We start from the raw sequence: 144,179 nt of genomic DNA, 5'->3' as shown, positions 1-144,179 counted from the left end.
CCAGTAGACTTGATTAATTGACCAAGCAGATTAATTGAGTCTTTCTGACACATTTTTATTAGAACACATCGGAGCAGGCATCAGGCATGTGTATAAGCGCCCTCTAATGCACACTTCTTTTTGTGTCCAAATATACAACCCCACATTTGGAAAACCTGGCCGGCAGCTGGCTGCCTCTGGGGAACTGGGTTAAACAGAACATGATGTAGAGGGAGCTTTATTTAAACACTCTTGAAAAACCTAAGCAAAAGAATTCATTTAGCCTCTCCATCCTCCTTCCCCCGCCTCTCCTTTTTTTAAACATGTGTGAGGTTAGGTGGTAAAGGTAGTGGGAATCAAAAATAATATTTGAGCTATTTTGATCGTGATAATCCCAATTGTTTTGAAAGTAAATTATTTTGAAAGTCTCTCCAGCATATACTTATAAATTCATAGGAATACCATTAAAACGCTGCATTAATTAACATCCACTTTTATAAAGTGCTGCTAATATTATGTAAACAAGCAAGAGTTTAAAAGCTTATTTTTAACTTCTATCTGCATATACAGTGTGATCATAGTGAGTTACAAAAATACTCAGCTAGCACTGGGAAATGAATTTTCACAGTTTGTTTCTGGTTGAAGGCACACCAAAGTACCTGTCTTTAATTTGAGTAGCTGTGAACAAAAGGTACTTGCCAGCCTGCTTAGCATCGTATTTGTATGCTCATGTCAGTTCAACCATGGGTGGAATACTGATGTGTCAATATTTGTTAGCCAAAATGATAATAAGTAACTGACTTGAAATAACTTAAAACAATAAGAACAATTGTGCCGCATTGTATCAGGTTAATCTGACCATGGCATATTGCATCCCTTCAAAAATAAAGCCAATCGGATGGAATGCTAAGTCATTTACATGTGACACAACACAATTGTTGAATGATTCTAGAACCTGAAAATGTCATTTTGAAGGATATTTTTTAGGGTGATACTCAGCTTCCTCAGTTCTCAGAGAAGCCAATGTTGAAGATTCTCAGTTTCTTGTAGGATGAAAAGCTTGGTTCCTATTCTAGCAGTCAAATTGATCCAAACCCTGGTAATTTAAGGGAATCTTCTGTTTGGAACTGAAGGGGCAGCTAGTTCTATTTCAGCACCTGAAGTGCAGGGCTATAAGTGGAACAATCTAATTTAAACAGAGAATGGGGGAGGGATTGGATTTTGAATGATTAAGCTGTAGTTATTTTTACCACTGCAGGGGTGATGCGTTGCCTTGATTTTAACTAGGAGTTCCCACAAACCTGCATTGTCTCAGACTGGGGAAAGATTCAAGGTGAATGCGTGTGTACGGCAACAGTGACAGACTAGAGTATCTACTACTTCTTTCCCCAAGACCACAATGAAAGAAAGAGCCACAAGTCATAACTGCTGGACAAAAATACATGCTAAGGCATCCTAGTCTGCTCTGCGTTATTTTTGGCCAGCCAGGTGATCCTAAGGGAGTGGAGGCCTCTGTAACTTTCTAGCTTAAGAACTCCTCAGCAATGCAAGATCTAATAGTTGCGGTGCTGGCAAAACCAGATCCCAGGTCTCCTTCTGATTGCTGCTGCTTCTGGGGGAGCATTTTAAAAGTATTTTAAGCACAAATGTTAAGTATAGGAAGTGCCTGTGGTGCACATACTCGCATACTATTGCAGAACATGGGCCATGGGGAAAATTGCCATCTGGCACACCTAAGAACTGCCAGCCCTATGGTCTATACATCAGATTCTGGACTGTGCTGAAGCTGGTTTGGCTAGACAGACCCCCGCTCTTGCCCTGACACAGTATGGACTGCATGCTGGAAAAAAATCCAGACGATTATTTTCAAGATGCCATGCTCCTAAAAAGATAGTCTGTGAGCTATGTTGTCAGTATAACATGATTCATCTTAAAGGAAGAGGAGCAAGAACAGGGCTGAAAAGCCTTGAATGAGGCGCTGGGAGGCTCATTCTTGACAATAGCTGATATGCAACTGAATCCAATTCAATGTCAAAATGGTTTCCCTTCAGGAGTATGTGTGTATATGAGCTTCAGCAATTCAGTCCTTGCCAGAAGCTTCTGAAACATCCTGGAAAACTGGGGAAGTCTGATCTCTTACAGCTTAGGTATATTCCTACAAAACAGTTTAGATGCCCTTAAATTTTGGGTGAAATTTGGCTCTGGACCTGAATTTTGTGGCTTAGGCCTGTCTGTAGGAAAAATCCAGATAGGAGCCTAAGGCCTTGCCTAAAATACATTTTTTTTGCTAAATTTTCCACTGTTGTTTCATTGGTGGAAGCAATGGACAGAGAGAGATGAAGACAGAACAAGTGAGTATGGAAAAAGCAGCCCAGGTCATTGAAATGTAACTGCTAAAAATTCTGGTGCAGTTGGGTCTAAGCTGGTATCACTGGACATATCTACCCGAGATGCTAAAAGCGCAGTAGACTAAACTAGACTAGATTTTATGCGTCGTGGCGAAAGCTGTGTTAATGCGCTAATGCGCAGTAGAATTAGTCTACTGTGCATCAGCATCATGTAAAACGTGTGCCAGCACTACTGCGCAGTAGCACCAATTATGACATATTAAGTTAGTACCTGTTATCGCAGGTACTAAACTTAATGCACCTTAATTACAGTGCATTAATGCACATGTAGACATGCCCAGTAACACCTTCATCCAGACTATTGGTATCCAAATTGCATCAATTTAGATTCCATAAGGTCCACATTTTAAAAGGTATGCAAGACCTAATGATTTTAGTAGGTACCAGGAGGTATTTTCAAAAGCTTTTGATTTCAAGATGCACACACCCTCTTTTGAAAATCTTACTGGACATTTAAACATCTTAAGTGTCTAAACAACTTTAAAAACCTAATGACAAGACCAGCGGCCACACGTGGAAATGTAAGGCCTTGCCAATACCAGGGCCAGAACCTTGCACAGAGTTGATAGTACAGTTTGGTGCCTTACTGTACTGGATCTTGGTTACCCTGTGTCCATATGTCCAACCCTATGTCCAAGGGAATCTGGAAGGAAAGAGAACTGGGAGAAAGCTTGTTTAAGGATTATGCTTTGTTGCTATTTTTGAGTCAGGAACAAAAGGTAATTTTGACCTCAAATTAATATAAATCTAGGAGAGAATGGGAACTGTAGTTTGTTCCCTATTTCCTTCCCACTTGTACATGCCAGCTCTGCATTTGGCCATCTTTTAAGACACAGTATCACATTAGATATATAATCATTTTGCACATGGCAGCAGGTTAAAATTATTTAAAGAAAAACAAAATTTTCTTGATAACTGTTATAAATTACTGGCAGGATACTCTGCATTTCATTAGTAAGCTGGAGAACATGCTGTAGCAAGGAGCTATTGTACCCACTGGAACATATCCAGGAAATGTCACAGAAATGTATTTGCCAAGATCCCTACAGCATTGAATGTTGTTCATTTGGTTTGGCTGAGTTCACCTGGGGGTTCTGAATATATATGAGTTCTCCAACACTCTATAAATACACATAGGGCCTTTCCTTAATTCCTTCCCCACACAGCTGTGAGTGTCACATGCCTGAGACAATCCTTTCCCTCCTGACACAGTTTGTTTTACAGCTGGGAATCTCCATTAGTCTTCCTCTCATTTCTCTAGAGAACCCCTCATATTATTTACCTCTTCAACAATGACTGGAAGTAATGACTTTCTGGTCATATGCCTGTGTATGCCCATTATGGTAACAGACAAATTACGTCTAATACAAAACATTAGTGCATTGCTGATCTGTTAAGCAATGTTTATCTCCAAATACAGCACTCAGGAACCCCTTCAGGTGTTCTACGTCTTTAGAACAAGATGCAGGAAAAGTTGAAAGTACACCATGTTGTCAAAAGCAAAAAGACCACGGTTCCACTCCAAAGGACCAATGGGGAGCTGTTTTTCTTTCTTTCTTTCTTCCTTCCTTCCTTCCTTTCTTTCTTTTTGCTGCACAAGTTCCAAGTTGCATTTTTGGATGACTATCTTTCCACATTTTAATGAGTAACTTTTACTGAATTAGAGGTCCAAGGAAAGCTATGCTTGCTTTTGTGGATGATAAACAAGTATAAATATTAGGGGTGTGTAAAGCAGGCCCTATTCGATTTGGATTTGGCCCGAATCAGGGACAGTGATTTGATTCGTTGATTCAGATCACTATCCCTGATTCGATTTGGCCGAATCTGAATCTGAAGCTTTGATGCTGGTTTGGAGAATCAGTGATTCAGACATAGACACAGCTTTAAAAGTTTTTTCTACATACCTTTAGGTAGCAGGTGCGACTCATGATATCTGTGATCCTGGGGTGCATGGAGCGTTCCACAGGAGTGCAGAGGGGTGGGGAGGAGTGACCCTCCATGTGCTCGGTGATGAACCCAGAAGTGGACCAGAAGTACAGAGTTTAGGGCACCCAGAGATCTGTCAAAAGTTCCTGAGCATTTTGTAAGATGGTAGTAAAATATTCTTGACATATTTTCAACACCTTTACATTTTAGGGACTGATTCTAACTTCCCCTCTGATCCCTGTGTGCATCACTGAGAGCATATTAGGCCTTAAACGAACTGCAAGATATTAGGGGGAATTCTCTGAGTTCCAGCGGAGTGTCAAGTATGGCATAGGGATACCATTTAGTCTTAGAGGTATGTTGGGTTGCTGGGTAGTCCATAGGGAGGCTGGTATAAGGTAGAGATCCCCCCCCTGCACTCCCCCGGCTCAGTGATCAGCTGCAGGGGGCCCCCGGATGCCCCTGCCAGACCCAGGGCCCTCCATGTGCTTGGCAGCCAACCCGGAAGGGGACTGGAAGTGCTTCTGGTCCACTTTTAGCTCTGCTGCCGAGCGCGCTGGGGAGCCTCCCATGCTTCTGTGGGACACTCCATGCACCCCAGCATCTCAGCGATCACAAGTCCCTGTTTAAAAAACATTTAAAGCTGTGTCTATGTCCGAAACTTTCCGAATTTCTCCAAATCAATTTGGGTTCTAATTCAATTCAGAGATTAAAGGGTCCTCTGATTTGATTCGGATTCGGAGATTCGGCCACCCAATTGGGTGAAATCTCCGCTGAATCAAATCAGGGACCGAAGCTTTGCACAGCCCTATTAAATACTAGCATCAAGAATAATTCCTCCCCATGAGAAGTTTTTTAAGCTCACAGACAGTTGCACTAGATCTTGTCCAGTGGCTGGGCATCTGAGGAGGGAGATGTCTTTGGGTTTCCCTGATTCTGCAATGGCTTGATTTCCGAAGTGATAGAGAAGTATTAGCAGCGTTCTAAGTCTCCCCGGGCTGCCTGTGACCTGACAGAGCACCGGAGTCCTTTTTTTCTGCTAAGTCGACCTCCCATGCACAGGAAACTTCTATTTGCTGCTTCAATCAACTTTAAGTTTGCTTTTCACTATCAGGTGGTATAAAAGAAATTCAGTGGGGCCAATGCTCTACTGTTAAGAATTTATATGCTCACTAAAATGCTAAATGGGCGGGATCCCTGAATATGATGAAAACAGTATATTTTGTACATGCTGTAGCTCCTTTACCTGGATTTCAAATGTAGGTTCATCTATACAACACAACAAGGCCGCAGCTATTATGAACTAATTTTGCAGCTATGTGTTATTTTCCTAAATCAAGAGATAGCACTGCCTGGTGCTTAGAGAAGGTAGCTGGTGGATAAGACTCCCGAGTTGTTTGTCACTCAGCTTACTGTGTAAACTCTGGGCAAGGACAAGTCACTTGCCCTTCCTGGGCATTAGTTCACCTTATCTACAGGTGGGAATGCTAACATTTGCCTCCTTCCTTCCAGAGGAGTTGTGAGGGTAGTTACTGTATACAAGTGCTTTGAGATCCAGAAATGAAAGTTGCAATAGAAGTACAGAGTGATACCAAGTTTCTCATTTAAAGTGAAAGAATGACAAATTGCTTTTCAGATTGTATAATTTTGGTTGTTTTCACTTGCTGTTAATTAACCAGTATGACATTATTTTTCCTCCCTATTGCGTCCACCCTGCCTCAGAACTAATCAGGGTTCAATGACAGCAGCCCTTATCCCAGGACACATTCCAATAATTAAAGGTTTGGAGGACATCTTGCAAACTCCATCATATACCAATAGGATTTTCTTTCCCTCTACTGCTGCCTAGCTGACATGTGACAAGACAAAGCCCTGCTCTCATATACATAACAGCAGGATGCTTTCCCACCTTTTAATGGCTGACTGAATTTATTCCCTAGCAACTCTGACAATATCAAAGTGCATTGCAAAGATGACTGTGTCTTGAAAAGTGAAGCCTTGCAGAGTCTGGACTTAGGAACAACAAAAAAAATGTTTGCATAAATTGCTCCTATTGTTAAATGCTTCTAATTAGAAAGTTTGCAAATGGATTGAGGTGCGTACATCTTGTAACATAATGACAAGTTTTGCTACCTACAGCCATTAGTCTTAACTTCTACATCCATCAATTTGGCTTGCAAAAACAGCACTGGATTCCTGTTTTTTTCCCAGGAAATAAGGTACAGTCAATACTCTTGGCTTCTGAGGAGGGAATCTCTTTCCACAGCCTACAGAAAATCTTTGCCATCCAGGGGCTAGATTTGTTTTAACAGCTTCAATATGCAGAAGCTACACTATGTGAGGGAGAAGGTTTACAACAAATGGCAGGTGCTCTAAATTCCCTTGTGATAAAGGCCAGCATAATTTCATTGGCAACCAAGGAATTATTCTGAAATTATACCAATATAAATGAAAGAAGCAAATGGTTGCTTGTGTCTGGTATGAGATTGCCAAAAAGATACCAGTTAGTTTACAGCTACATAGGGACACTGGAGAAGACTTTGGTAGTTTATACCTGAAGTTGATTTGCATTCATTTTCCCTAGCATTCCCATGTAGACAAGCCCACTGATCCCTTAATTTGTGAAAGTTATAGTGTTAAGTGTACCTGTCACCAGAGCTCGCAGCAACATCTAAGCAGGAACCTTCTTTTCCTTCAGTGGACCCCAGTTGATTAGTGCTCGCTTCCTGGGAAGCATTGGGAAAAAAAACAGCGATAGGATCCTGGGTTCGTTAGAGTCAAAAGGGTGTTTTGATGTTGACTTTAAGATTTCATCAGAGTGAAGTCAACCTAGAGAGGAACTTCATCAACCTGACCTAACCAATAAACTCATTCAAGAGCTCTCTCAACAGCAGAAGAATGTCCTGGTCTCTCTCCTAAACATTTGGGACTTATTTCTATCCTCCTTCATTTCCTTCCTTAGGCCCCTTTCAGTCTCCAGCCAAGTAATGGATAGGTTTATGAAGCTCTATGAATTATGTGTGAATGGAAAACATCCTGACTACCATTTTTAGAAGAAGCGAGTTCTTTGGGGGAGCAGTAGAAATACCACAGGACATCCACTCTACCCTCCATTGCTTGGCATATCTTAGCTAAAAGACTAAATGTATCCTCTGTTGACATTTAGGAAAGGTATATTGATAATATCATGTCAATATGTGGGTTGTATTTTCAGACACGTAGGTTGGTTGGGCTGCTAAGATGCAAATGAATGTAACTAAGCCTCTAAGTAGTTTATTAATTTTGTAATCTACAGTATAGTTATGACACATTCGTAATGTGACAAATACCTATATTCTGCATATAGCGCCCTAGGGATATGCATAGTCAGAATCTTTGCCCATAAATCACCTGCCTTCTTTCATAGCACTTCTATTATAATGTATGACATAATAAGCCTGAAATACTCATTTATTCTCTAGTAAGAAAGACATGATATGTTTGGATTAAGGTCTACATAGCATGGCTATGCTATGAACAGAGATGTAACGGGGGGGTTGTGAATGGCAATGACAGTGGTTTACTTTGATAAAAATGTGAAGCTGACAAAACTTTGTCTACATCATGATACAATGAAAACTGGATTTTTCCTGTTGCTTCCATCTACTCTTAGACATCTCGATTTAAGCATTATCAAATGTTATTCTTTAGTAAATAACATGATAACTACAGAGTCCAGGAGAGAAATGTTCACACATTAGGGGCCACTGCATTAATTGATACGTATCAATACAGCTCTACTGATTTCAGGAATGCTATTTCAATTCCTGCTGGGAATTATTGTTATTAATTGTTATTATTTACTACTAATGCTACTATTGATATTATTGTAGTAAGGCCCACTTCAGCCTGGTCATCCAATGTCCTAAACTGTGCAAAGGGCCCTTCCTCCAGAGTACAAAGTATAGGAAAGCAAACAGAGTTGCTGAGATGTGACTTGCTCAGGAGTGCACAGCAGAGAGTAATTCAGCCGAAGCTAATCTGGTACTCCATCCATTAGACAATGTGCTGCCCAGAATCTGACTCTAGGTTTATTTTCTCCTTCGCATCTGCAGAATCAGATACTTGCCACTCTTGGTCTTAACCAGCATGACAGACCCCCTGTTCCCATATGCTACTTCCAGTGCCAGTTGCATAAAATGTACCAAAAGCACTTTTTTCGTTGATGAAATGGTCTTTTGCTAATGAGGTAATTAGCAATATTACAGCAGGAAAAAAAGGGGGGGATTTCTTGTCTTTTTTTTTTTCCTTTTTGCAAACTCAGTGAAGTAGCAAATTTTGCCGCATTTGCTGTATGTGCAAAATATTTCAACCAGCTTCACGAAGTAATGTGTTTTTTGAACAGCTACTGTATTTGCTGAAACTAAGTTATAATAATTTGATGACTGGGAACAAGATTAATTCAATGAACTACTATCCTCACTGACAGTTGCCACTGAAATCTGGTGAGGAACAGAATTAATATGAAAAATAGTGTCTAAAAGGTTTCCCAAGCTCAGGAGTAAGTGCTTAGAGATAGAAAAATACCCAACAAATAAAATCTGTGAGGGATCAAATCTTTTGAGGTCCAATACAATACTAAGTTAATTTTTCTGTAGGAGAACTGAAGGCTGCAAGAAGAGGTATTATAAAAGGCCAAGGAATTAAACAATGGGTGAGTAAAAAATTGTGAGAAAGCATAGTGATTAAATGATATCAACCACTAAACAAAAGAATCACAGAAAAAGCCCTGCAAAAAATCAATAGAAAGGAATAGTCATTTTTACTAGAAAAGTTATTTGATGATATCACGGGCTTCACATTCTCTTACCCACAGAAACCTACTGGATGTCAAACCTCTAGGGGGAAAAAACCTTCAAGGGGTGTTTCCATTCTCAGCAAGAGTTTCAGATGTGAGACACTGAAAAGAATGATCTGTAGGCTTTGGGGGCTATGGTTTATACAGCACAAAGCACAACAGGCTTCTAGGGTTCCCCGGTGCTATGGCAAGACAAACCACAAACCTGGAATGAATAAAATGACTGACAGATGAATATTTTCATAGACATTGAGCCACTAAGGTGGCCTGCATATATGTTAGGAAATAAGTGAGGCAAGTTACATCCTATGCATACAGGCAGTGTAAGAGGCTCATATGAGCAGATGCAAATTGTACAGTAATCTGCACCTCTCAGTACAGGGCATGAAATGGCTTTTCTGTCCTACAATACTTTTCGATATCTCAAAGAGTCTCCTCTTCTGCACTGGGATGAAACCAAGAGCTTTGGAAGTTTTTATGGACAATGTGTATGAATAGCCAACAGCCAACAACTCAGGATGTGGGAGAACCAAGTTTCAAACCTAACTTGCTTTTACCCCACAACCCAACTATCAGGCTGTTAGCTGTTCCTGCTGGTAACCCTCCACTTTGTATAAATAAATATTAATTGAAACAGGGACTTTCATTGGGGTATCAGATATCTCAGGTAACTACCATTCCTTGGTTTCTCTAGCAGGGACTATAACCTAGGATCTAGCATCCCAAGCGAGTGTCCCAGGCTCTCAGGTATGCTGGGATGTGTTTCTCTCTTTTTCTGACCAAAAATTCCTGGAACTACACTACAAATTTTCATGGAAGCTGTAACATTTCCATTAACTGTATTGTTTTTGACAAATCATCTTTTTTTCTGACAGATTCCTTTACCTGGGAGTGTATGTACCTTTTCTTCTCACTAGTATGTAGCTTATATTGAATGAGTTCCCAACACTGGTACTTTTTTTCCAGTAGAAATCTTGCTTGGAAAAATGGAGCATGAGTCTTCATGGCTTCATGTCATCAGTTGTACCTGTGTAATATGAGTACTGAGTGGATGTATAATGCTATTTTTCTAATTTGGTTACATTTTATCCTGGTTTGCATGGGTTTACATGACTGCTCAAGGCACAAAGCAGTGAAATACTAGGCCTATGGAATTTGAGGCCTCACACTCTCTCAATCAAATGACTTAAACGTAACAAATTGAAGCTTGCAAAAGTCTGAATTGTAAAACTAATAGAGATGTTGAACCTGGCTTTTCCTCCAATTATGAATTGGTTGGCGTATTTCTTTTAATGGCAAACAATGAATCTTGGTCATCCATCAGTGGACATGCTGTAAATCAGGTACTGCTGGAGCCCAAGAGCACTTATTGCAGAACATAAAGCTCCTGTGACTGGCCCATGGACTTCCAGTGAAGCTGCGTAGAGCTGACATGGAAACTAAGGTCTAAGGGTCATGTCTCACAGGGCACTTAGCATATGTTAAATGCACTTAAAATGCCGGTGTGTGCATGTTCAAGCCAGATAAGATGTGCTAAGTACTCTTGTAAAGTATTATGTGGCATCAAAGTTATGCCTTTTCCAGTGAGGAGTATCTCCAGCTCGTATTAAATAACACGTTTGGCTTGTTCCACAGAGATAATACAACCAGTTGTGGTGCTGGGGCTGATACACACAGTTGTGGGTCCCAGCCTAAGGACTGCATGGGAGTCTCAAATTGACTCCGGTGTGGTCCTGGGCTGAGACTGACAATCAACTGATTTTTGGTTCCAGCATGGGACTACACCAGTCTCCAAGTAGCTTTGCTGCAGTCCTGGGGATGAGACCGAAAACCAGCTGACTGCTGGTCCCAGCCTTGAGATTGAACGGGAATCTCAAACCAGCTCCAGTGTAGTCCCAGGTTGAGACTGACAATCGCTTGACTTTTGGTCCAACTGCAGCACAGCATGGGAGCTGGTTCAAGCCTTGATTATAGTAAGTATTATCATGTGAACACAGAACACATTCTCACTTTTAATACAGCATGATAATCAGGGATCTGGGTTTTCCATTTGTGATGGAAAAACCCAGTAAAACCCAGATTTTCTCATTTTAAGGAGAAAAACCTGGATTTCCGGCTTGGCCATGGAGGCCCTGTGGGGAGGGCAGCAGGGTGGGGAGCCCTGAGCCCACTGTGGGCAGCCTGCATATGCCCCCCCATGGGCTCCACTTGGGCTGTGATGCTCATGGGGGAGAGGGAGCCAGGCTTTGCACTCTACTCTGCTGCAGCATCCACCACCTCCCATGTGCGGCTCTGGCTCTGCTGTGCGAGGCGGGGGGCAGGGAGCTGCAGACCCATAGCCCTGGCACCTGGGGATCCCCTTCAGTGGGGCTGGGGGGCTGTGGGTAAAGAGTGAGATGCACAAGCAGGGGTGGGGAGGCTGTGGGTGGGGAAGACACCAGCAGGGCCCAGAGGGATGTGGGTGGGGAGTGAGGGCTCTAGGGGTGTGTGGATGGGAAGTGAGGGGTACCAGCAGGGCCCAGGGGGCTGTGGGGTGACAGTGAGGGGTACCAGCAGGGATGGGGGGCTGTGGGTTGGGAGTGAGGGGCACCAGTGAGGGGCATGGACAGAGCACCAGCATATCAGGGCTGATCAGTGTGTGTGTAGGGCAGGGCAGCCGGAGCTGGACCCGTGTCCTGGTGAGTGAAGGGGACAAGGGGAGCTCTGATTTTGCATGGTAAGAAATCCAAAATCAAACGGCAATGTTTCTAGGTATTTAACATTTATTTTATTATAGTGACTGAGGCACTCGTAGACTTCTAAAATTGTTTAAAATTGTAAAATGTATCAATAAAACATTGTATTCAACTGATACCTATATATATATGTATATATATATATATATATAGTGGTGTTTCATTTTAATCACGGAAAAACATGGATTTGGGAGTTTTCAACCAGAGAATCTTTGGTTAAAATCAGAGAATTTGCAATTTTCAAACAGAGAAAACCAGGATCTCTAATGATAATGCCGACTACAGTCTCAGATAAAACACACGCTAAGTGTCCTGTGCAACAAGACCCTAACAAAGCAAAACCCTCACTGCAGTTATCCTAGGCTTTGTCTAAATGAGGAGTGAAAGATCACCATGGTCACATGAAAGGCTACATTAATTAGACAGACAAATTAGTATGGGGGTAGCTGTATTTTAAAATGCATACAGTATTTCAAGCTTCTGCCTATCTTGCAAGATCAGGGGTCAAATTCACACCTGGCATAAACTTGGACAACTTCCCTGAAGTCAATGGAGCTGTACGTACAAACACATGGCTAAATTTAGCTCAAATTATAATGTGGGCAAAAGCAAGCATTGTGAAGAGGATTATGGGACATGCTTGCTCAAGTTCTACCCCCGAAACAAGGGACTCACTACTTTCTTGATAGAAAAGAGGCTTATTCCTCTCCCAAAGGAAGACACTGGCATATAGTTCCAAACCAATGGGCTGTATTTTTCCACCTGTCTTTTGCCAAATACCTGCTGTTATGTTTTCAATAGGTTTTCACCCTAAAGGCTGCTAGCAAAATTTTAGAAGAATATATAGCAACATTTTAGAAGAATATATATATATATATATATGTTTGCACCCAAGCAGCTGTGAAAAGATCTTCTAGAATTCAGAAAACTGTCTTGGTAATGAACTACTCGTAGTGAAGAGAGGAAACATACAGTGTCAATCATGTTTGCTGACAGGGTGTAATTAACCCAGGATCAAGCTGTAGAGATGGATGGGACCAGATGGTCCTGTTATCCTAACAAAGGGATTATATCCAAGTGTCCTTCAGAAGAGAGACTTTTTTATACAGACCTTTGAAATGAAAAAAGGCAAAGTAAATCCCTCCCAGTTTCTAAACAGATATTATGGAGCACAGAAGCTGGTAAATATTTTTAAAATCTGCATTCCAGCACTTCATTACAGGCCTGTAATACAAACATAATGTCATTCCTGACTGTATGGGTATTCACTGCAAATTGCTCCAGAAGATGCCTCTAGAAATGCAAGTTGGAAAGGGCACACCTAAAACAAGGCAAGTGATGGATGATCTAGAAACTTCTTTATGAAGAAGTCATTTCCTTTACTGTCCTAAGACTAGTAAAAAACTCAAGGATTATATCTATGGGGAATATAAATTTTGAAGTTCAGTTTAGAGAAGGATAACTGCAATAGTTTGGGAAGGTGATGCTGTGAAATGATACATCCATGTACAAGAGAAAGCAGATAGAATCATACAGTCAAAAAGTAAAACTTTTTTTCCCATCACGACATAGTCTATTAAGCATGAAACAGCTATAACGAAGTTACATAATCTGTAATTCAAATATCAAGTCAAACTGGTGAATCGTTACTCGTTACTTGTACCAACAGAGAATAAAATCCATTGCATTGTTGCATTTGGAATAACAGTCTCATGAGTTCTGAACCTTCCCCCACCACTAATTTCATGAGATTTTTTTAAAATAAAAGGACTCAAAAATTGTTACATCCCAGTCCAGTCCAGTCCAGTCCAATCCTTTTCCCTGCCCCAGAATACTTCCTACAATAGGGAGTTCTAGAAGAACTGGTTTAATGCCAAACCTAGAACAGATGGAGGTTCAAGTCATTTAGGGGGATCCATGTTTACAGCCTAACAACAACTTTAATGCTCCTTTTGACCCAGAGAAGACTACAAAGGGCACTGAAGCAGGGCTGGTGAGGATATAAGACTAGCTAAGTGATGCAGGTTCCTCTGCAGGTTGCTAATTTAGGAGTTAAATTTTTAGCTACAGCTACTTTGGTCTCTTTTGCTTTTTACAAAACAAAAGAAATGATGAAACAGGTGGATTTTAAATAGCCAGTTTTACTAAATATGCACAAACATTCAAGGCCTTAATGTTTTGAGCATTTTCTAAAATACAGAACACAACAAGTGCCACAAAGGGCTTCAGCATAGTTTAAAGAGATACTACCTGGAGCATCTACATGAGATATTTATCGTGGAGCTGCCTAACTAGCTCCGCAGTAAAAGCTCAACGTTTACACGTGCAGCCCTATTAGGCTGCAGGAAACTAATTAATTCTGCCTCAGGTAAGTACTTGTAAACACTTTCCTTCAGTGGAATATTTTAGTGTGCAGTATATAGGTCAGCTAGCCCTGCACTGGAGCACTCTGGCCCCAGCCAGCCCCTCTGCAACACGTTGAGCCAGGTCAGTGCAGTCCCAGGCTGGCATGCTGACTTCCCCTGCTCCCCTGCACACATGTAAACGTGGCACCCAGGAGCAATAAACTCTGGCACCATACGTGCCGGAGTTTATTGCTTCACATTAGTTGCATGTGTAGAAGCACCCACCTATTCCCAAGATGCACTCCTAAAAATGCAGGGCCTTCAAATGTGATCTGCTGCTTAATACTGTAGCTTGTGTAGCTGCTTAAATGCTACACGCAATATTTTTAATTTTCCAGAATAAAAAACCTGTTTACGCAGATCGCATGCACTGATACGGTTCTGTTTCTGCAGAATGCCCACATCTTCAGTGGTTCACTCATTAATGGGCTTTCAGATGAAAACGTGGTCTGTTACTTTATGAAATCCAGGGTGGTATAGGCAACCAATGGGTTTGGTTGGAAGGTGTCCTTCAAAACTTTTTTTTGTATTTAAATATGTATTATTTTCATGAAAACTGGTCTATTTTCTAGCAATAATGATAGCTTTTAGTTAAAAACAAAGCCCTGAAAAATTTCAGTTGAAAGCAGGAAGTTTTCTACTTGGAAATGTCCTTGTGGCCACTGACAATGTCCCTGTGGAGCTGTAGTCCAGACACCTCCTGCCCACATTGTAATTAATGAGAGCTGTGTTCCTTACATGTCTTGTGATGCACTGCAGTCAGGGAGTCCCATGATGAACTGCTGTGGCTTAGCGAGACAGGAGACTGTGGTCCATCACGCAATATATAGCCTGGCCCAGGGGAATACAAGCAGGAGAACAGGGGTAAAGGGAGCCTAAATAAAATTCTCACCGAGTCCCACAGTGCCATTTTCAAATTCAAATGATTGTTCTCAGCCTGAACACTGAAATTTGCTGTGAAAAACAAATTCTGCCCACCTCTAGCAAGCAGGTAAAGCTATGGGCTAAAATTCTCACTTAGATATGCTCAGGCAACATTCTCCTTTTTTTAGCACATATTTACCTCCCCCACCAAAACCAGCTTTGCATTTGTTTCGTGTAGCAAGCTATATTTTGGAGACTTGAAATGTTCAGACCATAAAGGCAGGGGTCTTGCACATCAAGACAAGGCAAACATCCATGGTGCTTTCTTAGGTGCTGCTTAGTTTTGTTTCCTTATATCCCCAAACCTGGAAGATCCATACTTGCATACACTGTTCAGAAACTGTTCCTATTTTATGACACAAAACTGTCTAGCACATGGGCGAAAGCTGATTTTTTGCAATATAGATCAACACAACTGTAACTAAAATAAAGTGACCTGGTTCAGCGCCTTTTCTAAGGAGCTGGTCTGAAAAATACCAATCCGGCTCTCTACCAAGTAAGGAAATTATAAAAGATCTAATCAGCGGATAGAATATAGCCATAGAAAATGCACATCAGCATACCTTAACGAAAGTAAAATAAATCTTGAAACTTTAATATCCCCCTTTCTTGGACCTAAATAGGCCCCTTTGGAAAACTATTTTATTGTTTCTCATTAAATTAGAATTGTGCTGAGATGCCACTATCTACCATTTCCTATTATTATTAATGTAAAAAAAATATCACTGCATATTCAGCATTTCCCCAGTTAAAACTAAAAGGAGAGAGAAAATCCTAGTTGTGTTTTTTTGCTTAACTCATGCTCATTTTTAAACAAAAAGTTCCTTATTTTGTCCAATTTACATCTGCATTTAAAGATAGCAATATTTTCTAATGACAATTAAAAACCTTTAATTTATAGGTTTATTAGTGCTGTCCTACATTAACAGCTCTAACAGAAACTGCTCAGAGATATCCACATATGTGAACATGTTTAATTCGTCTCTCATTAACCTTAGAAATATGAAGTAATTTGTAGCCAACTCAGACTGCATCATAGCCACTGGATTATTCTCTGCTTTTCAAATCATTAGTGAAAACTTATAGCTTAGTGTAATACCAATTGTCTAAAACCATCTGATCACCAAAACTTTGGGGCTAGGATTCTGTTATCCAGTGTATTCAGGCAGAGGTATAAAAAGTAGCTTGTCATGAAATACTATTTGCAGATTAGGGAAAAAATCGAGAAAGAGAGAGAGAGAACTTGCATTTTCTTTATATTTTAACCAGTAAAACAGAAAGCGACAAAAACATGCATATTAGTAAGGTTTAATAAGAAAAAACTCTCAGTACACTTGGAATGACTCTTCTTAATATAACATTGGAAATTAACACTGTAATTTAGGCAAAGGTTTTTCTTTTCTTGTTTGCTAACCAAATATCTTGGATGAGATTTTAAAAAGACTCTTAAGGGATATGGCCATCTAATATCGATTAGTGGTAGTATGAATTTGGGCAAAAAATTCTCTTGGGTGTCTTGGAAAAATCTCACCCTGTAGGTATAGTCTAATAACCCCCCGCTCTGTTAACAGAATGGTAAGGCTAATAGAAAATCAAGGCTGCAAAAGTCAAGATCTCCATAGTTTGGAGATGCCAGGAATCAAGACGCTTATATAACCTTCACCTAGTGTCCTTGTGCAGATGCGGTATGAACCTCTCTTTAAATGACACGATCATGTTCCAAAGGTCCCTGGCTCATTCTGTGCCCAGGATGAACAGTGCTGAATTGGTAACTAGTCAACTTTTATCTTCACTGTTCAGCGAGGCCTCATGCCTTATTTGGCATGGTTTGAATATGCAGTGATTAATATTCTCCTGGGTTGTTCCATGGTGTTCATTACTGTGATCTCACAATACTGAATTTTAAAGGTACTTAGGCCTGTGAAGATATAAAACAGTGGTTGTTTTCAAGAATAAAACCAGCGTGAGTTAAATACTCCAGCGATCAGGAGTCGGCAATGGTTTGGGGCAGCGCGCCAAAAACACCCGCAACCTTAACTGTAAGTTGTTGGCATGCTGGGGTGGGTGGTGGGGGAGCTGCGAGGGTCCCAATCCTTATTGTGGCAGCACAGCCGTGGCCCCTTCCCCGACGAGCGAGTACCAAGCAAAATACCGTCACATGCCACTCCGGCACGTGCGCCAGGGTTTGCCTATCTCTGACCTAGATGCATTTGAAAATCTCAGTAAGTGCCTGCCTACATCTTTAGTGCCTAAATCTCTCTAAAATTCTGGCCTAAAGGGTCTCAAGCTGAGCACTCATAAAAGTCAGGAGAACACAACAGTGGCCACTTGTGAAAAATTTAGTTTAAGCAAACTGGCATGGCGGTTTACAATCCAATCCCTGAGGGCAGCATTCTGACTTGGAAAAAGAAATCGTTTTTCCTCTTTCCTGAACCCCCCTACCTCCTTTACCCCACACCTTCTGATACCTGCAACAACTGTCTCCTTCACTACCCAACCCTGATCAGCGTTCCCTCTAAGCTGTGCGTTGTGCGTAGCCGTGCAAGCACGCCTGCGCGGCCACACAGCTTAGAGGGAACGCTGATCCAGAGTGGTTGCAAAATCTCCATCCTTGGAGGTTTTTAAGACCTGGCTAGACAAAGCTTTGGCTGGAATGATCTAGCTGGGGTTGATCCTGCTTTGAGCAGGGGTTGTACTAGATGTGACCTCCTGAGGTCCCTTCCATCCCTAATTTTCTATGATTCTATGAACAGATGAACAAGAGGAGTGATTTAAATTGCATTTCCTGGAGTCATTATCATCATCTCTCTCCTCTCTACTCCTTGCCCAGTAAAAGCCAGTTTCCTACTTCCCCAACTGGTTCCCAATTCTAGTCTGGCATTGCTCTCATCTACAATTTCCTTTTCTTCAGTGTTGTTATGTTATTTCTTGGCAGACTTGTTAACCTGTTAAATTATTTCTTTGTTTCTTTCCATATTTTAGCCTTTCTATGCTATGCCATTGGTGCAGAGCGTTGATAAGGTAATGGATGATTCAGTTACAAGCAGTACCTTCTCATGGTCACTGGTCATTTATTTTGGTACCAGATGGTTGGATAATTCAAATCCCTATATATTTTTAGTTGGAACCTGTGCTAGCTCATCTCCTGACTTCATTATTTATGCATTTTTCTTCTGCTGACCTTTAACATTTTGGTTTTTTTTATGAAATATTCCAAGTAAATTCCCTGGAACATCCCTGTTGAAAAAGAAGGAGACAAATCCTCCCTTCAACACAATATGTTGAACATGCAGGCTTCATTTCTGTACTAATGAATAACTTAACAACTTAGAGAGTATAAACAAAGTCTAGAAATACAAAAGAAAGGGAACCTTGAAATTTTTAGTCTGCAGGCAATTGCTAGTTTGCATTTTAAGTTATAGATGGAAAACTACATTTACAGACAGACTTGCATTATACTTATTATAACAAATACAAACTCAATGCCAAACTCACAATACAATCCTCTGCCCACCTCCCCCTCTTCCCCCCCAGGGGGAATCCAATATCTTTCATGAGACCTTGTCGTGCGCATGCAGGACACCTGCATGCAGGCTACTCAGGCAACTAAGACATAATAGTACAAATCTGGATCAGTCTGTGTCTACACCCTCCGGACTTATTCTTTTTGCTAAACACAATCTATTGCAGAGCTGCATATAATTTTTTCAGACACAAACAGTAGCCCAAACTATGCCAGGATCAATTCACTGATGTTGGTGCAGAAAGATGGAAATTTAGCAGCTATTTCCTGAGGAAGCCCCAAGGGCAGACTCTGGCAAAGGAGAAAGCAGGCCACCAGGAACTAAAGTGGCTCCGGTTTCCAGCTGCGCTTCACAAGGGCTCTGCTTAGGAGATGTGCAGACCCAACACTTCATACGTTGGCCGTTCTTGGGCTGCTTATCTTCCTGGCAGACGGAAAGGTATAACCACTATTTCCTTCCCTGGCAGAACAAATCTCCAGGATCTCAAGATTCGGACTCTTCCAGTATAATGCCAGTTTGCATCCAGCCTATTCTTTGGGAACATTCCTTGTTCCCTGTGTATTCTCAGATTATTGGTGTAGAACCTATAGCATTTGAGACATGGAGGTTGATTACACAAGTTTATTAATGGGAAATCCACAGTAGTGAATGGCTATGTGCCACTGGGTTTCAGCTTGAGTGACCTCGACAGGTGGTGGTGTAGTCATATGGAGATTTTTAATAAGTGTCAGAAAACCTGAAGCAATAGCATGTCCCTAATGTTACTTTTTGGCATCAGAGATGAAAGAAATAAATTGAAATGTCTGTTTCTACAATACAAAAAGATCTCACCTCAGCTGTGTGTAGGGAAGTGGATAGTTTAAGGAACTAGCATTAGAATATAGAGGTTAAATCCCTTCTAGGTCATTTACTCAAATACAACGGAGGTCAACCGAAAATTATCACCATTTGACATACATACAGGGGTAGGTTTGCAAACAGAATTTCAGTTGCCTTTGGGAAATGAGTTGCCAATTCAGTTGGTGGTTGACTTCATGGGAAAGTGTCTGTACATTACTGTTGACATTATGGCCTCCACTGTTTGCTATGCAGAAATAAAGACAGATCCTGCTCCTCTGAGTTACAATTAAAAAAGGGAGCGACAAATAAGAAGATATGATATGCCAGACTATCCAAGAGGGATTGGTGATCAGATCCATCACCCAGAGCAGCTGGGTTGGTAGCCTGCCGAGAAGTGATGAAGAAACAAGAATCACAAGCCAAAAAAAAAGTGGATCCCCATCTCATTCCTAATTATCTCTAAGAACTGTTCATCTCTAGGATTAATTAATTGACAAGACAGTTTGAGAAAAGTTAAATGTTTCTGCCTCTCTTGAATATCCTTTGCTTAAATCAAGAGAGGCTCAGCATCTTTGTTGCAATCACCTTTATTTCAACCTCCAGATTGCAATAAACTTACACTTTTATGGAAAAGTGTCAGACAATAGCTGCAGAAAAATGAAAGAGTATGGACCAAATTGTGCTTTCCATTAAAGTCTGAAAAACCCTATTAAATCTGTCAAATGACCTTGTATTTCTTGTGTATGTAAACAGTGTGTATGTATACGTGTGTTTATACACATGCACACTTGCAAACTATATCAATATTTTAAAAGAATACAGAGCTAGCGGTTTTTAACAATTTTTTACCAAACTATTACTGTCCTGGCCCAAATGTCTATGAAAATTTTATGGAAAGAAGTTTCCCTCTCTCTTTTTTATTATTACGCTCCACTGAATAATTTGTATTAAATTATGTTTTAAATCAGCATTTCCTCAAATTGAAGAACAACTAATGCTAAAGTGTATGGTGGATTATAATACTTGTAATTTGCATAAAAATAAAAAAAAATCAGTTTATTACTAGTGTGCTCCCTAGCAAGGTTTTCTAAAACCAATGGCTAGGAAATATTGTTAGTGTTCAGACCGCACTTCATCTAATTATACAAAAGCATATCCACACAATTGCAAGGGTTCATGGAAAAGATAATCAAATCACAACCATTCAGAATAAGAGAGATGCTCAATGTGGAATTGCTGATACAGCAATTTAATTAAAGCAATTTAGTAGCTAGAGAGTAAAGTTCTTAGACTGCTACACAGGTTTAAGAATTTGAACTTGGGGGGAGGCGGGGGGAGGAGGAAGTTGGGCAAGAAAAGTGTGCAGACAACACAGAACAAGAGAACACATTTGCCAGAATGGAGCCCTTGGATCCTCAGACGTGGCCTATTGAAAAAAATCTAACTAGCACCGTTGCTGGGTGAAATTCATCTTTGTGCACAGGGCCAATAGCAAGAGCATGCTCCACTTTTGTCTCCTTACGGCAGTAGCGCTGATGGCAAAATAATGGTTTGCATTTAAAAAAAATATCTTCTCTACTCCAGTGTATTTCTAGAGGGATTTCTGAATTCATTTGTGCACAGGTAAAATAGGTTTCTCTCTGAAAGCCGGATCCAGAGTGCCACCAAAGTCAATGGCAAGATGTCTATTGATTTAAAATAGGTTTTTGATCAAGCCCTCATTATCTTAGCCCAAATGTTGCATCGCCTTTATTCTCTGCCTCTTCCGTTTTTCCTTGAATTGTATAGTACTAAGCTTATGCACTACTTAGGGTGAAAATGAATGCGATTCATATTCTTGGAGGAGCACATGGCTGTGATTGCACATTTTGTAGGCTTTGGAGACCTTATTGAGAATTTGGCCCCAAGTCCTTCTCACTGACAAAGACAAAACACTGAGTTCTACATAGCAGCTGGTTGGATGCAATGATAATATTAACGATTAGCATTTAGACAGTCTCAAAGCATGGCAGAAAATTAACTAATTCACTCCCAATTTTATTTTTGAAGCAAGGATTATATTGCAGGATTAAATATCATCTTTTAATCCCCACTTCTCAAATCAGTTACAATGGCTGTTTTTTGTTAAATGACACTTACAACATTGGCATTGCAAAAGGTGGTAAAATCAAGACCACCTCATCCAAGGATATTATAATATAAACTCCTAAGAGTCAGACTGCTCTGTGCAGCCAGATCCCTGCAGTGTCCACTCAGAGGCCTAATGAAATTAGCCAGCATCTATTTTAGGTAAACCCATATGGGCCTCCATTATGATGAAATGAGTGGCAAAAAGCTCCTATGGGTGACTTATCTCCATTTTACAGATTTGGAACTGAGACGTAGAGAGACTAAAACCACAACTTTCAGAGGAATTTGATAACAGATCAAAGTGCTCACATTTTTGTGTGCTGATAATGTACTTTGACACTGAAAAATTGAAACACCTCAAAATCACTAGTCTTGTTTGAAAAATCTCAGCTAAAGTTATCTGCCCAATGTACCAGAGAAAATCTGCAGCAGAGCAAAGACTTGCACCAAGAATACCTCTATGCCTAGGCTATTGCCATGGTCACTGAACAACCTCCTGTTGCTAGAGCTGCCTGTAGAGTTGGGACCTATGTGGCAATGGCAGATATGGAAGATGTGCATAAGAGAAACATGAAGAAGTCATTTAGAGTAATGGGAGAAACCTGATAATGCAATGGTGTCTTTCTAGGGGGAATGGACTGCATCCCACCAAAGCGCTCAGTAAAGGTGACTTAGGTCTTTTCTTTGCCCTGTATACAAAGTAGAAAACACATTATTCCTTTTATTGACTTTACAGATGAAGAAAGGGAGGAACAGCTCTCAAATATCATACTGACAGCTTTGCTATGAGTTTCCTAACACTTTCTGGTTTCCAGTGTCTTGCATTTACTACACACAAATATCCACTGAATATCATATGTGACTAATTCACTGAAGACATTATCCTATATTCCCTGCTTTACAATGGTTGTTGCTGAAAACCGGATACTCTGCCACAAGTTTATCTTTACCACGGTCCTGCTTAGATTAGGAAATCCTTAAAGATTTCAGTGCAGATGAGGTATTAATAAGTAATGCTGAATATGTAAATTTTATTGGCACAAATCGTCATTCACCAACTCCCACTGTCACACAAATGTTTGCAACTGCTGTTGAAGTTGCTGTTGTCTAGGTGTATATAAGAGCAGAATTTGGCCTTCTGACATCACATTTGTATAGTTCCAAAGAACAGTAGAAAACAGAAAAATAGAAACACCACAGATTGGGGTTAAAGTGGGTACTGTGTGGAGATTTGTCAATAGGTTCCTTGTTGCTAGGGAAACTATTTCCTTGGTAGCTGCATGTTTGCCACATTTTGCTAAATTGGTGTCATAATCTCAAGCAAAGAGAAGAGCATTGTGGCATCAGAGGAAAAAGGATCCCAAATAAAGCTAAAAGTTTATTAAATGATAATTTCAAAACTGAAATCAATTAAGAGTTGAATTTCTAGAATCCTTTGAACCCTTTTATTTTGGAAGAGTGGTTCATTGTCTGCCTAATAAAAATGTATAAAATGCATATACTTTTTAATGAAGAAAAATTTTAAAGCAATATCCTAAAGCTTTGATAGGCAACTTTGAACAACATCGTACTTTTCTGAAGAGCACTGATATGGCAGCCTCATTTGCATGATTAAGAACTAAGTAATAAGGTGATGGACTCTTTTTCTGTTGTCAAAAAGGTATATTCTTTTTCTGCCTCTTGCTCCTGCAAAACCTAAATATTACAAAGAAAAATGGATTAAACAGACTTGCAAAAATGTAGGCTTATGTAGCTTCACACATGCTGTTTATTCACAATTACTTAGGATTGTATGGGCAAACTGCGTAATTGTGTGGCCCAAATGACTAGTTATGCTTGCTCATACAGCTCTCCCTTTTCAGTTAAGTACACAGTTGCAAGTCTGATTTTTGAAAAACCAGCGTGAATTAGGAAACATTGGGACATATTTTTAAAAACTCAGATGTTACAAATGTGGGTCTGGTTTCCACATGAAAAGGCTATGTTATTCAACATATTTCATAGTTTATTGTATGCAGAATTCACCTTTTCCTCCCAAAATCAGTCCCCCAAAATTGGGGTGCATGTATTAAGTAAGAAAGCTGATTTTTGCCCAAGATATATGCACCTTGCTTTGATCCTCGTGTCAAGTATCCAGATTGTAGCCGTATTGGTCTAGAGGAAAAAGCAATTGGGTGATATATTTTTTGCAAAACTCTTGTTGGTCTAATAAAAAATATCATCTCTACTATGAGCCCGGATTGATTTGATCCTTGCTCCTCACTCCAGCAGCTCTGGTATTGTCTTCAAGCAGCTGATGTAGCCAATGGCCCATTAATGGCCCATTGTTCTTCACTTTACAGCTGTTAAAGATCATCTCTCCTTTCTAATGATCATGAAGCTAATAGCAATAATGAAGCTAACTTTTCCTAGGGGAATTCTGCTGCCTGCTAGGGCTTCTGGCCCCTTCTCCTATTTCACAGCTCTTTAGTCTTTTTCAAGATTAGAGGTCCAACCATGGAGACCAATCTTCAGTAGCAGCTAGGGCTTTAGTTAAGCAGGAAAGGGAGGACAAGTCAGATGAAGATTAGTCTGTCCCTGAGCTCTGCTGCCATAACGCTGGAAAATAAATTCTTCCTAAAGCCTTTCAAAAACAAGGTGCATATTATATTTGGGGTTGGGTTCTATATAAGAGAATATGGTACTTTTTATCTGTTAATGAAAGTGTCTCCTTCCAGAGCATGAGCCAACCAAATCACGTGTCCAGTTCTGAAACAAATGCAAGAAACACCACTGAGGATCAAGGTATAATCTCCATTTTCTTTTGAAGCGAGAGAAATAAACACACATAAGCAAAAGGTTGAAGAATCCCAAACTCTGTCTCAACACGTAAACAAGAGCAGCTAACATTTTTACAATATCACACACCGTAGCACCAGTGAAGGTCAGTGAATAGCCTTCTATTCAGAAGACAGACAAGGTTCTTTGGGTAAATGTGCTATCTTTTATTAGACCAACTAAATAGTTGAAAAAAAAGTTCTTGGCAAGCTTTCAGAGACTCCTATGCCTGAAGAAGAGCGTTTGTGCCTGAAAGCTTGCCACAAACATTTTTCTCCAACTAGTTAGTTCGTCTAATAAAAGATAGCACATCTACCCAAAGAACCTTGCCTGCCTATGTCCTTAGACCAATGCAGCTGCAACCAACACCCCTTTTATTCAGAATAAATGCAACTTGAAGTAAGAAAGCACCAGGAGAAGACATGCAAAAATAAAGACTAACCTGTGAGAAGACAAACATGTAACCAGGAAAAATGGAAGCTTTTTAAAACATGCCATGGGCACTGGCTTCAATTTGTAGCTGAATAGCCAGGCCTTAAAACCAGTATTACTTACTTATATTGCACTAGTGTCCAAACTATCAGATTCTTTCTAAATTCAATGGCAGACACAGTCCCCATCTCTTAGGATTTACAATCTCTCAGGTCCCCAGAGCACTTGAAATCACACGTGAAACTGTTTACAAAAGCAGCATCCTCAAAATAAAATTAAAACATTAAAAACCAAATGCAAACCATGTGAAACTTCTACTGTGTGGATTGTGCAGTCACCAGTGCTATATCTTCTTTTTTTCCCCTCAGGAAAAAAGGCTTTTGTAAAATTAAGATATCAGACTCCTAATAGAAAGTTTTTCCTCTCCAAGGTGTAATACACTGTTCAAAGACACTAGAAATATGTATGAAATATCCATTAAAGGACAGAAATTAGCAAGAAATCAACAAGTTGTCATCATTCACTGACTATGGAGAATGATGCAAGAGTAATTCATATAGCCAATAACAGTCCCCCTGGCAATCTATATGTCATCCATGGTTATACTGGAAGAAATAAAGCACTATAATAATAATTTTGGAAAGGAAAACATATTTGCAAACATATTAAAACTATGTACATTTGCTCTACTCGCACACTATATGATTTCTACCAATTTCAGAGATAGCTAACTGATTCCACAGGGAATTATAAGAAAATCCATACTTAAACTTAATAGTCACAGACTTTCTATTGGTGAATACATTTGCACAATGAATTTATTATGTAATGTAATGTTAACTTTAGCTGTGTTGCTTACTAAAGTTAAGAACTCCGGAGATGCAGGAGTTAAAGACTATCTGTTAAAGATAAAAAACGGACTTTTTATTGTTTTATGAGAGATACGGACATCACTGTCATAAAAGACCTACCCAGGTACTCTTCATGAGAACCGTTTCCTACTCAGCTAAATCAAGCACCACCAATCAGATACTTGCCAAGTGAAGAAAATATCATCAATTATCAGTGTTGGCAGAAGCAAGTATTTTCTGATTAATGTTTGATCCCACTGCTATTTTCACTAGGGTGAAAAAAGAAGAACCTGAAACATAAGGAGAAAAAGAAGGATAATAGACGGGAGAAGACGTAGAAAGTGTGTGTGTATGTGTGTGTAATTAGATGAGAAGGAAGCAAAGAACAGAAATTGGCATGTGATTTATAGTGCAGATGAAGTGAAGAGCGCACCGCTGTTTCAGCCTATATTTGTTATTGAGCTAGCCAGCAAGAAAGCCTCTGTTTGTTAGGAAGTGTTTTATAGAAATAAAAAGAAGCTTGGGATAACTGCTGAGAGTCATATGTGAAAACTTTCATAGATAAGAAAACTTTCATACTTAAGACACAGGCTGGAAAGTACAATGCATTTTAGGTCTGTGCGAAGCGGCCAGTATTCGCTTTGGATTCGGATTCGGCTGATTTGGGGGGCAGTGATTCAAATCACTGTTCTGAATCAAATTGGCTGAATCATACAGGCCCATCCCCTGCCAGCTCTCCCAGCCCTGGCAATGGCTGCCCTGCCTGGATCAGATCCCGGCACTTTGAAAAACAAAGCTCCAACTCACAGGGCGCTGCCGGGTGAGGGGGGGGGCGATCCCTGCTGCTCCCCACTGCCCCATGCTGAATAGGGAGCTCTGCACGAGCCCCCGACTCCCCCCACTACCCCCACCCCCACTCTGGCCCTCTAAGAAAAAAAACGCAAAAAACCCCACCGGACTCACTGGTTTCTGCCTGGTGGGGCGCCATCCCCGCTGTTCCACACCATGTGGGGGGCTCTTCCATGAGCACCCCCAAAGCCCTGAGGCTGCTGCAGGAACCAGTGATTCTGGGGGTTTGGGGTTTTTTTTTTGTCTTAAAGGGCTAGAGCTGGGGTGGGCGGAGCAGCCATAGGAGGGGTTGGGGCACACATAGTGTGGGACATTGGGGTGCAGCAGGGATTGACCCCCTGCCCAGCAGCACCTGGTTAGTCAGGACTTGTTTTTAAAGCACCGTGAGCTGCGGCCAGGCAGGGCAGTGATTGGGGGCCTGGGGGAGTGGGCGGGGGTTGGGGGAGCAAGCAGGGGATGGGGGCTGACAGGGGGTCCCCCCATGGTCCCCATTTCCAGTTCCCCCTTCCCTGCTCCCTACTTATCAGCTTCGAGTCTGGCTCCAGCTCCCCGCTGCAGCCACTGGGGACTGTCCAAATCATCAAAGCTCTCCGAATCTTTTCTGAAGATTCAGAGAGTTTCGAATTGATTCAGACTTTTTAATTGGTCCCCTGATTTGATTCGGATTCGGAGATTCGGCCACCGAATTGGGCTGAATCTCCTCCGAATCAAACCAGCACCTAAAGCTTCGCCCAGCTCTAATGCATACAACCTATAGGAACCAAGCAAGAGCTTCTTGTATGCACCTCTTGCCAAATGAAAACACTTCTTACCTATAAGAACCGCCAGGACAACCACATTATATTTCTCTGATCATGGCACAACTAAGCTGGAATGCACCTCCAGTATACTTGCAGTATACTCCAACATACAGAAAAACTGTAGCAGAGAAAATGGTGGCTTTAATTCATTATCTTCCTTTTGTTTAATTGGTCTCTCAAGAGGGGATACATCGCTGACTTCTACCTTGAAACATTGCTTAATTTGAATTAGTTCTGTTTTTCCAGCAAACCAGAATATTTTTGTTCTGGCAGGTTAAGCATGATCCTGACTTGGTAATAGTACACGATACAAGTCACAAAAATGGGAATGGTTGATTGAACTTCATACTTGAGGCCAGTTTGCAATTCTGTTAGGAGCTGCGAATTCTTGTTTGTTCAAAGCCGGTACATGTAGCTTTTCACTGTTTCCACTTAAGTTCCTATTATTGGCATTTTTGTGGGCGTCACATTCAAAATTAATTTGTTTCATGGAAGCTAATTTAAGAGCCTACTAATTTACTTGGGAGATTAGAAATACTATAAGATTGGAAGGACAAGTCCAGTCCGAAGACAATGGGGATATCCAAGTTAATATTTGTGTTCTTTTTTCACAAACTGTAAAAACATCTGGCCCATATTGAACTTGAGTTTTATATTCAGTTATCTAACACACGGCATGCTGAGAACCACAGCTCGACATGGCTTGCCATGTAACGAGGTAGACGACTTCCATGATATCCACCAAGTGGGACTGAAACCCAAGGTTACTTTCTGATCAACAAAGTTGAGAAAACAATGCATAAGGCTGACATACCAGAACCTGACAAAGTAACCATGTGCCAGGTCAACAATTATAGCAAAAAAGGTCAATTAATTAAACCACTCACTCTCAAATGGTGATAGGCAACCAGCACAAAACCAAACGACGTTGAGAACCAAACAATGGAATCTGATTCTTGGCACAGTTTTCTCCTGACAAATGAAGACAGGAGTCACACACTATTTCTTATTGAAATGGGATGATGTACAGCCATGAAAAGCTTCCTCTAACTTCAGGATGGGAGCAGTCAAGGCAGTTGGCTGGACAAGTGGAATAGCACATGGGTGTTTCAGTAGCATTGGCAGCCTGGCTTGATTATTGACACGAGTGCTCCTGTACCAGCCTGCAGAGCTGCAGCCAGCATCTCTAGTATTTGTCACTGTCACTTCACAAGTGCTCGGCATTGTTCAGGAAATTGTATGTGTAAAGCAAAACTGCCTGCGACCAACTTCGACAAGGGAGCAGGGATGTGAGGGTGCTTGAAACTGAAACAGAGGTTTTATGTGTCCTATTATGTGCCCCAGCAAGAGTCATAAATAATTGTGACAAGTTTTTTTTTTTTTGTTACATGTGAAAGTCCTTGACTGTACCTCCTGCTTCAGCTCCCTCCCCTCTCTTATGCACTAGAGCTGCCAAGCTGCATGATGATAGATGGCACTATGCAGCAAATGACAGCCAGATAGATTTTTTAGTTTGTGCTTTAGAGAGAATCAGATATGCTGTATAAAGCAATAAAAAAAGCACACTCACAAGGTGGGTTAAAAATAGCTGGCACAGCAATAGCCGACTGTTGTTTATCAAAAAGTTAAATCTTTACATGTAAAGTCCAGGTGATATATTAATTTTTCAAATACTAGTGAGGGGTGACTAGTGAGTAGAGACCCCAAGAGGAAGAAAATTTGGGAACCACTTCCACGTTGTAATAGACGGGGCTGTACCACTGGTGAGCTGAATGAAAAACATTTCAGAATAAAGAGAGTCTCCAAAATATAGACTGAAATAGGACTGATCTGGACAATGGAGTAAAGAAAACTCTGGATCCAAATTAGGGATGTCTGAAAATCTGGAGCTGACTGCAACATGTAAGCCTTTTCTCTTTATAGCGTGACTTCTTTGCAACACTCTACACATTAAAGAGGGAGAGAGACAGTGCTCTTGTGTTTGAAACAGATTTGTGAACCGGTGGAGATATCTTTAGACTTTAGGTAAAATTCAATAGAGACTAATGAAATCAGTGAGGATCTTTCCAATAAGCTTTGGATAACTCCTATTGAGATCCAATATTGTGTAAGGCTTGATTAGTATGACTGTTTTTATTTGTACCTTTTTGGTTACCTCTAGGAAAATAACAACACATTTCACCATTTTTTTTAAACCAAATTCTAGGAGGCCAATTTTATTCTTATTTATGCTCATAGAATATGTAATGATTTCAGTGCTAACCATGGAGATACATGGGGGTAAAATAGGTAAGTAAAAATACATTCCAGTGTGCAACAGCATGCACAAAATGTGTGCACAAGGTACATTTAATTGAGCATATGCGGTTACTGTAATTGCACACACAAACTGAGGACATGTTTGTGGAAATACCCCTAATTCACACACAGATACAAAAGTCATGGTGATTACAGATGCAGATTACACAATAGATTTTTTCGAACACTTAAGCATTTTTGACTATCAGGCCCTTTACATCTCATGCCTTGATGAACTGGATATGTCTGTGAACTATCCATTTAAACTGGAGATGTTCAAGCTTGGAAGTTGTTCTGCCCTTCTTTCCATTGGATTTTAACATTACTTGCTTTCCTCTGTGATTTCTATTGATCTGGATTCTATGTAACAAATGGCCTGGTTTCCCAACCACCTTGGAAATGTCATGTAGGAGTCAACAAAAATACTTAGTGTATGTTTTATAAAGAATTACAGCTGGCTCAGAATTACTCTCGCTTTCATCTCTGTAAACCCAGTCTGGTTGCCTACTGTATCGATGGATGAGCAGAAATACCAGAAAATGATTCAATGAGCCAGTGAGTTTCCCAGTTCATGGACATGACAGCCTAAGACATACTTATTCACTCTGCTTCTGTCTACTCATACAGTACATTTGAAGCTGCTATGTAATTTAAGAGTGCTCAGTATATCAGATCTCAACTATTTGTCCCCCTTGATTTCTGATGAATCATGTTAGGAAAGCTGCGGTTTTAACGGTGGAGGATGTGACATAATGCAAAACAGCACAAGAGGTATATTAAAAAAATATGTCTGTCAGATTTTATACTACTAGAAGGGGGTAATTTGAATTATAGGCTCATAATTCATATTTGGGGATAATTCAACACCTGAACAGATACATTTCTCGCTGTATCCAGTCATATGATATAATATTGGGTGTTGTTTATTACTTACTGGCATGTTGTTATAACATCACCTCCCTATGCTATGCTTAAGGGACAGTTTACATTTCCATAATAAAATCCTTTTTCTATAGGTTTATAACTCAGTCATTTTACATTTCATCAGGCTGTAACTTGGCATGAGATTTTTAACTTGAAAACCATTTTCTTAACTAAAAAATACTTTAAAAGCAGTTTTTCCATTAAAACGCCCCTTTAAAACAGCCAAAATAGAGTGGTTTTAAAGGAATTTTATATCATTCCTCCTCCACCTATTTTTATCTAAACAAAAAGGATCTCGTTTTGTGAACAGTATGGACTCTGGCGCCAAAGAGGACTGCATCAATTTACAACAGTAAGGGATTCATGCCCTATTAAGAGGTATGAAGTCTAATATTTAAAAATGGAAAGGCAGCTATTGTGTGTGTGATAAAATAACAATAATTCACAGTTCTTAGGCCCTATCACAGACTTTAGTTTTAGTCCCTTTAGAGTGCCCCTGTATAGCCAGTGATTTCTATTAACATTAATACGCATCCCTGGTGTAGTGCCTGCAAACTTCCCATAAATACTAATTCATCAAGGACCAGAAGTACAGCTCATCGAAAGATTGGAGAGATTTTTCCCATTGGCTTAATTGGGCACTGGGTTAAGCATTAATGGTCTGCATTCTCAAAGGTCTAGGCCTAAGCTTTTCTAGGTAATACAGGTAAATATTACCAACATTTTGCAGAATGGGAAATTCAGGGTCTGAGTAGTGACTTGACCATAGAGACCGAAAGAATCAGTGCCGTAGCCAGCCCTTTCCACTGCTATCCTGAACTAATCTTCAGACAGCATCTCCCAGTCTGTACAGCAGTTTCCTTTACTAACATCATGCCACTTACCTAAACCTCTCAAAGTGTCAAGAAATGTGCAGATTCCTGTTTCTTTTTCCTCTTGTTTTCCATTTCCTTAAGATTTCTGGTTTGGGTCTCAGAAAGGCTGTCTCCCTGATTTTGTGCCCTCTCTAACTAAGTACGAAGGACACAAAGTGGGTGTAGCCTGGGAATGTCTTCTATTCCAGCTCCAAAATCTGGGGGTTTCCCAATCATTAGCTGAAACACATCAAAGTTTTGAACAGCACAAAAAGAATTGGACTAGGAAAGAAAAAGAGGAGACACACTACGGGTCCACTACTAATGGCCAATCACAATGTTTAACGGAAAAGGTACAAACAAAGGCAAAAAAATTTGCCTTTACAGTAAGACACTGCTGGTCCAGTAACGGGGGCAGGGGGTGAGAGAAGATGCATGGGGTATTACTACTGTATCTTTGGTGGTTAATTTGTTTTGTTAGATCAGTACAAGTCTTCTCCTTGCAAATACGTGATTTATTTTATTTGAAAGCTTCGTTTTCAATGGGCAACTGCTCACATTTATCTGATTCCTGAAATGCCCAAGTTCCACAGAGTAACTTGGTAAAATGACATCCTTAACCCCTGAATATCCTGACTTTTGCCAGTTTTAATTAGACCTTTATGTCAGTTGTGCTGCTCTGAACTCTGCCAGCTGTCTAGGACATCAAGAGGCTCCAGGCAGTACACCAGCAAGCAAGTAGTCCCTAGAAGCCAAGGGCAATGCAGCCATGCTCCCTTTCACCACCAAGGCATTCCCATTATGTACAGGAAATCCAAGATAGCCCGTTAAACTGACTTTGCAACCTCTGCTCTACAGGAATAGAGCAACGGTAACATAAGAGAGCTGAAAATCCAGCTGCAGGTTTGAAATCTCCATTTTAAGCCCGTGCTGATGTTTTGATTAGTAAAGGGTTTGTAATCTCAGCTTTCCTGCCCAAGGTTCATTTTAAGCAGCCATCATGAGTTTTGCACAGGTTGATACATGTGTGTCTAATCATCTGAGCCGAACTTGGGTTGCACCTCATAAACATTTGCTTTTTTTTTTTTTTTTTTTGGAAAAAAGCATTTTTCTTTCTCCTCAAGCTGTTGTCGGTAGGAGAGGAAGGGGGACATGAGGGGAGTGTATTGTGCATGTCCGGTCTGTCCAAAAGAAAAAAATAAAAAGGGGATTAACAGGTAATTTCCTGCTCTTCTCTAAGCAATGACACATGTCCAGCAATGATTTAGTATCTGCAGTGAACACAATAAGAAAAACTTAGCATGATGTAAAATGAAGCAGCTACAAAAGAAGAGCCAAGTTTCTAAAGTGACAGTGTGGAACTATTTTAAATGAGCAAACAATGAAACAATAGCAAAAATAATGACCCAGCTGAGGTCGGCATCTTTGCTGCCAGTAGGAAATGAAAACCTCTCAGCCTAAAATGTCATCTCTCTGATGGTTAGCAGGTTCGGGTAGACAGAGGTGTTCCTGCTGCTCAGTGGACAAGGTGAACACTGGGAGTGAGGAAGCCCAAGTGCCACAAACCCACTGTGCAGCCAAATCATTTATAATGGATTTTCCAAAACTGATGAACACTGATGAAAAATGTGCTTGCATTTAATGGCTGAAATTCAATGGCAAGCATCAACCCAGCTTCCTGAGGCTTCTCACTAACAGCCTGCATGTCCAAATCGGGTGCCTCGGGAGATGATCCCTATATTTGTGCCTATTATTCATTCTCAAACGTAAAAAATACTGGTGTGAATTTTACACAGGGACATTGTGCTCATAGAAAGGGAGACTTGTCCCTCTCTCCCACCCCTTCCCCCAACACATGCACATAATTCTTCTTGCTGCCTCAATTTCCCTGGGAACATTATTTTACAAAAGGAACATACCCTATTTCTAGCATCGCAAGAGGTGCATGTGGAAAAGAAGCAAAAGTTTTCCCTCCCATCCTGCCAACTGTCCTTTGCAGGGCAGGGTCCTGGTACAAAAGAAGTGAGGGGAAAGTTAGGTAAAATATGATACAGCTTTCCTTTCCCCCCTAGCCTTGCTGCTCCAGGTCTGACAGTACCAGCTAGCCACAGAAGGCAATTCACATAACAAACTTCTAAGGAGGTGGAACAGCAAGTACAATTCCCTATGTGCACCAGAGTGTTTCAGGAGGCATCTCTGTGAGCCCTGAACTGTCCAATTGCCTTAATAGGTACAATCTGGCCTTAAATTTACCACTTCAAGATCTACAGATGAGGAAAAACTGTATATAATGGCGAAGAATGAGTTATTACTATCCATACTGAGAGAGCAATTTAAACCAGTATGCCTTTCTTTGGAACTTCTATCAGTTAAGGTAGCAGACGTGTCGAGTGATAAATTCCTAAGAGTCAGTTCAACTGTGGAAAACTTATAGGGCCAAATTCTCTAATGGTGTAACCTTACTGAAACCAAAGGGAGTAATGTCTGCAAAGAATTCCATCTGTTAAATGTAAACCATCTGGATTCCTGTAGTATCCTGGATGCATTCCCCTCTCTGCTTGTACCAATATTACTACAAAGTGTGGCATCAGTGTTGTGATTCTGCCAGTAGAAGTGAAAGAGAATATTAACTACTGAATATAAAAATGACCTATACAGTCACAAAACAAATAACTATGCTTTAAATCCACACTCCACTTAACTGATCTTTATCTAGGTTAATGCCACAGGGGAACCAAGCAACTTTTCAATATGTCTTAGTCTACATTTGGTAAAATGCCACCTGCATTTGCGATGCTGTGCACTTTGTTAATCAACCTTTCCTACTCAATTCTTCCAATTATATATATAGGAAATACTATCTCCTTTCTCAGGACAACATTTTGCAACAATGAGCCTCTCTGCTTTGGTGGGTCCTGGTTGGACCTGCAAAATTTGCACCCGTGATTTTGCATTTGCAATAGCATTCATGGTGGCAGAAGTCTGGATAGGAAGAGGGCCACCTCCACCTGTCAGGTACAAATTATTCCTATAAAAAAACCCCCAACAACCCTCTCTCCATGTGTAACATATGTTTTGGTCCAATTCTGTGTGCATGGAACAGTTTAAACCATCAGGGAATTTGAACCTTACAAACAAATTAATCTAGTCACTTTTTGTACAGGCGGGCACAACTCCCACTACTGCTAATGGACTTCTACTCCACCACTCAAGGCTCATTTTGTCCATATTAATAGGGACTGCCTGCCTTTCTCTACTCACCAGCCCCAACAGAGACTATCTGGCCTTATATTAATCTTTATTCCAAGGAGAAATAAGTTGTGAAACACAGTGAAAACCTCCTACATCAGGGATCATCCCAGATTCTGCTCTTAGTCACAGGTACAGATATCAAGCATCTCTTTATCTGGCAGTGGACTTACTCCAGAGTCTCAGCTATGGAAATGGAATCAGCATCAGCCTCATGAGAACCTTTCTGTTCAAGTTTCATTAGAAGACAGCCTTTTTTAAGCAACAGATTTTTCAATGCTTTACATGATTGCTTAGGATAGGCTGCATTTTGTATATCCAAAAAAAAATAAATACATCCCCAAACAAAACAAAGCACACGCCTACCCAAAATAAACATTGAGACACCAAAAAATTGGTGAAATAACACAAGCAAAATGTGTATTTAACTCTTCCACACATACACAAAGTTGCTAGGGAACAAGCCAGTGCCTTGCAAACTGCCAGTACAATTACATTTACAAAGAACTGACAAGGATTGACCTTTGTCTACTCCTTCCTGTCTGCCTTTTACCAGGCATGGAAAAGCCTGGTGACTTGACAGACAGATTTGATGGGCACATTTCCAGACAGTGTGCTGTCTGGATGGGTGAGGTAGCCCTGCTTTGTGAGTCTGCTAAGAACCAAGGAAGCTTTTAAAAGTGCCACAGCTATCAATGCTTAGTTTTCATAATGAAAGGCAGCTTTTCTATAGCTGAGCTCATGCAACATTTGGGAGCACAGTATTTCTTCTGTATTTTAGCATATAACATGTCTACTGAATGACAAATCAAAAAGATCAATTGACTTTTAATGTGACTTCTTTCTAATCATTGCATCTATGAAAAATCCTCCACATTTGCAAACATCTGCATGCAATATTCCCAGCACATCTGGAAAACCCAGAACTGCGTAGATGCAATGTCCATGTTTGCATTGACTGGTTTCCATACATGTACAGCATCCCAACTTCCATGTAGGAACAGCAAAAGGTGTACAAAGAGCAGGTATGCAATTTAGTGTAAACCAGTATGGAAATGTGCGCCATTATCTGTGCATTTTAATAATTGCAACTTTCAATGGTAGTGACACAAAAACAATTACTTTTTGAAATTCCTCTGTGTATATGCATTTGAAACTACATGGCTATTAAAAACAGTCTGTCGAATTAAAGGTTGTGCAATTAATTAAGTGCAAATTCTGTAAAACTGGACCAAGGAGAAAATTCATCAAACGTATGAAATATGACCTATCTTGTCCAAAAGACAAATATGTTTAAACAAAATATGAAAATTGATGACAAAATTACTGGTAGCAAAATGCACACAGAGCAAATATGAGACAGCTGTACTTTGATTCAGCATGGTAGGTTCGCCCTTACAGAATTCATGATTCATTATCTCCACTGTCTTGTAAAACTTTTCCTAGTTAATTTCTAAAGTACAGTCTTTGTATCTTTGCTAGTAAAAATTCTCAATAAAATCCCAGAGACTAGTGATTTACAGGGCCTTCCCAGAAGCCAGATTGAATCTAATATAATCTGGACATGGGTGTATAACCATGAGTCTTCTCTTGGGCATCTCAGATCTTTGCTTCTACCACTGCTTCTTTCCATTATCTCTCCCGGTCTCTTGTGCAACCCACTGAATTCATGGGGGAAACCATTGTGCAAAAGGACTGTACAAGAGCGTTTACTTTGGACCATAGTGATGCACAGGCCTCTTCCTGGTTGTCTGTGCAGCAATGAATTTCACTCGCACTTGCAGGCAGTGTGAACATGCATAGGGAGTGTGGAGGCCTACCTCTTTAGTGAGGTCAGGACCTACCTTCCTTTGTACAAGGATGATTTATGCTTGTAAACTCTGCATTTGTAACATGGCATCCATAAAATTAATTACATCTCTAATCAAACTGTTTAGAGACAGGTACTCAGATCTGCTCCCAGACCTCAAATGCAGGGATAAAAACCCAGGTGTGAAACTGATGTGTGCGAACTGCATTCGCAGAAGGTGAAAAAAATGTCTGTAAATGCACAGATTCTATTACAGTCCAAAGGAATTTCATGATTGACTTCAGTGCAATCTATCCCTCATATTCAGCACAACGTTTAAACAACAGCTTAGCTGTAAGGATATGAATAATAGTGTCTTGACTTCAGTACGTGGGCATTGTCCCATTTGACTTCTATGGTTTGAATGTTATATAATGTGGATAAGTGATTTGATAGATTACAGCCAAAATGTGCCTGAATATTTTAGGTGCCTCCGTTTTAGAAGTAAAATCTCCTTGTACCTAAGTGATTGTCACTAGATGTACAATGTCATCTCAGTCTTGACAGCACCGAGTACTTAGATGCTTGAATCATGCTCAAACCCCAGTAAAATTCCCAGCTGCAGGGCCTAATTCAGTAAATGTGGGTTGAGCACATAATCATCACACAAAAGAAAGAGGTGGTAGTGGGGCCCTCCTTTTGCCCAACAGCTTAGTAGTAAGGAAGTCCATCTTGGATGTGTAAGATTCAGGTTAGAAGCCCCAATGTGAGTGAAAGGACCTGACCCCACATTTCTCACCCCTAAGGAGAGTGCCCTAATCATCAGACTATAGGGTGTCCAAGGGTAAGGGACATCTCAGCTGCTCTGGTTTTAGGTGGTTCATTTTCCATGGGATAATTAAATATTCAGGGGGCTATGTAGCTCAGTGATTAGGATGAAAAGAGGAGGGAAACCTGGGTTCCAAGCCTTTTGTTACAGAATATTTCTTTCACACCAAGTGGGGCAATTTCAATAGGAGGGATTGGCAGAATCCTCAGCACAGAGTATCTTATAGCATACTGGCTAATATTGCCCTGGGAGGTTCAAGTTCCCCGAGACTAAGGGGATTAGGATCCAGGGGCACGTACAGACGAGCACACACGTGAGGTTTGCAGTGCCGCAGACCCATCTGCGGTGCCACAAACTTCGTGTGCTGCACATGCGCGTGTTTGCTGTGCTGCTAATTTGCAGTGTGGTGGGTTTTTTGACCCTGGGAGATCCCAGCACCATTAAAAGCCTGCACCAGAAAAAAGTGGGGTGGCACACATGATGGTAATGTGCGCCATCTGAAACCAGAGCCTGGCTGGCCAGAGGCACAACTGGCTGCCAGGCAGGCTCCCTGCTGCTGGATTGCTGCCGCTGGAGCCCTGGGAGGTCCCCAGGAACCCAGGTAAGGCAGCTAGTGCCAGCCCTAGTGCTGCCCCAGCCTCCCCTACCCCACCCAGGGCAACTTGTTGTGCTCAGCACGCGTGCAGGGGCATCCCCTGGGGACAATTAGCAGTGCCACAAATATGTGCCACTGCTAGCTGTCCCGGGGAATGCATGTTCCTGTTCATGGGGACGTGCCCTAGGTGTCTCATACCAGAAACGAGTGCCCTGGCTTACTGAGAAAAGGATATTGGCAGCATTAAAATCACTTTCTTTTCTGGCCATCCTTTAAGGAATGGCCAATTAGGCAAGAGAAAGTTCATGATAGTGAATCCTGAGCAGAAATAGATGCTTTCCTGCAGTCTAGAGGCGGGTATGTAATGGCTTGTCTACACAGCCTCTATGCTGTGCTCTGAAATGCTGCATGAAGCAGATGTAGCCCACTCTTTTTAATACTAGGTGCTCTAGATCCCACAGGAGAGGCCAAACAGCCACCTCAGTCCGGCCTTGAGTGCAAGGCAATAAGCCCACCTGAGAGAGTATCTAAACCATTGCTCAGAGCATGCTCTCAGGGCCATTCTCAAATATCTGCATTGCCTCATTTGGGGGAATTAGCATGCATGGAGCAGCAGCAAGGGGACAGGGCTGTGTTTCTGGCCACAGCACAGAAGTAGCGTAGACAATCCCTGATTCTCCTTCAAAAGCATGGGGTCAACCAGAGCTCCGTGTGTCATACCTCCACACTCATCATTCTGGCTTCTGTGAATGCCATTCCCATTGAGCCCCTAACTTGAGGCTGGGAATCCCACTAGGCACCAGAGACTCTAGACGTTAGGTGTGAATTTAGTTCTAGTTGCCTTCGCAAACACGTTTCCACATGTAAAACCTCTCCTTTGGGACTCATGCAACCTATGTAAGTTCTCAGGAAGGCAGACTGTGTGTGTGTTAGAAGGCACAACTTCAGCACCGTTTTTGTGAAGTTTGCACGTATAACGCACACTACACATGCTGTATTGCATGCACTTAACACAAGAAACAGGTTTAAGCTTTCACAAATCAAAATCAAATTGTGAAGTGGATGGTAAAGAGGAGGCGGACTACAGGGAATGCTAGGAACACAGCCTGTTATTTTCATATTAAAATGTAATGGTGCCATTAAAGTTAAAACCACTGTTAAACTTGATTGAGTAAATTAGTTAATTAACCATAGCATCTAATGCATTTCTCCAAGGCATACCTCAATTCCTCAAGATGGAAAGACTTGATAGAGTTTCAATTGTACATTATCGTAACTGTGAATTGTAGTATGATTATGCTTGTCTTTCAGTGACTTATTACAGGATCACTTATCAAAGAAGAGATGGAAGGCTGCACAGTTGCTTTGAGGTTGGGGAAAATTAGTGAGAAAATATTCACACTTGGTTCCTGGCCTTCCACGAAAGCTGAATTTTTAAAAATGAATATATTTTAGAGCTCGCACATGAGTCTGTGTACAAGCACACAATTGGACAGTTTTCCTCTTCCTCCTTTTCATTGGAACAGTCTTATTTACACTTGAAACTTAACATTCAATTTGCTTCTTGACATCAATGTATCATCCCATTAAGAACATTTTGCATATGATAATTACATTCTCATTTTGTTTTGTTTATATAACACTTGTTGTCACAATAGATCCCAAAGCCATTCACAAACTTTGGTATAAGATTATAGAGACTGTGAAACATATTTTCTGCCAGGTTAGCCATGAAATCAGATTAATAGATTGAGTTCACAGGCATCACAATTTCACATAGAAAATGAGTGACTCTGCAGGCAAGTGATGGATTACTGTCATTTTTGCAAGCAAGTACCTGATATTTAAATGTGATTATAAAGGGTGCAAATACTGTATGCCCCCGCATATCTAACTTGCTTGAAAATCTGGCCATGCTAATAATATAATTAGGTAAAAGTCTATTAGTATAATACAAATATATATTTAACAATAGCTGTATCAACAAGCCCTATTTATGCTAAGCCACAAAAATATAAGACCTGTGGTGATTTGAAGAGTTTCCTGCATTCTTTACCACCAGCAGATTGCCTACAACTGGGGAAGAAAATCTCGGCTGGAACCTACTTTCCCATCAGAGGATCCTAATTTGTCAAACAGCCATATTTCATGGAGATAGTATGATTTCACCAAGCTTGTGATGGAAAGCATGTTCTAGAAGAACTTGTCTGGTTTACTGCCACCTCGATCTACCAGCTCTACTAAGTCTTCCAAGTAGGCTGAGGAATATCTGGGAGCACAATGTCTCGAGAAGCCATAGCTCCCAAGTGTCAAGGTTCCCAGTTCAAGTAGACCTTGAAGTTTACCCGTACTAGTTCATCCCATCAAGAAGCCAGGAGTATGGAGGTCTGAACCTTGGCTGCCAAGCTCTGAGGGTACAAGTCTCTAGGACAGCCCACCAGGCACACTGTCTTAGAGTGAAGATCTCTTTTCTTTTCGCAGTTCATGTCAAAATTTCTTCTAAATTGGAACAAAAAACCTTTATCATCACAGTCCTCTCTGTAGTTGAATTACCTTCCCCTTAAAGCAGTATCTGCCACACTGGTGTTATCAGTGCCTTGTGATGGCTGACTTCCACCTCCAAGACATAGCAAGCAACAATACACATCCCAATTTCATCAACCTCTAGCACAAATCCTTAAATGTGTCCTCATATGCTTTTGTATCAACACATCTGTCCATCACATCCCAATGGCTGGGAAGTCACTCTGGCCTAACATCATTCAGGTTACCACAAAACCCGAATCAAAACCCAACTTTCTAAACACTTTATGAAATGATTTTCCCTTTTCCCCGTCATGCCTTTTGTTCCTCCCTTTTTTCTTCTGGCAACATTTTTACTCAAGCATGCCAGTTCCCATTGAAAACACTTACAACCAGACACACTGTATTTTGTATTTGTTTCTTTCTCTGGTTTCTTTTTCCATGCTCCCCTTTATTTCCCTTTGTCTGTCCTTTGCCCAATGGCAGTATTTTAATTTAAAATCCTATTTGAGATAAAAAAAGGGATCACTGCTAGCTGCTCCACTGGCAGATGGGGCAGGGGCTAGGACCTAGCCCACCCTTGCAGCTCTTTCCAAGCCCGGTGCCAAGGTCACCTGATTGGGGCACAGGGCTGGGACCTGCCCCTGCCCAGGACAGTTCTCAGCCCTCAATCCGTGATTATGGGGCAGAGGCTGGGGAGCCTGTTCCCCAATCAGCTTCATAAGTGTGGAGCTGGGTGGGAAACAGGCTGGGGAGCCTATTCCTTGCTCAGCCCCTTGAGTGCAGACCTGGGGGGGGACAGGCTGGGGAGTCTGTCCCCGCCTAGCTCCATGAACATGGAGCTGGGGTGGGAACAGGCTCCCCAGCCCCCACCAGCAGGTAACCCCCCCCCCCCCCCCCGCCCCCAGCATTTAAGTAACGTAAAAGACGAAATTAATAAATATAAGCAAGAAAATTCAGAGCAAAGTCTGTCTTTTACATTTCAGCTCATGCCATCCAATACTGGACTGAGACAGAGCATAGTTTCCTATACAGACACAAAAGGCAATATTTCCAAAAAGGTAGCCTTCCCTCGTAGGCTCATTTGCATCCATATTTTACCTTCTGACACTGTACTGCAGGCACAGATATGGGAACATGAACTTTTAACTTAGTGATTCCAGGTGTTAATTATATGGGCAGAAGGCTAAGAACTCTGATTTGCACCTGCAATTCATTTTGCTGGGACAAAATTGCAGGTGCAAATTTCTGCAGATATAAGTTGTACCAAAAACAACAGAGGATGGGTCAGCCCTGTCAGAAAACTTACCTTACTGAGAGTTTCCCTCGGGACACTATAAATACATCGTCCTTTCGCTTTCTTATCTTACTGCTTATCTTCTGGCTCAAAATTAAAAACAAAATATATTCTGTTCATTTTGGAACTGAGGAAGTACATTATCCTTACTGATGAATGATGCTAACTGTCAAGAATGCTGTGACCTAGTTGCTAGAAACTTAGCAACAGTCAGGTTTGTTACCAATGCTGAAGTTATCACTCTGTGCCAAATATGTCTTTCCACCAAAGACTCTTTTTTGGATCCATCACACTCACTACAGCTGTAGTTGACATACTTAAGATTCACTGTTTGAAATAGAAAACTTAAATGCAAAGATCATTTTCAAATAAAGAAGAGAAGAATGTTATCTGAAGAATGAGTAAGAAACTCAAACCACACACAAAAAAATGTATCAGTGTGATTTTCTGTAGAATCTAAAATGAAGAGTAACTAAGGATCACATTTTCAAGCAAAGTCTCCACGTTTGTCTGTGTAAATTGCCCACACAATTATGCATGAAGAAATGGTCATTTATACACACAGTTCTACCAATGAATTTTGCATCTATCTAATTGACGAATTAGATGGTAAATAGAGATTTTTTTTAACGTGGAAACTTGTACGTATGTGAAGTTTAAACCACAGTTTTGGAGCATAAACTGAAAATGTATCTGGGTTAGGAAACTATAACAGGGTTAAATGGGCGTCACAGTATGGACAAGAATATTAGTGATGTAAATAAGGTTTCCAATAACTGCTTTATCCGCCAGGTTGTGGACTGAGTCACAGCACTTTCAGAACCGTTCCTGTTATGCGTTCTTATCTCCCTCCTACAAGAAATACTTGTTTTCTGAAACAGCACTTTCACCTCAGTCTGAGAAAATTGCCATCAATATAGGGTTTTAATAGAAGCAGAAAAATTCTAGGTGAAAATTTCTGTGAATGCTTTTGCCTGTTTTCTCGCCATCACTGTTTCATATTCTTTTAAATTCCTTCACTGCAGTTTTTGTGGCAGCTACTTTACAGTGGCAGAGTGCCATGGCATTTCTCGGAAGTAACTTTAAAACAAGACTATTATCTTCTCCATGGGCCAAACCTGAGATGCTCTTAGCCCCACACATTGGGTGTATGCAGCAGTACACACTGTCAGCCTGCCTTGTTTTCAGTTCATATACTTCAAGAATGTTTCCTAACTCACTGTGCTGATCTCTCTGTGCCCATTCAGATGTCTTTGTCCAATCTCGTTGAATCTTTTTGATTCTTCGTGAGACCACTAAGATACGCTCACAACCATTTCTTGTGAAAAGCATATCCAATGTCCATTTCTCTGCTTTCAACAAACTGAACATTTGTCTCTCCTTCTGTTGTATTGTCCTATTCCACATAACCCCAGTATATATCTTACGCCTTCTTATTTTCTGTCATATTTAACAACGAAGGTTCTCAGAATGATGCTTAGCTTTGCGCTTTCTTACTCCAGAGCCTGTTATAGCTTACGTCTTCGAAAGTCACTTTCCCCATGTGAATAACCTCAGTGCGAAGTGCAAACATGGGGAATTTCATCTTCTATCATTTGAAATGTTTCAAGGTGTCCTGAGCAGCCTGGTCTCTAACAACTCTGTATTCCATGAGGTTTTCTATGGGGCGGACGCCATAGACAACTCTGCTTGGGACCGAAGTGCCCCCGCCCAGAAGGTCTGCATTTTTTCTGTGTGCCTCTTAAATGCAGTTAATCAGAATATTTTCCATCTCATTCTTTTCATTGCTTATTTAATCCAAACCAATGCTCTTCCTGAAGGTCAAGAGATTGATTCGGGTCCATCCCAGAGGTATGTTCTCTGTGGACTGGAGCTGGAGCATACCTCTGGGATAAAATGCTCTGTGGGAAATAAGACCTTTCAGAAAGAAACTTGATGTGGGAGATAATGAATGCCATCAAATTACAGCCTATTGAATCTTAGTTCTCTTGCACCTTTCTTTCAACCAATGCAAATTCGTGACCCACAATTCACTGAAGAGGTGGCACTACATTAAGGGATATAAAATCAATACAGTTACTGTCTGCATCAAATCCTGTAGGTAAAGTAAAATGAACCAGTGCCTTAACTGTGGTTTGGTGTACATAGTTCCTTTGATGAACATACCACATGATCAAGCTCTAACGCTAGTTAAAAAGTATAGCACTGGCTAACCTAAGGTACATAAAAAGGTACAAGTCACTAGGCTTAGTCACTATCCTTGCCCTTCTCAATTGTTCATTTACCTTAAATAGTTAATCCCTTAAAAATCCTTAGTGCTCTGGGATTAAAAGGCATTTCACATGCTATTGGCTAAAGAATTTGCCATACCCAGTCTAGATTTAGGCGACTTATTTTAAGCAGCCATTTGCTGCAGACAGGAGCAGCACACTCAGCCATTTGCTGCTGCCGGGAATGGTATAGATAACCCAAGGTAAGTAACTTTTGGTGTGGGGAAGAGCTGGAGGGATCTAGGGAGCTGGGGAGCGGGCACTGCTGGGTCTGGGGATGAAGTGGTTTGGCAAGTCCATGGGGAGTGGAGCTAAAAATAGCCCAGTCAGGGTCAGTGAGATAGGAATTGCAGAACCCCGGGGGGAGGGCAAGCATCTTGGCTTTCCCAAACTCAGGGCTATACTGTGAATGTGTGCAGGCATTTACTAGATCAGGTTAACCTATTCATAGATCAGGTTAACCCTTTCTCGATCTATGTGCAGCCTCTTAGGTGTGCTTAGATCCAGTGCTGTAGCGGGGGGGGGTTGGGGGGGGCAAATGGGGTGACTGCCCCGGGTGCTGAAGAAAAGGGGCGCCAACAGGCACTGCCCAGCCAGGGCAGGGTGTGAGATGGAGCCATGAGCAGCTCATGGTGGCGGGGGGGTGGGGGGGGAGGGCAGCTCCCATCACTGCGTGCACTCCTGTGCAAGGTTGGGGGGGGTGCCCCCCTGGATCTGTGTGCGGGGCGAGGGTGGGCTGCTGCTGCAGGCTTTGCCCTGGGCACCAAAATTACTTGCCATGGCACAGCTTAGATCAGGCTCACCATGTTTTGGCCTATTTAAACCTTCCTAATGCCTGCATGTCTGGGTGTTTAGATTGTGCTAACCCTGGTTAGATTGATCTAAATGTAACGTTCGTACATACACTTGGTTCTCATCCTAGCAAATGAACACCTGTTTCTACTTCCAAATGTCTCCTTCGGTTTCACCTTTGCTTCTCTCCCCTCCCCGACATCTCCTACTTATTGGCCTCCCTCTGGGTTTTGCCTGTGACTGTGTCCTCTTCTCCAACTACACCTTCTCCCCAGGCAGCCACATCTTTAATGTACAAGGCTAACATCCCCAGATTTTCCTTTTCTGCATATCAGATTTCCTCCTTCATTCATCCAGGGTAGTTTCCAATGAACTGGCTAAAATGGAAATGTTTATCTCCAAAATCCTAGTTGTTTCACTTCTTCTTTCACTGTGGCCAGCCCCACCATGTTTCTCCTTTCCCCATATAACACGTTTGGGGTAATTTTCAGATCTTCTCTCACCACATCACTCATTGCTGCTAACTATCATATTCTCATTGCTCTTCCCCCTATGGTAGTGGTGATGGCCTCATGGGAGGCAGCACAGTCCAGCCTGGTGCATGCAAGGATCATTTCAATGCCACGAGCCAGAAGACATTTTTGAACTTTTAAAATCTGCTGGATGTGGGTTTCCCACATTTCACTGGGGTTTCAGGCATTTCAAGCCATGAACAAGAATATTCAGTCACATCTTTCAGTGCTTGAGTAGGTCAGAAAAAGTGACTCACTCATCACTTCCTGTAAACTATTTCCCCCCTTAGGTTTCCATTAGGCCTTTGCAGCCAAGGAGCTTAGTAGACTTCATGCCACATACACAGTATGGCCCAGGTTTTGACATTAGGTGTTAATTCTGCTTATATGGAAAAGCACATTGTACATCATAATGTACTTTAATACCACACCAAATAAACCCTGTTGAGGTCCAAATTCCATCTTTAGTAAACTACTTTTAAGCATATCTTCCATTTTTGAAATAAATATTTAACAATTCTTTATAGAATTATTGGTTTTTCATTTAAATATCTACAACAACTAAAATACAATTTGACTCTGGCTCAGTGAAATGCAAATTCGGTAAATCCCAACCTATCAAGCAGAATTTTTACTGTAAAAGGGTTTCACAGAAATAATAGCTGTCAGCTAACAATTAATACACCCAACAACTTTAAGTACTGCATTGAACTTTAATGAAAGGTTACTTAGTCTGTTAAATTGCTTCATACCTTGTAAGACTAAAGTGAAGTAAAAATTAACATCAGTATTCCAGTAAGGGAACGTGCAAACAAAATTCACCTTAATGACAGGGGAGTGTAATGTTTTCACTGAATATTGTGAACTATGTTTCCATTTAAAAAATTGCCAAGGAATTAAAAATGTCATCCTGTAAGTGACTTCATCTACAGTACAATTGTATCTTTGAGATTTCAGATGCATTGCTATGTAGGAGATTAATATTCTTGTATTTATGAACTAAACTCCTTTGAAAATGTGGTTTGTAATATTTCTATTTGCCAGGGATGCCTGTGTCAGACGCTGCTGTGAGTGCCATGGTAACACTTGCTCCAGTAGGTGTTTAGTAATGTACTCTGTATCACACACTCAGACCATAGGCACATTACTTCTAGCATGAGGCTCTGCCCTTAATCTTTTCCCACACTTCAAGTAACAGAGGATTGGTTTACTACTGCCACCAGAAACTAAAAGGTGCAATACAAAGATCAAACGTTAGATCCTAACTCTGTTTCAAACAGCAGTCCACTAAAAGGTCCAAACCATGCTCCAAGCCAGCGCTGCTGTTGTGCTGCTGACACCATGAGCCTGCTGACAGGGCCTGGCAACCAGGTGCTTATTTATGCAGCTTCTTACTTGGTTGTCTCTCTCCGGCCAGTCCCAAGCTCCTGCCTCTAGCCTGCTGCTCCTGGTTCCAGCTGCTGACTGTTACGCTGGTGATTATGGAGCACTACAGAAGTGGGTGTTCCCAGCCCCCAGCATTGCAGTCTATGGATTGCAGTCTATATTGCACACATATGTATTGGAGATGAGACCAAGCAGCAAAACTGAAAGCATTACTTATGTCCAGGCTTACAATTCAAACATCCTCCAATGCTGTAGGGTTCCACGAAATCTTGGTTAAGCAGGTGGGCATAACAGCCATCCTTCCTCCTAGAAAGATGTACCAAGCAATCAAGATCCTTTGTGGAATGTATAGCTAAATAATAGAAACCATGGTCCAAAGCACAGACCATGTACAGCTAGAAACTGAAATACATAGATGGTGTCTGAATGTGAATAACGGAGGGGAGATATTGTGGGAAGAAGCTGTGTGTGTATGAGAAAACCAGTCAAGGAATGCCTAGAAGCAGCAAGGAAGCCCCATGGAAGCAGGATTAGTGTGACCCGGGAAAGACTACAAGTTCTTGGGCTGATTGCTGGCTGGAAGGTGGCCAGGAACTATGAACAAAGAAACGTTCACTTAATCTTTGATTCGTTCTGTAATCAGAAAAACAGGGTTTTGTGTATGTTCTTTATAAATAAGCAGAACAGCATCAAAGAAACAACTGAGCTTATTATCATTTTTTCTTCCTAACTGAAATAACTTGCAGAACTTCATATATTAACTAGCTAGTCAGGTCAATAACAATATCATGTTACCATTACACACACATTTAAACTTGTTTTCTTAGGTCTCCGTACCTTGCCTTTCTATGTAAAAACCGAGGACTGCAGGTCTCTGTATGCTCAGTATATAGGTGAAAGAGAGAACAAGAGAGACAATGTAATTATTTTCTCTGGTACTCTACCTTGGCCACTGGAACATTTATTTGTGGTCTCAAATTAGGACCGCATCAATAGACATAGTCAAAACATTTAGCCTAATGTGAATATTCGAAGTAGGGTTCTAGCTGTGATGGTAAAACAGTTTTTTGTCTGCTACTTTGACTGTTTTTGTTATATCTTTTATTGGAAAACTGGGAGAGATGTCGGGCAAACCTTTGGGCATACATACACCTCCCTTCTTCAGGCCAGAATATTCAAACATATTTTTATGTAGTTTTCTCCTATGCCTCTCTATCTTTTACCCACTGACAAACACAGTAGCAAGATTGGTACTATTAAAAGACTTTTATCTGAGAATCAAAGTGAACAGGACTCATCCTTGGGATTTTTCCTTCAGGTTGAGGCATATTACAGGACAGTAAACAGGGATATAACACTCTGCGGCTAAACAGAAGACTTCATTCAGTGGTGTACACACACACACACATACACACACACACACACACACACACACACACACACACACACTTACATAATTAAAATCACTACTTCACTGGTTACCATCATAGTGCCAATTTGATGGGTGGGTTCTTTTCTAGCTCTGAACACTATTTGGGCTCATAGAAGGTTCACTTTAATGCAGTTATTCTACAATATTTAAAATGAAATTGAAGTCAAGTGATGTGACAACCCCTGAACACACATTTTCTTGATCATCTCTAGACCATATTCATGAAAAGTGATTTACAAAATACAAATAGATTTTGGCATGAAGTAAGCTTAAATTGACTGCTTTCTATCAAGAATTAATATTAACCAGAGCTTGTCAGTTACTAAATATTTATTTTAGGAATACATACAGCCTCTGCTTTCATGTAGGTTAAGCTGTAATCTTTGGCTTGTCAGTTCCAGGATATAGCAGTGGATAAATCATGCACTCTTGAACTGATAGATGTCAGAGCCGTTGTATACAAATGGAGGGATATGTCAATGAACACCCTAGTTTAGGTTACATTTACTATAAACATTGACATTCCTTTGCAATGAGACCATTTGCTGGCTAAGCAGTCACAGCTTCACAGGATTTGATGCTTTTGTGCTCAATCAGGTTCTAATGATTTCAGATGTTTGCAATTAATGAACCATTAGATTAATTGGTTGAGTACGGCAAGACTGGTTTAAGAATTGGGTCAGAACCACAGACAAGCTATTACCTGAAGTGACAGCAATCACCACAGGCAAAACAGTGAGAAATTGAATTAATGATTTTACTCTCTCTCTCTCTCTCTCTCTCTCTTTCTCTCTCTCTCTGCAAAAATTAGCAGTTGAGCAGTGTTTAAGTTGAGTAAATGTGGTAAGTGATATAGGTAAGGGGGTGAACCCCCCCCCAGCAGCATTGCTCTTCATTTCTGAAGATGGAGGATCTTAGCCTTTACGTGTAGGATCTCTGTTGAATATAAAGAAGGTACAATATTTCTCTTGGCTCACCTGAATCCCCCACAAAGCTTCCTTCCTAAGCCAATGTGTTTTATTAATTATGTACCACATAAGGCACCTTAGTAAAATGATTAACTATACTTCAGAACAGCTGAAATAAATAAGCCTAGCATCAATATATGATCATGTAGGCTTGATAGAAACCCCAGGGCAGCCATCTTTTAAGAAGTGTACATAAGGACATTTACTCCCAGCTGATCTCTAAGGTGCTTAAAGTCTGACAGTGTAACGACTTGTCACAATGAGGTGGATGACAGTTTAGCTGAATCTGTAATTTGAAGAGTAAAATTAACCCTGGATGCACAATATTTTTTGTCCGTTTTCTCTCGTGGAACAGGTACTCTAATCAGTTTCTCTGTCACCTTGTCATGGAAAAGAACAGTTTTCCAGTGTATCACCCCAGAAATCTGGTGTATTTATGATGGCTGCCACTACTTCTCATAACACATAAAGCTTTTTTTATGGTACGTTTCTTTTAAACGAAAAATAGAGTGCAACAGGTACACCCATTGGAAGACTTGACCTTGATTCAAAGGAAGCATGTAGACATACCTGTTCACATGAGAAGTAGGAAGGGAACGTGAGCTAGTGGTTGGAGCCAATGACTGAAAGATGAGATTTGCATCATATGTATCTTACAGGTCCATTGACTCAGCATGGTCCTCATCTATTGACATTAAAGGAAGCATTACCAATGAAGCCAATGTGAGGGGTGTGGAACAGGCCCTGGGAGCTTGAGGAAGTCACCTAATGTCCCTGTCTCAGTGTCACCATTTCTAAAATGCATATGGTGCATTACATACTCTCCATACATACTTTTGTGATTCCCAGATAAAATAGGTTATATAAACACTTAGCTCTGTCAGTACATATCCAAACAAGGGGTCCTTGTGGCATCATTATCTGAGACTACACTTTACTTTTACAAAAATATTGGTTAAAAAAAAAGGAGAGAGAGAGCCCGAAAATAATCTGGGTATTTTTAATTATGTATGAGGATAGTTATGTTGCTGTGGTTGGTGGCATGGAGAAGCAGACAAAACAATGAGGTTGTATTTGGGTCTGGGTTTTGTTTGGTTTTTTAATTATCTATGTATATGGACTGTGGATGTGAACATTTCAGATGTTCAATCTGCAATCAGCATTTTTCCATGGCCAAATGCACAGGCTCAAATCTATGCGTGTAAGTAATGTCACACACAGAATGTCCTGTGGAGCACTGCATAAGTGTTATCAGGATTAGGGATATGGGCTGTACACTAGCAGTATCTGATTTGTATATTTAGGGCCAGATCTTGATCTACCATGTAGACACCTAAACAGGATTTAGACAGAATTAAAGCAGCTAGATTCCCAAGAGTGAGCAAAATCAACTCTGGTCAGCAGCTGCAAGTCTGCAAACATCCCTAGATTCACATGGTGCCTCTATTTTGGCCTGAAAAGATCTCTAAAAGTATGAAATGAGTAATTGAGCATCCTCAGAAGTGAGCCACACCAGCCATGCAGGCATGTAGCTCCGGCTTTGGTTCTGCTGTGACACAAATTAGTGCTGGGAGATGCAAAAGCTGTACTCAAGTCCCTAATTACTGAGACCAGGGTGGAACACACTAAGCACCTGTTTGATGCAAATAACATACATGCAGATCAATATATATGGCTGCTCTTGGCTATACCAGCACTCACCTCTTTTTGCCCAATAATGGTGATAACAGCACTTCCCCATGAAGTCAGAGACTTGGTTCCCACACTCACCTCAGTCTTGGTGGAGTTCACAACCACATCCCCCACTTCCCAGGAGAGTTCTCTAATCATTGGGCTATGGGCCAGGTAGTGGGGAGAGGGAGGGAGGGTTTTCCTCTTCTCTTGACCTGGCCCATTGGGCAGTCCAAGGTTCATGGGGTCAGCAAAGCCAGCGTGAGCAGAACTCGAGCCTAGTAACTGTGCCAGCTCTCTGGCGGAGGGGAGTCCTGGGCTCTGTCCACTGCTGCCCGAGTTTTTTTTTTTAAACAGTGACTCTGTAATGTACAATGTATAAACACACCCATCAGCAACTACTGGAACCTAGGACTGCTCCTTTCCAAAGGACACCCTCCTCACTAGGCCACGCACTCACCCTGCCTCCTGGTAGCTCCATGGACTCACCCCACAACCATTTTAAGCGTTGCATCACCTAAGTGGAGAGGCCTTAGAGTGCAGTTAGAATCTGGCCCTTATGCCTCCTTTTCTCTACCCACTCCTTGACTACGGTATAGACGCACAAAACTTACCTATTTCTGTTTGAACTTAAAGCAACATCTGGAGCAAACAAACGTGGCAAAATAAAAACAATTAGCAACCAGATGAAACAGCTTTTCAAAGAAAATCTAGAATGGTTGAGGCACTAGCCCCTGATCCAAAGGCTGCTGAAGTCAATGAGAATCTTTTGAAACCCCAGTCAGGTCACTGGAAAGCAAGAAATATTGCAATATACTTTCTACATTGAATGTTAAGCTTGATAGATACTGAAGACCTGCAGGTGGCTTTCTGTCCTACCCCATCAGGGACTCAGACAAGGCCCATTGATATTAATGGGCATTAGAACAGTTATTTAAGGGTAAAACACTTGTGCATGAGAGTAATTTTACTTCTATGAGTAGTCCCAGTGAGATTATTTAGGATTGAGATCATAGAGATTTTTTATTTTCATTTTAGGAGGGAATGCAAAGCATCCCATAACAGAAAGGACTGAATTCTTCAGATGAAGAACAAAGAATATGAATTGAGTCTTTAAAAGGAAAAAAAATCACACTGTAAATAAACCCCTGTAATTATGCATCACAAAAAAGTCAACTCCAAATGGTTCAGTAATCTCATTACCAAGCACACTAATAATCATTGCAGTATTCTCCATCTCCCATAAGATAATGAGCAGCCCACTGCATGTTGCAAAAATAAATAAATAAGTCAGTAACAATTTCTCATCTAAATATTTAACAAAATGAATAAGTTTGCCTAAAGGTTTGAGACTGAACCTTAGTGTAGCAAATCTTTAATTTACAATGTGTTCTCATTTTTAAAGGGGAAAAAATCAGTTAAGCTGAAAACTCTGAGTTCAAGTGAAACAAGACTTTCCTACCAATCCAAGAAAGGCCTTTCTAAAGTATTTCTACAGTACAAAAATTAGCTTACGTTAAAGGCAATTAGTAAGCAACTTTGTCATATTCGAAACAGCATCATTCCCATTAACACTTCTATAGTTCCTCAATTACATAGATTGCATCAAAACTTAAGGTACCTACTGTTGGATCCCTCCATCCTCTTGCTTGCCCTATTTTATTTTCCGCAACAGCAGAAACACAATGCTCATAAATAAAATTTTACCTTACTAAGTAACTGACTGAGCAGGACAACTGGGGTCAGGAAAAGTCTTGTCAAAGACTATAGATGCTTCCCCTGGATTTCACGACTTGGCTGAAGACAACAGGACACCCCTCATCCCCACATGAGCCAGCCTGTGCAGATTATTGTGCTCCTGCCAGAATGGAGCACAGTGCACAGCTTTCGAGGTCTGGTCCTGATTCTTAAATGTTTTCTTGTGATAGGATCCAACCCATAATAGCCTGCAGGCATATCTCACTGCATTCACTGGGAGTTTCACAATTGGCACAGTCTCTGGTTTTGGACTCAGCTAGATGATTTAGGACATGCATACACAACAAAAGACAAATTTATCTAACAATCTGCTTGTTCAACCCAGTGGTGTACAGAGCATTTGGCGCCATGAGCACGCTCCAGCAACCTCGGCATCATTGTATTCAGCATCCCTGTGGTTCAAAATGGTGGCAGGGGTGCTTTAACTACAGCTCGTTGAACTAGTTTTAGTTAAATGCCCCTGCTGCCACTGAAGTGCAGGATGCTGAATATGCGAGACACTTCAGGTGCTTTAATTAGAGGGGCTCCTGAGAGGATCTCAGCAACCACTTTAATTAAAGCGCTCCCCCCTCCACACACACATCCTGGAGCATGTGTGAAGACGCTCAAAGAGATTAAGTCCACAATCAGATCATTGGGACACTGCAGAGCCAGAAACCTAACTCCTGCACTCTCATCCTGTATCTTAACCTCAGAATCGCCCATCTTCATTGAACTCATTTCTCTCTGACGTGGCTCCTAGGACTTGTGCTAAGATAACTTTCCTTGGATTACTATCCTTGGATGACCAGGTCTAAGAAATCACTGGCCTATGCAAAGCCCATCTAGAATGGGGGTCCAGTAGAATAAGACAGGTAACACAAATCAAACCAATGCCAAAAGAAGAAGTGCCCTGTACAGAAACTGTACTTTCCTGGGAAGTTTCTGGAGACAGCAGTCCAAAAGAAACCCAGTGAGATGGGCAGACCCCCAGGCTAAGTCAGAAAAGCTTTCTCTACCTGCCTTCTGACCCTCCCCAAAAGCTCAACTTAGTTGAATTCTCATCCTCCTACCAGTCTATAACAGTGGCAGTGGATCAAACCATATATCAGTTGAAAGAAACATATCCTACTGCCTTTTCCCTTCATATTAAACCCGTGAAGTCCAGGGAAGCCTTCTGGTACATTAGATCTAGAAGGCAGTGTAGATTTGCACCTTATAGACTAACCAAACTTCAAACTAAGATGGCTAACTATGTCTCTCTACACTTGATCTAGTCAGTATTTCTTAATCTAACTGGGAAGCTTGGGTTTTTCTACATCAACACATTTAGTCTCATTTACGGATATGCTGCACACTGCACAGGTCACTAGAAAATGCTCTTCGGGAAATAATTCTGCACAGACAGAAGGATGCATCCAAGCACTTGAGCGCTTTACCTAATTTTGGATTTTTTGTAACTCATCATTTCAATACTTCAGAATGTATAAGTGCTTCACCGGGCCTCCCTGACCCCCCAGTTTTCTGCACTCCTGGTATTCTGCACCTCAAAGCCTGCTGCAGTTCAACAGGGTGGATACATACCCAGGTAGTTTAAGTACCTTCAGACCCTGAGCAATGAATATGGCTTTGCAAATATAAAATATGATTAGAGGAATATGTGACAGTAATTAGTAAATCTATTGTCATTGTCAACCAAAAGGGAAAGCAGGGGAAACAGACTGGACTTCAGGCAGAGATACAGAATTAGAGGGAGAGAAGCAGTGGATTTGGACAAAGCATTATGGATAAAAATAGTTATAGGCTTTAAAGAAACCAGGCTTCCTTGAAGATAGTGTTGCATATAGGAGAGGGGTGCAGGGAGGAGATGTGAAAGGAGAGGTGTGTTCAAATAAATTTACCTGACCACTAATGTGTATTTTAATACACGATCCTCCTAAACATCAGCAGCTGTTTATATACACGGTGGAAAAAGGGATGTAATGCCATATAATTGCTTTAACCCTTTCTTTGGTTAAGTAACCGCAACAATATTTTCAAGGTTATGTTAAAATAACAGGGCTGTCTGGAGGAATTTATCCCCACTAGTGTTTGTGTACTGTATATATGTATACCACATGAGCAGCTCATAAATCCTCCTCATAAATGCTGTTATCTCCACCATGAGCGGTTTTTCATTTTTATGGTAGTATAACTTTAAGGTGTGGTGTCCATAGAGTTGTACCTCCTTCCACACTACATCCCCTGCCTTACTAACACCTGATCCCAATAAAGTGCTGGACACTTCACTCTCACTGAGCCCGCTCCTGACACCAAAAAAGAGCCCTCCAGTTCTGACCACAGAAGGATAAGCTACTACTCCAATTCAGTCCATATGTGCTAATTTGCAGCTGCCTGGAATTCCTTCTTAATCCCCTTTACAACCAACAACCAACATCCAATCTCCTCTGTTGATAAAGATAAGCAGGCACTCCTCCATCCAAAATATGTGCCTTCTCAGGCAGTCTTTAATAGCGGTCCTGATGCTTTTACATGCACCCATTCCAACTGGACAGGAAACCTGACTCTGAACAAAGCTAGACAGAGTATGGAGAAGTTCCTTAAAAGGTACTTGAATTGGAAACCAGCTTAAGAGTAAAATGAAATTAATGGATGACACTGTGGCGATAAAAAGAATCAGGGCAAATGCACACAGCAGTGAGCAACTGCATGCGTGCACCGTAATAGGCTTATAAGTAATAAAGGTCTATCTATGCATCAATCTGCTATTACATTCACACAAATACAAAATGATTAGTACAGTGGAACACTGAATTTACTTGCTGTTCATATCCATCCATCCTGAAGTTTGGAGCTGCTAACTCCAGACTTCTGAATCTGAACTCGAATGTTGTTTTCTTCAATTTTCTTTCCTTTTATGACCTTTTTCTGTTGCTACCTTGATTTATGGTCATTTGTGTGATTGCATTGCTTTGCTTTATGGCAGTTTATGTCATTCCGGTCTTGTCATAAATGACTACCATAAAGTGAGGTAAAATATCATAAAACATTAGTGAGTCACTGATATTCAAGGTTCTTGAGTACAAGCACTGACAGGTAGCAACCACAGAAGAACTGTGCCATTTGAAGGATGTATCATTATGAATACATGTGTGTAGTGAGATCTGGATGAACAGATGCTGGTGTGACTTAGGAGATCAGTAGAGATAATTTTAAAGGGCAATGCTGAGTTATTTTTCAGAACTTGCAAAAATCTCCTTTTTCTCAGTATTTTTAACAATAAACAAGTTTTGAGAAACAGAACCAGAAATCTCTTCCCTTAGGAGATTCCCTGGGCTTTATTTCATGAGCATGCTGGTTTGGATTCATCCAGTTACTGGTGCTCTGGCTTCAATGTATTGTGATCTATAATGTTATTCACGAGTGCTAGGTTTGGACACCGGGCTGGGATGCTTCGTGTTGCTCAGTCGTACATCCTTGTTCAAAGATGAAAATATGGTTTCTAAACACTGGGCTATGCATATTGGTTGGACTTTAGGGTTGCTCATGACTAATGGAAGGGTACACACAGGTTTGATATTGTAGGGTTCTTCATCAAAGCTGGTCTGATAACATTGATTTAGTGTAGGTAAAGAGACATTTCTATCTAACAATGCAAACATTTTTTTTGCCAGGCATATCACCTGGTTATTGAAAAAGGATTTAAGCCTTTGTATTATATTAAAAAATAAAATTAATTATTGCTATTCATGCTTTACATGCTGTAAAAATAAATGCATGCATCCTTTAGCAGTTGCTTATATATTAAGAAGCTCTTCTGTATTAAGTATTAATAATGGCACTTTCTATTATAACTTCTACTATCACAGCCTTTTAGTATGTAGTGAAATTTCATTTCAGAGTGGAAATCAGCATTCTCACAGTTTTTATACCGGGAACATATTTTCTTTTTAGAAAATAAAAAGACTATCAGTTTGCAAATTTATTTCGGTTGGTGGAAGGTAATAAAATGTGTTAGCATTTTAAAATGGCTTTTTACCTCCTGCTACTACTTTAGACTGAAACAGGAAGGTCAGCTCTAACTCTATTTATTCCTTAATGATATGTCATTCTTTTTTGTGGACTAGAACCTTTGGATACTTTTGGGGGGGAAATTCCTATTTAGTATAGTAAAAGATGATTTTTTTTAAAAACGGTCCCTGTGCTTGAAGAATGTATTCATTACGTAAGATTTTGTTGTATCAAAAGTCCAACTCTTGTCATGTAATTTCATTGACTTCAGATGCTGATATAATTGTGCACTTCCCAACACACGGAGGCTTTTCATTTGTGTCGAGTGCAATTGTATCTCATCATGCTGCAGTTTCCCAATTCGTTTCTAACATGCCTCTACACAAATTGTTAATTATAAATGCTCATTTTTCTTGATACCTAGGATTCCATTCTGATCTCAAATATACCACCAGTATAACAACACTGGGTGGGGCCTCCTACATCCCAGCAGTTTAATCAGGCCAGCTTGAAATTTCCTTTGCATAGCAAGTTCTTAACAGTCACAGATCCTTTGTACATAGCTCCTGTGCTCCCTTTCTCCTCACCAATAGCACATGGTAGCACACTATGACTGCGAGGGATAGAAAAAGGGTATGCACAGTCTGGAGTAATCTTAGCAATTCCCAGCTAATTATGCAGCCCACTGGCAGCTGTCAAAAGTCAGAGAGGCCCCCAGACTTCTTAAATCTATACCAGGGCCGGCAAAGATGGGCCACGAGAAGGAAATGCCCGACTGTTCCCACCTCGCAAATCAGATCTGGGTGCAGCAGAACAACTGGGCCATTGGCACCACTAGAAGTTATTCTGGATTTATATCAGCTGTTGGTGAAATCAATACTGTACTATGTTACATTATATTGGTGTTTAGAAAGTATGAGACCAGAAGAGGTCTGGTACCTGTTCTGTCTGACCTACCATTGTGGCATACAGGTTAAAGGTGGCAGAGGAATTCCCCAGCCAAAAATCTGCCCCTAGCAATCTCCGGAGATGTCCCCTTTTCATCTTTTCCCCCTGTCTCCCCTCTCTTCTCTCTCTTTTTTCCTTTATTCTGTGCTCACAAAAATGCTCATTTAATGCAAAGATGTTAAACAAGTACAGAGCTTCACAATGAGCATTGGAGAATGGTTTTCTATTCCAGCTTCCCAAATAGTGTATTGATGAGAGGGGAACCAATTCTTTTGGGAAAAAGAAAAGATGATAGAATGGGCTTTAACATCATATTTCCAAATTTCTGTCAACTTTTCTCAAAGAAAAAAAAAATCCATCCATGAACAGCTTCAGTATTCTTCAAATTTCATGTCAAGAGCTCTTTTTTTTTTTTCTTTAAGAAAATGCCCATCTATCATTTTTGACAGAGAGTATCCATCATTATAGAAGCAAAAATAATTTTCAGGGCTGTCAGTGAGCATACACAACCCAGGCACCCATCCCATCACAGTAGAGCTAAGGGTGAGGTGAAGCTGACATGTCAACCCTGGTGCTTCAGGGAGAGTCTTTTCCAACATAACAAAATAAGAAGCCAACCTTCTTGGAGCAGAAACTGTTTTTACCTCTGAAATAACTAAGGTCAAAATGGGACTGGAAGCTCCTCTGGAGACCAATGATGTATCACATGCGCTTTTCTGTTTTAAATATGAATAAATGAAATGTAAATATTGACTGTAGTTGAATTATGTGACCTCTTAACTTGAAGAGTGAAGGCACAGTTCCAGGGTACGATTGATACCAGAAATCAGCAGTGATTGGTGTGTCGGCTTCCTAAAGTATCAGCAATATTTTGGATATGACTGAAAAAATAATAAAGGCGCTCATGCTAGAACCAAGTGCAATATCCCAGATGCCCAGGGAACAGAATGTCTCATCACTGGATGAGGAATCAGGAGATCTGAGGTCTGTTCCTTGGCCAGTGACTTGGAATAATTGAACATTGGTTCCTCATCCATGACACAGAAAAAAATAGCTTCCTAATTCATAGGGGCCCGACCCCGTAATGATTATTTTCACTTACCATTTCCAGGCGTTAAAACAGTATGGCTATAGAAGACAAGTATGAAGCGAGATAGGAAAAGTCCCTCTGCATAAAGTTGGGTGTAATATTTTCCTTCAGCTTCCTACTATACACTGGTTAATACTGCTCATCACCAAAGAATAACTTCTGCTATTCCCCGAAGAATGCCTCCCTTCAGTGGTGGGAGGGTAATACAAGACTATCTGATCTTGTCTCTGGAAGTTAATGGGAATTTTCCTCTTGCTTTCAGTGGGAATAAGATGGAGCTCTTTGTTGGTAATCATATTTATGGCTAAGGATCATCCTGAGCACTGGGATTAGTGTGATGCTCTAATAGGGGAAGAGTGGCTAGAGCCTGTTCCAGAGAGTTTTCTCCCTTCCCCCACCCCCCAAAAAATCACACAAGAGAGAAAATGACACCATTCTTGGATATTTCTTTAATGATGCAAGGCCTTATCCTATGACAGTGCAGAAGTGCTTATTTCAACTTTACTGGTTTGACTAACGTTGTCAAAATGAAAATGTTAAACCAAAGAGTTTGGGCCATGTTGGAACAAAACACTTTGATAAGGTCATTTCAAGATCTCCAAAGAGTCTCTTTCCTGCAGAATGGAAATTCTCAGTTTCATCCAAGGAACAGGAGAATGAATTTGACAGCCACAAAAAGGGGGCTAAAAGTTGATCCAAATTCTAGCCAATTGGTCAGTTAATGATCAGTAACATGACACATTAAAGAGTCTGAAATCCTTTAATATAAACTAATTGAAGGAAGAAACAAGGAAAGGTCTGGCTAGGAAAACAAAGAGAACCTCTTATACCTGAGCATAGATGGAATAAAAGAATAAATTAGAAGTCTCCTGTACCTTTTGCATGGCTGTAATATGAAAGAAAGAGAATCAATGCTCACCCAAGCAAAAAGAAGTCATTGGTTTAGCATTATGAGGACACTCTGCATGATCTATTCTAAGCTTCATTACAATTATTGTGACTAAAGGCTGAGAAATTTAGCACAACTGAGACTAAGTGATAAATAATGCCTTAGAATATCTGCCGCTTGCATTAAGCAGACAGCCTAAAGAGTTAATAATGCCTCTAATAATTTTTTAATAGCCTCTAGACACTTCACACAATAAATAGACCTGTTGTGAAAATACTTTAGAACATGCAGGGAAGTATCCACATGTGCTGTGCCCTTTAAAAAGTCTTAAATAGAGCACAATTATAGATTTAAAGATTTTAATTGATTTAAATTGTTGGCGGAATATAAAACTTTATATGATGCATGAAGCCTCTTAAGGCTTGAAAACCATAATTATCTACATCTGTCTCCCACTGCACCCCCAAAGCTTTTCTTTTAGTGCTTTAGATATTATATAAAGTAAACGGAAGAGCTGTTCATATGAATTGCCAAGTGAAATGCATTTAAAATACCTGAGAAACATATGGTGCTATATCTTCAGCATGCAGAGGTGGGGGCTTGGCTGGAATGAGGATTTCAAGTCCCCAGAACTGCCAGGAAATCAACCATTAGGTATGGTCTATGTTAATCACACTAGTTTAATTACATTGAAAGAGCTCTGCCAGTGCAAAGCCTCAAGTGAAACTAGCCGCACCAATGCAAAACTATACAGTTTATGTCCATTAGGAATTTGCACTAGTGAGTGCAAGGGTGAGCAGAGAAAGGACTGTAGAAAATGACAATATTAAGAGTCTGATATTTGACCAACATAAGGAGTAGCTGGATAATGGCAAGGAATGTTATGCTGATTCCAGTTTAATATAACTAGCCCCCATAAACATGAGCTCCACAATAAACCAGGGCTTGTTTTCTTTCTCCTATCTCTGTAGTACAGCTCTGCAAAAAACTGAGTTTTCATTATACAAACCACCATGTAAACCCCTTTTTAGTTGTTTGTTTAATGAATTTTGCAGCTGTTCATATCATCTGAGTCCATTCCAAATTCAAGGTATAAACAGCCACAAGTAAAAAAAAGTTTTGCCTGCTTGCAAATTTGCTCAAAACTGGTACAAGTTTCAAGTTCAAATATCATAGTTGTAACAGAAAAAGGACCTATGGTTAAAATACTGGACTGGCATGTAAGAGATGGGGCCCCCAACTTGATTAAGGTCTTTAGGCAGTATTAAATAATGATAAGCAATAAGCTTGTGCGATAAGCATTAAGCAAGGTATAAATAGCTAGATAGCAGATGGATCTGGTACAGCAAGGGAGTCAACTCAAGATCATCAAAATGTTAATTTTAGTGAACCTAACCCTGATTAGGGGGGTTATAATGCAAACTTCACCCATTCATTTTGCACTGTTCTGCTCTGTAAGTGCAGAAACGTAAACATTTCCCAGATCTGTGCCTAATTCCACAGATGTCAGTGGTAATGCCAGTTCACAAACAATGCCGAGTTAAGAACTTTCTTTAGCTTCTGCTTCGTTAGGAACCCGTTAATGGGGGGGAGGGGGGATCTTAGCAAATCATGGAATTAACAAAAAAGGACAGAATCACTAGGGAAAGAAATTGTTTTTCCAAGCTAAGAGGATTTTACCAACAATAGCTAGGTAAAAGTGGAATTAACAGCTAATAGAAGTGGTGAAGCATATCCCTGTACAGGCCAATTTGAAAGGTTTGTTATTAAAAACAACAAATGTGTTCATAACCCCCTAGGTTATACGGTGAAGGATATTATGGAATTGTGGGCTTGTGCGGGCCAATTACCTTTGACTCTTTATTTATGAGTTATTCCCAATGGGACAGGTACGAGAGTTTCTTCCACTGACATGTGCTTCAGAGAAAGTTATGGATCAAAGTGATCCCTTGATATATAACCTGACATATTTTCCTGACTTGACAGAGGAAAGGTGGCACATTTAGCAGTCACTATGACCTCAGCAAAAGGACAGAAACATCCTGGCTGCTGGGAAATAGTATCATTATGGCAGCTGAAGAATCAGCAATTAATAGAAGGTGAGAATGATCTGTTACAGAAACACTATTTAGCCCTTCAGAATTTTTAGCATATGGGGGAAAAATTAGGAACTGTCATTCTTGTTCACAATACTTATGTGACTGGCACATAACACGTCTTAGCAATCTGAAGTGGAAATACAGGGCCTTCTCTTTTGGAAATGCTTGGAAAAACCCATAGAAAGTTGGGTTTTCATAGCTTGCAATATAAAGTGGAATGGTGTTGAGTAATTTTACTGAGAGGCAACCAATAGCAGAGGGGATAAAATGCTTCTGATCATTTGAGAAGACAGGCAAATTACTGCCAATGACATTGACCAGACTGCAAACTACATTTATTGATTATTTTAATTTTCTCTCTCTGACACTCAGTTAAATGCCTATTTGCTCAGGTTTCAAGGTAAGTAAAAGGTTATCTTTGTCATTGTTTTTAACTAGGACAGTTGCAGAGCGGGAGGGGATTCAGGACTAGGTTACTGCTACAAAGCAAAAAATCAGAGATGATTAAGAAGAGAACTATTCATGTGTATGTCTGTGTGCACACGTGAGGGAGGGAGAGAAACAGAAGGGAAGGAGGTGTGTGTACACACACAAGTGTGTGAGACAATGCAGGAGAGAATTTGTGAATATGTTTAGGGGAATAGACTGGCAAGCAATGAATTTAAATAAAAGAGAGACAAATGTGCTATTCTCACTGATTAGATGTTCTAACCTTGAGAAAAGCTTGTGTGAAATTAAAAAAAAAAGTCATGACAATATGTGTTAGGAGGAAATTAAGTAAAAGCTTAAGGGAGAATGATGAGATGGAAGAGGTGTGCCTTTCTGTTGATCCTTTCCACTAAATTACCATTGCCTTTATCTACAGGGATCCTTGGTCTGTTTATGCATAGAGTCTACTGATGTTTTTCCTCCAGATAATAATTATGACTAGCAAAACCTTTATTGTAAACTGACTATTCAGCAGTTAAGCTACAGTTACTAAAGCTATAATGGGGGCACAGAACTACACAGCATACTGTAGAGAGTGGAGAGTTTCAAGGAGAGAATTTCTTCTTGAAGGCCAAATCCTGCTCTCATTTATGTAGGTGTAAATCTGAAGCTAGGATAATGAAATGGTGGTGAATTTATATCCCCCTTTACAACAATTTACATGCATTACTATAGCATATACCATAGAGATGCATCATAGCCTTTGCTACCATATCTTAACCAGTGAGTAAGCAATTTGCAGGACAGGTTTTAAAACCGGATCAAGTGAGAGGAGAATCATCTTCAGAGACTTTCCCTAAGCTAATAACTTTCCAAGCAGTCTATATCAAAGATTAATTTTATTCTTATTCTACTGACACTTTATCAAATGACCAGTTCCAGTTTTCTGTCACCAAAAACTGGCACAACCCATATGCAGTGGTTGCAGATTGGGAAGTAGAAATACAGAGAAATTAAGGACTAGATTTTCACAGGTGTCTATTAGTTTGGGGCGCTTCATTTATTTGGTTCCCCTGTTTCAGAAATATTGGGGTTAATTTTAAGTATTGCCAAGTAACTACAGACCACATGTACTTCATCAACTGGAGCTGTGGGCTGGTCAGCATTTCTGAAAAGTAACCCCTAGAACAAAGTAGTCACTGGCAGTATGAGTTTAAAGTGAAGCTTTGGTTCAGTCTAGGGTTTGAAACAAGAGCAGGCCACACACAGGAATTACAGTCTTTTACTAAAATATCCAGTGAAGAAAGAAGACAATTTAGTTTGTGTCCAACTACTTTGTACCTTTTGGGGTTTAAACATTTACCCAAGTCTTTTGGAAAGATATTTGGCAGCAGTTGCTTGCTATTTTCCTCTACCCCCCTGTCCTACTGTCATTCTGAACTAAGTGCTGTGTATGATTTACCAGATCCAACCTGTCTAAATGATGAAAATGAGAAAGCTTTTACCAAGTATGTATATTACAGATACATAACTATTATGTATATTGCCCTGAATGTTTTTATATCCAGCTAAATACAGCAGGGCCATTAATTTGATACTAAGCATGGAGTCTGTTTAAAAATCTACCAGATGAATAACGAATCCTAATGCTAGCAAAGCAAACATAGCCCTTTTTCAGAAGCTTTCAAAGATACCAATGCGTTTTTGATAGCTGGTTTAAGGTTCAGCCTGAACAAGATCTATTCGGTTACAGAATAACATTGAGGAAAGTGGTAAAAACCCTACTGCTTAAAATAAATTGGAAAATAAACACTAGAAAATATACTGTAGGAAAGGATCTTATACTAGCATGGGAATTGTGTAGGTAGGACCTGAAATGTCTTTTCTATTTCCTGAATTCTATGAAAGAAATCCTGGTCTTATAACAGTGAAAAGGAATTTTGCCATTTATTTAAATAAAGTTGGACATTTCACCTTATGATTTAAAGATTACCTCTATGAAGGCCCAATCACTTACTCTTCTCCTCAACCTACTTTTAGGTTGGGAAAGAAAAACACGTTTAAAAAAGTTAAAATACTGATTTGCTCTTAAAAATATTTTAGAGAAACATTTGAATACAAAGCTGCCAATATCTATTACTCACTGCTGATGTTTGTAGAGAAACTTGAACACTCGAGGGTCCTTTACCAATCAGTCTACAAAATTCTGGTTACAACATATTACTGCTGACTGGAAAGATAAAGGGCCACATTTTATTTATAGATGAACCTGGTCACAGCTATAAAGTCATTGACTGTGTGGTGAAGGGTGGCCAGGATCTGGAATGGGCTTCCAAGAGAGGTGGTGCAATCACCTAGCTTGGAGGCCTTCAAGAGGAGGCTAGATAGTCACTTGGCTGGGGTCATCTGACCTCGGCCCTCTTTCCTGCCAGGGGCAGGGGGTTGGACATGATGATCCATTGTGGTCCCTTCCGACTCTACAATCTATGAATCTGGTAGACTGAAGTCAGCATAAGGGAGGAAAGACAATGTGGAATGGGTGCATTTGCGAAAAGAAGAAAAGAAAGCCCTTACAATAGTATTTGCATGAACCAAATACATGGGTTTTGAATGTACAAATGTTAGTTTTGCACATACCAACAGCTCTGCTGTCAGCTATATCAAGGGTATTTTCATCAACCCAATTACAAGAAAAGTTGGAAATAAGTCTGTTACAGGATCACTCTTTTGAGGTTCAGATTATTCTACAGAGTATGAATATTTGCTCTGTGCTTCAGCTCTTCATTCTCATACACAATAAAATGGCTTTCCAGGTGACATCAACCATTTATACCAACAGAAGATATTAGGTGCAGACAGAAGCGACAATTTTTGCCTGATCTGGCCCCTGAAAGTGCTCTATAGCCATGACCAAACACAAGTGCATGACCACAGAGTGCTTTAAAAGGGCTCAATCCTGTGACAATCTGAACCCTCATTATATGAGGGTTGAGATGGAGATGCTCCAAAATGGAGGGCCTTTGATAACTTGTGTCTAAGTGCACTGGGAGCAGGGCTGGGCTGAAGCAGCTCAGCTCTGCTTCTGGTGCTGTCTTCAGAATTAGAGAGTGGGGAGGGAAGGGAGTGGAGGGAGCTCTGGGAGTCAGGTGGATTGGACCCTTTCTTCCAATGATCCTCCCCATCAGTTTTGGCCATGGAATTAGAAACTTCTGCAGACTGAAGTCCATTCTAGTGCACAGTGAACATATATTGCAAAATAATGTTTGTTTATATGCGTCACTCCTAATGCTAACCTCTTTTAAGGAAGAACAGCAGGCCTGAGTTATTGTGGCTCACTTATTATACACTAGTTTCATAGCAGTGTAACACCAGAGTTTGATTCATATATTATGCTGGTATAACTGAGATCAGAATCCAACCCAGTTTGTTTAATTTAATTCTAGGTCTTTTAGGTTGCAAATGAAACAGATTTTTATTTAAACCCCCATCTAAGAGTGTCATTATCCACAAATCTGCTCATAAATGTTTTGGCAACTGACAAAAAAAAATTAACTTCAGAAGAGGAAGCCATTAGGATGAAAACATTTCAAATCATGTCATTCATCAGCATCTCTGCTCATCCAACAAAACTTGCCTTTGTTACAGGGAATTGTGGTGGTTAATCTCTGTACTTTTCAGCAACACATTTTTCTGATTAAAAAATATAATCATACTGGCAGTAGCTTGAGCTGGGAAAAACCTATTAGTTCACCAAGTCCTGCTCCCTTCCAAGGCATGATATAAACCCTGGCAGAGGATACATCAACTATTAAACTGATCCTATGCTTAGGGTTAGCCAACAGGCTGCATGCTGAAATCTTGCTCTGTGTGGCATAATATTTTATGTAACAATAAAGAACAGTTCTTGTGGCCATTTTTAAATTTATGCTTATCAATTCAACAGTCATAATCTTGTGGCCTCAGTAACCCCAGAATTTATTACTATGATTTTTATTGGCCTTTTTATTGACCTATTTTAGTGACCTGTCTGACGCATTTTCTAAGAATCCCAATTTTTAGCGTGTCATACATGCACACTCTGAAACCAACCATTTTAGGTGTTTTAATATAACATTTGGCCTGACTGATTCAGCAAACAAGTACTAATATTTTTCAAACTAGTAATACCCTTCAGATATTACAATGAGGGGTGGCAGTATAAAATCCACAGACAGATACCACTGTCAGTGTATTCAGACCATGTTTAAGCGCCATGTCTGTGGTCACATAATAGATTAATGGAAGATCCAGGATAAAATCTAGTCTCCTAACTACTCTTACTAGATCACACTGCATTTCCCTATAGAGGTGTTGGCAGTAACAGCTGGATTCTACCTTGGGAGAACATGGAGGGCAATTAGGGATGCCAGGGGAATTGGTCAGCAGAGAATGGTGAAATAAGGAGGAATGGAAGGAAAGGGAGGAGGATAGGGTAGAGGGAGCAAAGAGCTTTAGAGGATCCATCATGCACATTAATAGTGAATGAAAGAGTCTTTGGGAATATTCCTGCTGGAGCTTGGTGGTATTGCCAGTAGCTTACAATTTCATTTCTAATTCTTCCCTCCTCCCACTTTTTTTAAAGAACAATACGTGAGCTATTTTGATGTCTGGAATTCTTCCTACCAGCTTCTCCATGGGTAACACCATTAAACACCCAGTTTGTGACATCCTTTGTCTCTGTTTTTACTTGCTCTTGTGATATGGCATTTACGTTGTATTCACTCCTCTCACAAATAGCACAGATCATGGTCACTATCAAAAAGACAATAAAATATCCTCCTCTCACCAAAATATTAGCAGAAGCCCAACTGAAGGGGGGAGGGAGGGCGCTCAGAATAATTCTGAATTTATTTAATCTTTTTTTTTTACAAATTCTTAGTTAGAAAAGAATATTCCCTTTGCTTGAAATTATCATATTGCAGAAATTTATATAGCAATCCATTCTTCTATTCACATCCATCTCAGTAAATCCTTCATGAGTGAAAGACTGCTGGTGACCTTTGTCACCCCTTTTAATTTAGGCATCTTGATGTGGATATGCTCCTTTAAACATCTACAAGGGCTTCCTTTTCACCTTAACATTCTTGTATAATGGTTTCTGTACAATTAAGGAATTATGAAGGCTCCCATCAATATGTCACTATTAAATTTATTGTCCCTATATATCAATATATTTCAAAGGATTATACCATAAGTTTCATTTTGAAATATATGAGTATTTCTCCACTGCTCATATGATGATTTCATTATTGGTTACAACCATGGATCACTCTTCAAATAAACTAAGAGCTTTCACCTAAAGCTCAAACTGATCCCCATTTTTAGTATTTAAGAAAATTTCCATTAGGACTATACTTAGATGTTACAATAAAAAAGAGGTCATTCCTTTCATTTTAAAAAACAGATTCACACTACTGTTAAAGATCAGATGGAGGCCTTTGTCTTCTCCTCTCCCACATGTATTTTCTTTTAAAATAATTATCCCTTCTTGCTTTTTTTGCTTTCTGACTGGAAACACAAAAGAAGGGACCCAATCCAGCTACTTCTTTCATATTGATGGACCATTAAGCAAAACCTCACTGAAGTCAGAAAGTCTTCACAGAAGTGCAGAGATTTGCTCAGGCATTGTAATTTGCAGGATTAGAATGAAAAGTCCAATTTGAATAGGTGTTGGCTGAGGCCTTACATACTATGGGAGCTCTTAAAAAATCCAAAGTAGTTTTGTGAACCAAATCAGTCAGCTATGCCGGAAAAGAATTTGAAATTCAGTTACATGTACTTAGTTTCAGTTGGGTAGTTAATAGGCTAGATGGTTTATTTCTAAGCCCTACAACATTGCTTTCAAATATCTATTTTATAATGTAAATATATATATAATGCAATTATTCAGCAGGCGTGCATATATTTAGTTTTTGCTTTACTTCAGGAAATTGCAATTACAAACGTAAGGATAGACATTTCAGTTTGATGAATTTAACAGCTATATTGAAGATAATCAGAAGAGTTCTTCCCATAAAGGTTAACAACAGATAATTACTTGCTCAGGAAATAACTAAAATGACATGGTTTTGCTGCTTTGTTTTTACTGAAGTTTTATGATGCTCCCTTCTTGCCACTTATAAATGAAACAAATGAGGTTAGATGGCAAAGATTATGAAAGGAATTAGCAATAATGAGTCTAGTAACTAAAAACATTAGTAGAGAAAATTGAGTTGACCTTACTTTTATAATTATTCATTTTCTTAATTGTTTTTTCTGGAATAATTGGAATGAAATTAAATAATACCAAGTACAAGCCTCACATGTGATTGCATATTTGGCATAGATTAATAACTTTCCCAAATATGGATTCTGTTGCCCATCTTAGAGGTCACCCTGCTGGCAAAATGCTTGTCTTGATCTGCAACCTGGCTAGAGAAATTCTCAGAAAGCAAAGCTTTCTTTCTGATAGGCCTGATCTTCTACACAGATACATATTTTTTTTTCTAGCTGCCATGGAAATGACACATGAGTTATCACGCCATGTTGTGTAGTGACTGCATAGCCACAAATCAGAAGCTAGTGCGGGAGGTAACTACTGGAATTAACCTTTGAGGATTGCTGCCCTGTATTTTTCTGTATTGTCTGCAAACCTTCCAATGATACTCCTGTTGAGTTGTCCCATTGACTTCAGGAGTTGAGACAGATCAAAGCAGGAAGATCCAGACAGTGTGCATCACAGCTATCATCAAATGTTTTCTTAACCCAGACCTGCTGTAAAATAGTCTTATTCTCTCTTCTTTCAGCCAATCAATAAATCAGTTCCACCAAAGCCTGTGGAACTATTTGCAGGAGTACGTGCTCTATTTACCTATAGGGTTGGTGGTTGTAGCCATGTTGGTCTAAGAAGGTTCTTTGGGCAGATGTGATATCTTTTATTAGACCAACTAAATAGTTGGAAAACTTGTTCTTTGCAAGCTTTCAGGCACAAACAGCCTCCTTCAGGCACAAGGAGAGTCTGTGGGTGTTTGTGTGCTTTCCTGGGTAGAATAGAAGCCAATATGCAAAATGTAGGTCTCTGAAAATAAAAAATGTGTGGCAGGAAGGAATGGGAGACAACAGGTGAGAGACAGGTGGCGGTGTGGGGAAGGAGGAACGTAGAGCTGGTGACAGAACGTAGCTGGTAAAATGCAGACCGGTTACCTGGGGTCAGCAGATGGCAGGCAGGTTATAATGTGCCATAAATCCAACGTCTATATTTAGTCCGTGACTTTTTGCATCCAGTAGATGTCTGTGCTTGTGGGTGTTTGTTCCCAAAAGCTTGCAAAGAACTATTTTTCCAACTATTTAGTTGGTTTACTAAAAGATATCACATCTACCTAAAGAACCTTGTCTGCCTATTTGCCGATATGAACCAGGGTTATAGAATCTGTTCTTGTCTTATCATGAGACAGTATTATGATTGCTGTCAGCTAATAAAAGATATAAGCTCTCAAGATCAGGACAGAGCTCCCCAAGATTTGCACAACAGGCAAATTGAATTACAGCCCTGTATAAGTACTAAATATTATTCAGCCCATCCCATCTTCTCTGCACTTCTTTTCAGAACTATGCTTTCTAGTAAAACAGATCAGAACTCTTTCAAAATCTGTGGTACAAAATACATAGGAAGTGAAACCAAAGCATAACTAAAGTTATTTGAACTGAAATAAGTGAAAATACATAGAGAATTGTATTAAAGGGCTGAAAGCAAAGCTTGAGTCAAGTCCCATTCACAGATCTGTGGAGCATTTTTATCCTTTTCCTTTTTTTTACTTTTTTTTTCACGTGCTCTTTCTTTGGTCCTTTGATCTAAGGAATTTGGAATTTACAAATTACAAATATTAGTGAATTCAAAGCCCACAACAGCCCTAGGAATTAAGAGAGCATTATTATCACAGAGAGATCAAATGCCTTGTCTAAGGTTATGTATAGGTCTGTGGTCACACAAGACCATACTTTCTAGACAAATGCCTTCACTACACAATCCTGAAACCAGGTCAGATGAGATTTAAATGCCTGTTAGTGAGGCTGGATTGCGTTATGAACCATTCAGACTTCTTTTCCAAGCCAGGGCCAACTGTGGTTGCTGTGGTGTTTTCTTTGAGTTTCACTGGGAATTTTGGACCCAAATCTCAAAGCAAAGCCCATGTAAAACTAATAAAGGTTCTGATGGGCCCCTGTGAATCAAATGCCACCAAGTTTTGTATCGCTTTCATTCCATTATCAAATTCAATTAAAAAAATACCAACTAATGGGTAATTGTCACCAAGCCAAGCTTCATATTGTGTTCAATTTGATACAGTACTGAGTAGTAAGTTATCAAATGGGGAAATGGGAATTCGTGGCACTCCCTCTCCAATTACTAATTCTGCAGAAACACAAACAACTCAGCAAAGGGACACAGTGGCCGCTCTCAGGCTTTTTACAAACAAACAAACCTAGTAGTTGAGAGGATATTCAGAGTAAAGCAGGACTTTGCTTTTCCACTCTGCCCACCAGTCCTTTCATTTCTTTGTTAACAGCTTTAATAACTGATTGTTAAAAAAACCAAGCAAAAATATAATCCCTGACACACCAGTGTAAGCACAATAGCCAGTTTTAGTTGCCATAATTAGAACAGAATTTGTGCAGTCACATGAGCAGAGTCCTGCTTACACACATGCCCCTTTCTTTTCAGCTGGCAAGTCTTGTGTAAGGGCGTGGGCAGGCATTCCTCTGAAGCGCTGAGAATTTCTGGGAAATCTGTAGTGCCACAAAGACATGGTGCAATGTGCATATACAGCTATTCAAGTGATTGGTTGTCTGGACTGCCACAAAACAAGGTGTTGCTAGCACTCTGCAGTGGGAGAAGGGTTGGGGGAGGGCTAGAATGCTGAGATCCCAGCGTGCTTTGCAAGGACTCCCAGCTGACTGCAGAGGAAAGTGCTGATTGGCTGGCCCCCCAGGGACCGTACCCACTATACTCATCTTCCCGTGTTGAGAGTTCAGAGCCACAGTTCTCCTACTCAGTTTCCACTCCCAAAGGCTCATCAGTTGCACTTCCAGTCCAGATTGGACCCCTGCCACTCACATGCCCTGTGGCTCCTGATCCAGTAGCACTGGCAAGTCATGTGTGTGCCATGTTCCTGCAGCACAGTCAAGGCCTTCCCCTGCTTCTTCAGCAAGTTCATTCAGCTCCTGTGTGGATTTGTATGCAGCACCATGTGGACACAACTGAGGTCCTGGTCAAACATGTCATTTGAGCTCTGCACCCTGTTCCTGTCCCCTAACAGCTTACACTGGACATCATGTTGGCTGAGTGCTCTGGAATCACTTACATATTGTGTATTGGTGCTTTGGGGCATGTAACATGAACACTGACTACTGAGAACACATTGTCTTGGGGACCAGGGATGCCAAGTAGTGGCAGCACAACTTCAGTACATGCTAAAATGCCACAAAGAATTATGTTCATGGTGTATCTGTCCCAGTGTGTGTTAAACAAAGTTTCCCCCACCACTGTGTCCAGCCGGCTGGCCAGAAATTCTGGTTACTAGTGTGTGCCAGTTAGTAAAATCCCGGAAAACAGGGATTTTACTGTACATAAACCAGTAGAAGCAATTAGAAACTAGTTCAAATCTGTAACACAACAGAAGTTCGGTGCATATTAATTGCTTTCAGAATGGTAGAAACCTGTTTAAGATAAACCTGAACGGATGTAGTATCGGACTTCACTGATTTAGGTTAAATCAATTTATTCTGTTCCAGATCCCCTCCAGATTCAAGTTTCAACTTAACTGACAGTCCCCAAGACTTCGCACCTCCTCGTAAACCCCCTCTTGCAGGGTGGGAAGGCTAGCCTTGGCCCAAGCTGTCTGCTCCAGCAGAGCAGGGAGGCATGCTCTGGTGCCTCCTCTTCCCCCTCCCCCCAGGCTTCTGGCTTGGCCCACTGCAGGCATGTGGCTGCATTTCCAGAATCAAAAGTGAATGTCTGTTCACTTGCTTATTGGTTCAATCTAGGCAGCTTAAATTAATCTGTGAAGATTGAATTGATTCAGTCTTGGGCTTTTTGGTTGTCCGTACTTAGCCTTGAATTCCAAGTTTCTAGGGAGATGCAAGAAGCCCCCCTCTTATTATTACTCTTCTTGATATTATTCTCTACATCTTTTATAGCACTTATTATCCATTGATCTCAGAACACTTTAGGGAGAGTTAAACATCCTTTTCCCCATTTTACAAATGGGGAACCTGGAACACAGAAATGTACTGTGTTTGGCCAAGGTCATGTAGTAGATCCAGAGTACAGCCCCCCAGCCCCTGCCTTCTGTGTCCTATGCCATGGTAGGTGACACTGCCTGGTTTCTGGAGGTCTAAAATGGAGCCTGTTCTATTAGCAAAACTGGATCCAGCCTGTTGATGCATCTAAAGCTCCTACTGACTTGCACAAACCCATCAGAAGTAGACCCATGAGAAGAATGGCAATAGTGGGTTAAAAAGGGAATATCAATTTATCTCAGATAAAAATATTCATAGAATCATAGAAATTAGGGACTGGAAGCGACCTCAAAAGATCATTGAGTCCAATCCCTCTGCTTTTGGGCAGGAATACTGCTGAGATCAAATGATCCCATTAAGGTGTCTGTCGAGTCTTCTCTTGAAGACTTCCAAGGTTGGGGACTGCACCATCTCCTTGGGAAGTCTATTCCAGATACTGGTCACTTTTACCATAACTCAGTAAGAGTTTTTCTTGCATCCAACCTGAAACCACCCTTTAACAATTTATGGCCATTTCTCCTTGTCCTCCCCTGGGGTACCCTAGTGAACAGTTTTTCTCCCAGTTCCTGATGTTCACCCCTTATATACTTCTAGATGGCCACCAAGTCTCCCCTCAGTTTTCTATTCCACAGGCTGGACAGTCCCAGATCCTGTAGTCCTTTCCTCCTAAGATTTGTCCTCCAGGCCCTAAATCATTCTTGTGGCCCTTCTCTGGACTCTTTCAAGTTTCTCCACATTTTTTGTGAAGTGCGGCACACAGAACTGGACACAATACTCCAGCTGGGGTCTTACCAGCACCTAGTAGTGAGGAAGTATCATTTCCTTACCCCTGCTCATGATCTATTAGCTAATGCATCCCAGTATGCTATTAGCTCTGTTGACCAGAGTATCGGACTGGCAGCTCATGTTCACTCTCTGATCAACCATAACCCTGAGGTCCCTTTCAGTCATTGTGCTGGCCAGGACATCTCTTTCTAACCTATATTCATGTCACTAGTTACTTCTATCCTTAGAGAAAGCACTCTGCATTTATCTTTACTGAACTGCATCCATTTTCACTCTGCCCACCTTTCCATCTTGTCTAGATGCGGTTGGATCCTGTAGCATGATTGCTTTTCACCATAACTCAGTATTGTCCACACATTTGGCCAGCATGCTTTCCACATCGTCATCTAAATCATGGATAAAGATGTTGAACAGCATGGGGCCAAGAACCGAACCCTGCGGGACAAGACTGGCCACCTCCTGCCAAGATGATACAGACCTGTCCACTAATACTGTCTGGGTTTGACCCCTTAGCCAGTTCCCAACCCATCTGACCATGGACTCTGCCAGCCCACAATCCCCCAGTTTTTTTTTTTTATAAGATCATGGGAGACCATATCAAAGGCCTTTTTAAAATCCAAGTATGTGATATCAACAGTGTTTCCCACATCTAAGCGGTTTGTTTCTTGATCATAGAAGGAGATGAGGTTAATTAGACATGACCTGCTCGCAATGAAATCTTGTTGGTTATCGTTCAGCATCATGTCTTCTGTCAGTCTCTTACAAATGGACTTGATAATTTTTTCCAAAATTTTACCCAGTATCAAGGTCAAATCTACTGGCCTATAGTTTCCTAGATCCTCCCTCCTCCCCTTCTTAAAGATTGGAACCACATTGGCCCTTTTTTAGTCTTTTGGGACCTCTCCTGAGCACCATGAGTCTTCAAATACCTTTGCCAATGGTCCCACAATGACTCCAGCCAATTATATTAAAGTTTGTTGACTGAATTAGGGCCTTCTTGACATCATTAGAAACTGCACATGTCTGTATATGTGAGGGAAGAATTTGGCCTTTTCAAGGTTCCTCCCTCTTATGTGTCTATAGGAAATGTCACATATGCAACAAATGTATTTTTCAATCTTGTTATGAAGGTCCTTAATCCGGCTTAAGCATTACATGCTTCCTACTCATAATAGACCAATAAAAGATCTCACTCAGAGCTGTGTTATTAAAGTCATATTTGTCCATTCCTATTTATTATATATAAAAGCCCCACAACTGGATTTGAAGCCTATTTCCTGTGAATTCATCTTATGTTGGCACAAAACAGTTGTGAATTTCATTCAATTCATTTTAAATGATTTTTAACAACCAGGCGCTCAGTTAAGGACTGTTAGGAATTCAAATGATACCAGGCATCCAAAATGTCTCAAGAGACAGCTTTCAAATCACAAGCAAGGTATATTCTCCTTTAGGAATTATATATATAAAAAATTAGAGCTAATGACTACATATTTCTCAGAACAGACAGGCTTACTTACATTGTGAAATCAATTGGCTCGTAGATCCTTAAAAGGGCAGCTTCTATTTTTTGCACAAAAGTCCATCTGAAATGGTCCAAGCTAAGGCATTTCACCAGATTTCAGTTATCTTCATGTCTAAGGGTAGGTGCATAATTCTTGGATGGGGGAGAACTGATTTGTATTATTATTGATTACTGCTTAGTAGCATTCTGTGACCCATCTTGCATGTTGGCAGCAGAGATTAAGGGGGTATAAAGGCCCTCCGTAGCTCCTTTCTGCCCAGACACTAGCCTCCCACTTCCCACAGGACTGCTGACAACTCTCTTCACGCAGGAAGAACGGGTGAAGGCTTGACTCCTCCAAAGCAGCTGACAAGGAAGTTACCCTCCTTCCCAGAGGAACGTTCCCAGTGATGCCTACGGATCGATAACACTGCAGGCTTAGAGCAAGATCAGGACTGGTACGGAAACAAATGTTTCTTAAAAATATACAGATGTTTAATCCCATTTAATGAAGATACTTTAAATGATGTGATTTGGCCTCTGCATTTCGGCACATCACACCGTTGTGCTAACTAGGAGCCATTTCCATTCCCCTTAACTTTGCTTTATTCTTGATTTCCCTTCCTTTTTAGTGGCAAATAAACATCCCTTTGTTTAAGCACATTGGCAATGGCACTTGCTAGGACAGAGGATAATCACTGTTGGAAGCTCCCAAGGTAAAGAATTTGATCACAGACATAAAAGAACCGGGTGAGGAAAGATCAGCCTGAGTGTTTTGTCAAAGGGAGAGCTGGCAAAGGTCACTGTGGGCACAGAGACCTCATGGGCAATTTGGCTCTGAGAAGCAGTAAATCCTGTGGAGTTTTTGAAGTAATAATAGTTCGAAACATTTCCCATGGAATGGAGGGACCAGACCACTCCACCCGCTTTGTGAGGCTGTTATAGAGAGCCTATCACCTTGGTATTTAAGAAGTGAGAACAAAAGTTTGATTCATTGTTCTGGAATGGACAGTGCTGTTTAATCACAATATATTTCAGTACTTTAAATCTTTTTTTTTCTTATGGCACAAAGAACATTTCCCAGAAGTCCTGAACCAGAGAGGCATTATCATCATTAGGTTACTTCCATCCTCACCCCCCTGCCAAGGGAGGCTATTGCCTAAAGAAGTCGACAAGTGTAGTGTAGCTTTCTTACTTCAAGTAGGAGCAATGACCATTTGAGCTAGAACTGAATGTAAATAATTATAAAAGTTGACACAAGATTATTTCAGTTGTCGGGGTCGGGCGCACAAGGCTTTCAAACTTCCTGAAAAGAGACGACATTGCTCTGGAACTCACTTGCAGGGTGTCCCAACCTTAGTCCTCCCTCCATAATTACCCTCCCCACTTCCCACATTCATTCCAACCACCGTCTTCCACCCTTTAAGTTGTTACTATCTACCATTTTCTATCCAGCTCATCTGCACCTGCAACTGTCTCTAATTTCAGCTCCTACATCCCCCTCTTCCTCTCCTCTCTATCTGTTTGCTGTTGGTTTCCCTGATTTCAACCATTACCTGGTCTCATTCAACATCAACTCCAAGACCCTCTCACCTCCAGTCTGTTAGCATCATGGCTTCTCATCTGGGGCCTCTCCTCATTGCCTTCGCCTTTCTCTTACCTGGGATATGTTGGTTGATTCTCTCCAGGCTTCTCTCCTCTTCACCCTTGTCTCCCCTGCCCCTCTTTCTCATTGCAACTTCCTCATGTTCCCTAGTCCCGGATCAGGCCTGACATATTCTCTTCTTGATCCCCCTCTTAGGCTGCAGAGCAATCCAATGTCCAAGTTAATATTCTACATTACAAGTGTATTCCTTTCTTCTCATCTGACTAGCTAAACAACTTGTATTTCTCCAATTTAATTCAAGCCCTCATCCACAATCCTGGCTGCCACTTCTCTAGTTTTGACTCACTCCTCAAACTTTTCCTTTCAGCTACCTCCACTTCTTTCTCTGCATATGATCTTGCTAATTTGTTCCAAGAGAAATTTGACAAAAATACCATCTGGCCTTCTCCCTCCCTTTTCTTGCTTTCCCTAGCCCCCTTCTGCCTCTTACAAATCTTTTCTCCTCCTCCTCCTCATCATCACAGATGCAGAAGGTTCTTGTCTGCTCTCCTCTCACCTCTTCCCTAGTCATCCATTCTCACTCCATTTTCTGATTCCCCTAGTGCTCACCCTCATCCCTGCCCTTATTCTGGTTTAACTTCTTGTTCTATTTTGGTTCCTTCTCCTTACAATAAAACTTTCTCTCCCACCTTAAAGGGAACAGAGAAAATGTCTGACTCAAGTATTGCCCTATCTCCCTTTTCCATTATGTTCGTTGAATGCACTGTCTATAGTCGTTGCCTGGAGTTCCTCTCCCCTAGCTTCTCCTTAACTTGGTTTCCTCTTTGCAACCACTTACCCTAAAGTTTCTCCTGACCCCTCAGCAGCCATATCTCAAAACCAGTATGCCATCCTCATGAACCTGTCAGCTACTTTGAAACAGATGATATTTCTCTGTGGAGGTCCTTCACCTTCATTTTAGTGGTCTTCGTTTTATTGAGCAGTCCTCACCAACCTAGAGTATAACCACATTTCTTTCATCTGGATGCTGTGGCAGGACTTACAGTGAGCAGATGCCAGTATTTTTGCTCTCACTAAATCAGTATTACCCTGTAATCAGCATTACCTGGCATCATAAATAGCTTTTTATTAAGCAGCCTTTATACAGAACATATAGTCATTTTCCAAATGAAGGGAAATGCTTCAATCAGTCTCCGGTTTTGATTTACAACCAATAACACTGTGGACTCAACAAATGGAGATTGCTGACTACTGAGAACAATGAACTTGTTAGTTAACAGAATTAACAGTGCGTTGTTTAACTATAATGACAGCAATAAAACAGGAGATGTGAAGTTGATACAGTCACAACTGAATCGTAATGGATGAGATATTTACGGCAAAGCTGTTAAAACATTGAATAAAATATGGGAAGAGCAAAAGCAGATGTGGTTTTATTCTTCTGAGCTGAAGCTTGTAAAGTATGAGATAGTATGAGTAATAATCACAGGTTCTAGTTCACAATGCATTAATAAATATTGATATGGTGCCAGTGCTGAAACTTTCCAGATACAGAAATAAAGTGAGAACGCATGCTCTTGCATTATGTATTACTAAGTTTAGAGTTTATGGCACACACAGCAGTATCTCTGTTATGTTATTACACACTCACACACACACTCACACATATAAATACCTTATATAGTTAGAAATTGCACAGACTAAATGAACGGTCCTCATTCTATATTTCTAGCTGGAAAAGTATCAATTAAAAGTTGTGTCTTGGTCTGATCCTAGAACATATTTTATATTCTTATATTATCCCCTTTACTGTAGCATCTGAGTGACTCACTATACTTTAAGATACTTATTGTCACAACATTCCAGTGAGATACATTAATAATACTATCTCAAGTTATAGTTGGGAAATTCAGGAATAGAGACTAAGTACAGATATTCAAGAAGCATGTGGTGGCAGCAGTCCAACTTTCAAGCTTTCGTCTAAGGGCCCCCGTTTAGGTTGGGAGGAAGCAGAACGCACGTTAGGGGAGGGAGCTCGAAGCCTGCTTGCATGGCCTGAGTGAAGCAGGTCAGGGGGCTCTCACATGCCTCCCCGAGTGCCCTGCAGGCTCCCCAGGCTGCTGAAGACTCCCAAGCAGAGCTGAACAGGTGAGCTGCCCCTAACTGGCTGTCAGGGACATCACAGATGCCCACCTGGACCTCATGCGGCAGTGACTCATCATGACATGCATCTTCATAGCCATGAGCCACCTGCATGGCCACTCAGTGTGCCCTGCACCTGGTGTGTGTGTGTCCTGGGTAGATGGAATCTGCACACTGAGCAATAATACCAGATTGTGGCTTATAGCTAGCCAGAGGGAATGGGGGGTGGGAAGAGAGGTTGGAAATAGGGACTTTGCTGACTCTTGTCAGTGACAGCCCAGAGATGGGGCTGGCCTGGCGCTCGGGCAGAGGAGATGAGCTCTGGCCTAGGCTAGACCACTGCTCTGTGAGGGGGGTTGAGCAGGGTGCTGCAATGCTCCATGGGATGTCAGTGGAATGTGATCTACCATGAGTGACATTGGGGTGTGGTACAGCTTTTTTTATGGTGCTTTAACTTGCAGCGCTGAAGTCTGATACCACACCCATCCATCCATGGTTTTCTTAGAGTAGGATCTCCATGTTTACAGCATTCTATGTGCCCTAACCATCTCTTCGGTTATGGCTATAGAGCATTATCTGCATGCCTACCACACAATAAGTGTAACCTCTGTACCTGACCAGAGAGACTAGGGCCATGTCAACACAGCAGACTTTCAGAGCTTCAGAATGGGGCCATCAAGAACAATGCTCTTGAGTGGGAGGCTGCCTCCTAATCTGGAGGCTGCATAGCTGCATCGGCTTCTTCTCTACCAACACTCAGCAATGGCAACTTGCTCAAAGTGCCATATGGATGCGGTTGCATTGCTTCTGAAGAAACCTCACCTGGAACAGTGAACCATGCTCAAAAGCACAGCTCTGGAACATTTACTTGTAGATATGGCCTAGGTCACATAGAAAGTCTGGGATAAAGAAGGGAACCAAACCCTGGTTTCTTAGGGTGCCTGAAGATGTGCAGGGCATCTGCTCCAGCGTGCTGTAATTACAGCACATCAGAGCAGACTCAGTTAATCGAGTCTCAATTAATCGAGCCCGCTGGAGCATGTTAGTTAGCATGCTCCAGCAGCCTCAGCATCTCATGTATTCAGCATCCTCATGCTTCAAAATAGTGGCAAGGGCACTTTAACTAAAGCTCATCAAATGAGTGCCCCCACTGCCATTTTGAAGTGCAAGATGCTGAATACATGAAACACTGTGGGACCTTTAATTACAGTGGCTCCTAAGAGCACCCCACATCTAATTAAAACACCCCCCCTCCTCCCACCTCATGAGCATGTACCTTAGGTCCCAAACTACTTCCCTCATAACTTCCCCTCATGACTTCCTAGGAAATGCCAATGCCTTACCTACATTAATTCCAAGCTGCATCACCCATCTCTGCCACCCATAAAAAAATTTTGTTCTTTTTTCCTTTCCCAAAGAGTATGGTTTCTGTTTTTATGCATAATATGCTACAGGAACTATGCGAATCAAATACATCTCATGACTGTGCAGGGTTCTCACAAGGTTCAATTTACAGGAAAAAAATGATATAACAGTTACCTAGCTATGAGTTATTGATTGATAGCAACAGAAGTCTGACATACCACTGGCATTTTCAAAATGCTACTCTGTATATACATAGGTGCAGGTAAATTTTATCATTGTACATGCTGTCATACATGAGATTTCATAATCAAATATTCTTTTTGTTTCAAAAAATGTTATTATTTTTCAGGAAATTTGCATACTAGCCCCCCTGTTGGGAAAGAATGGCTATAACATTCCCTTGACTTATGGATACCCTCAATTCTTCATTAATCATCAGAGTCAAATAATCTCAAAAGGGAAAATCTACAGTACCAAGCCTCATTTCCTCATATTAAGATGTATCTCAAAGGAAATTTTTTTTCCTGGTTTCAAACCGCGAAGCAGATTTACATTGGCTGGTCAGATGTTAGGAGTTGTGTACTGTGGCTTAGTGCATGAGGAGCTAACACTTCACATCTGGCCTGGGACTATGTAATCAGACTAATTCAGAAGGGGCACTAGATGCATCTGACAAGAGGGAGCTATATTCTCATTTTCTGTGCTTAATTGTAAATAGCCTCATGTCTTCTGTGGTCCATGTCTATTGCTCAATAATTTCTCTGATATTACATACAGACATGGAATCTGAGGGCAGAGCTGGGATCGAATCCAGATTTTGGGCTTGTGCTTTAATCATTAGATAGCTTCTTCCCTCAGCGTGGGGTTCTTCCTCATGTTTTATATAATTGAATTATTTGCTTTTGTGCTATTTCAGGCCACGTTTTGAGTTTACAATAGGCTTTTTATGAGTACATTTGCTCAGGTTAGGTAGCCAGAAATAACTGTGCTGCATTTGACAGTTCTACTCACTCTCATGTTTGTGACTCAGTTGTATTTTGGGACACGCACCTTGGCTGAACTACGTAAGTTTAGATCTGTACTTCAAACACAACAAGTCCTAACAGCTTTCGCAAAAAAACACTGAGTAGGAGTCCTGTTTGGGTTCCAAACAGGTTACCAGAACAGTTCTTACATACTTTACTACTCATTCATAGATTTCATAGACATTAAGGTTGGAAGGGACCTCGTGAGATCATCAGGTCCAACCCCTTGCCCAAGGGACAGGAAGTCAGCTGGGGTCAGATCACCCCAGCAAGATAAGCCTCTAAGCGTTTCTTAAAGGTATCCAGAGTAGATGCTTGCACCACTTCTGGGGGTAGTCTGTTCCAGACTCTGGAGACCTGGACGGTAAAGAAGTTTTTCCTTATGTCCAGTCTAACATGGTCTTTTAGCAGTTTGTGACTGTTAGACTTTTGTCTTCCCTTGGGGTGCCCTAGTGAACAGATGTTCTTCTAGTTCCTGATGCACACCCCTTAAATACTTTTAGGTTGCCACCAAGTCACCCTTGAGCCTTCGCTTCTCCAGGCTGAAGAGTCCCATGCCTCCCAGCCTCTTCTCATAAGGCCTGTTCTCTTGATCTCTAATCATGTGCATGGCTCTTCTCTGGACTCTCTCAAGTATCTCCGCACCCTTTCTAAAGTGTGGAGCCCAGAATTGGATGCAATACTCCAGCTGCGGCCTCAGCAAAGCTGAGTAAAGCGGGAGGTTGACTTGTTGGGCCTTGCTTGAGATGCATGGGTAGATGCAAGCCAGAGCTTTATTTGCTTTACCAGCTGTGGCATTGCATTGGTGGCTCATGTTCATCTTGTGGTCAATCATGACCCCCAAGTCTCTTTTGGTCATGGTGCTAGTGAGTGTAGCACTGCTGACCCTATAAATATGGTGTGAGTTTTTTCTCCCAAGGTGGAGCACCTTGCATTTCTTTGTGTTGAATGTCATCAGGTTTTGATCTTCCCACCTTGTGAGCCTGTCTAGGTCAGCCTGCATTGCTAGCCTGTCCTTTAGCGTGACCACACTTGGTGTCATCTGTGAACTTAGCTAGTCCACTTCTGACACCTGAATGCAGATAATTTATGAATATATTAAAGAGTACTGGTCTGAGTACTAAGCCCTGGGGACACCACTGGTCACTGTGTTGACTCGGTTCCATCAACTATCACTCTCTAGGTCCAACCATGGAGCCAGTTCCCCAGCCATCAGACCATAAGGTTGCTGAGGCTGCAGTTCCCCAATTCTACCATGAGGACATCATGAGAGATCAAATCAAAGGTTTTTTTTAAATCTAAATATATGACATCAACCTCTTCTCCTTTGTCCAGGTGATGTGTCACCTGGTCATAGAAGGAAATTAGGTCGGTCAGGCAAGACCTACTCACAATAAAGCCATATTGGCTCTCTCTCAGAATGCTGTCTTCCATTAGCTGTTGTTGATGGTTTCTTTGATGATTTTTGCCAAGATCTTTCCAGGGATTGAGGTCAAACTGATTGGCCTGTAGTTCCCTGGATCTTCCTTTCTTGAAAATAGGCACCATATTGGCCCTTTTCCAATCTTCAGGAACCTCTCATGAGTGCCATGAGTTCTCATATATCCTTGCCACTGGTTGTGCTACGATGTCTGCCAAGTCTTTTAACACTCTTGGGTGCATTCCATCTGGGCCACCTGACTTGTGGATATCCAGCCTCTCAAGCTGTTTCCTCAGAAGATCTTCACCAATTATAGGTGTATGATTGCCCTAGCTCTGGTAGTCCTGCATCCTGTCAGGCAGGGTGATCCCATTGCAAAGTAATCATTGGGGAGATTGGCTTTTTCCTGGAAAAATGCATTCAGCAAAAGGCATTAAAAATACTGTGATGTTAGTCAGTAATGGACAACAGCCATATTTCTACTGCCAGAAATCCACTGGGTTGGGAGGATGAGATAGTTAAGATGTTACCTGTCCTGGATCCAACTTATATTTGAAGATAGTGACCTTGTGCAGACATTCAGTTTCTCCTGGGAGAGTCACTGCTCTCCCAGGAAAAACCATAAGTGTACATATATTCAGGCTTTTTCTACTACAATAAAAATGGCCACCCCAGCAAAAAAAATTACCTGGAAACAGCTAGAGTTAAATCACACCTGAGAGAGCAAATGTCTATACCTGCTGTAACTTGTCTCAGAAGAAAACATAATCTTCCAGCATTTCCTCCCCAATCCCAGAAAGAAAATATGTTCCTTGCTGGACTCTGCTGATCCAGACAGAAGAATGTGCCGCCTTTACAATCCTCACAATCTGCTGTAGGAAAACACAAGATGACCATGGGCAATCTGGGTCAGCCAATCAGAACTGCCTTATGCAGTGCTTCCACCTGTTGCCAGGCAGACTAAGGAAGCCTGCAAAGCATGACTCCCCTTCCCTGCCTCCAGGAGTGCAGTGTCAGCACTGCAAGCTCTTTACTCTTCTGAGCCTCGGCATTGCATGTCTATACATGAGGATCTGGGTTAATTTCTCAATTTGGAGAACAAACCTAGGAGAATTCTCTCAGATTATTTGAATGTATATACACAGCCAATGACAGCAATAGAGGCTCATTTGATGAAGCTCTAAGACACAACAATGTGCAATTATTATTTATATGTTAAATTTAAATTAACCAAATACATTCATAGGTTTCATGGCAAAAGGTTTATATTATATTTAACAAAAAGAGAAGTGAAAATGTGTATTATATTTAAAAAAAAAGAGAAGTGAAAACCTGAGATCCTTCCATGTAGAAAAAGGATGGTATTCCTTCTTATAGAGTCTAATAACATATTGTGTTAGCTTATCCTTTTTTTGGAGGACTGTCCTCCATACTGTTCGTAAAACATCAGCCACAACAGAACTCCAGTTGGGACTAAGGTCTGCAGATATCACCAGAGTACAAACAACAATATGCAATAATAAATGTATGCCTTAGATGATGATGATGATGATGATGATAGATAGATAGATAGATAGATAGATAGATAGATAGATAGATAGATAGATAGATAGATAGATAGATAGATATGGGATTTACACAAAGAACCTTGTCCACCTTCATTGAGGCACGATAAAGTATCCAACTAACTTCTATTAATTTCACTACAATCCAGACAATGATTCGCCTATTTACAAATGAAAACAGAAACCCTAAAGGAATGATTAAACAGATTTGCAGACGGTGAAAGTCAGTATAATTCCACCGAAGCCTGTGATACTGTGTCAATTTCCAGCTGCTGAGAAGTAGCCCTGTGATTTACTCACCTTACAGGATCATTAGTAGACTCGAATGCAAGGGTCCCTGGTATCAAGTCCTCTCTAATCACTGGACTAACTCATACTTTTTGGTGTTCTTCAATATGGATGAGACTAGATAGGAAATAATAAATCCTGATTTTTAAGCAAGCTGAATGTGCTAATTGCACGTGCATAATTTGTGTGTGCCAATGTGCGTGCAAATCAGTTATTTGGATTAAATGATTAGCAATGGTCTAAATAAACGGCCACAGTTGACTGCGGTTTCTAGGCATCCATTTTAAAAAAGAAAATTAGACAAAACACAATATTAAGTAATATATTCTAAATGTTTCTCAAACCCCCTCCTCAGGGAAACGTCTTTTGCATCCTTAATGTCATCATCCATGAACCTGATCCATGTCTATTCAGTGTCAGTACTATTACTGATGTTAAATTTCAGGCACTGATTTAGATTTCTATGACAGATGGACTCCCGTCCATTAGGTACTGAGCTGAAACCACTAAACTCATTTCACTTAGGATCGCAAGTCTGAATTGAGTATTAGGGATAAATGGTCAGTGCTTTAATGGTCATTTTACACTTTATCATCAAGTCATGCATTCAGCACACATGCCATTTAAGTCTTCCATTCTGCTCCCTCTAATATATTATAGCACAAATGAATATGACAAACAAACATCGCAAAAAGCAACCTCTGCTTATTATTGTTGTTTTATTCTAACTAAGTGGTGGAATTGTTCTATTATATTCATTTCCTGCAAAATATGTATCTCTAGGACCTTACTGCAGTAAAGCACAGCGCTGCTTCAGTCATCTCCTGTATGGAGTGCTTCTGCTTTACATACTGACACGCATTTTAACATGAAAAAGGTCAGAGATGGAAACAGCACAGCTTGTTGCTGTGACAGCAGACATTTAACAGAAAGACTTCTGGACACACTACAGTTTAAAATAATTTAGTAAAATAATTGCCATGATTGATTTTTTAGGTCCCTGAGTTCAGACCGCACACTTTTGTGTGACAACTCCCTTCAGTGGTTTTTTTTTAATTTTTTTTTTTTAACAGCAATGACAAGAAATGCATTTCAAATAAGTTCTGCATGCCTGTCAAAGTTTGATTACATTCACAAACTCCGCTGTCATTTGTTGGCTAAGTCTTGCACACAGAATTGTCGCCAATACCGGCTTTGTCCAAACAGCTGTTCCTGCTGGTGGCATCAGGCTTCCGAAAATCATGTTGTTCAAATGAACTTTCGATAGCCTGCCCTTCTGACAAACTAAGCCCAGCTTGCAAGGAATTCAGTTCTTGCTTTTGTTACAAACACAGACGTTGCTACAGCAATGGCCACATCAGGACTGCATAATACATCTGCCCCTAAAAAGAATTAGTATAGTTATTACAAAAAGAAAGCCAGGAAGGATTAGGTTTGGTAGAGAAAGGGGAGCTATATAATATCAAAGACAAGCCAAATTGCTGAACACAGAGGAAGCAGAGAGCAGCGTCCACCAAGGCCAACACTATGCAAATTTACTGTGTGCAGTGCTTAGATCCTATAGTCCAGGTAGAAGCAGAATTACTTTAGACAGGCCTTTGGCAGAGTTACAGTAAGGATGAATATTCAAACAAAAAATTAAAGCTAAAGAAATAAAATCCCAGCGGAACCCATCAACCACCATAATTAAAAGAACTACAAGTTACATTTATTTCAGAGTTGAGTGTGAGATGTGATGGAAGCAGCTAAATTAGTGGGGATGCCCGTACTTACACCAAGTCTGAATTAGCTTAGAAATACATTGCTAAATTTCATCAACATGTACATTTGCATGTTCAAATCATTAAACCCCTGGGGGGAAAATGAAAGCAAATGGCATGTACTTTGGGATGCTACAAGTTAACTACAACTATGGCATTGGAGGAGATAAAAAATGCTGACAATGAAGGGGTGTACTACTCCCCTTACTGCACTTTTAGCTTCTATAGTGTTGCTTGTGATGAGAGTAGTATTCTGACCATGAAAACAGAGAGCCTGTGACTGTCTTTTCTCATTTCTAAGAAGGCTTTGAGAAAGAACTGAAGCCTTCCCCGTCTTCAGGCCTTGGCAAATTTGGGGTATATAACGTATGTCCCTTGTGCATGTGTGGCCACATTGTAAAACTACCAAACTCTGGCCCTGAATCACTGCCTCTAGACCAGTATGAGATAAAGTGATATAAGGAAGGAATCTCATGGCAGAATAAATTGGCAGATTTAAAGAAGACAAATCTGTCTAGAGCTCAAATACAAATGGATTGACAAAAGCAGTTAGAACAAACACAGAACTACCCTCATGGAACAGGTGCACCATATCTCCATTTTAGCTTGCAAACAATAATCACTTAAAATCCAGTTTACTGGAATATTAAAGAAAACTAGACATGATCCTGACTTCTGGTTTGGGAAAAATGAATATATCAGATTATTTTCCTAAATTCATCATTGCCATCAAAGGTAGAGCTGTGTAACGTGCCAGTAATAAATCTAAAAACATGAAAACTGTTAGGGTTAGAAATTGAAAATGTTGGCTTTTCCTCATTCAAATGAACAATGTTTCAGTGATGAGCTAAAGAAAAAAATCATCAACAAATAACTGATCACACGAATTTGTCCTGCTTTTTTATATTCATGAGCAATCTAGAAAAATATTTTACTGTTGATTTTTACCCTGCAGTTTATTCACAAATGGTTCATTGTGAATATTCACAATTCACCCAGCATTTACTGATTAATTAAATCAAAGCATATGCTAGTGTTTCTTTTTTATGATAGGTGGAGTTATGTAATTAAGCAACCAAATTCAAGTTGTATATATTGTATTTGAAAATCCAACTGAAAATTTTGCTTTTCAATCATTTGATCTTTAAATTCATATTTTGTACATATTCGTGCCAGCAAAGCTGAAGTATTTCAAGGTCCATTGAAAACAAATGTGAAGGGTCATAGACATGGCAGAATCAAAATTAATCTTCTAGGTCAGGTGAATATTTGCAGAATTTTCTGCCGCTAAGTACTCGGCACTTCTTGCCAAACGTGCTCCATAGCAATCATAGAAGAAGTTAAAATCAGTCACAGAGACAGAGGAGAAGTGGTGTACTTAGCAGATGGTGAGAGTTAAATAAAAAGAAAAGCAAAAACAATAGGGATAATATTATTATATTGTATTTAGATGCGAGCTTTCATCCAAGGATCTCAAATCATTTCAGTTTAGGAGACAACCCACCCAGAAGATGCTGCTGCCAGATACAGTAAATGCACCACACAGACATGGGTGATATTATGGAGAAATTAAGTGACTTTCTCATAGTCACAACCAACTAGAAACACGTGTGGGGAGTAGGAATACCTGACTCAGAGGACTCGTTCTTTTTTCATCATTAATCCTGCAACTCATTCACCTGAAGAACATATTCACTTCAGGGACCATTTTGGGACAACTAGGCTAGTAGCAAGTATTAACTTTAAAGTATTGCATTAAAGTAGGGAATGTAATACTTAAGAAGTTAAGTATTGAATTTCTGCCTCTATTCTTAATGTTTCTGATTTTGACAGTTCCAAACTGATGTCAAAAGTTGCTTTCACTTTATTTTCTAGGTTGTGCTGGGGTTTTCATTCATCACAAACAAAATTAAACCTTTAAAATAGCCTAAGGCTTGTAGGCATTTATTAATGGTTTCAGAAGCTTTTTCCTATTCTGTAGTGCAGGCTTCATCGTATTCATTTTGCCACACTCCATTTTTAAATAGTAAACACTGAAAAAAATTACAGCAAGTTGGGGGCTAGGGAAAACTTAAAAAAAAAACAAATAAAAAGAAAAAAAAAATAGATACCTATATTGTAAAGGACAAGGAGTTAGATTGTCATGCAACTGAAAGGAAATCAATAGGACAACTTTGGAGACCCATTTCAATCTGTTGTTGACATTGTTTTCTGGTAGTAATTTTCTCAAAATGTTAACAGTATTGAGTTTGCTTATTGATTCTATTATTTTTGACCTTGCATTAGTGCGGGCTAATCTTAAATGCCATAAAATTTCCTTTCACAGCTAAAATTATTGTATGGCTCTAGGGGAAAGTTACAATCAGGTCATGCTCCACCTTAAGATTTTGATGAGTGTATAACCAGCAATAATGAGTTATTTTGACTCTGGATATACCTTCCTGTTGTTTACATGTTAATAAACAGTTTAAACAGGGTCAACATACAAGTAATCAGCATATTGACCAAAATACTGAACTCATGATAAATTGAGTCAATAATGCAAACATATTTATATATATACAGACTGAGATGGAAGCCAGTGTTACTTGCTTGCCTGAGGATGCAGTTGCAAAGAACACTACAACTTAGCCGTCTTCTGTAACATTTATTATACACCAACAAAAGTGATTACACAGCCACGCTGTAATATTAGGAAACAAAATAAAAGAGGGTGGACTTTGCAAATACCCTCTGAGTATAATATTTTCTATCAAAAACTCTTTCCCTATATCTTTCTCTCACTTAAACACATTATATATATATATATATATATAAAATGTTTGCATTACTTCAGTCCCTTTGTACGCGTGCGTTATGATGCTATCTTTAGTTACAGGAGCGTGCACACACTATTTTTTTCTAGAAGCCCCATTTTATTCACTGCATAGAATAAGCAGTCTTCACAGACAGAGCCACTCTTCAATAATTTGCTTTCTCTTTATTGTTCATTGCTACATTTACTGCATGGTATTCATATAGCACTCTGAAGAAAGAGTTATTAACTTCCTTTCAGGCTTTTCTATAACACTCGTAACTACTATATTTGAGTGCTTCACAAATACTAATTTTACTATACAGCAACCCTTAAGGTCAGGGGTTTTATTAACTTAATTTTATACCCTATTATACCCTATAGGGTGGTATTTGAAGCACAGAGAGATTAATGTCAAAAGTTCCCAATTTGAGGTGTCTAGGACCTGCTTTGCAGTTGCAAGAGTGCAGAACTTTAGGCTCTGAGGTCTTAAGTTGGGCATTTAGAAAGTGAGGAACCCACAATTAGCTACACCTGTGAATAAGTCCTTGCTCCAATGTATGGGATGGCTGGAATTTCTCAAACCTATTTTTTAAACTTTGCAAATGACATCTTCCTTATTGCTGTTATCAGAAATGGTTAAATAATTTTAGCTGAAATCATAGTGATAGGGGGATAGTAGTCTAAGGAAAATGAGAAAATTCTTAAAGTTTGGAAAGTTAGATAACCAGGAGAAAAAAATCGTTTCATGTCAAACATCTGGTTATTTTGACCCAAAATAAGACATTAATCTTAATACCAAGTTAAATACCAATCCTTTAAAAATTTTTTTTTATCTTGAAACAAAATATAATTTCTAAAACAAAACCAAAATAAAACAAAACAGCCCCCCCACCTCCCCATTCATAAATCATTTTATTTCAAATTTTTACTTGTGTTTGTAGTTTTGTGCATAGAAGGATCCTCTGAATTTGGCATGAATTCACACTTTGCTTTGGTCAAGTAGGTTGCATTTCTGGCAAATAAGTTATTTATTTGAAAATAATTCATCCAGCTATATATATATAGAGAGGGAAGTTTTAATAATATTTAGAGCCAGAAGTTTTAATAATAGCTTTACCTAAAACAAATACCATACCTTGGGCACGTCTATACGTGTCGCTATGGTGACGTTGCTACGGCACCATGATTTAGTACTTCCTTTTGGAAGTACTAAATCATGATGCAGTAACAGCCCGTACTGCGCCATATGAGTGGCGCATGGTTATTTTCAGCAGCTACTTCGCCGTAGCAGCACGCTATACCGGGGGAGTGTATTGCTGCAGTGAAGTAGCTGCTGGTCACGTGTAGATGGCTGTGGATGCTATGAAATGGGATCACATTTCAATTGTATCAGAATCTCTTTTTCAGGGACTGGCAATCATGTGCCAAAATGTGCATGCACAATTGCTTGGATAGCTTACAGGTGCAACTGTTGGTTTATTTACACCTAGGAACAACCACTTACAAGTCTAATTGATCTGAGTGTGCATTTTTCCCAAGTATGCCTTCAGACACAACAACTAAATGGATGAGGCACACAATTACAAGCACATGTTGCTGAAAATCCAGGCTATTATAATGAACAACCTGGGCTAGATGAAGAACCCAGTTTTCCTGCTTTTACACCCCAGATTCAGAATGAAATATTAGAAAGTCCAGGAGAAGTAACATTCCAAGTTTCAACCAGCACTGAATTGCCATGTAATACATTGCAATGGATACGGGGCCTTGTTCTACATTTATAGATGCACAAAAGACATGCATACATTTGGGGCAAGGTGCATTTTTATAATTGCCAGCATTTGACATTTTGAATTTCTCATTGCTATTGGTATATTGGTTGTATACAGTCCCTTTATTAAAGAAATAATGGGGTTCAATTCAGCAAGGGATATTTTGGAATCTCATCAAAGCACAGGGGCTGATCACTCAGCTTGCATCTACTCGGTAAAAATGGACAAAGTAACTTTTTCAGCAAAGACACCCACAGATAAGCAGAGTGCCCTGCTTGAAGACTATGTGGTATATTTGTCCCCAGAGAAGAGTGCTGGAGGGAGATTTATTGTTTGAGGTTTTTAGCCTTAAGCTTAATTTTTAAATGTAGGTATTTCCCTAGAAACAGTATAGTTCCATTTAAAAGTCATAGGTGCCCTGAAGCTCTTCTTAGAAGATTACCTCAAGTTTCATTTAATAACAGGCTTGGAACTTGAGGCAAATTATTTATTACAATAGGCTGAAAGCAATATTTTTGTCTGTTTCCCCTCCTATGGTCATCAGAGGTACTAAAAGGAGTCAATAAAAATGAAAAATAAAAATTAAAAAAACCTTCAATGAGTTATATTGTTCACATTCTGCTGATGGAGGGTTTTTTTTTTAAACCTGATCACTCATATTTGATATATAGTCCAAACTAAATTTTTAATATACTCCCAAGATAAAATAAATACCAGCACATCCGAGTTTACTACTTCACTATTTGGCTAACACAGCAGTAAAAGAAGAAACAGTAAATGGCAGAAGTCTGTGTCATGATGCTGTCCATATTTTGGGAGTATAGAGCATTGTAGAAACATAGTCCCAAGGAATGAGTGAAACTTTATTTAATTTATCTTTAAAGATCAAGGAAATAAATGTTACTTACAATCTTGGTAGGCATTCATCCGTCAAACATGTACAAGCATGAATAACTTTACACAATAGAACAGTCCCAATGAATTTAATTGTTTGTAGCTTTATTCACGTGAGCAAATATTTTCAAGTTACGAGCCAAATATTTTCTGCTTTAACTTAAAAATTGTACGTTAAACTTGGTAAATATTTTGAAAAATGTGTCCACAAAGATTTTTATCTAGAGAGAGAAAGGGACAGACTCCTTTTTGGTTTTGAATGAAATATTGCATGCAAAATGAGTTCTGCATAAAAAAGCCCAACTTTATGCAAACAAAACAAAGCAACAACCAAAATCAACCCCCACCCCCAAACCGAGCATTTAGAAATATATTCATTTTTCATGCCAGAAAGGGATGGTTTTTTATCATGCAAAGTCTTTTTTGAATGTTTGCATTCAGAGATTTCAAACAGACTGGGCAAAAGATGGATTTGTTTTGCCTTGTTAGCAATTTTGAAATTTTGACAAAAACTAATTTGCAGCATGGTGGATTTTTTTTTTTTTTTTTTACACTGGGAGATCCCAGTGTCAAAAGAAAAGCTGCTAAAAAAAAAGCAGCATGGCGCATGTGGCAGCAGCATATGCCACCAGAAATGGGAGCCTGGCTGACCAGAGCCATGCTTTGGCTGCCGGCCAGGCTCCGAGTGGGTGGCTCAGTACTGCTGCTGCCCTGGAAGGCCCCCAGGACCCCGGGTAAGGCTGCTGGGGCCAGCACAGTGCTGGCCCCAGCCTCTCCTTCCCCACCCAGGACAATTTGCCGTACACTGGAGTGCACGAGCAGGATCATGCCCTGGGACAAAAAGCAGTGGCACAAATATGCACTTCTGCTTTTTGTGCCACGGGAAATATGTGCCCCGTGCATATGCACTCATCAGGATGTGCCGTACGGCACTGTTAAATCAGAATTTTTCAATTAAAATTATTTCAGGTGAAAAAATCACCAAGACCTGTTATCCAAGTTTTTCTTTCAAAGGTTACCAAATTGCGGAAGAAATGTAGAACTGGTGATATTTTCTTCCCTTTAGATAAATTCAAGAAAGGTGGATATACTATATAATAGCTATTAAAACTATTTTAAAGAATTAAGAATGCATTTTAAAAAATTAATATGAAAGAGAGATTGGAAAACTGTACTCTGAGAAGTCCTATTACATCTTAAATTCATGCTTTACCTTTACATGCCTAGAACAGCTTTCATCTAGATACATGCATTTATTAATATAGGTAATCATGGATCTAGTACAGGAATGTACTTAAAATAAATGCTTGAGTCCACAGGAAACTACTTACTTATGTGATTAAATCTCACACAGCCTGGCTAATCTGTCTTGTCCAATTTTGCTATTATATTTTTGTGGCCAAAATAACTTATAATAATGGAGTTTTTCTTTGATTTCATGGAGGAAGATACTTTCCAACACACTGGTTTGATAAACAATCAGTTTTATATTTCTGTATGACAGTTACAAGGAATTTAGGAAATAAAAACACATGGAGATCTACTTACTCTTTTAAAATGACATAGACATAAGACATTTTAAAAATCTTAAAAATTTAAAGACCCCAAAGGCAAAAGTCACACTGAAGTGAGTCATTTTATTGACCTGGTCATAGAGGCTCTTCGGTAGAGGTCTAATTAAGACAAGTGTGTTCCTAAAAGGCAAGATTTTGAAAAGAGATTCAGCTGAGTCTGTGATTTGCAGATACAACTAATTGCCTCTGAGCAAAAATATGGAAATTTAAGGGTCAGATTTTCATTTACACTAAGGGTACTTTACAACTCTCTGAAAGGTCCTTAAAGTGGGCATATATTCATTTATGCTAAGTAAATTGTTCATAAGTGCTTAACTGACTTTGGGTCTTATAGCCCACTGAAAGTCAATGGAACATAAGCTCCAAAGTCATTTTGGTGCTTTTGAAAATGCTGCATGCTCACTTTAAGGCCCTCAAGGCCCTTGGATACCTCCACTATCTTCATCCATTCCTGTCTGTTGTGTGCCTTTATCCTACAGTTGTCCACAATTAATTTTGTAGGTCTGAAACTACATCATCTAGCCATCTCCATCTTGATTATCCAGGTAGCCTTCACCCTGCCAGTGCCCTGGGGAGCACTGGCTTCTCTTCTTTTGATGTGGCCCAGCCACTGGTCATTGTGCTCTGATTTCCTGTGTCAGGGATGGGTCTCTGTACAATTGATATAACTCATTATTGGTTCTTATGGGCTGTTCTTGTGTTATGAGATCATAACACGCACCAAAGATCTGTAAAATTTTCCATTTTTAGGTGCCTAAAGACCTTTACAAATTGAGCTGTTAGGGTGCTAACAAGCATTCGTGGCACCTTGCTTAGATGTAGGCAACTTACTCTAAATTGTCAAATTTAACCTGGAAGCAGCGCATACAAGCGTTCACTTCCTCCAGGAGTGGCGTGGGAAGACATAGGCTAGTAAGTCAGGGTGTGGGGAGGGTTTGTGGGTCTGTGGCAGGGGGGGCAGAGTTGTAGGGCTAAAAAAAGCCTGGTCGGGGGTAATTACAACAGCCCCACAGCTGGAGCTAGGTCAGATTAAGCCGCCATAGACGGGGTTAACCCTTTATCAATCTGAAAGTTAGTTCTCCTCCTGAAGTGAACTAACTTAGATTGGGTGCACAATTTGTTGAGCAATTTAAGCCCCGTGAATGCCTGCGTGGCCAAGCATGTAATATTTGTATGTACCCTGAGTCTCTCTGTTCCCCACCTGTAAAATCAGCACTTTTCTAGTTCTGAGGAATATTGTGAGATGCCAAGATACTTCAGTAATGGCTGCCACCTAAGTGGCCAAATTAAAATAGACAGCAGACCCTAGGGCCTCTTATTGCCAGTTTCCTTACCGCTGTTAACAACAGAAAAGTTCCCCCTCTTAGCTTCTGCTGCATCAGCCATTACATCTGGCTTCATACTACTAAAATCTGTCATTTACCTCACAGGTTACATGAATTAAATTAACTCTCTCAATTCAGTCAATTAAAAAGAGACAGACAGACAGTTGGTGGTTTTATACCATGTGGAAAAATTGGCACCTTGAGCAGTGGCCTTAGGTTACTTCTCCTGGGATTAATGTCTCATCATTCCTTTTGTTTTTAAAACCCCTTTTTCCCTGCTCCTTTCAGATTCATCAAATGAATTTCAGCTGGAATCATATTTTAATTCAGCTGTAACTGAGCCCTGTTCTCAATTACTTATCTGTACTTCCAGTGATATATACGTACTTAGATTTATGCAAAACATTAAAAAGCACCCGTCCTGCACCTCTAGGAGACACTGCCATATATTAATATATAATCACACCAATATCACAAAACTAAATGTATCACCACCTCCAAGCACAGATGCATTAAAAGGAACAATAAACCCCAGCTCTGGATGGCTAAGGAACTGAACTCCACGCACCACTCCTCCTGAAACTTGAGAGAGTATATGGGCTTTGCTGCATGTCCTAAAGGTCAACAGATTTAGACAATTCCAGACCTCAAGACAGGAAATCCCTAAATAAATTCCCCTTTTGGGAGAAATCCCAAAGGGATTTTGCTCTCTCTTAACCCTTGGTGTTCCCCAACACCTCTGTTGACCTCAGCTGTTGTATTGCTCCACAGAGAAAAGTGGCCACATATAAAGCTCAGCCTTTATATGTTCAAAACTGACACTCTTCTACCAAACCTGCCATCAGCCAGTGCAATCTTTTTTTTCAGGAAAAGATGGAGGGACAATTGAATAACCTTATTTGTACATACAGTTCCTGCTAATACCCATCTACATTCACAGACTGAAGAGCTCAGCATATAAATCATTAATTTTATTTATTTGCATGGACAATAGTCCAGTACATACTTGGAGTAACTACAGATGGAAATTACACATATAATTTTGAATATATTTTGCATATGCATTTATTTATCTCATTAAAAAAAAAATCTGGACCTGGGTAATTGTGACAAGAGCCAGAACTTCATAGTGCATCTTTCTTTGTCTGCAAGCTCTGTCTCTCCTGTTTCTTGAAATAGTTACTAATTCATTATCATCACTGACATTTCCTGCAATTTCATGTGTTTCCCTAGCACTGGCTGTTTCCTCAGTTTCATTATTATCAAACAGCTCTGCTGTGATAGACTGCTGATCCTCATCTTCATATTGATTAATTTCATTTTCACATGCATCATCCTGATTTTCAACATCTTCGGCGCAGTCTTCTCACAATGAGTCATTTGCAAGACAGATTTTCATTACTCGAGTCATCTGCAGGGTTGGGATGTGCCAGAGTAACTTCAGGTACAGAGCCAGATTCTGCTTTTAGGTAGGCCAGTGTAAACCTGAAACAAGACCACTGAATTTAGCAGAATTGCTTCAGGAGCAAAGTGGTGTAAGTGACAACTGTATCTGGCCCATACTGCTTTGCTTCTCTCTGCCTCTTGGACGTTTCTTGAAAGGGATATGCCAGTCATTCCTGGGCTCGATCATTATCAATGTAATTAAAATGCAATTTATTTTTTTGGATTAATTTGTAGATTAAACAAGACTTACTGTATTAGGTTTATCGCGGACATCTAAAATATTTAAGCATTTAATAGTACAAAGTTGGATAAATAAATCTTTAATTTAGTATAATTAGTTTTGGTTAAATTAAAAATGTATTGATATTCCAAAATAGTTTCATGTTGGAGCACTATATTAGAACCTAATTGTGCAGACTCAGCCTTCCTTTGCAACTATACAGCTCATGAAATACCAGTCTTCCCTAATATGATGCAGACTCTGCCATATGTACTAATGCAGGCCCTTAGGATTTATGATGCTGCATCAGACCATCACTTCTTCCTCCTATTTGTCAATAAGAGAAAGATTGCATCCTAGGCATATGTAATGGACATAACTATCCAATGCTATACAAAGGGGAGAAGCATGACATGGGGGTTGCCTTCCTTTTAATGTGCAACATTACAACTATTAATGTAGATTGTAAAATTACCAACTGTAATGTTAAAATACAGCTGCTGAAACAGATCTTCAGCCCTTGTAAATCAGTTTAAGGCTGCTGTAGTTTGTGGAGCTATGTGAATTTATATGAGGTAAGGATCTGGCCTGATATATTTTACCTTCCTGAGCCTCAGTATCTGTATTAAAAAATGAACTAGCAGATATTTCCAAAAAAGCCAGTGACTTTGTTTTGTCTAGAACAATCTTAAGTTTCCAAAAGTTTGAGGAACCGCTATATCTTCTCTAACTTGCTCAGTATCCCCCTTTCTTTTCTGACCCTTGACCGCTTCTCTTTTCCCCATAGCAGCAGCTCTTTCCCCATAAGGTGGCTCTTTAAATGCATCCCAGAGAAGTCATGGAGCTGAAGCTACCTCACAGTGACAGAGAAAGTGGCACCTGGCGTGCGTATATGAATCATTCTGCTGCTCGGAGAGGAGCTGTGTAAGACAGAAAAAATAGAGAAAATACAGCAGAGGTTACAGAGGCAGCCATATTAGTAAGTGGTTGTACAACCAGATGGAGAACCATTTAAAAATAAAGTATGGATGGTTCAGGAGACTGGATGAAACAGCTATGATAAAGAAAAAGGCTACTGAAGGGAAGAGTGTCTTAAAGGGAGAGCCTTGAGCCCTAGACTTATTTGGAAAATTGGTAAAAATTCAGAAAATGTTAATAGTGAATACCAGTATTCTTTTTCCTTCTATTTGCTTCATGAAGTTACTATTTGTTAGCCCATTTCACAAGGATAATGTAAAAAAGATGGACCAGACTATCCTTCAATCTGTCCTTACAGTTCCAAGAATCTTAAGTATGCTAAGAAAGATGTCTAAAAACTTGAGGTTTAAGGTTAAATTTATAATTAAGCCCTAACATGACTTTTTTTCCTGGCTAAATTCTGTCTCCATGTTTAAATGTGACCACAAAGGGTAGCATTCACCATAGCCATCCAGTTACCCACTTTGCAGGTGTAACATGGAAGATAGCCTTTATATCCTGCAACTTCCAACCCTAACTAAATGTGTGCACAACTAGTTGTGGATACAGATTTGTGCCAATACAACTGGAGAAAGTCTTTCTAAATCATAGCCTTTAGTATATCTGAAGAAAAATAGGGTCTACAGACATAATGGGACAACTCAATCACACTAACAGTAGGAGTAAAATGGATTTAAATACATTCATTTGTCCAGAATGTCAGAAAGTGGTTGTTGCACAGAAGGGAATCAGGCTGACTATGCATGTTGTTATCAGTTTGTAATCCCCACAGATTTACAGATGGACCAGGTGAATCACTACAGAGCTCTGACAGACATGCAGTGTCCTAGTCTAAATCATGGTGCTTTACAGAAAGTGCCATGAGTTAGACTGACCCTCCCACCCAACAGATGTTTGCTGTTGGATCGGGAGGGGGGAGTGATTGAGCTCCACTTTGGAGCTGATCCACGGAGAGAGGCTACATGTCTGTAGCATCTGTCCCCTTCCCCCCTCTCCAAGCTCCCATACTCTCTCAGGATGGGAGAGAGCGAAGGCAGGGGAAGGAGGTCCATTTTGATGTTTCCCCAGGTAGATTAGAGCCTCTAATCCCGCTAGCCCACCTTCCAGCATTGGCTGGGCAACCCCCAGACCAAACTCACTTGCCTCCCTTCTCCCCCTCCCATTCTGAAGACAGTGCCTGGAGCTGGACAGTGCCTGCTCCTGCTGACAGATGTTAATGAAGGCACTCTGCTTTGGAACACCTTCATCTGGACCCTCATGCAACGAGGATTCAGATTGTTGTGCAATCAGGCATTTTTAAAGCACTCTGCACTTCTTTTAGTGCAAGGCTATAGAAAGCTTTCAGTGGCTGATGGTGCAACAAACTGTCATGTCTGTCGGTGCCCTATGTGGCAGCTGAAATCTCTCCAGTATGAACAAGCTACCTCCTGACGTTCTCACCGTCACAGCTCTCCATGATTCTGTCCTGTTCACATCACCTGTTCTGTGTCCTGTTGCATCTTCCTTGTTTTTCTCCCACTAACTTTTCATCTTCATATTCTTCAAGATATGTTTGCCCCCAAACTTTGGGAACAATCCTCTGATTTGATCTCCACGTCTCACAGTCAGCCTTTCTTAAAAATCCTGTTCTTACTGCTGTTCCATAACTGCTTTGATTTCTTCTGAGCTCATGGGGTTATTTGACTTTGAGGGAAATTCATTTGATATAGCCAGCATCTAAGAAAACTGTATCTAACTCCATAAAAAAGCAGCTTACTCTTTTTACTGATCCTATTACTAGATTGGTTCAGATAGGGAATGAGAGTGAAAAATAGCATGCAATCCTTGGTCATGCAACTTCCCAGATGCTGGGGGGAACAAGAGCGTAGGTATGCATGGGGGAGAGAGCACCTGTCTTGACTACACCAAGTTAACTTCTGGGGAGGACAGTTTGATGAAAATCTGAGATCCCAGGAGAAGGGTGTCAGGCTTTGTGCTGACGAAAAGCTGATCCCATGTATGTATCCTCCTGCATATCATGAAGAGGTGACAGTTATGATAGTGTTTATTACAGTGGAAGTTATTCATGCTCCTGTGACTTTGGATAACTGTTGTATACACTAACGAGTGACTCATGAATGGCTATAAGAAATACACCTTTGCACAAAGTAAAAAATTCAAAGGGACCCCCAGATTTAAAGACAACAGCTTTTCACAACTCTACTCTGACACCATCTGCCAAACACCCATCCATCACAGAACGTCACCTCAAAGGACAAAATGCAGTTTGGTTTATAATAAAGCTGATGGGTTAAAGGGACGATGTCTTAGAAGGGTACAGTAAGCTGTCTGTAAGTCTTGTTTCTTTCAAAAGATGTTTCTTTTAAAGACTGCAGGATTATGGTCCCACTGTGAAATAAAATACCTATTTTTAGCTAGTGCAAGCCTGACATATCACACTTGCAAATTTCTGGCTATCTTTTGTAGGTATAAATCTATTTGAATATTGGAAGGAAAAGAGACCAGTGACCTAACCTCTGATTCTTTGGAGAGAAGGTCAGATCCACCATATGGGGTACACGCGTATGGCCACACTGCCTAATGTCTGAGGCACGGCATATACTAAATAGATGCACTAAGGTTCAGCCCCAGGTTCAGCACCAAAGCCAGGTGTGCTGTCTCTAATGGATGCTCTGACAGAGGACCCTGTGGGAGTGAAGCACCGTGGGAGAAGTAGAGTAAGAGCCTGTCACAAATTAATGCAGTTTCTGTAATCAAAGCAACTTGGGGATTGTACTGGCAGAGAGCCCTTTAAGGTATGCATCTCTCTAAGGGACTAGGAGGGATGGAAAAGAGGACGTCCTTGTTCCTTTTCACATTGGATTATGAAAGGAATATCCTGCCCTCTTTTACAAGTGTAGTAGCAGTTGAGCTCCATGTCTATCCTGGTAGGGAATAAGTAACATACAATCCAAAGTGCTTTTTTAAAAAGGTAGGCTATCCTTATGAAACTAGGGCCTCGTACTCATTCTGACAATAGTGGATGTTGCTAGCATTGTGGTGCCTATGTGAAAAAGCACCATTTTTTTCCCCACTAGAACTCCATCTATTTGATTCAAGGACACCATTCAGCACTTCAGCCAGCAAACACTGCTCTCTGCAGCAAAGAAATGATATTAAATTCCATCTAAATTAATTTAAACTGTCAAAATAGTAAATTTATTGCAGGGCAACCCATTCACTATTTTCACAAGGAGGCATGGACATTTTTGTAGCAGGAACTGCCTGCAGAAATTGCCTTTCATTTCTACCCTAAACAGAAAAAAAATTACGAAAGGTTAGGACTTTAGTAAAAGTTGTTTCCTCTTTATCCTCCACACTTTAAGGGTGAATTTTTTTTTTTTCTGCATGGAGCTGTAGCTATTAATATACTCTCCGCAGGACTTTTAGAAAGACCTCCAGTCTTTGCAGTTGAGCACAAAACCTGCTAATATAAATATTTACGATACTATCATATGCCGGTGAGTCTTGAGTGATGAACTATTCTATAATTTGCAGCCCATTGGCAGTGGGTGCTGTTTCCATTATACAAGGAGTGTGGTAGCATGACAGAAAACATTAAACAATGGGAAGGTTTTACACAGCGCTAAGCATGGTTTTCTGCCAGTTTAGTACAAAATATTACAATGTATTTGTTCTACCAGCACCTCTAATAAGACAAGGATAAGTAAATCTGGGTCAGTGAGTGGACTGGTTCTTTGAGTTATGAAAGTGAGGGTAACAAACTTGAATTTACAATGTATGCCCTTTAGCTAAATCTAAGATTTGTAGCAGTTATTTTGGCTTTATTAAAGTATAATATTAACATCCATAAGAGAAAATTTGTTATTCCAAAGACACTTCGATACCAAACAATGCTATATTTAGAGACAATAACTATCCCAGCATTGCATAATCTGACATTTGTACCACAAGGGACTCATATGGCATTATTCACCAATGACAGAAAGGCTCCTGGCTGACTTTCCTAGTAGAATAAATATCACTTAAAGTGAACAAACTGTTGTGTTTTTTTAATGTTTGTTTGTTTTAAGCAGATGATATATTTAGACTTAACAGTTTTCAGTTCCAACTATAATAGGCTTAATGTGACATTAGCAGCATGGTAAGAGTTAAATCTAATCAAACCTTTTGAAAAGGTAATAAATCAAATACGCCTCCTGGGTCACTGCTGAAAATCTAGCCCAAACCTGTAATGAGTGAAACGGTTATTGTCTGATGGCTGTTTCATGGCCTACATGAAGCAAACTCGGGCAGGTTCCCAATAGACTAGCATCTGCAAGAGAGAAACCATCATCACAAATGGCATCTTTGTTCTCAGTCCAACAGAGAGATCCTAAGAGAAGAACAGGAGATGGAGTCTCAGGGCCTGGCCTTACAATACATTTACACTAGTGTAATTTATATGGTTTTGTACACAGATGCAAATTCCAACATCTGGAGTGGACAAATGTCCAGCTCTCCCAGGGTACCTGTCTGCAGGTGCTACCATACCACCTCATTCCTAAGGAAAGTGGAGCAGAGAGTATCCTGTTTGTACTGAGCAAATGGCTACATCAGGATGTAAGTGGATACATGGCACTTACGCCAGAGTGATTTACACCAGTGCTGTTGTATCCTGATTTTCTCTCAGGTACACCAGATCCAAGAAACTTATCCTGCTATAAGGATGTCCCAGTTCCTTGTCTAAACCACTATAGAAGTTTATCACTCTAGCATAAATTTGTTGTGTGTCCAAGTCTTTTGTTCTCCATATGTTCTTGAAGGTGGTCTCTAGGTGCGACAGTACCACACAGACTGAGGAATTTTGCATCACCTTAACTCTCTGTGGCATAGATAGGGCTTCAGTCCGTTGCTAAAGCTATCAATCCAGCACCTTGCATCATCACTAATGTTGCAAGAAAAAACTGAAAAAGTATCAAGGAAGTTGCTTGCTGCAAGTAGAACTGAGTTTTGTATATAACCATCTAACTACTGCTTCTCCAGCAGGGGTAGCTAAAACATCACTGGGATGGGAGTCTGAAATCCTCCCAGTCTAAGATCAGGCCCCAGGCTATAGCATCCTGTTTTCAGCAACTTAGTAAGTTGACCGAGTTCCAGCACTTGAGGTTCTTCCTTTTGGGTTCCTACGACCACTGCCATGCAGCAATCAGGAACATTCATAAAGCAGAAGACTTGTTCAACAGATGGGAAAGAAGCATTAGAGAAAAAGGATTTTAAAATAATGGTCTACATGCTTCTCTTTTTTTACTTAAATGTTTGACACCTTCTGATGGCTTTCTATGCAATCTTAACTTCTTCAGACACTCCTAAAGCAATACCATGCAACTTAGTCTGGTTACTCTAAACCACTGTGCCCTTCCTTAGAAAAAGCATTTCTTTTAAAATTTTCCAGAGTATTTGATTTCCTGTGCTCCTTTTCCTGACTTACTTAAAAGCAGTTTGCTGGAGGAAGTAGCAAAATCAAAGACAATACTCTTGTATTGTCTCTTAACGACTCTCAAGAGTAAAGTAAAGTGCTGGCTTATCCTGGGCCACGCTTTCTGTCTGATTTTCTAGATAGTCTCCTATCGAGACTCCTTTGTGTCGTCATAAAGGAAGTCCCACATCACATACCTGGCCCATCATAGAGAACACATAAATTACTGCAGAACAGGTCCAAAGCAACACTAGAAATCAACCCCCTTTCTTTTCATCTGCATCCCCTCTGCATTCAGGTCAGAGAACATATCATATCTGCATAATACTTTTGTTGCCTGATCCGCATCAGTCTTCCAGTAGCTGTAGAGGTCGTGCCTCTCAATGACTCTCCAGTCATAGCAAAGACAAACTACTAGGTCTACAGTAGTAGCAGAGGACAAAATAATTCTAACTCATATTTTATTTTCTTTCTTTTGAAGAGCTTGTGAACAACATGAAAAAGGATTAGACACGTTTCTCATCAGCCCGCTTTCAGGCTACAGTTTGAGACCAGAGGTGTGACGAATTTTGTCAGGGCTGAATTCCCATAATGATAAGAGGAGGAAAGTTCATGAAAGGTAGCCATTTTAAAATGAGACTGAAACAGTGAAGTGAAGAAAAAATGCATTTAAAAACCATGCAGTACTCCATTTATCTGAGCCCAGCATCTCCCTCTTCTGCCCCCCACCTTTTCCTCCTCACTGTGATCTTCAGAGGTTGCTTCACTTAGCACGTGGTAAACACAGTAAAGACAAGGGTCCCTACCATGTACAACACACAGCTATACATCCCGTCACAGTTCCTTCATCACTGCCCAACCTTTGCCACTATTATGGTCCTTAGTGTGCATGCCCTCTGAGATGCCCTGTTCCCGAAGGTACGAAGTTGGGCATAGCTGAGCTGGTACAACACTTCTCCACACAGGATTTCTCTCCCCCAAGCAAGGCCACCCAGTTGTGGTAGCCTGATGGGTTTGTGGCTGGAAGACTGTTGGGACCAACACATATAATGTAGAGTCTGGATTGGCATTGTGCTCATATCTGTATATTGATTTAGCCTTTCTTGGCCAAAAGAAGAGTTGGATTTTCCTGGATTATGTCAATTTTGTACATAGACTATAAAAACCCATGGTAGCAAAAGTCAACTTTTTAGTAATGACCAGACCCCAGAGCTCAGTTCAGCCATGTGTTTTGATAATTAAACTAGAAGTATGCAAGCTCTTTCCAGATTGATGCTTCAAACTGAGTAGCAATTAGATCTGACCACATGCATTGAATTTACAGTAGATGCTATTTAATTGTACTTGTCACACAGTTATTTGTGGTGTATAAAAGGGAGCGGGCTGGAGCCTCAGCTGGAGAAAAGTAGCCATTGCTTTCCAAAGGAGCTATTCTGATTTATAAGACTGAAGAATCCAATTCAGAGTGCAGCTTGATACAGCCTATCTCTAGGATGACCAAGGGTTGTGGAGGTAACTTGTATAACTGCTTTTCATTAAAATATAAAACATGCATTCAAATGGAACGCAGAAAATTAAATCTGCTCCATTGGTGGCATTTTGCCATTTGCCTTCTAGTTCTAAAAACAACAGAAAATAACAAAAAAGAAACATGACTGTATGATGGTGAAATAATCTGACAATAAGCAACAAAAGCCACAGATTATGTAGTTCAGGATGACGTTCCAGCCGCTAACTCATAGTGTTATTAAAAACAGAGACATGAAACCCCTACAACTGGAAAAGAAGGTGGACAAGTCTGCCATAACATTGCATGTTTTGGCTTTGGTGCAGTTTGGGTTAGAAAATGTCTTTGTAAAAAAAAAAAATTCATTTTTCTTAAGAAAAATTATTTCTAGACAATCAAAAAAGCACATTGTTTCTTTTTTAGAGAGCAGCATGGCTACATGTTTCCGCTAGTACAAGTCCCTATCTTTGAAAAACATGTCAGGAATTTTCATAGGCACTGGGCCAGCACTGATGTGTATTCACTGAAACCACCAGTGTTATGGATAGTAACAGCTCATCTCAATCCTATCCACTTAAAAATTTAAGCAGTGAAGATTAACATTATATCCCACTGAAAGAACAGCTGACTTTTGCTAGGTAGAATATTGTTTCTTAAATAAGCTTTTAGCCAAATGAACTAAGTTAAAACTGCTGCAAATGCTATCAGAACATTACAAATGGTCCTTACCCACATCCTATCCAGAATGCTGCTTTGGGTAGCGCACAGATTGATTCAGTATAGACCTGCTACATACTGGCCACGTCTATGCGAGGTGCTGACTACGTGGTTGTTGCACTGGTATTAGGTCGCAGTAAATTAATTCACTCCGCTTTCGGGGACTGTACTATCTTACGGTGGGGTAATTTACTGTGATTAAATGCATGTGTAGATGCTGACCACAGGCATAAATTGAGCCCAGTCAGCCCAACCAGCAGGCCACCAGACTTCTGTCTGCCACCTAGCCATACAGCTCTGCAGTTCAGCATCCTCATGCCCCAGCCAGCCCCTCTCCACCACCTACAGCCAGTACTCAGAGCCTGGGGCTGACCCCTTGCCAGTGCCTTCTGCCAGCCCAGGCCTGCTGTGCCCCAGCTCAAATTGCTGCTGTCCTGGACACACATGTAGACGCTATACCGGGGAGTAGTTTACTGCAGCTCAAACTGCTCCAGAGTTTATTGATTCATATTAATTGCATGTGTAGATGCACCCACTCACCTTGAGCTACATACTTGCTTCATACTGACCTGGTACTTTAGAAGTTTTTGGTTTTCTTTAAAAGACTCCCATTCAAGTATTGCTCAGATGGATTCCAGTGAATTTTGGATCGCTGGAAAAAGGAGATCCTGTATGCAACTTCTTTTATAGCTGTGCCATGATCCTGTGTGGTACACTGCAAAGCAGTTTATTCATTATCAACAAAACACATTGGAGCCCAATGTCACCATTATGATTTGCTCTATGATACCACACAGTCTCTCAAAAATGCTAAATTTTGGCAGATCTATCACATTTTACATAAACACAATTCAAGTCATAACCAGCTCCTTCAGACTCAAATTTTGTATGCCATCTTCAACACAGAACAAAATTTTGCAGCTAAGTCATAAACCCCTGAAAGCAGCATTTTATAATGGAAATGCTGATACAAGCTTAACCAGAGCAGCAAAAATGATGCCATATACTATAAAAATAAAAGTGAATCATAAAGGAGTTAAGGTTTGATTACTTTAAAATACCTGGGTCTGGAATTTTGATTCAGACACTTTTTTTTTAATTATTTCTCATGACCTAGAGATAGTTTGTGGACAGCTAATGTCTGGGGAATTAGATCAAAGATACCTTTTGTATTTCAGAATATGATAGTAATGTGTTCCATGGTCTCTTAGCATAAAGTATAAGACTTTGAAAGCTGTTTTGTCTGCCTGCAAATAACAGTGTGAAATGGAACTTTCAATTAAAATTAAACTCTTTTTCTAAATTCCAACAAACCTAAATTGAGATTTGTGAGGGGGAAGGGGGGAACCTCCCAAGATTTCAAAGATGCCTGGTAGGAATTTTTCTTAATTGAGCCATGCTTTAGAGCTGCATGGAATTGTTCTTATTAAAAATTAAATAAGAACAGCAGAGAAGAACATGGGAGCTTTTGAGAGATTAGAGCTTTGTGAGATTTACTTAAAAGGTTTTTATTAGACTTCGGGGGTTCTATCACATACAAAAACCTCACCTACACAAAATGGATGGCACCCTAGCTTTTCAAGCCCTTTCGAACAAAACAACACAATCCAGTTGATGTTACAAAAAAAAAAAATAGATTTTTTTCTTTGCTTCCGATACACTGATACTGTTCATGTTCAATCAATGTGTTTTTTCCTGTTTGCCAAATAATCATTGTGTTGTTTTTTAGCTCAGCATGTTAAAATTCAACCTATATTTCTTTCTGCTGTTCCCTATTTAACTAATTGAGAGCCATACTGCTTGGCTGGGTGTCTTGTTTTTTTATCTCGTGTACAACATAAAATCTATGAGCATTTTCCAGGAGTGCACACATGAGTTGTCATACACTGAATGCACATGGTGAACCCTGGGGACTCCTGGGATCTACTCAAGAGCAGAAAAATTTTCTATATGGAGAATGCAGAACATGATCGAAAAACGGGATATAAGGCCCTGATGTGGCTTCTTGCAAAAGATGGCCATTTTAGAATAGTATCAAAATTGTAGAGAAATATGAGGTTTGCTTTAAATCTGGGGTTTTGGAATCCACCTGTAAAATAGGAAGTGAAGCCTTATGAACCATCAGATGGGCATGAAAAAATGTTTTAATCCTTTGATACTACCTGGGCTACTCCTGAATTTGCAGTGCACCTTCTGTATCATGCTTAGCTTTCAAGTGTTGGCAGTTTTTAGGTATTTCACAAATGAAACACTTAATACTTCAGGGCAACCTGAGGAGCTTTGCTGATCTTTGTTCACATTGCAGTGTTTCCAGCTCATACAAGTTGGCTCACAGACAGATTTCCCATTAGGTTCTTATCAAAAGAAAAATTGACACATGCCCAGCCCATTCTCCTCTTTGGGAAGCTATTTAAAGTTTTAAAGGGAGCTAAGTCTGATTCCCACAAAGCTATCAGTGGGTTTGGGGAGCTCCGCAAAAAGGCTACTGAATTAGGCTCCAGTTAGACTGCCAATGCAGAATGTAACACAGGGATGCTAATAATCATAATATCCAGTATTAGAATATGAATAGTACTGAACACCAGAAAGATGATTTGTTGCATTTGTATAAGTGCGCGGCTCTTACTTTTCCTTCCTCTACATCCCACCCCCTCCACTGAGGCACAGTCAGGAGAGTTCATTTAAAAAACAAATCATTGTAATACAGTCCTTTATGCTATTAGAATTACCCCAAAAGACATAAGCTCCAGAGGTACTTCATGCTGCTTAGGAAGTACAGAGCATCCCTAACCTCAGGAATCCAGGCAACAGTAGACACTTATTTGAAGAACTGGCCTTAGGGGTGGGCAATATGGGTGACCGCCCAGGGCACCATGGTTGGGGGGCATGACACTGAGATGCACGTGTCAGCAGCCTGCTCTCACAGCAGTGCTCCCCCTCTGCCCTGGCTGATCCCCACCCAGGCGAGAGGGGCAGAGCCGTACCCAGCCTGCCTCCACTGCCTCCAGCTGCTGCTCAGGAGCTGGGTCAGGCAGCGCAGGCAGCAGGAGTGGTACCTGCCGGCGTGGTGCACTATGCCACTCTTCCTCTTTGCTGGACTGCATCCCACACCCCTGCCTGCCTGCCTTTGCCTGCAGCAACATTGCTGACTTGGGGGGAGAACCAAGGGGGGAAAGCCAAAATACAAGTTTGCCCAGGGCACGATTTTCCTGAAAGCCAGCCCTGCTTGTTTGCACTACAAAATCCTTAGGAAGTACAGTGCCATGTTAGTTGTCCTTGCATCACCCTTGCCTACCCACCGCTGCAGAGATGGTGGCCATGGAAAACGGACATATGCTGACATCCCAGGCTGATCACCCAGGTGATCTTTGGGTGCCATAACAATTCTGTTGAATAACACTGTACATTTGAACATTGTTCAGCTTACTCTTACTGATGCTGAAGATTGGTTAGGTTTTCTAACATCCACAGGCTCATGGTGGATCTCCAGACTTGGACCAAATGCTGCTTGATCATACTAAGCAACAAAGAGGATATGATTCCCACTGCTTTCACTACAGAAGCAATTCACTACTTTATCTTTTAAAATCTTCATTCCAGAAATATATAAATGCTTAGGGAAAGCAAGCAGCAAGACAAAGTCCCTACTTCTGGGACCAGCAAGGTCTTTCTGGGAATACTGTTTTTGCTGGCCTCTTCTGCTGGCCTTTCTGCTGCTTTTGGTGGCCTCTTCTTCTGGTAATGATATTTCAGCTCTGTTGGTGTGCCTGTGTTTTGCAGACACTAGATGTGAGCAAAGAAACTGCGATGAATAATTTAACCTAGGAGTTTAGGCCCTTTCTGTTTACAACCACTACCAGAAGATCAGGGTTGGATTGTATTGTTGTATTCATTATAATAAACCCTTTAAATTTTGAGTGGCATGCTTGGTTGGTAAGAAAATAAACAAAACAAAATAATTTAAAAGAAACACAGATTTTTAATTTTTATATTTGATATATGTTTTTTAAAAAGGGAATGACTAGTAATAGAAGAAAAAGGTTGTACTAGACAAATTGATATAGAGTTGCAATGAAATTCAGTGAGGAGAAAGAGACAAAATTAGGTTACACACATGGAAGCAAAAGATCAGAGACGAAAGAGTCAACCATCTTCCTTTTCTGTGTAATGTATATACCCATTTGGATGCCAGATATGTTGATATTAGTGAAGGAATTCACAGAAGAGTAACCAAGATGTTCTGGGACTGACTGACTGACCGGTAGTTATGAGGAACAATCTGAACGACTTGTTCTTAAAAATATATACAATATGGCTGTAGGACAGATGAGCAGATAGGATAGGATAATTCTTTACAATTATTTGGAATGGACAAAGGTCAAGAAAGGATAAAAATACAGATTATTACACCTAAAGAGGTATAACTAAGAATAATGGAAACATAGGTTTAGTATTATGACACGTATAGTTACTGTGACATCTATCAGATTAAGCAACAAACTTCCACATGGAACAGTAAAGACCTCATTGTCCAAGTCACTAAATATTAGGGGTGTGTGAAACAGGCCCTATTTGATTCGGATTTGGCGCGAATCAGGGACAGTGATTCGATTCGTTGATTCAGATCACTGTCCCCAATTTGATTTGGCCAAATCTGGATCTGAACATTTGATGCTGATTCAACGAATCAGCGATTCAGACACAGGCACAGCTTTAAAATTTGTTTTACATACCTTGAGGTAGCAGCGCAGCTCGTGATTGCTGTGATGCTGGGACAGATGGAGCATCCCATGGGAGCGCGGGGTGGGGGGGGTGGTGCATGCTTGGCAATGAACCTGCAAGTACTTCTGGTCCACTTCTGGGTCCAACAGGAAGCACGCTGGAGGCCTCCCCCCCATCCCCTCTGGCTCAGTGATCGGCAGTGGGGGGACCCTGAGTGCACCCCAAGACCCAGGAGGTACCAGTTGCCAAGATGGGGGATGCAAGGCGGGGGGGGGGGGGGGCACGTGCTCCCTGGCAGACCTGAAAAAGCAGACTGGAAATGCTTCTGGTCCATTTCTGGGTCTGCTGCTGAGCACACTGGGGACCCCCACCCCGCCCCACACTCCTGTGGGATGCTCCATGCACCCCAGCATCGCAGCATTCACAAGCTGCCTGCTACCTTTAGGTATATAGAAAAAACATTTAAAGCTGTGTCTATGTCTGAATTGCCAAATCTTTCCAAATCTCTCCGAATCAGTTTGGAGGGTTCCGATTCGTCTCCTGATTCAATTTGGATTCAGAGATTCAGCCACCGAATTGGGCTGAATCTCCACCGAATCAAGTCAGTGACCGAAGCTTCGCACAGCCCTACTAAATACTAAACTGGACCAAGCAAGACCTGAATGTGGCCTGCAGGACTCTATGCCTGGCATCAGAAGACATAGGGAGACATAGAAACTTATCCTAACATGGTGGCATTAACTCCTGAGACTCCAGAAAAAAATTAGGCTGCATGTCTGTGCCATACTCACTTACTTTTAGTATCGTATTCCTACTCTCAACATAACTGACATAATTATTGTTTTCAATGAAAACCAAGATTTTCTTTATGCAGTCTATTTTTAAAGATAAAAAGAGAGATCTGCAAGCTTACAGCACACACATATCTATCATGTAATTATACTCTTCTCTCCCCCTCTATATTCTATAATTTGCTTTGTAGTCTATAGGGAATTCATAATGCAATTGTTAGACTATGCGGCATGTGCTATACAATTTCATTTTAGGTGAATGGGATAAGGACAATGACAAAGAACCTGAGGAAATGTCCAAACCCACATCTAACCCAGCATTTAGTTTTACTAGTAAATCAACAACACAAGTCTAAATCTGATTTTTAACTTTCTTCCTGATTTTGGCTGTCACCAGGTTTTCCCCAGAGCCCTTTTTTCCGTCTAGCACCTTAGCTCCCTCTGTCTCCAAAAATCATTCCATATCCCACCTTGCCTTTATATCCTCTATCAATGTAATGAACCACAATGGGAATTGTGGGATTTTATGAGAGCTCTTATCATTGTAATTCAACAGTGAAGGAGCTTCTTGGGCAAAAATGACATTAGGATTTATGATTAAAATGTTTAGAAGCCCATAAGTTATTAAATGCCTCAGTTTGTTTCAAAAGACTCCTTCTGAGTGCCATGTTGCTGAATCTAAATGGTCTGAAAACTTAAGAGCTACACAAAGTCCACTGACCCAGTTGTAGTATCTTCTGTGGATTCAGGGCAATGCATTTGCTGCATCTTATTCACAATTAGATTTTTGCATCTTGTTTTGAAAACAGAAGCAGACAGTTATGAAAATTTTACCCTCAAAGATGCCATTTGATAGTTAGAGTTACCCTCCTTTTAAAATAGTCAAAATTATTTCAGGATTTGCTTAAAATCCCAAATCCAACTTCTCTGTCCACTGCATAAATGTGACTTGGTCGCAGCCCAACTTACATGCCCAGCACTTGTAAAAGGCATAGTTACACAATTAGTTTTGTGACTCACTACAGCAGTTCTAGTGAGCTCAGCTATAATATGACCATATCTCTGTATCAATGATAGATGACCCACTATAATAAAAGCTCTTGACTTGCGTGTATGTTAACAATTAATGGGATGTATAATGTATTGCATACTGTATGTGGAAGGTAATAAAGAGGTGTAAATGAGAATTACACTGGTTAATTGGTGTCATTAATGGTCCTTTTGTTCTGCTAGAAAAGCAGCATCTTACTTAAAGACAATGTTGTAGGGTTGGCTGCAGCCTTCAAGTCCAAAGAGAAGAAGAGTTAAAAGCATTGATTCTGTTACAAAACCGTTTATTTAAGGATGTTTCTTGATACAAGACCTTTTCCAGTACCCAGATTCAAACCCACTTATCATATAAACTTGCTTCTCTCCTCTTAGCTGTCCTTAGATCTTGTCTGTGCTAGTGAAATGTGCACAACTAATTTGTTGCTCCTTCTAGATTGCTTGTAAAGACTGGGCAAAAATGCTTCCAATAACTTCTAGTCAATCTGAATCAGACTTGCCTCAAATAAGTCTAACCACCTCATCCACTCCAGTTCCCACCAGTGTAGTGACAACATGGAATGGAATCACATATACAATACCCCATAATGGTTCAAGCAGCTGTCATGCTATTATCCCACAATGAATCAGACTATTTTGGTGGTCTGTCTGGTTTATCTTTTATAGTATACTACACAGGGACCAGGTTTGCTGGAAGCCAAATATGGCTGTATATACTGCAGACTTCACTTGCATGCCATTTGAAAGTATCAGCTTCTTCCATAGTGATCATTTTTACTCCAAACAAGCAACAACTCAGTGGCGAGCTTCCTACAAACATGCTACTGGTGAACCAGAGGCAGAAAGGCAGCCACTCATGGAATGATGAAGATGACCTATAATTTAGAAAACACTGTTCTACAACCAGGCATCAAAGGGCATTTTTACATGTGCTCCAAGGTGGGGGTGGGGAAGGCATTTTAATTAGAGCGGCTCTTGGGAGTCGCTCTAATTAAAAGGCCTGCAGGCTCTTGTGTATTCAGTGTCCTACATTTCAAAATGGTGGCAGGGGTGCTTTAACTAAAGCTCAATTGACAAGCTTTAGTTAAAGCACCTCCACCGCCATTTTGAAATACAGGGATGCTGAATACACAAGATGCTGCAGCGTGCTGGAGGGCTCTGATTAGATGCTCTACCTGGCTCGATTAATCAAGTCTGCTCTGATGCGTTCTAATCCGAACGTGACGGAGCACACGTATAGGTGCCCTGAAAGATCCAAAGCCTGGGACATATATGTATATGTAGCCTACATATATGCATATTTGTAGGCCATCTATCTCTGCATCAGTGATAGATGGAGGAGAATCTGAACTAACTTGTAGTCTCTTCTGTAGGCACTGCTGTGTGGACAAGTTTCAGGATTATAAAAAGGCTCATAATGTCTGATGAATCAAAGCATGTGATTACCAACTGCCTAACCCTTGTACAGTGCTTTCCAGAAAGAGATCCTATAATATCTTATAGAAAGTGAATGTTAGTTATTACAGCCATAGCAAAACAGAGAGAAGTGAAATAACTTGGTCGAGATCATACAGTGAGTCAACAGTTTAGAGTGAAATCCAGGTTTTCTGTTCCTCCCCGTTTCTCTGGAATCTACTGCTTTCCTTACTTGTGGTGTGTGCGTCTATGGGAGAGAGAGAGAGAGACTGGAGAGCTGTGTAAAGCCTCTTTTAATCCAGTACAAATCTACCAGCCAGCATCTGTGATCTGACAACTTGGGAGAAGAGCCAAGGCCCATACATCACTTCTAAGGTGATACCTACTAACTATACCAAAATTATAAAAAAAGATACTTTTATAATGAGTGATTTTTTTATCATCTCCACACTGCTGTAAATCAGAGTACTCAGGACACCACTTTGCAAAAGTCACCTCCTGAATGTTAGGTCACCCAGCTTAAATGGGCCAGCAAACTATGAGCCAGATACCGTGTACAGACAGCCACACAACTTCTGTTGTGGATTAAGGCAGTGCAAGGGCTCTGGAAAATTACTGTATCATTCACAGCTTTAATTTTCACATCCTTCTACTCACTTTTTGTGTTGATTTAGTGTTTGTGGAAGTTGCCAGATGAACTGAAGTCCTCATTAAACCAAAGCAAAAGTACAAGAGAAGCCAAAGCAATGCAAGGACCCTTCATTTCCTTATTGAATATGGCCTTAACCCTTCAGAGCTGAGTTTCTGAGCCTAATTTGACTACGATGTTGCATTAGTCTTAATTGCTCTGATTCCATGGAAGTCAGAACTGTGCAAAACCAGCCTAAAAGAGTGACCATAGGTCTCATTTGTAACCTAAACGTACCCATGCTCAGGAAAATATGATAATGACATGTCCTATTGTGGCTAAAATCATGCTGTGATATTCTCTTTTTTTCATGTGAATGTTTGCTGGCTGGCTGAATTCTGCTTGCGTCCATCTGCCCTAACTTGGGAAAAATGAATGTAAATTAACTTTTTTTAGGGGGAATTAGTTAAATCTCTGCATGGATGCTCATTCAGAATTAAAGCAGTTTTTATTGAATTAAAAAGATTATGCCACCTGATGGGTGACACTTTATAAGACATACTATAAAGGCAACCACCTCATACCTAGTAAATGGGGCTACACACACATATGTGGCACTGGGAACCACTTCCCTTCAGGTCAAGGCTGGAGAAGAAGAGTTGTCCATACCCTTTATTATTAATTTGAATCCGTACGAAAACCAGTGGTATGAATTTAATTCCTGAGAGGATTCAAATTTATGTCTCCCATCTCCTGTGTGAATACTGTAACTACTGAACTATAGATTAATTGGGAGTTTAGGACTCTCTTAACCAAAACTACTGAATATCTTCCATTTTGCATGGAATATTTAAAGATTCTTTGGACCAGAGAGAAAGGATGAGTGTAACTCTTCAGTCTCTGCTCCAAGGACTGTTCATGCATTTTAATCAATGACTTTTTAATGTGAAATACATAAATGGTTCTTGGAGCAGGAACTGGAAATCAAGTCTTCCTTCTAGGTTACTGCCTAAACTACCAGACTGGACAGTCACGTTCCTTTTCTCTCCTCCTCATGCCCAATGAATCTTTAATTGCTCCATCCCAAGGAGAACAGCTTCAGCAGAAGAGGACTAGTTCTTTTCTTCTGTATAACAGTCTATATAGCATGTGGTTAGGGCAGTCCTCTGGAAGGTGAGAAAGGTATGTTTGTATCCTTTCAGATACAGGCAGAAAGTGAATCCAGGGTTTCCTTGCCCCAACAAAATGAGTGCTCTTGTATAACACCAGGGCACCACATCATCAAGAAAGGATTGACCTCTGCACCAGCCTACCAGTAGCAAGCACCCACAGCTGCAGGTCCCACAGGCGATCAGCTCTCCATGGGCTGCCATGGCTGGGAGTCTCATCAGCTGATGGGACTCCCAGCTTCAGGGGCATAGCTGTGCTACATGTTCATATTAAAGGTGGCCAGAAACCAGCTATAAAGTTATTACACATTTTCTACCTCTAACTTTATAGCTTGGTTGGACTTTTTTAAGGCATGATAGTTAATTTGCACGTGTAGCCAGTCTAAATTAATTGTGCAGTTAACTAGGTAATTGCATAATACACATAATGTGTAGAGGGGACCTTAGAGAGATCCCTCCCGATAACACTAAATTACTTAAGTCCACAAATGGAGATTTAACACACAACTTTGTCCTCAAGGTTTCCTACTAGCTGATTTGGACAGCTCCCTATTCATCATGCCAAGTTCTGGGGTCCCTTCCAAGGTGCCCATAGCAACATAGACACAGCTTTAAAAGTTTTTTCTACATACCTCGAGGTGCCAGCGTGGCTCATGAATGCTGCAATGCTGGGGTGGATGGAGCATCCCAGGTGGGGGAGAGAGGGCATCCATCTGCTTGGTGGTGAACCCATAAGTGGACTGGATGTGCTTCTAGTCCACTTCTGGGTCTGCTGCTGAGTGCGCTGGGGAGCCCCCGCGCCACCATGGGATGCTCCATGCGCTCCAGCATCGCAGCACTCACAAGCCACCTGCTACCACCTGGTACTTCGAGGTAGAAAAAACACTTAAAGCCACCTCTATGTCCAAATCACCAAATCTCTCCAAATTGATTCGGAGGGTTCCGATTCAATTTGGAGAGATTGAAGGGTCCTCTGATTCGATTCAGATTTGGAGATTTGGCCACCGGATTGGGTCGAATCTCCACCAAATCGAATGAGGGACTGAAGCTTCACACAACCCTACTAGAGACCCTTACAAATTTGGGCCTTTACTCTAACTAGACAAAACAAAATTCAGTGATGAAGTGACCTGTCCAGATATCATATACCACGCTAATTTTAGAACTGGAGTAGAAACTGGTACAGTACATTGAAATATTTTTCAACAACCAAGAGAATGTCTTTTCAAGGAAAAAAAACCACAACATTTTAAAGTTGTTTTTACTCCAATTTTCCTAGGTCTTTGGTTAAAAAAAAAAAAGAATAATATCTGTAAAACGATTAATGTTTTAATTAAAGAACAGTTAATATTGGTGGACTATGAATTTTGGTAAAAAAAATCTAACTTTTTTTTACTGAAATTAGTTTAGAAAACCATGTGTTTACAGGACTTTTTCCAGAAAAACAACTGGCATTTTTCATCCAGCTTGAGAAACCGTGTATCTAGATTCCCAGGTTCAGTACCTTGCATTCAAATTACCCTGAGACCTTTCACACACAGGCCAGAAACCTGATCATCCGATGCTAACAATTTCCAGTCATTGTTGGAGTTGGTGACTTATGTCGCTTTCGAAATCAACATTAAAAACAGCAAACGTTGGTGGCCCTTTTTATCGTGCCTTCTCTGACCCTAAGTGCTAACCCACCAATAGAGGAGGATATAAAAATAAATGAAATCCTAATGTAAGAAGGGGGACGGGGGGGGGGACTTAAATATATTGACTGCACTAAAACAACTAATATATGCCTTTGCAGTCCCATGCAGAACAATTTCCCACCACAGACACAGCAACCTAACAGAAAATGCATTAACAAAGACTATAAAGTAGCACTTACACGTATCTCTTAAGAAAAGATTTTGCCCTGCTCTCCATTTCAAGGGAAAGATTGCGTTATTTAAGGACCCCTGAAATTAGTACAATCCCAAACGCGATTGGTGTGCATTAACTTTTTACATTCTCTCACAAATACGTGTAGGTTTTAAAATTTTTTAGAGCATTTCAAGTACATCATTGCTCTTGAACAAATTTGCATAACTAAAAGCAAACAGGCGACAGAAAAATGCATTTGTATGATCATCATTTTAAGGGGTTGACTAAAACCTTTTTAGGGAGACAATTAGAAATGCAGAGAGAGTGTGGCTGATTTATGTGTATGACAGATTCACTCACTGTGCTGTCTTGGTATATTCTGAGTTTTCTGTTCTCTGAATTCTCCTATTAAATGTACATATTTTTTATCTTGACCCATATGCTTGTATTTCATTAGCATGTTACACATGGGCCAAAATCAGAACCATTTATCCAAGCTCAGTTTTGTGGGAGCAGTCAACTGTGAATGCAAAAGGAGGCATGTAAAATTGGAGGGTTGATTAAAAATATAGCCCTTCATCTGCATTAAAAAAAAATCTGTATTTTCCAAATATCAATTAAGCTTAAGCTAAATTAAAAACAGTCTCTTACACGTTTCAACAGCCATTTTCACTAGAGAACATAAGCATAAAATAGAATTGCTAACTCTTTATAAAATGAAATAAAATGAAAGAAGGATTATGAACACACTCCCTGCACCCGCTATACCACCTGCTTTGTCCCTCCTAATGTCTCTCACTTTAGCTTTCTTTCTAAGCTTGAATATATGCTACAAGCGTCATAGTTTTTCCTAGTTGTCTCCCTTCTGGAAACATCCTCTTCAGATAAATCCAACAGCAATTGACTGTGTTTTTATTAGTTCTTCGGGTCCATTTTCCACTACTCAAGGATCTCTCATCAAGAGATTTCTCACCAGTAATTACCCCAGCCATAAAGACAAATTCACTTCCTCAAAACACCAAGTGATGCAATTTCCTAATTTATTCCTTGTATTTGGGGGGAGGGGTTGGGGGATTAAAAAATTGTTTTTACTTGAAAGGTTGTCTTATCCCTTAAAAACCATTATCATCATCATGTTAAAATGTGCATGGTTTTCTTGCTCATACTGTGGCCTGGTGAACTGCCATTCTTCCTGAGGGCTTTTTAGTATGGCAGTGGGTCAGTTCTTGGATGGTGCCACAGTACGTGATAAGATCTTTCTCATTTGCTGTACCAAAATGAAGCAGGAGACAATAATCTGTGGCTCCCTGCATACAAATCATTTCTTATGGGTGCAAAGTCCTGTGTACGTGGAGCTGGTTTCAGGATCAGGTCCAGATTTGCATGGCAAGAGAGAGTGAGAGATATGCCGTGATGCTGAAAGCTGTTATTAATCGTTTTCAAAGGTAAAATCGTTTTGCATAATCTTGTTTAGTGGTGGACATGTCTGTTTTATATAAGAAAGATGAAACAGTCAGCTAATCAATGGACATTTTCACAAGAGGAAAAAGAACAAACATAGCCAATATGCTGGTCTTCATAATTCATGCTCCTATGCTGCAAAAAGATAAGTCCACACAGACTCTTTCACACATGTAGTGTTTCATTAACTTCAATAGGACTTCATGTAGGTGGGTATTTTTGCAGGACTGTGGCCTTGGTATTTAGCTACTGGTATTTTTGTAACATGTATAGCCTGAAACTGCTCATCTCCCTAGTTGCCCAGGCTCCTAGTCTAGTCACCTCTGTCACCATCAAAGGTAAACCACATTTAGAGGACAGGAATAACAATTGTAACACTTAGTATGTCACCATAGCCTTTTATCCTTCTATTATTCCTAGTTAGCCTGTCAGCAAACATTTGCTACATATAATAGTGAAAAAGCATGGCACAAAGTGAATAACCAGAGACTAATCCTGGCCAATCTCAATTTGTTATTTAGCCCTGATCTTACAGGATGGGTTTTTCTAGCAGAAGGAGCAATAGGATATTTTGATATTCTTTCATCCCTCACTGTGTGGTTTAGGTTCTCTTGGCTTCAATCCTATTATCAACAATCCTGATGAAAGCAAATTTGTACCTCCATTTAAGGCTGTGACCCAAGATGGCTCACTCTATTCTGTCATCTTGCATTGACTGCAATTCCTTCACAGGGTTTTATTTTCACTGGAAGGATTTTTATTTTTGTTGCTATGCTCTGATCTCAATCCAGATTAGGCTTTAAAAGCTAATGATCAACAATGCATCAAGTTTACTTCAAATTATAAATCTGACTCCACTCAGTGTGCAGCAGCTTTTAAGGGAAATAGGCTTTCAGAAAAGAAGCCGTGTTGTTTTCTTTGCCTTTAAACATCATTTTCAGACAGCCAGTTCCAAAATTTCAATTCCATTAGTTTCCTAAAATCATTAGGCTTCTTGGTATAGCTCTGTATTGAAAAGTGCACATCACACTGCTTCGGGAATCAGGGAAAATCCTCTGAAGGTTTCAAAGTCCAGCTATTAAGCTCAGAGTTGAGATAAATAAAGAGTATATTAACAGGTATTTTCCTCTCTGTGCACATGCACAGCTCCCACTAATGCAGATGGAAATTGTATACACATCCAGATGTGCATCTTTATTTGTAGATCATCATGAAACTCAGGAAATAAAAACTTTTCAATATTCTTTGCACAGATACATTAGGCTCGGGGGACATTGCCAAAGGCCTGAGTGCCCAGAATGGGAGCTAACTTCCATTGTCTGGAGCCAATTTCTTTGAAGTAAAGAACTTAAAAGTTTGTAATGCTCAATAATAATGAATAAATAATTATTTATTATTTACTGAGAGCTGACTATATTCTGAGTTGTATAAGATCTGGGGAGAAATCTTGATCTTCCTTCTGAAGTCAATGGCAAGGCTCTCATTCAGTCCAGTGGAACTGGGATTTCAGTAGGGTGTTAGCTTCAATATTTTCCAGTCCAAAGCCACTGTTGATATCAAGTCAATCAACTCACTGAAGTAAATGACAGCAGGATTGGACCTTAAGGGCATATCCATCCCCTTTACGAAGCACCCTTGGGAACACCGCTCTCAAATCAACCCCAGGGATGAAGTCGTGATGGGTGCCTACTGCCACTGCCACTCTGGGGACAGATCTCAGGTATAGTGGGAGTAGGAGGTGTCCTCAGAGCAGCTTCATCGCTCCATTTCCAGGTTTGGTGCACACTGAACAGGAGTGGGGAGGAAATCAGAAAGCTGGATGCTGCTGCCACGAGCTCTGCAGAAACCCGACAGACCAACTTGAAGAGACAGGAACAACAGAACATGGTTATGATGCACAAAGGGTCATCCAGAGCCTACTGGAGCCAGTGAGAAGCTTTCCATTTGACATGATGGCCAGGGAGCCAGTTAACTTAAAAAAACCAGTGCCAGAGAGTCTTCCATATTATTGTTCCTTGTATGTATTTTGAACAACAGCACTTCATTAAGGGCCAGATTTCTATAATACTGAAATAAAAAGAAACAAATAAAGACTTCTAGAAACTCAGGGCTAATGAGCATCCTTACAACAACAGACCATGCACACAAGATGGAGGGAGAAAAAAAACACCTCTCTCTCTTTAGCAAAGTGGATTTCACATTCAAATTTCTAGGAGCTTACTATTTAAAAATATATGAAAAATACATCAAGAATGGCCTTTTAAGTGTAATAGTTTTCTATTCTGAAGAATATAGTGTAGCTGAAATTAGTATAAATCTTGCACTGTATTAAAGCATCAGAAGATGAAGGTAGCTATGGCAATTCTAGCACGTTATTAAACACCAGACAAATTGAAGAGTACATTTCCTGCTTTTTTGAAAGAAATGAATGATATCTTCTGATTGGGGAATGCTAAGGGCAAAGGAAGCTGGATGAAATGGCTTAAACAGTACTGCAGTACATTTATCAGGACGTTTACTGTGGTTTTTCATAGGAAAATGGGGGATGGGGGGAAGTGATTTTTATTGCTAAAATTAATTTTATTGCAGTGCTAACTAACCCTCTTCCCCCCTGGAATCATACATAGATAAAGAAAAATGACTGGGAATGTTCTTCCTCTCTGTGGTTTTTCAGTCCTCATTTGTGCTTTCAACAGCACAGTGCTAGATCTGAGCAGTTCGCTGCACCATTCTTCTGCCCAACAAACTACAGCATTGAAAACAGATACATAAAGAATGAAGAATCTGATTAAGAAAAGTACATTTATATTTTTACTGGGTTTTATTTTTAACATAAAACATCTTGAGAAAAGTTTTATGATTTAGCATTTATGAATGACTAGATTTTAAGAGAATTGTAATATTTTTTTAGGGTATTTCAGCTGTATGAGTTATTTCTTGTAGATTCAGATAATGACATTATAAATCTTTCTGTGGAGGCAATTACTAAGGCAGAAATGGCCTATTCCCCATTGGCTTTTAGGCTCAGCTTACTGACATATTACAAGCAGGCTTACCATGGTCATTAAAAACTGATCTGGGATTTATTGTACCTCTTTAAACTCTCAGTACTTTGAAAAGTATTGAACAGAAAAGGAATACAAGGTGAAGTTACAAAGAGATCCAGTAAGGCAATCAGGGGAAAAATAGACTTAATTTATTCCAGCATGGCCCACCAAAAGCACCACAAAAATATTTGAAATTGAGCTGCAAGTCCTTAATAGAGATCGCTCACAATAGCTGCTAATCATACGGAATGGAAATGCTTTTAAATAGAACGTTTTGGAATTTTAAAGGACATTGGTACAAGATTACAGGGCAGGAAAATGACTAAGATTGTAAGACTAACAACAAGGGCAATAAAGCTGCACAATGTATTAGCCTATATGGCTTTGCTGGCACTTGGCAACAATCTTCCACTGTGACATTTTCTGGCCTGGATCCCGATCCCTTGCACAGTGAGTAGGAGTGATCTCTATATTCTTCATTAACTTGCAGCTTCCAGGCTCCTCCACCCTATATGGTTCTGGGGTAATAGCTGCTGATAACAGTGGGCAATGCAATAAGCAGTGGGGTTACAACAGCGCGAATATGCATGGAACAGGAATCTTGTTTGATCACCTTGAACAAATGAAGCCGAGCAGAAGGATAATGGGCCGAATTCACAGAAACATGGGAACTGTCATCCTGGATCAGAGCAGTTGTCCATCTAATCCTGTATCCTCTCACAGGTGGTGGTTAATACCAGACATTTCTGAGTGTCACTGACAAAGTCATCACAGAGCAGATGTAACCACAAGCTGCTCACTGGCTCTCTCCAGAAGGCCAGGGCCGGTTCCAGAAGCACGGGGAGTCATTGCACTTGAGAGATGACCTTATACGGTTTCCAGTTTCCATTTCTTGGGACTCCTGACCAAAGTTTAAAGCTGCCCTCCTATGAATGAGCTGCTAATAGAGAGCAGCTGCCCCATGGGTGTGATATACACCCTCTAGCAGCTACAGCTGTGATTTAAGTCCATCTTACGAAACAGAAACCCACCCAGGGTAAAAAAGGAACAATTGTCCAGCCATGACAAACACTGGTGCTTTGGATGATATATGACCTTTTGATCTCATGCCTATTTTCCTATTGCCATAAGTAAATAAAAAAATCTAGCCAGACTCTTACAAACTTCGTCCTTCCAAACTCAACAACCAATCAACATCTCTAACCAGACTGTGATTGCCTCTAGAAACAACTCTGCTGTTGCTTCTGCTTCTTATTTTATTATGGCATTTGACCTACATTTTCAAAAGTTGCTAATAATTTGGGGAATCTATCTGCAAATTTTGGTTAACCTCTCATTTAACCAAATACCTGAAGCTGTATTGTTCATGGCAACCTCAAAGAGCAGAGCCCAACCTTTTAAACCCACAGTTTACAGAGATTCACCACACTTTTTGCTTTTTACCACAAATAAACTGACTTTATTAGAAAATAATAGTTTGAATTATAACCGGCATTTATGAGCTTATAGCTAGTGCCAGTCACCTTAGTAAAAAGTGACATGGCTCATGACATGGGCAGGGGTCAGATTATTTTAGCACTTCTTTATATTATTAATAACAAAAGAAACCAAACCAATTTCCAGCCTTCTTCAATGCCATATCAACTCTGGATAATTAGGGATGTGCCAAAGATTTGAGGTTCATATCAAGAACTAGACTCCCACTGATAATCTCTCGAAGTCTAGCCTGGCAGAAGGGTGAGCAATGACTACCATACCTGATTCTATTTTTCTAGTTCAGGATACCTTTAAGCAGTATAGGGGCATCTACTACCTGCTAGTGGAAGTGTTGTAGCTGGATACAAGGTGGCTGGGAGGAGATACAGGCATGGTGCTTGCAGGGACTACCTATCCATGGTTGGAGGCTCCCTGAAACAGATATTGGCATGGGGCCAGAAAGGGGCTACAGTTGAGGTAGATACCCCTATTCTTTTCCCTACTAGTTCCTTATGCATTTGCTCTCTATGCAACCTACTACACCAGCTAAAACTAAACTGCTGAAACTAATAAGGCCAATTCATAATAGCAAAATATAACTGGGCATATGCAACTGCAGAAGGCAAGCAGTCTAAGTCATATGTCAGATATTACTCTAACCGTGCATTGAAGTCAACAGGGGAGACACAGGTACAGCTGAATGCAGACCGCCACCATGTGTGCAAAATCTGGCCCCACACATGGAGAATACATCTAAAACACTTTTTCCATTAAGATGAAGCTCACTCAGACCCACACTTCCTTCTTGGAATGTACACAGCATTGATTTACACTTTAGTAGTAATAACTTTGGCTATTAGAGAGCTCTTACTATCCTTTTTTAAATTGGCTCGAAGCATTTGGGGAGTCATTGTCAGGCTATCTAGAATGTAAATAAAGGGATCCCATGGCAGAGTAATATTCTGCATAAACTCTAGTCTAGGGATAATGATATATTTCCCATAACTCTTACATTGTGGGCATTCCGATAACATGTGGACAAAGTGTTCCAGAATATATATTACATCACCATCCCCTTATCATTATTCAAAATACTGGCAGGGCAAATTCTGCTCCCAGTCCAGGAAATGTGCAATACAGTTTTGTTGTTAGAGAAGACCTTAATCATCAGGTGATTTTTTTTTAAACTGTTGTTGTAAATATTATCCCAGGCTTGGTCTGACATTTGGATATTCATATCCAAGTCTTTAAATTTGTTCACTGTTGTTAGCGAGGTAATGTTATTGCTGCAGATTTTTTTTTGATTTATTATTCCTAAAAATGCTAGAAACATATTATACTTCTTTCGACAAGTGACCACGGTTTATGAAAAACATATTTTATTGACACTGGCTAATAGCTGAAGTTCCAGAAATGAATGGACAACCCTCATAACATACCTAATTCCACAACTATCCAAAGGGAGAAATTTCTTTCTGCTACCAGCTGGAACTTTTCTTACACCCTGAAGCATTAAAGTTGACAGTTCATGTCTTCCTGTTCAAGATAGGGCCAATATAGAAATGCAGATGATTGCTATTCATGTAAATAGCTATTATTTTTTCCCCATTTTTTTGAAGTTACAATATGATTTTGCTTCAATAGTAGGGTGGGGAATACCACCTGTGATATCTACCTCAAATTAAGAATGATTACAAGCCAGCGAGTTTATCCGTTTGGGCTCCTCTAGCACCCTTTCCACTAAAGCCATAATGGGATTTTGTTTTAATGTGTAAATTTAGGGGATTATTTGGCATTTCACGAGCTAGCAACTGTAGTTCCTTTATGACAATCACAGTAGATATCATCAGACAAACAGAAAAAGAAGTGGTCCATCAAAGACAGTACATGAAAGCTCTACATTCATATTTTTAGAGTCACATTGGTAAAGAAGAGGGGGAGAAAAAAAAAAGGAGCAACTATAAAGCTCTTCCAGACAAAACCATCAGGAAATTCAATTGTTCATACAAAATAAATAGTTTTTTTTTATTTGGTCTGAGCCTTGCAAGGAGACTGTATTATTCAAATGATTGTGACCTGGATTGTAGGAGCTCAGCTGGAAGTCAAAGATATTATAGTTACATTCCACGACAAGTTTATATATACAAATATGCAGCAGGGTGAGTACATCGGTGCACCTTGCAAGAGGGGAAAAGCCCCCGATTTTGCATGCTTAGATTTTACCTGTGTACGTGGCTTTGTTAATTTATTTGCCTTCATCTTTTTTTACTTATTTTCAGAATGTCACGATACAAGATGCCTTACCTGAGAGCTGGATTATAAATGAAGCAGCTGCACATGCAGACAAAAGAAGTGGTTTCTATAGCAACGGAGACCATGTGGAAGTACTTTGCTCAGCTCCTCCCCTTTTCTAGGTTGCCTGCATCACTCGCTCTTCTCTCATTGGCTTGCATAGAAAAACTGAGGGAAGAGGGACATTTCTACTCTCAAAATCTGGCTGAGCAACCCTTTCATCAAATTTTCCACCAACTAAGTGTTTTGTTGCCATATTTTGGGCAAGGGTTTGAACAGTCTCTTCTTATACCGTTCACTTTTCATTCGTTAGATGCAGTGAAACATGGAGGGTAGGTGAGGTATCTGCATAGCTTCAAAGACCACGAGGTTCTTAAGGTTGGAGGTTGATATGAAAAGTCAGAGGTGGAAAAGACAATTCACATCATCCATTGCCCTTCCCATACATTGTGCTTTCAAGTCCTGGCCCTCCAAAGAAAGAAAGTTTTGGGTTTTTTGCTCGATGTTAGGGTTATTTAGTGCAAAAATCTAGAACTCTTGGGTCAGAGATGATACCTTTTATTAGACCAACTAAGAACACGCAAAAAATGATCTTTTTCTGCAAGCTTCCAGGCTCACACATCCTTCATCCGGCCCAGGGAAAGTTCAAGATGGTAAAAAGTCCCCATATGTAGGAAATAAACGTCATTTTTGCACAGAGGAAACTGAAGAGTAGAATTCATTCTGGTTGCCAGGAAATCTTCAGAAGAAAGGAAATTTTAAAGGTTCAGATTCAATCTATAGACCAGTCAGTTTTGCAGCTTCTGACTCAGTCCATTTCACTTGAAGCGTGTGTATTGTTTGAAGAGTGAGGAAAAATACAGTAAGTATCTTTCAATCTCTACAATTGTAGTCACCATGGTAAAGAGTAAGCAAGCTGATTTTGTGTTTAGGGTTGTACATGTTCATGATAATTTGCGTATATGCATTCATGAGTCCCACAAATGACTAGCAAAGCGGAGTGGGCAGTGACTTTTGGAAGCCTCACATACATTCATATGAACTGTAACATAGACGCCCCCCCAAAAACACACCTAACAGGATGAGCTGCAAGCAAAACCAAGGAACATATGGAGCTCTTTAACTGTAGCCTCCAGATATTGCCACAATACATCCCAGTCCCTCCTTTTTACTCCCCCTGTAAGTGCCATTTGCTCTTTTTCTCCAAAATATCTTGAATCATCATTGCTGTCTCCCCGATGGTAATATCATCTTTACTGTTTAGAAATGAACTGGATGACATCCAAGCTGTAGTTAGCAGCATGTAATTCAACACATATTAGCCATGCATATAATGCCACATAACATTTTTACAAAAGCAAATCCCAGTTACACGAAGACCCACACACTCTGGGGTTGAATGATGATTTCGCTACCTCAAAGTGAGAATGTGATGTGTTCTGTGAAAACCAAAGCTGCCCCTCCTGATGGTAATGAGAAGTCCACTTATGACTCTGAAAAACCTGAGGACTCTCTCTGGCTTCTGTTAGTCATCAAAATATTTCTCTCCACCACACAAGAGGCCAAACTGTCTTAGATGGTGCAGGAGTGCAGGATGTTAGGAAATTTATCATGTCCTCTTATGTTTGTATGCTAGCTAATCACATTATATAGCCGTATGTGAGAAGTAGCAGCTTTTCAAACCCTACATCTTTCTTGCTGAAGGTTGGCATCAGGGGACAGAAAGGAGTTACAAAAGAGCAGGGTCTCACCAATGCTCTATGATGCATGCTGCACTGAGTGACTTCAACAGTGACCTCTTCCTTCTTCCAGCTGCATCAGAGGCATGGAAGGAGTCAAATCTCCTCCCCAGGCTGTTCCCCAGCAGTATGTAGGGAACAGATATTTTATCTCATGATCTATCCCAGATATGGGACACATGCAGGCAGGCAAAAGACCTCAACGTCCTGTCCACCATCTCTATCCTGAATTAATTGAGGGTCCATTTCAACTGGGGGTTGAGATATGAAAAAAAATATTTACATTCCCAATGTGCTGCATCTGGCACAACTCTGAAAAGGTAGTGCACAACTAGGCAACCTCCCTCCTCAGTCATACAGAGAAAGCTGTTTAATAATGGCTCTCTGTTGATCCTCCCAATGATGACACTTCCAATGTTTCATGTATCTGGTCTTCAACCAACACTGAAACAGAAATTAAGGAACCACTAGAAGAGATCAAATACTGTGTTCTTCTACTGAGAAAACCATAGGGTAAATAGGAGTAATACTTTAATGTTCCCTCACATTTTCAATTCACATTTCCTTCTAGATGCAGCCAAGTTCATTTGTAAACATCAGATCACCAGTCTAGAATAGAGGTCACTTGCCACCAGAAGTCCTTGGGAAATACACATTCTGAATTGTGGAAGATGATAGGAATAATTTACTTCTATTGCTGCCAAAACCTGGACTAGTTCAGTGAAAGAATGGGCTTAGTTGTTCTGTGGCTTTGAAATGATCAGACCCACATGAGTATGCAGTAAGTGTCTCTCACATCATTAAGGTACTAAGGGACATAGGGGCTAGGGACAGACATTACACATAAAGCAATTTAAGTGATCAGAAACTGGTTTAAATCTGTAACAGAACAGAAGTTCATTGCATATAAACCGGTTTCAAAATAGCTGAAACTGGTATAAGATAAATCTGGTTGAATGCAGTATCAGATTTAACTGATTTGGGTCAAGCCAGGTTATGAAACTTCTGTCCCAAACCACTTCCTGGTTCAAGTTAAATCACAGCCCCACAACATCCCAGCATGCTTTCCATCCCTGGGCTGGGCTGTGCTGTCTGCTCCAGAAAGCAGGGCTGGCCCCACCACTCTGCTCTGTAGTTGGAGTAGTGAGGCCTGGCTGACAAGCCCAGCTGGGGATGCAGCCCAGTCTATCATGGGGAGGACTGCCCCCTCCCCACCCCACAAACCCCGGCTGGGGTCTGGGGCCAGAGAGGGGGGTTAAACACCCCTTCCCCCATTCAAACTTACTGCTGGCTGCATCTGTGGACTACAAATCCCACAGGCACCTGGAAGCAGGAAGAGGAAGTAATGAGCAACACCACAGAGTCCTGCTGCTGTAATTCTGGACTGCAAATCTCAGAGACCTTTGGGGCAGCTGGAAGACGAAGTGAACACACAGCCAGAGAGCCATTCTCTAGTGTCCCCTGGCTTCTGGTTTCAGCTACTGCAGGCTTGTGGCTGCATTTCCTAAATCAGATGTAAATGTCTGTTCACTTCTGTTTCAGTTTAATCTGTGTAGTTTAGACTAACCTGCAAAGACTGAATCCATTCAGCCTTGGGCTTTTTGACTGTCTGTACTTAACCAGGGAATGAAAGTCATTCATATATTGTTAGTAAAAGATCTCATCCTTCCAATGGCCATAAATAATACACCTTCAAGTACAAATTGGTTGCATGCCTGATGATGAGGAAAAGCCTATCCCTGCTGAACCCACTGGAGATAACTGGCTGAAAAGAATATATCTACGTGAAAATATAATTATGCTGTCAAGGTCAGCATGAACTATGGTAATCTGCTAAGTAAGTGCTACTTGAGCAAGCCTGAGCTGTCTAGGGGGTTCCTTTAGTCACACATGTTTTCCCCCCAAGCTTTTAAAAGCATTCAGTTAAGATGCTGAATCTAAGCCTGCTTGCATTTATACCCATGAAACCCCATCTAATATCAATCCAGCATTTCCAATATACCCACTTCAATACTATCTAAGCACTGGTACTGGGGTTTCACATATATGTGAGGACTATGTAGTGATCACAGTACAGTAAAGACGGGCATACAGGAATGAGAAGAATTAAACAGCAACCTGTCTTGTGAGGTAGTAAGTCAACTTCTAGTCATTAATCTCTCTAACTGACCTGACCTGAAGGACTACCTCCCAACTCCCAACCTCCATGGTCTTCCAAATAAAGGAGTGTCTCCAAATTACAACTTCTATCATCACAGCTTCCCTCTTAACAATAAGTACAAAACTCAATTAATAAATACAAAAATCAATCAACAGCCACCTTCAGAGGGCAGGTTACTAGCACTTCACTCTGAAGTGAGTCTTTACCACCTACTGTCCTGTCCTCATTTTTTGCAGCTCTTCTAACAAGTCTCTGGGAGTCTTTCAGGAGGTTTCACTTTCTTTTCAGACCAGCAAAATAACAGATCCAGTTTCCAACTTGTTTTTTGGTGGGAAACTTTTCATGCCAAATTTTGATAGATCAGGGAGAGAAAGTCTTTATCCTGGGATCCAACTGACCTGAATTTCCAGCTGCTGTGCTTCTTCAGGTAGCACAAAACTCAAGAGTTTCAGACTACTGAGGGAGATTTCCTTGTTCTGTGTGGTAATATTTGCATTTGTGTCTGTAGCTACATTTCTTCCTGTAAGAACATGGTTGCTGCTTATGTTTTGGAATACTTGGTTTCTTCTTAAGAAAACTGTCCAGATTTGAGCTGTGATGGCCAAAAGGGCCATCAGGAGTCATGAATGTTATATCTTCCTCTACTGCAAGCACACATTTAACTAGAGTGGTTTCTCACAATCTGCCAGACCTCAAATTGGTGTTACCAATGAGTGGGAGTTTCTAAGTTCTGATTTAGATTGGACACTAGCAATACATCTCCCTTTCACTGGGATATTTGTTCCCAAATAGCCAGTTATTTTGATGTTTGTTGGACTTGCTTTTGGTCTTAATTTTAACTTTCTATATAATATTAACCTGAGCTCTAGCGTCCAATTTAAACTAAATCATTGTTCGTTGCACTTCTACTGATACAATCCAGCCCCTCTCCTTGATTTTGCTTGATTCTACCATATCTATCTAAAATTCTGGTATGCTCCTAAGCGTATGCACTTGTGTTTGGGGTCTGCAGCACATGGTAAAATGGTTCCTTTTGTTACAGTTAGAACAGAGCTTTCCAAATGCCACACAACTTTGGGGGTCATTTTGCCTTCCACAATTGGTAAATAACATCACTTTCCTTACAAATGGAAAATTGCACCCTGTGTGGTGGCTTTATTTCACACCAGCTGTGTGGATGACCCCTTTTGGTGCATTCAGCTCTGCAGCCTGGGCCTTCACAGTTTCTGCTGCCCTACATATTTGGACAGTCTTTTCTAGGGACAAGACTCCCTCAGGCAATAACCTTTCTTATAATGCAGTGTCTGCAATGCCACAAATAATCTGATCTCTAATCAGAGATTCTGTCAAGTTCCCAAAAGGACAGTTCATACTCACTCCCTTTAGTTCACTAACCTACTAATCTATACTTCCTTCTGTTGCCTATGCACATAAAACTTATGTCTTTCAAGGGGCTCATTCTTTTTTAGCATTCAGTACTCCTCAAATTTGGACAGTATTATATTTAATTTTATTTCTTGACCTTTTTCAAAAGTAAAGGTAGTTACAAACAGCCAGGGCTCTTCCCCTTCCTGCACCCAACACAATATGATAGAAGACTGAAGATTTGACTTTGTCATTTTTCTCTTCTGCTCCTGTGGCTGCTAGCTACTACTCCAACCTTTGTCTGACTGCCCTCCAGTTCTCTGCTATATTGCCTGACATCAGAAGGGCAGGTAGATGTTGTAAAACTTCCATGACTAACTGCCTGCTTACTTAGACTATAACGGTGCCAGAAGATCATTTACTTAGAGGTCTTTGTCCTTCCACCTGGCTGCATTGTCCCCCGGCTCTCAGTTTTCAACTTCTGTTTCGGTGTGAAACTCAAATTCTTCCAAGTTCTTTCTTATTCACCGCTTCTATCACTAAAAGCTGAATTTAGGTCTGTCCAAGTTCTTCATTGAGATAAGAAACTTTTACATTCTATCTTGGTATTTGTTCTTGGATTTAACCCCCCTCCCCCACCCTCTACTTCTACTTTCTCCCAACATGCACAATAGGGCGAAAGAATGCTCATTTCACTCTATTTTCAAGGACACAGTTGTGTAAAATAGCACTTTGGGTAAAAATAAGTAAAAAAAAAAAAAAAAAAAAGCTGTGGAGAAGTGGTCTGTAGGGCATAAGTAAAAACCAAATACAGCCTTTATAATGTAATGCTCTCTCCCTGATCCCAGTTCATTAGAGAAAACCAATGATTTAAACTACCTAGCTAACCTCTTCCAAGGCTAAAGGATTATAAATCAGCCACGTGACTACCTGAAGGGATCAGGGAGTTTACTACTAGACTATGCTACAGAGCTGGGAAGCGAAGAAAGTTTCTATTATTGGATCATGCAATAGACATTGGTGCTTGAAATTTCCACTTACACTACATTAGCTTCAGGCAGTTCATTTGCTAAAATAAAAGAAACAAAGTGTAAAATATTCACTGACTTGCTCAACAAAGCAATCAAGGAGAGATCGTGCGAGTGATTTCTCTGCCATCACACTGTTGATAAATACCATTAGGACTTAAAAATTGTCACACCCATTCAGTTTAAATTTTAAAATATTAGTGGTATTTATCAGTCTGTCTATCTATCTCTCTCTATTTTGTCTGTCTCTCGTGCTTCTATTTTGTGTGAAATTTCAAGAGATGAATCCCATTTTCTATTAATTCAATGGCTGTCATCTTGCATTACATCATGCAGTCCAGATCACAACAATGAAATCTTAGGGTTTAAATTAATAATATTGCAACACATCACTTTGTAAAGTATTGTGCTCATCTGTATCTAGCCAGCTCAGGTACCTTGCCTTTACTCTGAAGCCTTGGACTGGAAGCTTTGAGTGGAATTATACAAGTACAATTGCAAACAATCTATAATTGGTAACTGAATACTCAGACTTCATGGTGGATAGCATTAATTTAATATGGTGTTGAGATTTAACAAGATGTTTTTGCTTAAAAATAAAATAGTTGGGAAAAGCTTCAGGGAATATGAGATCTTTGTTCTCTGAGTGGCATTTTCCACACCTACAAATACATGCTGACAGATAACTGTATTGCATTACAATTGCCTTACATACAATGTCAGCATCTTGGAGCACCTCTGCATCATGGAACAGACTATAGATTTGGTTAACTATTAAAAGTTCAAATTTGATTTTATTGTAGCTGCTAATTCACAAGAGCCAAGGAGAAAAACTGAAAGGCAAGATTGGTGTGCAAGTAAATCATCAGAAATGCTACAAATTCAGGAAGGAATAAAACATTATGCCTAGAGGAAAATAACACACAAGATCAAAAATACATCCTATCCAACATTTACTGTTGTTAGTCAGGCATATCTCCTATTAGGTTTTGTCATGTAGAAACAAATCCACTAGTGGAAATCTACATTTTTATATTGTGAACATTTCTAAAGAAAGAATGAAAAAAAGAAAAAGAAAAATATAACCACAAGTTTGTCATTGGACACACAGAAACCTACAGTATATGAAACAGATGTGCAGAGAGGAGTGCCTACCTATTTTTTTCCCCTTGCCTAAGAGCATATTTGCAGCTGCACGAATATTCATAAGACTTCATATATCTACAAACATATGAAGTAATTGGTAAACAGATATGCAGAGAATTTGTATATGGGATTCATTAAGGTGGTTGCCAATCGTCAAATTAGTTTCAGCCAAACCTGCTGAGCGTAAATGCAAATTTACCACCTTTGGAGCTGCCTCATTGTACAGCTATTGATTTATGTTTGAATGGGAGTTCAAAAAAAAAGTTGTCTTTTGAAGCCTTGCTATCTGAGCATGGCTCCTTTGTCCAGGTGTCTTGGGGATCTCTTGCTGCAATTTTGATCTTTGTATTCCAAAAGCCTTGGAGAGTCAATTCAGGTAACTTAAAAGTGAGATATAATCAGAAAGGATTTGGAAATAAAGTCTTTGCCTTGTCACATTAATGCGGCCCTATCAAGTGGCAGTTTATCAAGAGGCAGCTCACAAGGTTTTAATGAGCATGCTGCCTGTTCTTGTACAATACTAATTAATCCCATTTTTTCACACTGGTGTGATTGCTTCATGAAACCCGCATTGTTTTATGCTCAGCAGCAAAGCGGGCTCTCACTGATTAAATCTCCTTTCCAGAGCTGGAGCCTGACAACTGAATTATACCTTGCTCAAAATAATAATGGGTATCAGCTAATAAATACGGTTTAACACACACAAAACTATGCAGCCAAAATCACACCACAAAATAGGAGTTTGACTTATAGGCACAGCAGTGTTTCATTAAACATCTGTATTATAATTCACTGGTTTTCCAACTGATGTAATAACTTAATTGATGAGAACAAAGACAAGCTTATTTATTCACCCAATTGCTTGCTTCTTGACTAACGTTTTTCCTTGGTGTTATTGTGGAAATAAATATGCAATATTCTTTTTATAGAAGTCTAATTTAGGCCCTTTTTTTCCCCTATTGAGAAGTCAACATCACAATCTGTTTCTGACAAGTTCTTGCTGCAGTGAAGCAGACCGCATTATGATAAGACAGCATTGTGTTGTTTACCCTAATGTTCAGACGTTCCAGCAAAGGTGAGGGAGGTGTGATGCTTCAGGCAGTTAATAATGAATAATTGTCTGCAAATTTACATTCCAGGGTTCAAAAAGCTTGTTTTTTCTTTTTCCCTCACCATTCCCCCAAATGATTTAAAGCTTCTTCCATCTCAGCCAGGGAATGGATCACTACAAAGTGCTAATGAGTGGGAAGCTACTTCTTTTCTCTGTAAGACCAAGTCAAATTAGGGTTGTTATGGATACAAAATGATTTCCTTTTTTTTTTTTTCCCCTTGAAAAAAAATAAATAAAAGGTTTTTGATTGTTATCGGCAAACTCAAAGAGCCAGAACTTTGCCCTCCCTCACATTGTGTTTGCAGTATGTCCCAGTCTAAAATGATCAAAACCACTGACTGCTATTCCTTGAGAGCCTATGAAGAAAACTGATTGCACTCAGTGAAGGTTTTCTTCAGAAAGTGCTCCCTGCATCCAATAAAGCAGGAAAGCAATCATTAACCTTGAATTTAATATAGGTTTATATATGTATCTTTAGATGAACTGGGAGGACTTGTTTATCTTTCCTTTGTGTTGTAGAAATAGTACATGGCATTTTACACTCAATCTAAAGAAAGTGGGTTGGATTTTCAAAAAGGGCATCGACCTAACCCTACTCCCACTTACGTTAACAGCAATTTTAGTATGAATTTCAATAACAGCATAATTAAATCAACTATGAATGCTTTTGCCACTGTTACCAAAGTCTTGCCCTGAAGCGTTTTCAATCTAGAGAACATGACGAGAAAAGATGGGGTCTAAAAGAAAAGAGTGCAACACAATGTTGCAGGAGGGAAGGGCATGTTGTGGTATCTTTTGTTGAACCACAGATCGGACAAGCTTTTGGCCATAAAAAAGATCTTTCATCAGGTGATCTGATTGGGAGCAGGGAGGCAGCAAGGAATAGGAGATGCTCTGTTTATCAGGGAAGCCCTTGGGGTAACTAGGACCAATGGCTACAAACTGACGGAGAGCACATTTAGGTTGGACATCAGGAAGAACTTTTTTATGGTAAGGGTTTCCAAGGGAGGTGGTGCTCTCCCCAACCTTGGGGGTCTTTAAGAGGAGACTGGACAACCACCTGGCTGAAGTCATCTGGCCCCAGCACTCAGGGCAGGGGGTCAGACTCAATGATCTACTAATGTCTCTTCTGACCCTAAACATCTATGACTCTATGATACCCAAAAGCCTTTCCAAATATCTTGCCTCTTGTATGTCCTGGGCCAGTCCTGCTACTGACACAATGATGATCAATCTTGTTGACGCCACAGTTTTCTTTGGATTGATTTTGCTTTTGGAGTTTCAGATAAACTAACCAGTACTTTCCCTATGAACTGGTCTTGGGTTTATACATCTTCTGGTGTTAATAAGGAGGAGAAGGTGGATACAATTAGGTGCGAATTCGGGAAAAGGGGAAAGGACTGCTTGTCTAGTGGTATGAGATACGAGTTGGAGAAAGATGTCCGTAGACAGGTAATTATGAGCTATTAGCCATGTAAAGTAATTAGTCCAAGGAAAGCATTGTGCCCTCAGTGTATGAAGAAAGAGTTTGCAGTATTTTTTTAGAACGAGTTTGTAATATTTTTTTTCTGGAACTCCTTTCCTTCTCAGTTGCTCTGATTTCACTCCCAATTCTTGTATTGCATTCATTTTGCTAGTACTTTAGCCAGCAGGCCAAATCTCCATCTTACAGAAATTAGCATAATTCCATAAAGATGGGGGACTTCTATTACAGACCAGACCAGAATGACATGAACACAATATATGTATAAGGCCCTAATGACATGAACACAGTCAAATCTAGTCATGCCAACTGTGGCACTTTACACAAGGAACAATGGAGAACTAGAATTAGTGAGCACTAAGTAAGTATAATAATTTACACCAATGCAAAATGAGAGTAAAATATGCGTAAGAGCTAATAAACCAGAACTGTTTTACTCCCAATTAGTGTTCCATTTATAGAGATGCAAGACTTTGTAATTCATATTGTAGATCAAGCTATAATTAGCCCATGGCTGATCCTTGATCTCACTATTTGAATGAATATTCCACATGGAATACATGTATTAGAAAAGTTAGCTGTCGTATATATTAGAAAAAGAGACTTTAGTCACATCTATATCCCCTGAAAACATTCACTTCCAGCTGCACGAGACATGCACTGCAACATGTATGCACACATGCAGCTCGTTTATACTTCTTAAAAATTGAGATTCACACATTTTAGATCCAGATGCATGGATCCAAACTTCTTCAATATCTCCAGGGCATAAATCCTGGCGTTCGAGCCTATACTTATTTAAAACAGCTTCTGCATTATTTCCTAATAATTTTGTTTAGAAAAATTTGTTTAGAAAACTTTCCTTCTTCTGCTAGAAAATCTAATTATTCAGTGACAGCAGTTGGCTGACTTGGGCACAACACAACATGTCAATTTTCAGTTGCTTACACAGTATCACAGAAACTGTTAGAAATTGTTTTGAAATCTGGCATACTTTTCAGTCATGCTAATTCCTACAAGTGAGCCAAACCTGATTATATTTGGCTCAGGCACAAACTACTTGGGGGGTGGAGGCGGCCGGGGGGGGGGGAGGAGGAAGAGGGAGAAGATAGAGGAAGAAGATTCTCCCCCCAACAATGTTTCCTTATTGCAACAAAAATCATCCATATCTGTTCGAGAACATTGACCAGTATCAATACAGAAAACAATATGAATTTTTAGTTTTAATGTCTGCCCATAATATTCTGATCTATCATCTTACACCGTTTGGGGAATATTGACTACTTAGTGCTACACCTACTGTGAGCAACTATATTTGACATTATGTGGAATAGAGAGCATACTTTATAAAGCTGCATATAACACCAAATGGGGGTTGTGGGGTGGCATTTGCAGACATTTTGAAGGACACGAGCAGCCCTCAAAACGATCATGGGGAATTGAAGAAGGTCTGAAATCAGGAAGCTAGAATTCAATAAAGGTAAATGTGAATTGCTACACTTGGAAAGGAAAAATCAAAAGCACAAATACCAAATGGGGAATATGTACCCAGAGCAAAGCAGAAAAATGTGCATGTGTGAGGTGCGGGAAGAGGTGGGGGTGGTTGGTCAAAGTGAATCACAAACTAAAATGTGTCAACCATGGGATGCTCCTGCAAAAAAAGCTAAATCTTTTCTGGGATAAATCAACAGGATTGTACATTGTAATGTAAAACACAGGAAGAAATACTTCTTTTGGTAAGGTCTCAGCTGGAATGCTGTGTTCGGTTTTGGTCACCATACTTTTAGAAATATGCAGATAAATATTACATCCTTTATGAAAGATAGGAGACAAACCAAAGAGAATCTAGAGGAGATAGAAAGCATATAAGCCGTAAGGGAAGGGTTGAAGGAACTGGGCTTGCTACGTCCAGAACAGAAAAGATCGGGGAGAGACAGGCAATGCTCTTCCGTCTTGTGAAATAGTTACAACTGGACACTGATCTTTGTGCGAGTGAGAAGTACACAAGGGAAAGGACAGAAAGAAATCAAGGAAGATTTAGGCTGGATATCAGGAAATGTCTTCTAATTAGGGGATAAAACACTAGAACTGGGCTACCTAAAATGATGTGGGTTCTCCCTTGCTGGAAATTTAAAAACAATGTGCTGTTAATTTACCCAGGAAATTAATCCCTGCCATTGCATATACAGTCTGAGTACCTGCATTCAATTGATAAGGTCCAGAGTTAGTAGTTATAGGTATGTGCCTCCTCTTGGTAACCGAGACAGTGTTAAATTAGATACAAAAGTGCTGCTGAAAAAAAACCTCTCCGCATTCCCCCTTTTCTTTTTCCTCTTACACTGACAGCACAATGCAACTCCCATGGAAGACTCCTGTTGGCATCAATAAGAGTGAGTTGAACTTTGAACCATCTTTAAAGTTCTAATTTAATTCTGTTCATTCATCCTTTATAGTTTAGCCACAGGACAACTGCTAAAAGACAAACAGACAGACAGACTGACAGACGCGCATGATGCATTTGATGGACAGGTGAGAAAAAAAACTAAAGGCTAGAAAGGGATCCTTTTAGCTAATGGACTCAAATCTATAATTCTGCACCTGTCAACAAGATAGTTCTGTGAACATGTTACAACTGTGTAGCGCAGCTCAGTCCAAATCTTTAAGGCTGCTGTTCTGCAAAGCGAATAAGATTTCCTCAGGATGGAAAAAGTTCCCATGATATTCCTCAGGACAACTCTCAGGATCTGCCCGTGTTTTCTTGAAACTTGCAGACTGGAGGAGACAGAGTACTTAAATGGATGGTCTTATTTACATAAAACTTGGTCCCATTTGTGGCCCAATTTAAATTGCATTTTCCAGATGAGAATTAGAGTGTTTACCAAAAAGAAAATGTAAATAATTTATTAGCCACATTTTCAAAGGTCCATGCAAATAGCATGCCAGATACAAAAACTGTGGATCCAGTAACCCTTCTGAACATGGCATTGTTAAACACAAGCAGGCCTCTCCCATTGCACTTCCACTTAGTACGTTTTTATTTCCAAATATTTTAAATATTTTATAAACGAGATCATTATCATCTTCATATTGCAGATACAGAATTGAAGTACAGACACAGACTTATGCGCCCTCTTTCATATACTGAACCAATATCAAAGAAAGAAATAGAAATCCAGTCATCCTCATTCCTGTCCTCTCTGTTAACTGTTGGATCCTGCTACCTCCGAGTGGTTACACAGGGAGCTGCTTGGGTGGCCAATGCTTCTACCTAGAAATGCACTTTGAGGAACCTAATATCTTGAGCAAGATTACCTTATTAAGCCTGAAGGTCACATGACAGAAGAGTTTTAGTAGAACTGAAAAAAGTGAAATATTTTACAAGTACCAATAAAAGTATTAGCAGAAGTTTGCTTGGCAGAATTATTTTTTTTTACCCCCGCCTCCTCCAGAAGAGGGCGCTGGCCAAGAATCATAAGACAGATGGTGAAAGAAGATTAAAGGAGCTCAGCTGGTTCAGTTTAGCAAAATGGAGTTTGAGACTGGAGATGACCACTTTTTTACAACGAGAGCTTTTTTACTGCAAAAGACTGCACTGGGTATGGATTAAAAGATTTCTAACTATCAGAAGAGTCAAGTTTTGGAATGGTCTTTGAATCAAAGTGATAAAGGAGAAGAACATGAGTTGTTTTAAGACTGACCTGGGTAAATTTATAGCAGGGATAGTATGGTAGGATGGTTCTGCTTCAAGAAGCAGCGCGTGACATGGACAACATTTGTTCACGTTTTTGTTTTACATTGCTTGCCTTGTTTAATGACAGAATAGCTACACATTAATTCAGTATTTAGGCTTAATTCTTCACTTTTTCACCTGGTTTACTTCCTTGGAGTTATGCTGTTATAAAACCAGAATTACATTAATGTGATACTAGTATACAGAAATGGAGAACCAAACTCTCGGGCTTTCTGTTTGTTTGTTTGCTTGTTTAATAGATTGGCAGCAAACCCAGCACAGGTGATTCAACCCAAGTTGCATGACGAGTCACATGGGGCTTTTATGACAAACTCCACAATTATAACCAGATCAAGGACTATTTATTCAGTTCCCATGATCATTCAATCCCTGGACACTTTTAAGTCTTCCAAGAACAGTGTGATATGAGGTTCTGGTTTGATCACCGCTATTTGTCCCTTGGAGACTGGACTAAGGTCACCCAGTCATTTTTCTTGCTCACTCGTCAACTATTGGATGGCTACAACTTCCATCACCATCAATCTAAGCAGGATTCAGATAAATAAATCTCATGGTGAAGCCCATATGAGGAAAGACAGTCTGGACTTTGGAGTGTAAATGTGGAATTTGGATATAAAACTCCAGTTCTTCATTTTCCAGATAAGTGCTTGTGGGTTCCTAGTAGTAATATCTCCAGATTTCCATTCTTTATTTGTTAAATGGGGAGAGTAATATTTCCCTACTATACAGAGATGGTGCAAAAATATTTTTTTCCAATGGTTGCCAGGTGCTCACATGCTATAATGATGAGGTCATACAATTAGGAAGACAGACCTTATGAGTTGCATGGTTTCTAGAAAAGTGAGCTGTTGAAAATCCTCTACAAAACAACTAGTGCGTCTGTATTACTTGTGTTAGGGTGCAAAATGGAAGTTAGGGTGGATACAACTTTGTAGGAGAAATTACTCTGGGAGGTGAATCCAGAGTCAGACCATGCATGCAGCTATAAAGGGCCGGAGGGTGATTTCTCCAAGGTGCCCCTTGTCTGAGGACTGCCAACCAGCCCCTACAAAAGCTCATGCTCCCCATGGCACAGCAGTTTCGGACACATCACCTTGGTGTGACTGGTCCCCTAAGCAGCCCCATGTATAAGAGGTGCTGCTTCAAGAGTTGGTTGCACATCTACTAAACCTACCTACTCTGTCAGTAAAGATCAGCAGATGAACTTTTTAAATGGCTGGGGCGGTGTTCAGACTGGAGATTGTGGCCACTCTCCTGTGTGGCCAGTGAATATACTCCAGAGACAACAAGTTTCTCCGAATTGGCTAAAAAAACCAAAACAAGTCGGAAAAATATTTGAAAAAAAAAAAAATTAAATATGTATTTTTTTTAAATTACAGCCCTAGTGACTACAGTGTCCCTTCCACCTCTTCTTCAAGAAAGTGCTTTATTCCTAGATAAATGTCACGATGTCCTGGGTAAATATACATCGCAAATAAGATACGGTAATGACAGGGCTCCAACCTGTATTGGGTAGGCCTTAATTTAAGATATATGCTCAACCTGCATAGTTAGCCCCTCTTCATTTTTATAGAAGGCTTGAACTATACCTAGTACCCTGACATTAGGACCCAGTGGGTTTGATAACTTTTTTTTTTTCTATTTCCTGTCCTCTATCTCCGAAACAGAAGCTGCCAACTGCCCCTATTTTACCTGCAAAATATTAGCATAAGTAGGAAAAGAGGGAAGACAAAAACTCGCCTTAATAGAGGTTGATATGTGACTTTGCATAGCACTTTGAATGTTATTAAGTGTTTGAATTTCTTCCTGTGTCTTTTTAGCCTAGATGACTGTCTGTCTCTTTCACTGACAGCCTCTGCAGGACCAAATTGACAGCTCTTTAAAGCAGTCTGACGAAAAGCAGCATTAATTAAGTCATTGCCGGACTGTAATTGTGTTAAGAAGTAAAAATCTAATATGAGAAAAGGTTAGTGAGTCCTCTCTTGTGTCAGATTTTCTACTCTCTATGAATATTAATGTCCTTAATGAAGACAATCTTTGCCTCATCAAGCCGTTGTTCTGCATTCAGGTGCCAAATCCCTGCACCATTGATTTGTTTTTAAAGAACAAATATGTCAGGGGAGAGTGACTGTCCTGTTTCTTATCAACATCATAGAGAATGCTTTTGTATTCCTGGAAAGAGTTTATAGATTTTGTGCGCCATGTACAAGCAGCTTCTGTGATGGCAGAGAAGTGGCGGGGAGGGAAGTAAAGCTGCGATGAGGTAAACTAGTTTAAAGTCATTGAATAGGCGCGTTATGTTTTATTGTGTTGGGCGCGCACGTGCGCGTGTGCCTGTACGTGTGCATGCATGTATGAGTGTGCGCAAGCAATATCCATATATTAAGAGGGTTATGATCAGCAGTTTTAATGATAAAATATGAATTATCTCCAGAAAGAGTCCTGCAGTTTAAGCACCGAAATGAAGAGCTCAGTGATAAGCTGATCATCCCTTGCTGATTATCCCTCCCCCCTCCTCCTCCTCCTGATAGAGCAGATAATGATGATGGCGCTGATGAGTGATGATCCTTTTTAAATAGGTTGGAGGCCCTTAGGAGTCTAACTCTGGTGAGGAATGTTCTGCACACTTCTCTCTCTTCCTTCTGCTTGCCCATCCCCCAGCTCCCCGCTTCCTACGTTCCTCAAACAATTCTCAGCCATGAATCAGTTTTCCATTATTAGTTATTAAGATATTTGTGATAATTCTGACTCAAAACTGTTAATTAGCTTCCAGCAAGACCCGAGACATGTGGTCAGGGTTTGGAAGGCGGAGGACTGAAGAAGCAGGACTATGCTGCCGACTCTTAGGATGCAAGACAGATCGAGTGCAACTCATTTACTGCAATTCAGGTTATACAGCAGACCCAAGAGAAAATTTAAACTAGGATTTTTTTCCCCCACAATGAGAAACTCCAGGAACAAGACTAATTTAGGGTAAAAAAATAGGATGAGTTTTATGTTTTCTCATTTCAAATAAGACATCATTCTAAAAAAGGAGGCAAACTTCAGACAGCAGCTCTTTGCCTGCTCTATTGAGGGAATGGGGCAGGCACCTTGTCTCTTCATAAAATGAAATTAAAGCCTTAATTTCACGCAGGTTAAGCCTAGAACCACACATTATTATTAAGTTGCCTTATTGGTAGCACCAAAACGGAGTGTAGTGGGCACTATACAAACATGTGGAGAAGCAGTCTTTGCCCTGAAATGTTTAAGGTGAAAGCTCAGCACGGATGAGAGCAGTTCCTCCGAGGATGAACAAATAATAATGTAAGTGGATGTGGTACTCATGGAAATAAAGGCCTCGTATCACTGGCAGTGAAGTTTAATTCAGTGCATTCTGCCCACAAGTCTCCTCGGACTCCATGAGTACACCATGCTCCTGGGTGATACCCAATGCCCCTGCTCATCAAATGCTAGGACGTTGTGACCTTTCTCTAACTCCCAGCCATTGTTTCTTGCCTTGTTTTCACTGGAAATTCTCTTTCCCCTGTTTAGTAACTCATTTCTAATGACCACCATCATATTTTAATCTCTCAGGCTACAAGATAAAGTCAGCCTTCACGCGTGTGTACTTTGTGCTCTGAGTAGTGACATCAAAGAAGAGGGCCAATTGTGGCAGTGGGTTTTTTTCCTTTCTTCTTATGCAGTAAACCTACCAGGCAGCTGCAACCTGTATAGAGATAATAAATTCTTCCCATGTAAGTGACCAAATAGTCTCTTCTTTTACTACACGTTTCATGGTGGGTCTGATCCATTGCCAAATACTGAAACACATCTGTGCCCTACTATCAATCCAGCCTCCTGATACGTAGTAGCTTGATTGAATTTCTGTTAAGGATATTCTTGCAAAAAGCAGCACCACCTCCAGAGTTGAAATAGATAAATACATAACATTCCTAATACAGTACATCAGTGATTCTCAACCTTTTTAGATTCAAGGCACCCCTGGATAGACTTGAGGCACCCCTTGGAAAATATCAAGAAACAAATGAAAAGTCAGAATTGACTACAGAAAAATAGAGCAAGTGAGAATATTCTGAAGACTGTGGCTTGCTATTTGAAATCTCTGGGTTCATCTTGTGAACCATGTTTGCACTCCTAACAGTGCTAACATTATGAGGCACCCAGAGGCACCCTTGAAAGGATCTCAAGGCACCTGGTGCCCTGGTTAAGAATCACTGCAATTTCTTGCAACCCAGTTTATTGGAGAAGGGCATCCCTGTCTGGTTTTAACACACATACACACTTTGGGATCTGATGGAATGATTTCTTGAATTTCTTAGAATAGGAAAACATAATTAAAAGTACAATTTGGGCATATTTGAGAAGAGAAAATGATGGCAGAGAGGAATATAATTACAGATGTCTATTTATTTATTTGTCATTTTCTCTGTTATCCAATCTAAAAAATAAAACTTAATGCCATATTCTCATCTCAGTGTAAATTTAACGATGGAAAAAAGTCAAGAATAACTCAGTTGACTTGACTGGAGTTGTTTTAGTGATCATAAAAAATTAATACACAGTAGTTGACACGCGAGAACCATATGCTGCCTTAATACTATTAAGGCAATTGGTCAAAAATGTAATTTTACCTGCTCCACACATCTTGAAAACTGCCAGATGCCCAAGTCTTTTCTAGGCAGTCACAAAGGGCAAATCTTGCTTTGGAATATTTGAAACTATATAAATAAAAGCACACACCGCCAGTATCTAATCACCACTGCCTTTCTTCAAATTCAGAGCAAAATCCTTGGAAATAAAAAGGATTTACTCTAGGCTTAGGCTGCAGATCAGGGAGAGGTGGTTGATATTTAGTTGGAGAACCGTTAGGTTTTACTATACATCTGTCTCTGATGCACAACGAGAGAGTTGGATGTTTTTCTAACTTATCTTTCTCAGCTATTTTCCACCTCACTTCTGGAGAAGCAGAGAATATCATTTGTAGCTTTGATCCCCAGAGAAAAATTTCTTTTAGCCAATGTGCATTAAATTGATCAATCTAAGATTACTCCATTATCCTCATCAGCTGCTCTCCTCCCAAGCCCCAAATGGGACAAGATGTGCAGTTAATAGGAGGGTGTTTGAAGGAAGCCATATTCTGGGGAGGGGAGCCCATTTACTCTTCCTAGAATTTGGTGTGGGATTATCAAAGCTCTCTGTTTTCATCTGACTTCGCTCCCATTGATGTTGGCAAGAAAAGTCCCATTAATTTCAGTGAGAACAACTGTAAGCACTCTTGCCTAGCTCAGGTTCCAAAATCAGATGGTATATCTTTTCCCCCCTTCCCTCTTGGGTAGCAAACTATGCTTTCCTTGGGATGTAAGCCAACAACCAGAAGTTGGGAATGAGTCATTTTCTATACCTGCCACAGAAACCTGTCATTCCCATTGCACTGCTCGCATGCCTGCTGCTCTACAGGATTTTTGCCACTGCTGTGGTAGGGAAGCAGAGAGTGGGAATAGAGAAGAAAAACTTCTAAAGCAGCTGTCTCCACCTGAACCACTTGATCCCAAACTGAGTTTTGCTACTTAAATTTAACCCCATACCTTATCAGCTCATATCTTCAAGCCTGGTTCTCTCGTCACTGATTTAAGCAGGTGAAAAAATAGGCCTGAACATGAGAGAGGTCTTCTGAAGCTTACTTCTCTATGCAGTCTTAGCTTTTAACTGCTGGAGACTGAGACCCTAAAGCAAGGCTTCAGCTATAAACAGGTCAACATGATTCTGAGCTAGCAATTCCCAGAGTTTTTCGCTAAAGAGTTTCCTATCCCTCCCTCTAGCTCACTTCAGACAGACATCGAGGGTGTTTTCTTGCTGAGTTGGAACTAATGAGATGCACGTGACCCGGCTTCGTGGAAGAGTCAGCAGAATAACTCCACATAAGATCATAAAGACTGACATCTTGTCACAGAGGCTTTGTGGTTAAAGGATTAGGTGCAAA

Source organism: Alligator mississippiensis, chromosome 9, assembly GCF_030867095.1.
Source record: "Alligator mississippiensis isolate rAllMis1 chromosome 9, rAllMis1, whole genome shotgun sequence".
Classification (NCBI taxonomy): Eukaryota; Metazoa; Chordata; order Crocodylia; family Alligatoridae; genus Alligator; species Alligator mississippiensis.
This window is presented reverse-complemented; position numbering follows the sequence as displayed.